The 144,179-nt window shown below is 41.6% G+C and overlaps 1 protein-coding gene across 1 annotated transcript; it reads right to left on the bottom strand.

The window, feature by feature from the left end:
* Positions 1 to 68,270: 68,270 nt before the first annotated feature.
* BCAS1 (brain enriched myelin associated protein 1) lies at positions 68,271 to 120,922 on the bottom strand (the record flags this gene model as incomplete). The annotated part of the gene is given in 15 exon segments (XM_080628120.1): positions 68,271 to 68,345; positions 73,858 to 74,124; positions 82,732 to 83,391; positions 91,889 to 92,092; positions 92,433 to 92,468; positions 95,809 to 95,949; positions 99,650 to 99,694; positions 100,250 to 100,405; positions 105,730 to 106,286; positions 115,044 to 115,125; positions 115,233 to 115,306; positions 120,682 to 120,781; positions 120,785 to 120,790; positions 120,792 to 120,860; positions 120,866 to 120,922. Coding segments are annotated over 15 exon segments (2,529 nt in total).
* Positions 120,923 to 144,179: the final 23,257 nt, after the last annotated feature.

Raw genomic sequence — 144,179 nt, 5'->3', positions numbered from 1 at the left:
ACTGTTTAGCATATAAAGCAGAAAACTTCAAAGCGAAGCAGCCTTTTCTTTCCACCTATGAAATTCCAGACCATGCTCCTAAATTCAGGGAAATCTACTCGTCCTTTCTACTCACAATTCAGAAAGCCTTGGTAATGCATATTAAAGGGCTGCTGTCAGCTTACATTGTTTAAAAATGGACTGATTAAAAAAACATTTGGGTAAAGCACCCTTTCTATACTGTGCGAGAAACACACTCATCTGGTAGCGCTGCTCTCTCACAGCCCACAGAGGACTGAATTATACCAGCCGACAGCCCGCTCCGAATCGCAAATGTAGTTTTATTGTGTGACTTTATGAATTCCATGTCAGTGTTTTTTGACTCTCTTGCTGGGACTTTTGTTCAGATTTACTCCAAGGAAGCATGCCCACGTGTGCTCGATCCCACTTTCCTTCTTTCCACATAGCCGCCTATCCCCAGATCTTCAGCTTTGTAGGTATTGAATCACCCATACAATTATTTTTCCTTCAAAGTGCAGGGGAAGGGTTGCTCATGTTCTTACATTACATTATGTTCATACTTACCTGATGTAACATAATGTTCTGTTAAAATTCTCTTTCTGTCCAAATAAAAGAAAAAGCCCAGACAAAACCACACCAAACAAAACCCCAGACTTGCCCAGGTTAAATGATACTTCTGTATCTGTGTATTCGATATAGAGGGTCACGCTGTATGTTGTCTTAAGCAGTGGCGTTGATAAGACATTTCTACCCTTTCCCACCTCCTCCCCCTGCCATGACCAGACCGCACCACTAATGTTATATAGATGAAAATGTCCATAAGATTGTGTTGTAACCAAGATCACCCAAATTATCCTTTAAAGTAAATCTCCTTCCTGAAGTGAACATACCCCCAAGCTATGCCCTGAGAATCCCCTGCAATGTTGCTAACCAGTCCTGTGTATAAGTAGGACCCAGTCAATGCTGAATTAGAAGATGGCTATTTTCTGCAGCTGAAATTAATTTCTTTACATGGAGTCAGCATGAGGTCTATGCACTATTCAATAACTGCTGAACCCTGATGATGTTAAATTTCTTCAATCTTAGTTTAACCAGTTAATTAACACGAACAATTTCACTTCCACTTCATTGTGTATTTAAGAGGTGCAGGAAGTAAAGGTATCAAGAATTCCTGCAGTTACACCACGGGCTTCTGCTAGTGAGCTGCTTAAATCTGGGCTTTATGTCTTCATTACATTAACAAACCTCTCATTTGGATACACTGCCCTTTCCCAGGATCTCCTGTGCAGCTTGCCGTATGCCTGATCCACATTCACTGAAATCAAAAGAAAAACTCCCATTGGCCTCACTGATTTTGAGGCTGTGCCCTGTGTAAACTGAGAGATGCTGAAAAAATGGAATAATCATTACACTGGAGACCTAAAAGGAATATGTTGCAATACATCTTCTGACAAAAACATTTTCTTTTATTCAATACAATAGCCTCAAAAATCAGAGGTTTAACAGGGACCGTGCTCTTTCACTGCATGCCCAATAAACTCAGCATGGGTCAACCTTCACACACACTTATTCATAGCAAAGTGTACAGTGTTAATCGTGATTATCAGTCTAAACAATTCCTACCTGCTACTCAGAGGCTACACAAAATAGCTTTCTGAACAGGATCTGAATTAGCTGGACCATGAAAGCCATAAGTATGCTTTCAGAAGTATTACAGTTGAACAAGGTAGCTTTGTTTGCACATTTGGTTGTGAAAGCAAGCTTCAGAAAGTGTAAATGATGGTGGTTTTACAAAACTGAGGACATTTAAACCAAATGTGCAGTCTGATGTAGCAGTTAGATTAGTCTAACAGACTACTCTTTCTCATGCCGCTTAGCCACTACTCTAGCTTAAGTGTAATGTTAAATTGCACTTTACTTGCTGCATATTTTAGTCTATGCAAGACAATGGTAAATCAAGATAACTGATAACAAACAGCTATAGCAGCACTGCTTCAAGCTCAGGCTGTACAAGTGCCTGGAGTCCATGTTTCAGAGTTCTCAGATCTTTACAGTTATCAGTGCCTAAATTAGCTAATTTAAGTGAGGGTTAGATATGTCAACACAGCCTGCAATCATGCCTTCAACTGCAATATAGACATAGGCTGCGGGCTGATGTTCAAGACAGATATAGCTGTAGCAGTTTAAGAAGTTACTGCCTCCGGCTTATTCTCACTGCCCACTGTGCAAGGTTCCCCCTCCCAGCAAGGCAGAGGAGAAAGGGTGAAGGTACCTCAGCAGCATCAGCTCTGAGTGGGGGGCTTTGACAGGACATTATTGCCCCACAGCTGGAAGGAGGTATATCCATGCTTAGCATGTCCAGTTGGAGGTAGGGCAGGGTCTTATCTCAGATGACCACTTAAGGTGGGCTTAAGCTAAGCCACTGAAAACCTGTGGAAGATGCACATATTCCAGTATAGTAATTTCAGCTGCAGAAGTATATTCTTAAATGGTTGCAGCAATCTACATTAGATGTTGCCTAGCCGTTGTGGTAATATCAACAGAGACTGAGGGAATACTGTGCTTATTGGGATTTGCAGGAATTGCATTACACAAAATAAATCAAAGCAGTCCATTTTCAAATTGCACCAGACCAAATAATAAGTCCAAAGGTTCAGAATCCTATCTCTGATGAAGCCAAGCTGTCTAGTGATTCACTTTTCTGTCGTTCTGCACAATACTGCTACTGGTACATTGTCTGTGTGGAGGAAGACACAAACTGCTCTATGAGTCATTGTGTCTGTGCATGCAGCTCTTGTGTGTCTGTCTGTGTCTATGACAGTATGTGGAATACAGAGTTACTGACAAAGACATCTTAACCAAAACACTTATTTTAACTACACTACATCCTGCTGCTTACCAGGTTGTATCACTTCATCATAAAACCAAAATCTGTTTGTAATGAAAGAGTTGCTCTCTATCCATTGATCTTTTTCCTCAACTAATTCTGTGTATGCTTTGAAAGAACTCTGAATTATTTTTCCTTTCACCATGTTAAACAGGTACATGAAGATTTCATTCTCTTCCATTATCTTAAGCTGATGGGTTTTTTTTTTTGTAAGTTATGTTTGCATTAGCAGATGGTGATGTTTTATCCTTCATCATACGTCCTTAAATGGGTTAAGTCAATGTTGTCAAACCCAGGGGAATTAAAGAAAAAGTCAGACACACAGGAAACCTTATGGCCCGTGACAAATCAATACCTTTCTTAATCTCCATGAACACTGGGATTTCTACTCTAAGAAGCTAGTAGTGAGAATTCCTGGTATCTCTTTTTATTTTGATACTGAGATATAAATACAGGGTCTTGATTATCTCTCATTTTTGTGGTTCGTCCTTTTTTGGACGAAATTGGATATATGAAGTAGCTCCTGTCCACTAAACTAACTGGATGCTACCACTCTACACATGTCCTAATACTGACTTAATGTGTGGGTCCAGCCCCACTTCTGAGCAACGTTTTATCCCAGAGAAATCCAAATCAGAGGGTCAAAGCTTGCTGCTCCCCTATCCTGGGAAGGAGCCACAACGTTGTCAGTTGTTCTGCAAGCGGTACCCGCTCACTAAGCAGTGTGTGCTCGCCAAGCATCGTCTGGGACAGAAATTCTAGCGCACTCCTTTGTTAGCTCACCAAGTTCCCACGTGCAAGTACTTTGTCACCAGTATCTCACTGCCTTTTGAGCCGGATTGAGACAGATCCACAGCTTGCACAAGCTTGTGCATTTTTTCCCCTATGTCAACATCAAATTGAAACATTTACTCTGCACTGTGGTTAATTGCAGTGGCCACTATTAACTGTTACCATCTGGATTAAACGCAGAAGCCAAATCTGCATTAATAACTCTTTCCACCTGGGATAAACCATCTGCATTACCCGAGCAGGCAGTTTCAGTAGCATCAGTTCTGTTTTGCTCCAGCCATAGGGCCACACACTTCTGCTCTTTAAAACATCAAGAAGGCAGCAGTTCACAAAGCTGGTGCCAAATGAAATAAAGCAAGCCTTCCCCATGAGTGCAAACCAAAGGTAGGAAATGACAAAAATAGGAGATATATCCAAAGTTTATTTTAACTTTTATGAGGTTTGGATTTCTTTCCCCCCTAAGGTTAGGTGTTCACGGGATTTAGAAAAGCTGAATATCATTGCTCAGTACTTTAAAGAGAGATAAAACTGTGCCTAAGGACAGCTAAATCAAAGACAGATTCCTGTTCTCCTCACCTAATCCTTCTCAGGAGCAGGAGAGAAAAATGCGGTGGTGGGTGGGCATTAGGGACCAAACCAGAAACATATTCTCCTACTTTGCCAGATAAAGGCCAAAAAGTTCTCATTGAGCAGCTCTGTGCCTTGCAAGATCCTCAGACACTTCCTCACCCACCAGCCAAGAAAGTCCCAACAATTTCAACCTGTGGAGTTCCACCAGGTTAACAAAGCCTGGCAAACCCAGCCTTCCAGGTGAAAGTATAGGTGAAAAAACGCAGACCTTTCCTCATCTTAGAATTAAAGGCTTCTCCTCACCTCAGAAGTCAACACTTACTGGTCATTCAAAACCCTGAATGGTAATATACACCTTGATTTAATAATCAAGTGAAAACAGCCCAAATCAATCTGCTCATCCCAAAACAGCAACAACGGAGCAGCCAAAACTGAGGTGCAATTTTGAAATGCTTGATGTTTGTAGGGCTAAAAGACCATACTGACACCTTTTAGGCTGCTGAGTTCTGATTCAAGTTCTCATCTCAAGAAACCTGACCCACATGGTTAATTGGCACCCATGATCCATCAGGCATTAAGGAAGAGGCAGCAGGGCAAATCCATGCCCATTTAGCTGCAAAGCCACGAGCATCCAGAGGGGAAATGGATGCTCGCAGGGAGGTGCAAGTGCCTCGGTTGTCCTGCTCAAACTCACATGGGGCTGTGAATTACAGCCCTGCATCTTAGGAAGCTGGAGCTATAAAATACATGAATTTGCAGTTCAATGTGTACTTCCCACGCTGGCCGTCATCGGTGACACACAAAATCTACCGGCTCATTTCTTAGACTTCTTTCTTTTCCCCCCTTAAGCAAGGGAACTTTGAAGTAATTTGCTCACGGGCAGTGTGATCTTTAAAGCTTGCTCTGAACTCTGCTCATTCAAGTCCCATTCCTCTGTGAACACTTTAAACACAGCACATAGGTCTTTCTCTCCCCTCCCCAAAGTGACAAACAGTAATGATGGCTTGTGAAATCCAATTTTGCATTTTACTTCAAAGTATTTTATTTCATAAGCTCCTGAAGCTTTTTTGTATTGATCCCAGTTAAGGTCATCTATCTGCCACTTCCTACTAGTCTTTTCCTCACTGCTGACTGTGGCGTGTCTGCCACTGAAGAAAATATGAAACCTGACAAATAGATACAGCCAGAGAATTTCTGAAGCAGCATGTATGTCTTCCTGCATCTTTGCAGAAAACGCATACATCCAGGCTTATATGGTTATATATCTTGTGTATATAGAGACAGTTAAAATGCACCTAATATAGGCAGGATAGAAATGAATCTCCACTTTGATATATGTTTCTCACGAAACCAGTGTATATACATTTTAGAGATGACCCAGTTTAGATATAGGAACATATAAAGAGGTACCAAGCAAACAAACACCTATGTGAGTTCAAGCAAGAACAATTTAAAGTCATCGTAGACATGCACTGCCCCAAAACCTGCCAGGATATATAGGAAAAACCTTTATATAAATTATTACTATGGTCGCAAGAGCTAGTGAAGGACCATACCAAATTGTTCTGACTTCCCAACAAATCAGAATAAAATGCCTTTTGAACTAGATGGCAGTCCATTGAATTGGAATTATACATTAGGGCTACATCTACCATGTTTGGCAAAGATTCAGACACTCTAAAGTCACCTTCAGAAACTGGGCACGACCTCCATCTTCAAGAGTAAAGGGTGCAGTAATTTGGGCTGCCTCTTTTGCTTTGTTCTCATGGGTCCTGAGAGTTCCAAAAGGAAACTGCAAAGGCAGCAGCACTTTCATCATGCTGATTTGCTGATGTCCTACTGCTGATAGGAAATTAGCTTGTTGTAAAACAGCCACAGATGGGCCTCCAAGCCAAGGCTTGTTGGGCAGGCAACACCACTGGGAAGGGGCTGAGGAGAGAAGAATCAAACCTGATTCTTCCCAAAACTAGGATCTGAGCTCTGGGGTGCTGGTTCAGATCTTGTTCTGGTGACTGTATGGTCACACCATTCATTGCCTGTTAGAGCTTTATCTCTTTTTGTCTTTCTACTGGGAACACAGGAAGTGGGAAAGATGAACAGCAAAATTCATGCACACCAAAGAGTGTATTTGAGCCCTCACCCTTGCTGGCTTCTCAGCTTTCTATAACACTGCCGCCAAGTTAGTTTTACAGCCATTGAAATGGCATGAGCAAACCACTGTGGTTGAGACCAATGATCTGATTTTCAATTTGCCTAGACACAATGCATATTCCAACCATTTCAACTGCTTGGTGCAAATCACATTACTGGGCACATTCATGAACTCAGGGCTTTCTCTAATGCTGGCAGTAGCTGAGCTTATGCAGGGGTTTAGTAGTTGGGGGCCTGAAAGAAAGAAGTTCATCCTAAACATGAAAGATGAGTCTTGGTCTAATTGCTATATTGTGGCTGAAAAGCTCATAAAGAAGAGACTGGTATTATCCCAAGGGAGAAGACAGGTAATTAGAGACTGAGGTGCAGCAGGTGGAAGAAAGTGTTACGGTCTTTGTAAGCTGGTTGTGGGAAGCTCACATGCAGGAGACAATTGGACACGGGCAAGAAAGAAGTTTTAGTTTCTGCATGAAGATAGATTAATGCCAGAGAATAACATGAGATTAGGTGCTTGCTTTTTATTGGGGAGCTCTTTGAGTTCTGGCTTTAGTACTATAACACCTTCTAAATATCTTGTTTTCAATTCAGCCTCTGTGGGATATAGCAAATGTAAATAAAACTACCTCAGAAATGAAAGTGTCTTTATTTATGTAGTATTTGTAGCTGTTTAAAATACTTTTTATGTCTGTGTTTATTTCATTCCAACTTGACATGGCAATTACTAAGAGTAGCATTTAAATGACTAAAGCATTTGCAAAAGAGACTGCATACATCTCCATTTCTTTAGGCAAAACAACACCTCAATAGTCATAAGTGTTGGAACACCTAAACTTGAATTTCTATCCTAAAATATCCAATTATTTTTCCACTAATTTGTAAGAAGGTTTTCTAAAGAAAAGCCCTTTCCAAAAGGTTCCAAATAACAAAAAGCCCCATAGCTCTGTCAGATTATTGTGTCTGCTGCAGCGTGTTACACCAAGCACACTCTCAGACAGGTTATGCAGCTCTAGGGGCTCCCATATTTAAATGTTCTCTGCCTGTAGTTGATATTTCTCTGCTCTTACAGTGTTGTAATGCTGCATTCGTTCGAGATCACTCAGAGTTGAATCATACAGTCTGTCACTTTAGCAAAAGAATAGCCTAATTAAAAAGTAAAAGGTGTTTTTTGCCATTTCATCCCAGATGAACAACTGAAGGGGAAGGATGTAAAGCTCAGAACAGTACGACAACGTAATGAAAAAAACCCCCCATAATTAAAAAGTCCAACTTACCCCTGTACATCATATTTCACAAAGGAAAATAATGTATTGTCTTTCCAAAGACAGTGGCCCTGACTGTACATCCCTTGTACGACAGGAAGAATAGCAATCCTGAAGTTATTCTAAATGTTTCACATGCCTATGGATTCCTTCAAGTTACAAGAGCAAAACAAAGACAGAGAATCACACTCTGACCCCTTTACAAACATCAAAGTGCCACACTATCCTTCCCGAACCTTCCTTACAATCCAACTTTTGGCGATTATGTTACAGTGCAACTGATTATGAATAATCTGTCCTGAAACTACAAATTATTTATTGATTTTTCTCTAATATTACCAAGTTCTAAAGAATAATTACTGGTGTAATAGTTAGCCAAGTTGTTATGAGAATTGTAAGCCCTTTTGGTTAATGCATGGCATATGTCTGAGGCATTCAGCTAATTCACATATCTGTCTGCACTATTAATAGAGAAGGTTACATGCCAATTATCCAGGGTTCAATCAGCCTGTTAGGATACAATAGCTGCAGTGTTCACACACTTGATGTGCCACATTCCTCACAGACATTATAAGCAGCTGGTCCAGATAAGACCACTGGGGCTTTAATATTTAGGAATCACTCCTTCATCCAACCTGGATTGCGATTTTTTCATTGTTATATTAACTGTGGTTCTTTTGTTACCACTAATCTCTTTTTTTTACATTATTTTTAGATTCAGCAGTACCGAAGTCAACTGACATTTCCCTCCTGTTAGGAGGGGAAAACAGATCGTTGTAAATGGCTGTAGCAAGCCCTTAGACACAATAGATTCAGGAGTTCTCCAAATTCCACCAAACTAAGAGCATTCTTCTGTCATGAGGAGGCATGTCAATACCTCCCCTATCACCCAAATCTGCAAAACGGAGCACGTTGAAAAGACCGTTCCATGCTAAATGCTTTAATCTCATTTAATTATTTTGCCTGCTTTACTTAAAACCCAAAATAAAATTAATAAAACCCAACCTAAAGCATAAATTTAGGTTGTTATTTGTTTTGCGTGGTTATTTCGTTATTCCATTAGGGGGGATAACAACTTTGGAAGAAGTATTCTTATTTAGTTTAGCGAAAGGTAAGAAACAGCATGCAAACAACCAATTTAGAATGCCATGTTAGTGAAGCCACTGTGAGCTCGATTGGGGATTTCACCACATGAAAACCAGACATTCATCTGTTCCCATGGAGATATTCCTTCTCCCAGTCAATCAGGGAGCCGTTCAGGTCAAACAATAGGCAGTGGTTCCTTTTCTCATCTTACAAATAGATACCCCCTCCCTCCTCCTCCTTCTATTTAGGGGTATTCTTGATAACATTTAAACACCTAGAAAACAAGCAATTATATTTTCAAATTCTTAGGAAAAAGTGTTTGCTGAGGTTTTTTCCAAGCTTACAGAAAAATAAATGGGAGCCTGAATTAAATCAAAATGAGGCCATCCTGGACTCTCAGACGCTAACCTTACAAGGTAGCCTGAACTTTTTTCCCCACAATATTTCCAATATTTATATGAAGATAAAATTATCCTCACAGGATTTGAGCATCATTTTTGCCAGGTCACCTGGAAAGCATGTGAAACAGTCTGAGATTTACATGTAACTTTTTAATTGTCAGAGCAGAGCTAAAAGAAAGGCAACACCGAATAATGCTGGGGAAAATGTGGAGCACGGTTACATACACGCTACATGGAAAGCAATTGTACAACATGGAACAGAAGATGGAGTGATGTTTTTAACAATGCTGCTCAGGTACTCAGGGCAGGCCAGGGGACACCAGCAGAGCAGGTGGGATGCTTCATTACAAACTTAGAATTTACCTGTTAGTTTCTACAAATGTGTGCATTTAAACAGGTTGCTATATAATTCTAGGTGTGTTTGTAAAATTCTATACTTTTACGTACTCTTGCTTAAGAAACTACTACAGGTGCACGTTCTTACCTTACACATGATCAGGTATCACATTTTCCTCTATCAGAGCGCTTCTGTATCACTAAGCTTTGCAGATACCCAAACACTTGAGCATGCAGAGTCACTCCACCTGAGAAAGGGCACTCATGAAACCAAGCCGTTTAGCACCCTCCTCCTCCTGATTGACAGTTTCAGAACCTGCAACCCATTTTTGGCAGAGCTGCTGAGGTTTCTTAATTAGTTTCTTGATTAATTCAACACAGTGATGATTAATCCCTTGCTTTTTATGCAAATGGTGAGTTGGCAGAAGGGAGAGAGCACCCAAACCAAGTGAAAGGCAAGTAAAATTCCATAGCTTTTTCACTGTCAGGTAACTAATCAGCATGTACCTGCCAACAGCCTACTCCTGGTGCCCTTACCCACCCAGCAGGCAAAAAAACAGATACAAAAAGAGATGTATTGCAGTTGGATGTGGAGAAAACAGAATGGTGTCTGGTGTTATGCTGGCAGGATAGGGGGATATAAGAGTATGTAAGAGAAATGCATAAGAAATGGAAGTTCATTAACTCTCCTCAGAAAATAAATTCCTTAAAAGAGGGTTTGCAGTGAAGCTTGTGTCTGAAAAGCAGTGTCACAGCTTTGAATGTACATGTGTAAAAGTGCCAGATACTGACACCCTGATCTCTGGCTCAGTGGCTATGCCTATGTAACAACAGTACTAGTAATCACTTCAGAATTATTAATGTATGAAGGGAACTCCCCAGATTAAAGACAGTAAAGGAAACAGCAATGGGAGTATACTCCTGTCCTCCAAGTTCCTCCTAAAATTCTATCTTTCCTGGGAGGCACCAGTGTCCATTCAACTGGACAGCAGAAACGCACATCCCAATACTCTCACTGTCACGTTGGGCTTTCCTTTTGTTTTGGTCACTAATTGTCTCCTGCACTTGGAGACTAGACTCCTCAGGAAGGCTCTGTGCACAATGCCTCTTGTGTGAGGGGCTCATCGTGGGCCTCTTGGTGTTACTGTATTACAAATGCCAAGCAAAGGTAATCACTCCTGCCAAGGGTGTGCTGAGGCACAATCTAGCTCTTAATAAAGTATGGCAGTGCAACAGGGAGAATTTCAAAGTGGCATGAATCAAACTGGAAATTCATTTACAGCAAGCTCCAAAGGATGATTTTTCCAACAGTGAAAATGACAGGAAGGAAATCTTGCGGCACAAGAAGGTTGCTGTTCAGATGAAATCTCAAGGAGAAGTTTAGAGAGGAATTTGTGTTCAGCTCACTGAGTAAGAATAGAACAGGAAACTGCAAATGACACCAGTGGTTTGGATTGTACGATTAAGTAACTGCCCTCCTTTTTAATGAAGTCACTCAAGTACGACTAAACAGCAAAGCAGAGCGTAAAGTCAATAGAGTTAAACTCTCTTAGCTTTAAAAAAGCCTGGCCAGTTATACAGCTTCTCCAAAAATTGCATTTCCATCCACACATGGGGAAATTGCATTTCTCTGAAGGACGGGGCTAGAACAAAGAGATGCAAGCTCCAAACTAGTCCTGAACCCACTCTGTAAATAAGGGGGGGGGGGAGATAAATTATAAAGTCAGAGATAGCTAATAACCAAACACAACTAAACTTCCCGCTGCAGATGTAAGTCGCTATTAGCTGCCCGTTGTGCCATTTAGCAGTGAGCACCTATTCTTGTCCGTGATTCCTCACCTATTGAAAGAACACATTTGCAAGTGACTTCCCCTTTGAAAGGCCCAGCCCTGCTGAAAGGGCCCTGATGCGCTGGCACCTGTCCTTAAAACGCTTTTATCTATTGAGGAAGGCTTGACTGAATTAACCGTTTTAAAGAAGAGCGCTCTGTTTTCGGCTACTGTAGTTAACCCATTAAAGGAACAACATTATCACCCATGGCTCTCCCTGCGGATTCTTTATCTTCCTTCCTTGTTTGGAAGAAATGGTCCTGTGCAAAACCAAACCGCTTCCCATAACTGCTGGGGGCTCTGTGTGTGATCCTACACCAGCTTATTCAAACCGAATACTTCCTACTGAGTAATTCTGGGTCACATATTCCTCTTGTTCCTTGATGCAAAGCTAAGAAATTAGATCATGACCCTTCATATCAGCAGCGTGGTAAACAGCTACTGTGCTCGCTGTCTGCAACTCTAGGGATGTGCACGAAAACTCGGATAAATAGATATGTGTAAATCTATTCAATGATATTTTATGGTAAGGCAAATGATTAAATAACATTATCGAAATAGAAAATAGAGTCGTGGATTTTATTTCCTTTTACCTCTTCCGTGGAGTACTCCAGATACAGCACGGTTTTACAGACAGCAGAAACTGACTTGCTACGACAAAGCAGAAGGAGCTGACAGCAATAAAAAGGAAGTTGCATGTCATGTCAAAAATGAGCTAGAACTATCTGTAGAATTAATAGACAAATAGAAATAAAAAAGGAAAGTAGAAAACGAAATATTATCTGGGAACAAAATAAGTGGTTTCAGACTAAAAGCAGAAGTTTTGAAGAGCTACAGCCTCAGTTTGTAAGCATACCATAGAAAAGGCAAAGCAAATCTGAGGAGTAATTGATTCTAGAAGCAAGCTAAATCCTCGTTAAGGATTTTATGCTTGCAAAAGAGGGTGGAGTGGAATCAGGGCAATAATTCGCAGAAAGAAAACCTTTCCCTCCCAGAAAAACCCACATCAGGTCTGAGATGGAAATTGTAAGAGAAACCCTGCTTCCACTTAAGTAAATAGGAACATGCTGATTTCTTCCACTAAGATGAAGATCTCAGCCTAGGTGGTGGACTCATTTCTGTAGGTACTGAGGATTTAGTGCCCCTAATATAGTGAAAAAAACCCTAAAATAACCAGTTTTCTTCCAGTTGAACTGGTGGAATTCTTACCATTCAAGAGAGAAACATCTATTTGATGGAAGGAAACAGGCACTGACATCAGAGGGACCAAGCTGCGGTTTGCCAGGTGCAGCATCTTAAACTATCAATGATGTCCTGATCTAACAACTGTGCAGGAAATGCAGGCTCCCAGCCTGTCCTGTGCTCAGGGCAGCCAGACCTCAAGAGAAACAAGCAACAGCAAAGTCAGCAGCCAGCGGAACACAGACATTAAAATAGCATTTGCATCTTTATTTTGCCCCAGTGCAGCAGAATGGCAGTGGGAGAGTGGGCTGTACACGTTTAGACTGGTGAAGCGGCGGGCTAAACTGCAGAGGCCCAAACCCACACACCACCAGTGATTCGTAGGAATGAATTCTTGCATGCTAATTTTCTGAGTTTTGCTATTCCATTATTTGGGGAATTCTGGGAAAATCCTGAAGCCTTTGGCATCAGTCGCAGAACTCATTAATTTCTAGAGGGCAAACTGAATATTTGTATTGAAGACAGATTCCCCACAGTTACGAGGTTCCATATTCAAGACTGTGTTTCCAGAATGATGAAAATTAGGCTGAATTTAGATATCTTTATCCCTTGTATGGTATTTATTCAAACCAGATGCCTCAAATTCCTTCTGAATGCTTACAATAACTATTAATCAAATATTCACGTTGTAGAGATTGTAATCGAGTGCTCAGATCTGCAGTCTGCTTCAGATACCAAGAAACAGGGATATTGTTGTTAAACTTCCTTCACCAAAAAGGGATCAAAGAAAAATATGGTAAACAACACGTAGCTCCCATGAGCTACCACACAGAATCAGCCTGGAAAATTCCTACAGCAAACAGAATGTTAGTAGTAATATCTTGTGTGACCGTGCTGGGCAGTAGTCAGGAGTCCTGGTGATGAATCAGGACCTCCATCAGAATCCTAATGCAGACTGAAGAGGTTCAGTCCCAGAGGCTCCACAGTTTAGACATTACAGGGCTGTAAATATTAAACTGCTTACTGGGGTGTGTTTTCTCTTGGAGCCAGTTAAGAAGATAGTGCCTACAAGACAAATCATACGCTGTGTGTTCTTTCAGTGACATAGTACCCCCCACACCACAGCTTCTGCAGCATGGGCTTTTAATTGAGAAAGCTGCCATAATGAATCCGAAACCGAGTAATTAAATAACCCCTGAAATGAATAAGCGGGGCTGACACATACCTTATTCACACCCTGATGCATTGTTTGTGCAATCTTTAACTTCAGAAACAATTAGAGTTAACACTGCTATGTGTAGAGGCATAGGGAAGAAGTATGCCGTGGCCTGCAGACTGTGGGCAAACAACAGACCTGCTGATTGTTCTTGTTTTAGAAGCATATGTAAACAAAAATAGCCATAAAAACCTGAGCTTATGTGTGCTATGTATTTACCTAAGCCTAACTGCTCTGTGGAACAACCAAATCCCAGTGTATGCAGGAAATAAAGTTTTCTAGCAGGATATTATCAGAAGGAAATAAAATAACTCAGTTTCTTAGCTATACTTACCGCTAGTGGCTATTAATTTGTCTGACTACACATGTCATACCTCAACAGAATGCTCAGACACAGTGATTTACTTTCAGGCAGAAAAGGTAAGTCTGTTATATCACTAATTAGCAATTTTAATTGTAAAGCAAGCTGTCTACGGTAAGAATCTGTTCACCCCAAATATAATGAATAGTAATAAATTACATCCACCGATTCTTTAAACTCAGATAATAAATAACCTAAAGAAACTGAGGATATCACACAGTAACAAAAAACCCCAACACTGAAAAAGCCTTTTATTTCTTCTCAGGCCTCATCCCTCTGTCTGGAAATGTGGAAAAACATATTTCTGAGGTGAATATCTTTTGTTACTGCAGCATGATTACATGATTCTAGTGGCACCACAAGCGCAAGAGAAGGCAGCAGTGCTAACGTGTGCTGGCTTTCATCACATGCATGAAAGTAATTCTTGTAATATCCTTTTGCCTGAAGAAGTTAAGATATTTTAGATATGCATTGATTGCAGTGTCATACCCGAAGCCCAATGGTTACACCAAGGGACTTTTTATTCCAGTTCTTTTGTTGCTTCATAGTCATTGTTTTTGTATGAAAAGCAGAGTTAAGAAATGAGCCTCGTGCCGAATTTTCTCAAGCTGACTTCCCCCCATGGGTGATAATTTGGAAAGTTAAGTTTCTATTCATCTGGTTGGCTTTTTGTTTCCTAATTTGCACAACTGAAACTCAGTCCGCCAGTGAGCTGGTACACCAGCCCTGACTCAGCTCTCAAGAATGCCCGTGTATCAGGGTGTGCCTCCACTGAAGCCGCTCTGGTATAAAATTAAACCAAAAGTGAGTGTGAAGGGTACCGCGAGTGCCCCGTGTCTAACAGCCAGAGTGACAGCAGTGATTGAGGCTGCTCCGGAGGGTCTCCTCCCTGATATTCCAGTGGGGTGCCGTGCCCCTCAGCCTTGCAGAAGCATCCCCACCTCCTCGGGATACAGAGCGCGGTGACGAGCAGGCTCTCACACCCAGAGGATGCCATCGGTAGAGCACCGTGCGCACGCACCTAAGGGGAACTGCAGATAGCAACAAAGCCTGACGAGTTAAAAGGAACAGACTGCAAAAGGTCAGGGCCAGGGAAACCGAAACCTGCCAGGTCCTGCCCGCCCGGTGGCGGACACCCTCATTCCTGGATTCGTCCTCAGCAGCGGTAAAAAACAAGCCCCTGCCCTCCCCCTTCCTGCCGCCTCTGTGCCTTCTGCTGGGACATGAAGAACCGTCCTCATCCACAGCGCCGCAGCGGGACGCTCGGGAGAAGCGGGATCCAATTAAGGTGGGGCCCAGCCTTACCCAGAACATGGGATGCACGGGAAAGGCGATGACACTATGGAGCTCTTGCAAAACGATGAAGGAAACTGTTCTTCGCATGCGGGGCCGCTCCTGGCTGTCAGGGCTGTTTTAGCCGAGGCGTGCCAGTATAAAGCTGTGAGCATTTGAACTGCTTTGAAAGGCACAACAAGTAAATAAAATCACAACTTTCCACTGAATTGTTGCTTAAATTGTTCCTCTTTGCTGGTCTGCAGTTGCTCAGGCCCCTGAAAATCTGGCACCAGCAAACAACTTTCAAGAATACAGCTTTCAGCATATAGAAAGGCTATATATGTTCCCCACAGAGCACCGAACCTAAAGCTGAGAGTGTGTTTTCTATTGTCATTAGATTGTCATCAGCACTGGGAACTGAAATGGGAAGAATATGCCAATTATTTTTCTTTTTACTTTTTTGTATAATACAACCCAGTGAACCATGTGCTTAAAGTTAAGCACATGTTTCAAGTGCTTAAGGACATAGGAATGGCTTAATGTATGTCTTTGGAGGGACAGAGTTGATAAGAGAGATTACAGTCTTACCACAGAACAGACACAAAAATGGATTTAAAACCTGTTTTGAACTAAACCTAGCTATAACACAACCTTTGTCCACACTAAAGACTTCTGGCTTCATAACCAGCAAACTGGAATTTTAGCATATAAATTTCCCCCTCAAAAGTTGTGCCCTCATACCATTTCTGTTAGCTCTTCTGAAAACAAAGCGTTAAGTCTTGTTTATAAGGTTCTGACATCCTTGGTATGGACCAAGTGGTGACTTTAAATCACTCCAGTTATATGAATATAACTTCATTGATGACTCCTCATTTTGGAAAACAGGGAGTCAGCTCAGTGCAGTTGTGTAATAGTAATTCAGTAAGACAGAAAAATTGCCCCTGTAGGCCAGCCCACATGACATTTAGTTCTGGTGTATGATCCCATAGTGCTGGCAAACAGGGGTTCTGGGAGAAAACTTTCTCTTTTAGCATTTTACAGTGTTTAGCTCAAAAGCTCCTGATCCATGGCTGCATGTATTAATTAGCATTAATAATTTCATTATTAATATCATTATGAATTGGGAAGCTACAGTTAGTCCCAGCACATTCTCTCTGCTGCAGCCTACCAGTAGCCCTGCAGAGCTTCGTGCTGGCCACTCCTGAGGGACAGAACAGTATGTGGGAATGGCAAAGCAAACATAAAATGAGGGGACCACGGGATACATTAGAAGAGCAATAAAAGGAGGAGCCACCTATTCAGGCCAAACCTGTCTTTCTCCCCTGCCAAAGTAATAGTAGAGAGAGACCTTAAAGCACGTGGTAGGTTTGCCCGGTGTGAAGTGCAGGGTGTTTTGGGGGTCCTCAAAAGACAGTGGGCATAAGCTCAGCTGCACATACAGCTATTCTCTAGTCCCACTATGCCAAACTGGCATCACTGGAGCGAAGAGCAAGATTAGAGCAACTTGGGAGTAACCAGACACGGCCAGAGGACAGCAAGTTATAGCCTCAGGCACCAAGTAAAGAGCTTTGTCCACCAGCTCAGCCACAGCCAGTTTGTCCACAACCTGAGTTTCTTTCCTTTCCTGCCAGCCCTCTCCTTCCCCTACCAACACCCCAAAACCAAAAAGGCGGTATTAAAATTAGAGGTTGTTAGGCAACTTAGCTAAATTTATATCCATATCTGAGCTCTACTGCTTCCTTCAGGGAAGAGCTCTCCTATCGGAGGGCTGTTGGTTTACATCCATCATTCCCTTTTCCAGCCCGTACAATGGTAAACACCTGTTCATTTAGCAGCTGATGGAAGACATAATAGCTGTGTAACTGTAAATAGTCAGCAGCTGTAAACGTTGATGCAAATCATACCTAAGTGATTGAAAGAGCTGACAGAGCGCATTATACATCCTGCGAGCAGCGCCTCTCCACTCGCGTAGCATCTCATTTTTCCTGGGCTGTGACAAGCCTGGTTTTGCTCAAGTTAGGGGATGGAAGTACATTCCTCATTAAATCTAAGAATCTGTAACACCTTACTCCTGTGGTTATAGTTTTAAAGTGATCTTTTGATAAGAATTACTGTGCTCTGGCTCCTGTCCCAGCTCTGCTGAGGGCAGAGGCTTGAAAGATATATTTGAAGTTACAGTGGTAGAAAATGAGTTGCGGGTGGAGGAGAATGGCGAAACCGGCTGTTCTAACTGAAAATGACACCAGCTTGGAAAATATCTATGGGAACACTGTTTAGCAAAATCATTTTTTAAATCAGATCAATGCAGGCAAACTACCTCTCCCAGGAGTTGGGGTTTTTTGGCTCAGTGTTTGACTGTGCCAAAACAGGGAACAGCTTAAACCGAAACACACACACATGCACACGTATCTCCCCTTGCTTTTCACAGCTCGTAGGAAGTAGTATGGTTTAACAGATAAATCACTGGAGCGGAGTTCAGGAAGTTTTAGCTGTATCACTGCTATTAACTCAGTTGCATCCTGCTCCTCATGAAAGCGCCCTCGGGGTGCTGGTGATGTAGGGGACGTACAGCACTCACTGGGCATGCTGTGTTCTGCTGGCTGCCTGACGTTTATCCTCTATCTTCTCCCAAAGGCAGTGCTGGCAGGTTTTTTGTACAGAGCTGAGGGTCAAATGTGTTTTTTCCAGCAGTTCCTCAGCTGTGGCTTTGTCCTTCCACACTGGAGCTCACCTCTACCAAACCCTTCTGCAATGAGTGGAAAAGCTGATGCAGCATCCCCAAAACACACCGGGGAGTTCATACAGTGATATGTAGGGCATGCAGTGTGTGCCATTGCTGCTCCCAGAGCAGCCAGCCAGGGTCTGGTCTGCCACTGGGAATGGTGGTGCCACCTCTCCCTGCATATCCTTGCTTGTGCCTCCGCCAGTGCCAGACCAGGGAACTCATCTGGCCGAGGATGACACAGGGAGGATTTATGCCAGGCTAAAGCTACTGTAAAACCACAGCCTGAGGCTTATGTTTGCATTAAAAATGCCATCCAAAAATGCCAAACCTGATTCAGCATAACTCTATTGACAAATATTTTTTCTGAAGACCTGCCCAGTATCTTGTAAATACCTTATAGAAATTAACTAAATCCGTCTAAATTCAGAGATACAGGTTGAGTGTGTTTCTGCATCATTCATTGCCCAGATAAAATATTTATAAGCAGGGATTTTATTATTGCAGTCGCTGTTCTTAAAGTCTAATTTCAGGAAAGAAACTCATAAAATAGGGAATTACATTTTTAAGCACACTTCTTTAGCAATAACTGTTAATCTATTGAGAATTTTACCTTTTAAACACTGATACAATATTGCCTGTGACAACATAAAAACCTGTAAAACATGATTACATGCAAAACATTGCTTGTAAATATTTTTACATTAAATATTGTTCACTTAAACAGTGATTAAGTTAATGCCATGAAATAATGCCTCGTGATATAAATAACTGTGTTGTCTAACATCTTTAAGCTGCACGTCTTCTGTCTTCCTGGCTCCCTCTTCCCAGTACTCCGGTAGTGTCAAATTGCATTGAAGTCAATTAAGAACTGCTCATTTATTATACACACCTTGTTAAAGCAAGAAGGATAATTGAATGCCAAGACTCCCTTTCCTTCACATCCATGATTTGCAATAACACGATAAGTAATAAGGATTTTTTAGATTAGGAGGCTTATAAATAGATGTGTAGGGGTTTTTTTAAGACCACATTGTAAGAAGGCCCATTTCTTTGATTTTAGCTATTGAAGTGTGCATTAACCTGTGGGGTTGATGTTGCAGGGACACAGGGATTAAGCCCTTTTTTTTTCCCCTTGGATTTCTGTAAGTGAAAGGTTTCATTGGAGGAGGAGAACGAGGAGGGTGGCAAAGGCAAAAAGACAGCTGGGGAATGAATGATGAGCAGAGCCCTTTGTGCCACCATTTGGTTTTAACACTAGGATTGCTGTGAAATGGTGGCTGTTGCTAATGCAGTGGCAGCGCAAATATATCCCAGCTGTGATCCCTTCTGGTTAAGCTAGGTGATGTAAATGTAGGTGATGTAAAAAGAAGAGAGAAGAAAATATCGGAAGAAAATATCTTTCTGTTAATTCTTGCTTTGACCTTTATGAATACAGAATGAAAAATAAACCTCTGTCTCTTATATATGCATGATTTGGTCCACCTGTACTATGTCAACATTATCAAAAGGACTAAGGATGAACTATTAAAAAGTGCACTCTTTTTCAACACCCAAACCTGGATTCCATCTAACAACTCTGATTTATTAAATAATAGCATTTAAGAGATTCTAGAGAGGTGCCTTGGACCCAAACAGATAGCTGACTCTCGGAGATAAGTTTTTTACTGGCCTGGAAACAAATGGAATGTCCTAGTAGCCTTATCCACTGTGACGGAGAGAGCTGCAGCCAGGCAGTGGTGATTTATCTATGAGTATGCATGAGGAAGCCTCCCTTTAATGAAAATCTCGTATTTCATAAGTGTCTTTTGCTAGAAAAGCAGAAGGACTTTAAACATAAAATATAGGCACTTCCTCTCTCCCCCCCCCGTACTTTTACACTGCTTGCTTTTAGACCGCTTTCCTGTACATGCAAAAATATGAAGTGACTTCCCCCCCCCCCAAGGAATCTACATAGAGATCAGATAAAGCCCGGCTCAGCCTACTGAAATTTGCACCCATAAATTACTGTTCAGACAAGAAAGCCTTGCCCAAGCCACGCTGAAAAGCATCTCCTTAACTGTTCCTTCCTTCTAAGCAAGAGCGGTCCAGTTCATTCAAGGTGATTCACATGAATACATATTTAAATCCAAATGACTTTCCACAATTATTTATTAGCTGAACACAAAGTCCCCAAACAGCGTTGCGAAAAGCCAAAGTCCCGAACTAGAGGAGTTTGCAATGCACTCCCTGCAGGTTCATTTCGTGTTTCTGAGAGAGGAAATTACTCCAGAGGCTTTAAAACATTAATTCTCAGGTGGTGTAGAAACCCTCACCCAAAGAACGAAACAACAGAAGCCTCCTGAAGAACAGTTACCGGTTCCACATACCAGCTCTCTGGTAAAGTTAAATGTCTTGGGATGTTTTCTCAACCAACACGAAGCAATTAGGCTCGATTGTGGTTTAATGATTCTCCAAATGCCTTTTTCTGTGCCGTTCCTTTGTCCTGAGGGTTCTTCCTATCGCATCGGACCCAACCGAGGGCGGATGATAAAGTGCACATGTTTGATTGGGAGCTTTGAATAAGAATTCATTCCTAACAGCTTTTTCCCCTGAAGGAAATAATGGCATGAAGTAAATAAATAAACAAGCAAACAATTAAGAAACCGCCTCTGTCCCGTTCCCTTGAAGAAAAAAAAGAGCTTCTTTTGTAAATTTTATTATTTTAATGTTATTTTATTTTCATTCTGCTTCTTTTCTCATGGGCCTCTTCCCCTTCCCCCCCCCCCCCCAGCCCCTCCTGGGCAGCGGGGCAGTTTAGTACAGTAGAGGTTTCAAATGCTGATGTTTAAATGTTTTCAACGAATATGTTAATGACAATGGACAAGCCTTTAGCACTCTGCTGAAACAGCAGCCTGAACATTGTGTATTTAGCAGATCCTATAAGGTGATGACAGCTCACAAGGAGTTGATAAACGCCATTCCTCAGGAAGATAAATGTAAACCAAACCTCAAACCTCTGGCAATTTATTCACAAATCCAATTATTTTACAATAACATTTTAAATTTGAGGCGCTGTGAATTTTAAAAAGCAACAATAGAACTTGGGATTGGCTGCCATTTATAAGCATTGAGAAAAACCTGATCTAAAATTCAAAAGTCAAAACAAAAGAAGGTTAGAAGGAAGACATTAGTATTCTCTACTTGTATAGGTCCCAGCTCCCTGCTGGGATGACTTCACATGCTCATCTAATAGCTGATTCCAAGCAAGCCCAGAACAGCAGAGCAAGTCCCCATCTTTTTTTCCAAGGTAATAATATCTGTAAAAGTTTTGAAGGAGCAGATGGATTTCAGAGCTTAGCCAGCTAGAGGGCTACAGCATCACTACCATCAGCACAGACACACCAACGCGGACTCTCTGCTTTGTGGGGACCCCCCAGCCCGGATGCCCCCCAGCTGGCTGTAGGATTGGGGCACAATCCTATACAAAGGTGTCCCACCTTGTTCCTTATCCCCTGACAAACACAGGGACCACGAGAGGAGCAACTGGGTTCTTTAAAGTACAAAACGTCACTAAAGTACAAAACTTCACTAAAGTACAAAGCCGCTGCTGCAGAAGTTGCCCAAGGGTGTGAATATTCTCTCACTCTCCAGGTGGATAGTCACCAGGGCCAATACAGGTTGGATTACATATCAGTGTCCCCACAGAAATCTTTAGTCCTCGGGAAAGGTCAGTGGAGTTGGAGGATTTAGTTCTATAAACCATTTTGGCAACTTGGTACAGGACCATAATTTTGCTTAAAGATATTTCAGGGGCATTCTGCCCTTCTTAGGATAGGTTATTGTATAATAAGAATTAATAATAAGAATATAATAATATATTGTATTGTATGGTTCATTTATTTAAAAAAATAGACAACTTGTATTTTGCTAGCTGACTAAAACATACCTCAGTGGTTTTACTTATTGTGGAAACCTCAGACTTTGGTCAGGAGAACAGTAGGTGCAATTCCCTGTTAACATTAGAAGATGACATATGTGAGAGCCATGAAGTGGAAGCCGCTGACACGCACACCACAAAACCAAAAATGAGGAAAAAAAAGGACTGTGACCCTGCTGCTTTCCTTTTGAACATAACTGCATCTAAACGCAGCAGGACAAAAGCCCGGCCCAGGCACTGGAAGATGTTTGGACAGTTGTGCTGTGTAATACTATGGGCACATACAGATCTTCTGCTTCTTCTTATTTTTCCCCTTTCTTCTCCAGTGCTCATGGGCTAAAGCACTCTTAATTTTTCTGCATACCTGAATTCCATGAGCTAAATATTCGCTATGCACATACAAAGTGGGTCAGTGCAGGATCAGAAAGTTAAGGGCCTCAGTGCAGAGCTCTGCTTTGAGAATCCTGAAGTTTGGTTAAGTGATATTTTTTTGGCACTAGTTCTAAAAGAGTACTCATTTAGATTGTATATTTTCAGGAATAGCTCCCTTAGCAAAAAGCCCACTCCATAAACAAAATGGGCTGCTTCTTGAGAATGGTGTTCTCAATTACGAGAAGAATTGTTGTGTTTTGGGATAAGGATGGAAACACTTCTGCGCCGGGCTATCAGAAAATGAAACTGTGAATAAATAAGACACGTAATAGAGACCTAAGATACACGTAAGTTTGCTTCAAATCACTCTGTTATAGCTTTGATAAATCAGAGCAATTGCACCACTGATACATGTGGCCCACTGAAGGAGGTGTACTCAACCTGCTTTGTGAGACTTCTGCTGACACTGAGACTCTGGGATGTTCCTTGTATATACAATACAGCATCACCAAATTGCACAAAACATTCTTAAATTCATCCCGGACTATTCTTTTACTGTTAAAGAAATCAATTGAGCTACAGCTGTCTGTCACAGCCCGCTGGGAAAGCGCGAGTAGGTGTCTGAAGCTGTGAGCATCCTGTGCTGTGAACAGGCAGTGCTTGCTGCTATCTCAGACGGGCAGCTCAGAAAGTACTTAAGAGAAAACCTGCCATGATCCAGGGATGAGGTCCCTAAATACCCTTGCCTCTGCAGCACTGTCCCAACCACCAACTATACCTCAGTTAAAATACACCTTTTACTGATTCCCCAAATTGACAATTATGTATAACTGTTTTAATGTGCTTAAGTACAGAAGCGCTCATAAAACGGCCACATGGGGCTCCTACAGTGAAAAATCTGTCTTCATTGCTAAACTTAATTATTATATCTGTTGACCAAGCAGAACCACATCTAAGGCAGAAATTTCTCATTCTCATATCAAGGAGCATGTGATGAGAGAATCACCCTCTCTACATAGTTTAAAATTCTTTCATACCAATTGCTCTACTTGTTGGGCTCTAGTGGAGGTTTGAAATAGGTGTGCTGCGATGCTCGTGGGTTTGATTTACACAGATTTCAGACACACATTGTGTGAAACCATTTAGAGACATTCAACACCTTTCTTCTTTTTTAATCGGCATCTTAATGACTCATTTGGAGTGCTTCCACACCAACTCACCCAAAACCCCCTCAAGCAATGACTTACAGTAAGAATGTTTGGGGGATGTGTCAATGGGTGGCATTAGAATTTGTTAAAAGTGTCTGGGCAAGATTTCTGAGTAAAAAATACTTCCTATTAGCTAAAATATTTTGGGGTATTTTCACTGGGAAAATCTGAAACACATTGTCATCTACTGCATCTGCAGAAGGGAAATTTCATCATTCCCACTGACGTTACAATTTGTTCAGCTGCATGAAAGGTGGGAGTCTTTGTTTAGCCATGGCTCGACTGAATTCCACCGTTTTTATTCTACGTCAGCTGCTCTGCCCACAGGCAGCAGAGGCCAGTTCCTCAGAAGGTGCTATGCAGTTTCTTACTAAAGCACTTTTATCAAGGAAGTTACCAACAACCACATAACTGATGTAGAAACACTGAAGCACAAAGTACACGATTTTCTCAAGATGACAAGTTAATTCAGTATCCCAGAAGAGAACAGAGACTTCCTAATTCCAATTACAAACCCTATGGAGAAGTCGATTTCTAATTAGTTTTTAGTTGGTATATTCCAAGTGCAGTTTCTATAGTCTGAACAATGCAGGGTCTCCCAAATTCCAGCTAAATATTTTTGTCCCACTCAGGGCACATAACTACTTTCTAATTAACCACCCCATTTCTTGGTGTAATATAATGCATAAATTCTCTTCAGTTGCAAGCATCCTATTTTCTGATTGTTGATTTCTATTTCACATATAAACATTTCAGACTTGGGGGAATTATAGTAAAAACTGACATTTATGCCCTGACTATATTATATCTGGTTTAATTCTAATGTTAGTAAGAATGGCAATAGACAAACAGCAACGTATGTCAGCTGTAAATACCGTATTATTTTGCATAAAAAATTTACTATTTATTATTGTCTGAAAACTCCCACGTATTAAAATATTTCTTAGCCCAACTGCCCTTACAGAACCCTTATAGAAAAGGGTTAGTTTCTCACTAAGAATGATATCTTACTTTTGTTTCATGCAAGTACTGTATCTAATACTGTGGCTGTTTAGATCTTAGGTCATGGAAAGAAGAGAAAAGAAGATATTAACATATCAATGAAACACTCTCCTCAGGAGCCATGGAGTGGGAGCAATATTTGCATCTCCAGTTTGTTAACAGCACAGGCAAAACTGCTAGTGAAAATTCTCAAATTAGGGTTTAATGTGATGGTCTCTGTTTTCAAAAGAGAAACAAAAAGGCACCACAAACCGCATGTGCTCAGAAGTGCCTTGTTCTGTGTAAATATCACTGTAAATCACCAGTGAAGACCTGAACCCCTTTTGGTTAGGTAGAGAACAAACTCCTGTAATAATAAAGAATCCAGAGCTGCCATGCAGCTTCTTGGGCTCCGGACTAGGAAAATTATACAGCGGATCAAAAGTAGAATTGATCAATGCCGTGAATTCATTGTATTGTTTACCTGAAGAAATTATTACTTCATATAGGTGCAGAAATCACCACCTTGAATAACGCCTCAGTAGATAAACATCTTCTCCCTAATGTTTGCCAGTTCAATTTTGGGGATATTCTTGTAGAAGATCCCATCCGTAGCAGATTTGTTTTCTAACCCACATCTGTTAAGTGTCTTATGCCTTGGAGCTTGAAAAGCTATAATTTCTTTTCTTGCCTTATCTAATGTACCTGTGGCTATTTCTGATACACATCTTATTTTTCTTATTGTTTCAAGAACATCTTGTGATAATGAGTTCCATGGAACAGTTGTGTTGCACTGCAAGAAGTATTTCCTTTAGCCACTTTAAACATGTCACTCATCTCTGAGCCACCCTTATTTATGAAGTACTTCTTGCTGAAATAAGATTGGATGCGGTATTCCAGATGACATCACACCATTAACATTTTACATTTTATTTTCTATCACACTCCTTATGCAGTTTAATATTTAACAAAAGAAATGGAAATCCTGGCTGAATGCTGAATCCAGATCCCATTAAACTGTCCTCAATAATACTCAGGTCTTTTCCCACACTTGTAGAGCTCACTGGAAAAAACAGACTTTTTCCTTGGAACCATATGTCAATGGAGCTGTCAGCGTAGTCACCACCCTTACTCATGAATGAAAATAAATATCAAGGCATCAGAGTTTTTCAGAAAAGGGAACTGTTTCTGGAGCACGTTGCCTCCATCTTCCAAAACGTTATCCCCTCTTTAGGGCCAAAAAGCAGAAGCAGCTGAAGGAAATTCAGTATTTCTGAAGTGATGACCACAAACTCAGAGAATTCAATATGGAATTATGGGGCTGGGCATTGCCAATCATTTCTGAAAACCATTAATTGGGTGATTTTATGTAGCGCCAAGAGCTTAACTCAAACGTTAACTTTCGAACTACGAGTTCAGGGCCGAGTTTTCAAGGTGATGAGCACAGTGAAGTCCCACAAAAGCCACTGTGGAGCATAGCACTTCATAAAGAGCAGGGTCCATGTTGTTTATTTAATATATTTTTTAAAGATTTGCTCTGCTTTAGTCCACTAACAACTAATTAAGCTGCCTCTAGATTAAGAGGCTGAGCCAAGAATTACAGGATATACCACATGCTTTCTCAAGGCAAATATTTACAGTTGTTTGTTGGGTTGATGTCTTTGACATCTATCTTCTACACATAGGCCATTAAAAAATGCAACATCACAAAAATCACCACATGACATTATGTGAAAGATTTGCTTTTTGAAAAGCAAGATGTATTCAACGCCAGCTTGCAAATTGTTTTGCAGATGCTATTTCTATTATGCTGGCATGGCTCCTTTTAGCAAGGGGGGCTGGGGGGGGGGGAGAGAAACATAAAAGACTCAGATCAAAGATTCTTTTTTGGTAGGCAAAGGCTTCTGGCTTCTTTTTCCTAATAGAAAAAGTTTGTGATATCAGAGGAGACCGCACATCAAGCAGGGTTATGCAGCCCAGCTTTAGCATTCTCTTTATTCGTGCTTTGTGCTTGCTGCTGCTCCCTTGTCACTGTGTTGGTTGTTTCATGGGGGCCTCTGTGGGATTTAGAGAACACAGGCAGAAAATGCTGTAGAAATAAAGACTTCAGTAATTTGTTTATCATTCCTGTTAAACTAACCCTATGACTGACTGTCCTCAGTAAGACTAATCCTGTGAAAGTCTCCAATGGCTTCTCGATGCTTTCAGTAATCAGAATGCCTTTATGCCTAATGGTGGCATGGCAAATGCATCCCTGTGTGGGAGAGAGCAAGCTCCTCAAAGCACTGCCTGGCTTTTCTAAAATCACAGGCATCTCTACTTTCAACAGAAGTCAATATCGCTTTCTCCTTTGGAAGAGTCAAACGGTATGCAAACAGGAATTTAAGGTAAACAGACATGTAAAGCATGAGGCTGGCCAGAGCACTCCTCATCGACTCAGTTCTGCACCCATTTAAGTTTATGATAAAGCTCCCACTTTCTCAGTGGGCAATGCCTAGTGTCCACGTGTCTGACTGAGGAAGTGACCAAATGCTTCCCTGGCAGGTTGCAGACACGCAGCGTGACCAGATCAGGCAGGTCCCAGCATCCCTGCATTGATTCCTGCAGTGGGATCGCAGGCTGGCTGGAGGCAGCTCCACTCACACCACGAGTGGATAACAAGGGAGCGGGTGCCCCTTCCAGCCAGCTCAGCAAATGGACTTTGTCAAGTTAGTAAATCTATTAAAGTATAGACTTCAAAAGCCCCTGATCGGAAGATGGTGACAATGAAGAACACCATGCAAACAGATAATCTAACACCGTAGACCTGTTTAAGAGCTGAAAGAAGTGTAGAGAAGATTTTTCTCTCCCTCACCCCCATGGCTTTCAGGAAAAGGTCTTTGAACTTCTTTATCTGAGCACTTATGTTTTTATTACAGGAAATTAAGAGGCTGAATGATGTGTGATTCAACTGTGGATCCCTGGACATGAAATGAAGCCATAATAAAACATTTTAATATGAAATCAAAACCATAAGCTTGACTCTCTCCTACATCTGACCTGTGCTCTGTGCAGGGGCAAGTACATAGTGAGAGCCAATGATTGCTCCTTCGTTGTATTTCACCAACAAGTCTTTAGACAGGTTATGCGCTGCTTTAAATTATAACACTGGCCATGGAGTTTCAAAGAGCACGTCTCTGTTGCACAACAGAAGGCAGCCCAGGGATGCCTGGCCAGCGTATGCCAAGGTAGGATATTAGTGTGGTTCTCCACTGGCAGATACTGCATGTGCACTCACATGCCTGGCTGGTCTTGAAACTCAAACCTGTGAGTCTCAGTCTGTTAATTTACTTTGCCTCCTCCTGTCACAGTAGGATGAGATGCTGAGATGGTCTGAGATACAGATTTTGGTCTATCCTTCAGAAGGCTAAAGTCAAGAAATGAGATTAGCCAAGAGAAGGTCTCTTCAAAGATGTTTTTTTGCTTTGAATATCGCTACTTAGGAAGAACAAATGCAGTCAGTCAGTGTCATGCTGCTGCTAGCTGAGCTGCCAGAGAAAAACATGTGAGAACTGTAACCATTAGTCAAAGAAATCAAGCTAATGCTCTAATCAAGTACAGCTAAAATCTGTAATGTCCAATAAAAAACAACCAGCATAACTGGAAGAGTGCCAAACAACTGAACAATATACATCTAGTTTTCCAGGGAGGGCCTCTCACAGTAAACTAAGAAATCAACAAAGGCTGTTGTCTGATGTTACAGCTCAACCAGCCCAAAGGCTGATCCCGCTGCAAGCTCCCTTCCCCTCCCCTTGTCAGCCTCTCTGATCTGGTTCAGAGGGCAAAAGAAGCCATCCAGAGGGACCTCGACACGCTTGTGAGGTGGGCTGATGCCAACCTGATGAAGTTTAACCATGCCAAGTGCAAGGTCCTACACCTGGGTCAGAGCAATCCCAGGCACAGCTACAGGTTGGGCAGAGAAGAGATTCAGAGCAGCCCTGTGGAGAAGGACTTGGGGGTGTTGGTCAATGAGAAAATGAACATGAGCCGGCTGCAGTGTGCGCTCGCAGCCCAGAAAGCAACCGTATCCTGGGCTGCATCAAGAGCAGCGTGACCAGCAGGTCGAAGGAGGTGATCCTGCCTCTCTACTCTGCTCTCGTGAGACCTCACTTGGAGCATTGTGTGCAGTTCTGGTGTCCTCAACATAAAAAGGACATGGAACTGTTGGAACAAGTCCAGAGGAGGCCACGAGGATGATCAGGGGCTGGAGCACCTCCTGTATGAAGATAGGCTGAGAAAGTTGGGGCTGTTCAGCCTGGAGAAGAGAAGCTGCGTGGAGACCTCAGAGCAGCTTCCAGTATCTGAAGGGGGCCTACAGGATGCTGGGGATGGACTCTTCATCAGGGACTGTAGTGACAGGACAAGGGGTAACGGGTTCAAACTGAAACAGGGGAAGTTTAGATTGGATCTAAGGAAGAAATTCTTTACTGTAAGGGTGGTGAGGCACTGGAATGGGTTGCCCAGGGAGGTTGTGAATGCTCCATCCCTGGCAGTGTTCAAGGCCAGGTTGGATGAGGCCTTGGGTGCCATGGTTTAGTGTGAGGTGCCCCTGCCCATGGCAGGGGGGTTGGAACTGGATGATCTTAAGGTCCTTTCCAACCCTAACTCTTCTATGATTCTATGATTCTATTTGAAATGCTAACCATTTTTTCCTGACATTCAAGCTCTGTGAAATGACGAGTTGCCAGTGCCAACACAGGGAATTGGCAAGAATATATATCTGTGCACAGCTGAGGAAAACCTGATCGTTAGATTGGGTACACTTTGATGTTACTGCTCAGGTGAAGAGGAGAACTGAAGCATCCTGCCTGTACTGTGTCTGGAGAACTGAACTAGGATGTGCCACAGAACAGGACACAGCATGTGCGCAACAGCACAAATTTACACCGACTGCTTTGGATTTATAATTGAATTACAGTTATAAATCTGAGGAGCTAATGGTAGAAGCAAAACCTCACGTCTGGACTTCCAGAACAGCTCTCCAGTGGGTCATTCACTTCTGGCTTCTTGCGCTGCCTGACCTCCAAGGGAATTTTTGGAGTCATGCTAATGTTTAAATAGTGAACTGCTTCCAGCAGCCAAACACCGTGTTTCTCTTGGTCTTTGGAAGTCTGAACAAGCTACTCCAAGATTTCTCTGGCAAATAGATCAGGTGTACATCTGTAAACTAGGTCTCTTTCATTCCAATTTTAATTATCCTACAGTTCCATGAGAGTGATTTTTTTCCCCTCCCTTTGCTCACAACAGCTACTTTGGATAGAAACTGTTCACCTGCAATCCTGGAGAAAACAGCTCTTCCACCGTCCTTGTGCAAGGCAATGAGGCATAGAGTGGTGATTCGGGGCTCGGGGGGAAGCAAGTGTTTTCTTCAGACACCTTTTACCAGCATGGCTAGCTAAATGGGACACCTTGCTCCTGCTCCCAGTCTTCATAGGGCATCCCCCATTTTTCATGTTAGCCTTATGCTCAGAGATCTGCTCCATATTCATGTACCAGATCTTTAAGGTAGCCCTATCCCTATTTTTTTATTGAAATGGAAATAACAAGGATAAACAGGGATAGCAGTGTCAAGCCAATTTTATGACACATATGTTGAAGAGGTCAGAAAGTAACAGTTCAGAACACCCAGGACAAAAGCCACTGTCTGGCACTCTAAAATGAAATAGTAATCTGGGCACACTGTAACAGGAATGTAAATACAGATGATGCAATGACACGGAGTAGGACAAACTATCCCTTACACCAAAGTCCACGCTTCAACCCACGTGATATCTAAAGAAAAGGTACATTACCAACACCACCAGACTTGTCAAACCTGGGCAACAAAGGCAGACTGTACACTCACCCTGTGTGGGAGGGATGGTGAGGTGTGAGAAAACAACCTGAGAGAGAGATTAGCACTGAAAAGTGATACCCAGCGAGGGCAGAAACAAGACATGGAGAAGTGATACAGAAACAGAGACAAGGAAATAGAGGAAAATAAAATAAAACCCAAACCCCAAAGGTTGTTTTTCTGTGACTCAAATCTGAAGTGAAGTATTTGCTCTTGTTCTGCGTGGTCTTTGCCTTCTTTTACACTCCTGCCATCACATATGCTGCTCAGAGCGCTCACATTTATGGTCAGAAGGATGCAAAGGACAGGACAGCGACTGTTAGTTTTGGTGCACCACCTGCAGCAGTGCGATCCCACCCTGTGACCAACAATTAACAAAAAATAATTGAAAGACACATCTACTGGAAGAGCTGATACACTACAGCATCTCTGTCACTGCTTCAGAATCAATGCATCCACCTGTCGTGTTTAGCTTTCCATTTCCATTTAAAAGGATGTGAAATATACGGTAACAAACCAGTATTATAGCAAACGAGCTGAAGGAGACAACGAAAAGAGGAAGTGAAAGGCTTAAAATTAAAAATAGGAATGAGACATAGTATTTGTCTCTGCCAATATTTGCTGGTGTGTCCAAATTGAAATGTCAGGTGGAAATGGTGGATTTTTTGCCTTAGATATGAGTGAATTTGTCTGCCAGATGCTTTCCTCTCATCTTTGGTAGGCCACAAATGAACAAGGACTTCTAACAGGATAACCTGTTGTCAGCCTTCCAGGCACAATGCCATGAATCCAAGGCTCTTCCACACTATGGGAAATCTTGGAGTAGTTTTAGTTTCCATTCCAAATTAGAGGTAAAGGAAATCTGAGAACATCAGAACTTTGCCATGAAACCTGATAAATTCTCTATCAGCCAGCTGTGCTAGAAACGTTTTTCCAACCATCTAACCAAGAAGTCCCCAAGTGTAGCTCACTTAGCTATTTTCTCCAGTTAGTTATTTCTTCTTGCCTTAGATCACAAGAGCAGAAGTAGATGGTGCTGTGCTGGTTTACATGACTGAAACATGCCTCCTTCCAAACCCCTCCTCTCAAGTGGCAGAGGAAACAGTGACAGCTACTGAGCCATGTGGCCAACTCTCATCCCTACAGGGAGGAAGACAGCAGGATATGCTATTTCCTCGGTGTACTGCTTCAGAATGGTTTGTGTATCACCAGCAGATCTGGGCTTATGTTTAGAAATTCGCAGTTTAGTTTATAACTTCTGTTATGATAGTCCCTAGAAGCCCTGAACTTGATTGATCAGAGTCATAAGATGCCCCATATCTTTCACAATCCAGGTAAATGACTCACAGAGAAGATCCAGACAGCAAATGCAGATACCAAACAAATGGTGAAAATCAGATAACAACCAGGAATAGGAACCTGCCTTCCCCAAGTCCCGGACGTCCCATGTTCACTAGATAATATTGCCTGTGCACCCAGCTTGCATGGACCGATCACTACAGGACTCAGTTCATTCATATTGAAGCATCTACAACCTGTTATGAGGTCTTTATAGCTTCAACCAGGCTTCTATGCAATGCAAGCAGATTGTTGGGTTTTAGAGTTAATTTACTTGGCAGCTGAATTCTTCAAAGTTTGGAGAATGCTTCTCCATTCACCATCAAAACATCTCCTCAATTCATACTGCACATTTGAAGCCTCACAATGAATTACTGGGGTTATCAGAAGCCCATTGCCCTTTTCTATGCACCGCTAAATCTATCAGCAACTCAAGAACAGAACAATGAGAATTATGACAGTTGTAATATAGGAGTTGTCTTTCCCTAATTTTCATGGATATATGCAAGATACGTGGCCTTTTTATTAACAAATATATTATAGGAAGAGTGCTGAAAGGGGTTTTCTCCTACTAGCTAATTTTATGTAGAAATGCAACTGCTAAACCTGAATGCTTTCTGATAGAGACTTTATGAAGTAACAGTGGTGCAATAGACATGATGACCAAAGTGTAACAGTCAAGAAGGGATTTTTACCTAAACAGCATACAACAAACAGTGTTAATGTTGTTAAACACTGTAAGTAAAGTTATTGACTTGCACGTTAATGAAGGGACATTCTGGCAACATCCAAACTGCCCTGCCACTGCAAGCAATGCAAGAAACTACAATAAACATTTTCACACTTCTTCAGAGAGTACAAAATCTTTGTTGCTGTTAAAAGCAAACAAATACCAAAAGACACAAAAGAGAAGAAATCAAAGGCAAAATAGTTTCCAGAAGTGCCTAGTTCTTCTCAAAAGAAACACAAGCTAAAGCCCAGCCACCCCCCTTTTGCCAACGGCCACTTTGTAGGCCTTTATAATTAAAAAGAACAATTTAAAAAGCCACAAGAAGAAATCCTTTGCTGATCTTTTCAGACTCTTTTCAGTTATAGTGTTCAAATCTCCTGAACAAATCTCCTACGTTGCCCACCATCTTTATTCAGGAAGCTTTTCTGAGGTTATTTCTAGGAAAAAGAAACCAGGAAATTACAATATTTGCTGTTGTTTCAGTACCTTTTTTTCTTCTTCTTCTTCTAATGTGGTCACCCTGAGATGTTTGGAATGTCCAGGAGGAACCCAATGCTCAGAAGTATTAAGTTCAAAACCAATTTTATCACAGACCCCCCAAAAATGCAAGCCTGGTTATTTTTCCTAATTCCTCCTGCCACAAAACAGAAATGCTTTCTGGTTCATTGAGCAAATTGGTGGGTCTGAATTCCAGAAATTCAAATATCCTCACAAAGGCAGCATTATGACCAAACAGGTTACGTGTTCAGAATTCTGGCTGGGTGCCACTTTGTTAATAAATGCAAGTGTTGAATTCAGCTGGATTTAAAGATTGTGCCCTTTGCTTGAGCAAGTCGGAAAGTGCCAGAGCTGTAAAATGATTGTTGTGGCTTGTGCTTTGAAACACGGAGACACCACCGTGGATAAAAACTGTCTCTGATCCAACAAAGAGAATCAGATGGGCAGGTCTCGCATTGACCCCAGCTGACTTCAGTGACCTAAAGCAGCGGTTTGCTGCATGGAACTATAAAAAGATTGCCCAACCTGTAATAAATTAAACACTCAGATAACCTGTGAGGCATATTTAATCTGGATTTTATTATTTTAATTCTAATTTTAGAAATAGAAGACAAAGCAGGAAAAACAAATCAGAGCTAAAATTGATTATTTTGGGGTTCTCTGTGCTTTGCTTCATTAAAAGAGTTTGATTTTCTTCAGTAACATGGATTACATTCCATCATCAACTGCAGCAGTTGAGTAGAACTTTAATAAAACCCTCCCAACAGTTGTTGGGGGTTTCTTTTGTTTGTTTGTTTGGGGTTTCTATTGCTGTTGTTTTAAGTTACAGCACAGTTGACTGATTGCTTTAAAGAAAAAAACCCTCTGTGTCTTAATTACACAGAGGAACGTTTATATTTTATATTATACAATGGCAGTCATCAGAGCCGAACAATCTCAGGCAAATCATTTATTTTCCTATCTGCTCCACTTCATAGGAAAAAATCTGAGTAACTCAAAATACATTTGTTATTCAAAATCAGTCAGTAAATGCTGCTTGCAATTAGTGGTTAATAACTAGGCAGATTTTCCTTTTCCTGGGTGCAGAATTACCAGATCCATTGCACAGATTAAAACCTGAGGCAGAGCGAGGCCTTTAACCCTGCACAAAACCAGCAGCCATCTTCCTGGACCACACCAGTCAAGAATGGTCAGGTTCTTTGTAGGTAACTGCCTGTGCGCATTTACTTCAGGCTGAGCATACCTGGATTTTATGCATGCAGGTACACATATATACATCTGTATCTAAGCCAGCGCTCCAGTTTTACCAATACCAGCTCCTACATATGCAAGACTGTTAACAACTCAAGCTTTGTTTTGTACAGGGGCCAAGGAACTGCTATCACTTAAGTAGCCTAGAGGCAATCCCTCCTTCATAGTACATATTAGTTCTTCTAAATCCTTTATATTCCCTTTTACTCTTACTAAAAATTTGATACTGTGCTGATGTTAACAAGAAAGAGGAATTTTTGCCCATCCTCCCCCCAGTTCTAGCACAGGGAGAGACCCAGACTCGAGTGAAAACCTTGTTTCATGAGAAAAGTATTATTTGATTTGAATGACTCAAATAAGAATTCTGTTCTGAATGGCTTCAGGGAAAACTGTTCATAGAATCCTCCTGTTATTAGCAAAGATAGTTTATTATTGGCATAGTGCAATAAAAAAACCCAACACATCTGGGCTGTCACTGTCTGCAAGAGAGCTCTATGGCTCTCCCACCAGGTGCTGGATGCTTTCACCTCTGGATTAAAGCATGATGGACATAGCATAGCTCCCTGTAGAAAGCAGAGCTGAATCTTTACAACCTCTCATAGCAAGATGCAGACAGGCATCTAGTGGGAAATATAGAAAACTCCTACTTTTCCTTACCCTTTAAATGCATCCGTATAACAAAGAAGAGATACCAAGCATCTCCTAGAAGATGACGGTGAAAACTCCTGCACTGAATGGGCCCCATAGTAAGGATGCTAATGTAGTCTCTTTTTTTTGGCTTTAAATGTAGCTGTAAACCTAGCAGTGCCCAGAGTCCTGGGACACCGGAGCTGGCTGCACACCATCAACACCCCAAAGCCAGGCAGAAGAAAAAGAAGGGTTTCTTCCTGTGCTGGAAGTGAGTTCAGAGGAGGAGCGAAAGCACAGTTTGAATGCTGTGCTACAGGGAGAGCTCAAGCCATCATTAACATCTCAGAGGTTCCTCAGAGCACTGAAGGGTTTCCTTGCCGCAGCCTAATGAAACTCTGCCATGCCCCCTTGCTTCTTCCTAGGGTGGGACACATGGGGCTGGGGGAAGGGAAAGGGAGGAAAACAAAAAGATCAGAAGCCCATTGCTTATCTGGACACTTGGCTAGGTGCTTTTCATTACATTGTGGGTGCTAATCTGGTCGGAGTAATCGAAAACATCTAGCGAGAGAGCTCACTGCTTGCACAATGGAACCTTGCGAGACATTTGCTCTTCTGTCGGGAGATTTGCACACTTTGTCCCCAAGAAGGCACGTTTAAAGTCACAGGTCCTCCAGCTGCACCTCATCCCTTACATTGCTACTTGAAATCAACACCGTCTTTGTAAATGTAAATATATACTCACACATACTTACGCGCAAAATACAATGTGTTTGCAGAAGTGCACAGCAAGTATTTACCAAGCTGAATGTTTTACTTCTGTATTTGTATAGCTTAGAAAAAGGAACAGGGTAGCTTTAACATGGTTATGCTTACAGTTTTGGTTGAAATACTTGGGCGATGTGTGTATTACATCGCATCGCAGACCTGTTGTACTGTCTAAAAAGAGTGGGGAAGCATTTTTATCCATAAAAATGGCACCCATGAGGGCTATCTCACCGATGTGTTTTGTGCTCTCTCATGTCAGAATCAGTCACAAATAATAACTGGTTTGATATTTAATCAATGCCAAGATGCTGCCGTAAGTTTGTGTCTGGCCACATCAGGGATCTAATGGATCTATTTCAACATTAAAAATACACGGAGACACTTCTCTTACTCTAAGCTACAACAAAGCTTTTAATTGCTTTACAGATGACTTGACCGTGTATACCACATCAGTGGGCAGAAAAAAATCCCTGCAATGACAGCTCAGTGTCTATTTTTGTTCCAAGATACACTTGACTGTACAGGGCAAAGTTCTTAGATCTTGCTTTTTCCTTCCAAATTCACCTTGTACTGCTCAGTCCTTGCAGAAGGAAATTGGAAGGGGAATCAGATATTTCATGCAGCCTGGATGAAGAACTTTGCTGTGGTATGCCTACAGATAGAGCTTTATGGTTAACCTTCAAAAATCTCTCACTTTCTCCCCACTTCTTATCCTTAATAACATTTTCAGTATGATTACCCTACGTTTAGTTGCTGTAGTCAAAACAGAACCACGAGGATCTTAACACAGAGTCAGAAGAGCAGTTCTTCCTCTTTCTTCATCATCGAAGTAGCAAAATGTCCTTAAACTAGTCACAGATCATGTTCAGGGATGTAACAATGTTCTGAGGTTAAAATAGCTTCTGCCTTCTCTTGATTTGAGAAAGATCAGGTCAATCTGATTCGATTCACTGTGAGAAAAAAAGAGTTCTGCAATGATTACACAACTGCACACCTAAAGGTCTTTCTCCAAAGTACTTCCTTCGCATCAGAGCAGGCTTCTACCTGCAGCCTGCTTGCCCGATGATTTGTTATCTTTTTCTTCCATTTTCACCTGAAATGTAAGCCACTAAACCCAGAAAAAAAAGAAAAAGGAATGAAGTTATTTAACTTTTGAGAGGTTTACCAAATAGAAGGAGAGGTTCACCTACCAAATATTCAGCCCTTAGCCAGCTGAGCACTGAGCTTATGGTTTCAGCTGCTCTACTTTTTCTTCAGAAGGTGCAGATTTTTAAAGTTTGGCAGATAATAATGCACAGACTCAGGTATTCTTTTTTTACCCAGCGATACAAAGGAAGTGGTTTCGCTGCTAGCAGGTACCTCGTTTGGGATATGAAGATAATGAAAGTTCATCACCACAAGTTGTGACCTGAAGCTTGCGTTACGGAATGAGGAGACGTGCATTTATACCAACCCTGCTAAACCTTCAATGAATCGAATTCACACACACAACCCCAAGCTGTTAGAAAAAAATTAAACTTTATATACACAGATTTAGAGGGGAAACAACAAAAAAATTCTTTGAGAAAGAGAGGCTTCAATGGTGTTTTGCGCATGCAAATGAAAGGCCGGTTCAAACTTTAATCACATTTAGGTTTTTTTCTTCCAGCATTTGCTCATTACTTTTAACAATCATGTCTCTATAAAGGATGCATGGGGAGAGGCATCAGCATGCAAATTTACTCAAAGAGATAGGAGACATTACACACTGACTCCCAGTTCTGCAAGGCCGGTCTCCCACCACAAGATTAGCTGCTTCTACAGAAATAGTAGATTTTAGACTAGCAGAGGGGAATACAAAAGCAGCGGCACGTGTGTTAATCACAGCAACTGAATAACTGTGCTGAATAAATACCAATCAAAGCCACTCCTAGATTTTGAGGCACACCTATAAAAGGTCTTCTATACGGGCAGTACTTCTAGTTGTTTAACAGTATGTTTAGTGCCTTGCTGAAGTGGGTGTGTTAAGCATGTTGTAATCTGGCAGGATAACCTGGTCACCCTGCTAAAGACACTTTCTCTCTAACCTGAAATGTTCACTTTTCCTGATTAATTTGGGTAAAAAAACCTAATTTATGTTGGTGGTTACAGGTTAAATAGTCTGGTGTACTTCAAAAGCCTGTTTATCTGTGATTTAAAACCAGTATCTTTTGATCAAAGAGATAAACTGTCTCCATGCTGTCTGGTGATCACTACTTTCCTAAGGCCTTTTCCCCTTTTAGCTAACTACTTCTAGTTTTACCGCAGTAGGAAAAGATGCAAGTTTCAAATGTGTCCACGTAAGTTTACGTACGATTTTGCTAGGGTCTATCATACTGCATCGGGATAATGTTTCAGCAATTTAAGATTTAACAGCTGCTGCCAAGGGCTGCAATTGGATAATCTCGTGGCTGCTGTTACTTTGAAGTTGCCAATTCACAATAAACCCCACAGCTTCTCGTGAGTGCCGCGTTTGGGATTATTGCCGGTGAATTGGAAGATCTTTGGAAAGTACTGAAAAGAAAACATTAAGATGTGTTCAATTTTTTTTCCTTCTAAATTCAGCTTGAAACCTGCAGCAAAACGAGCCAAAACTTTATCCTTTGTAATGACAGCGTGGAGTAGAAAAGAAGAGATGAGAGTTTGACCTGACATCCTTTGGTGCTTGTTTATATCATTGGAGCAGAAAGAATCTCAGTGCTTGGCAGCCCACTTCCTGAGGCAGAAAAAAAATAACCTACATTTACTGCAAATTGCATTGAGATCGTGAAGCTCTGATATCACAAGTCATTGATCTGGTCAAGTGTTAAATGATAGATGTGAGACTTCCCTTTTTCAAATTCCAGCACAGGACACAAGAAAACAACTATTTGTCACCAGAATGCGTTAAGTACTAAAGGAGGGAACCCTCCTTGCGAGAAATACCCGGGTTATGTTTTAATGACCACAACAAATAAATCGTTAAATATAAAATCGCTGCAACTGAGCTACTGTGAGGGAATCAACTCTGATAAATATTGACTTGAAAATATGGGCAGAGTTGGGACTTAATTGAAATGCTAAAGCTTTGTTTGCTTCCCCTGCTCCAGCACAGCTGAAACAACAAAACCAGTCAGACAACTTTTTTTTCCCTTTGGTCAGGTATGTGCTGAATTACTGACAAAAAGCTCTGGGGTTCTTAGAGGAGCTGCAACACCCAAGGGATTTCTCCCAGCTCCAGACAGAACGACTTCATTTAACTATCTTGGGTGCTCTTTTTGTGATCACCTTTCACCTGCTTGGACTGAATGCATACCTGTTTAGTGGGCAGACACAGCATTTCGTGTGAAAACACTCCTGGCACAGCCTTTTCCAAAACATTAAAAGATTTACAAATGAGAGTTTAAGATTCTAATTCATGAGCGTAAAGGGACTGGGGCTTGGTTTTGCTGTAAACCTCCCCCTTCACATAAACTGAGGACTGTGGAGATAAAACCCTGCTCTTTCGACTGCACCCCCTTTGTTTGTTTTCTGGATAAAATGAAATTTCTGAAATTCCACGGTGGGTTGTAACATTTTGTAGAATCCTCATATGCAATAGCTTCATTTTCCTAAGCCTTTAAAACTATCTTTTTAAGCTCTTGAAAGAGGTGTCTCGAGTTGCTGTAATTTACACAAGTGCAGACTTCCAGAAAGTACTTTTACACCTTTACTGCATAAGTGTGCTAATGTCAAATCAGGGCTACTGTCTCCATTTTACAGATAGAAAACTTTGACACAGATCCTCAGAAGCTACCTAGAGCACTTCTCACCTGCTTCCCAGGCTATATGCTGTGAGCAGCAGGCAAGCCTCCACTGAGCTCACCTGGGCAGATCCCATGGCTGGGCACATAACATCATAGAATCACAGACTCGTCTGTGTTGGAAGGAACCTTAAAGCTCATCCAGTTCCAACCTTCCAACCCCTGCCAAGGGCAGGGACCCCTTCCACTAGAGCAGCTTGCTCCAAGCCCCTGTGTCCAACCTGGCCTTGAACACTGCCAGGGATGGGGCAGCCACAGCTTCTCAGGGCACCCTGTGCCAGTGTCCTCCAACATCCTCCTGGCCTTACCTGACTTTTTCATTGAGTCTGGGGGTTCCAGCTGGAAAAAGAGCTTAATGTACTCAGGTGGAAGAAGAGGTTTCAGTGTGTAAAGAAGAAGGAACAATGGTTTAGAGCATCCAAAGTACAATTAATTTTTCTTCTTGCTGATTCTTCACATTGCTATTGCTTGCCTGTGTTACATGTAAATACTACAGATGGTATATATAGTCATATTATTCCTTCACTCTGGCCTAAATGTAGACTTAAGTTTCTACTGCTCCAATGCGTAAGAGACTTTTCTATCTTAGCCTAAAGTAATCCAAACTGCAAAAAGCTTGTAGGTCAAGATTGAGGAAAATTAAGAAGCATAAATAAATGAACTATTGCCAGTATTCCCAGGCAAACTGACCAACCCTCCAACTGAGATGCTTGAAAAAACCCTGAGCTGACCAAGTTCCACAGTGTAGGAAAAACATATCACATGGAACGTGTTCTACATCCTGTCTTCATGTTTGCAAGTTTTCCTTTTAGCTCTGCAGTACTAGAAACATACATAAACAACACACAGACATGGAAAAAACCAAACCAAGAAGTACAAAAGATGTCTCAGCAACAGCAGGCTTGCTTTAAATTAAATACAAAGAGCTTCGTGAGGTGGTACAATAGTCATGAACACCATAGCAACTTGAAAGATAGCAATCGTTTGCAGCACTAATGTGGGGCACAGGGTGGGGAGGGCTACAGCAAAAAAAGTTGTTCTACAACAGTTACAGTAGGTGAGAAAATGAAGAAATTAGAGAAGTACAACATTTTTTAAAGAACACTTTTATCTGTCCAGCACAAAGTAAACGGCCTGAAGAACACGCCGTGTTCCATAGGCAGTGCTTTTCCAGGAAAGTTTGTGTAAGACTTTCCCAGTGCAGGTATCTCGCCCTCTTTGCAGAAGCAAAGAGAAGAAAAATGCAAATTATTGCTCCGTGTGTGCCTGGTAATACATAAAAATTCTCCTCTGTTCCATACAGAAAATACTGTGATGCATACCAGGATGTGGATGACTCAAAGGGTAGTGTTAATATTATGCAAAAAACACATGCAAGAGATGGGGAAATCAAATCTACAGAAAAGACGCATAAAAACCATTCTGCAACCCTCATTAGAAATTCTCACCCACACAAAAGCAGACAAATATTCATGGGTTTGCCCATTTTGCAATAAGCTTTGTTTTTTTCCTGTAACGAGCTTTTTAAATGGCTGACAGCGTAATAACCACCATCATCAGAGTGTGCCTCTTTGATTGCTGTTCCATGAGTTCTCAGGTACGGGTTTCAACTAAAGCACAATACAGGCATTCAGAGTTTCACAAGGCTACATCAGTACAGTACAAAACAGACGAGTAGAGTCTGACCCTATGATATGAAATCATAAATCGAGATCATTTAGGGACAAATGTAGCATCTTATTCCACATTTACTGCCACCAACTACAGCAACTTAGTAAAATGATTAATGGCAGGGATAAAGGGCTTCTGTTCTGAAGTGCTGATGATATCAGTGCCTTAATGTTAGGTAACAACATCATCTAAACATCTAAAGAATATGACACCCACAAGACCTGGCTATTCAAAGGGCAGCAGAGGCAGGGGATTTGTCATTTGACTTTCAGATAAACTTTTGGTACATTAAGAACACTTAGCATATATATATATATATATATATATAAATAAAATGTCTTTAATTCTCCTTACGAGGCTTCCTCTGGGGGTATTCACACCTCATTCTGCAGATTTACAACCTTCTGTATTTAAAAATGAAACTACAAGATTAATGCTATCTCTGTGGCAGTTTTTCATTAGCTAACAAGTTGTGCTGGGACACATTAGAAACTCAAGAGCAAATTTATAGAGCTCTGAGTTTCTAAAGTTGTGATCATAAGAGGCTGTGACGTGTGTAGAAAGTGGAGTAAGTGCCTTACTGTGTTGGAGGATGGCTGTAGGAACCTACTGGCATTTTGATATGCATAAATATATTTGTTCTCTGTCTTGAAACACTTAGAGTTGCTGAAATAGTGGTGCAACAGTGGAAACTGGAGCTTTCTGTTGTCTTTTCAGCCAAGGAAAAATGAAACCCAAAACTTTATTTTGGGGGGGGGAGTGGGTGTTCTCCATCTACCCAGTATGCCAGGGAGGTTATGATGATATTATACAGTATGCTAGAAGATTCTCCACCTGCAGGGGAAACCCCTAAAAGTAATAAGTAGGTGAAAAGAATCATCAATGTAAACCCTAGACTGCAGAGAAGGAGAGAACATCTTAATGAGGAAGAGAACATAAAAAAGCAACAATTTCTGAGGGCTAAACTGTGCACTGTGAATCAAAACCAGTGTGCTGTGACAGTCTCTGAACACTGGCCTCAAATCTGTGCTGCTCACCTACATTCTTCTCCCACCTTCTCTTTTAAAGCATTTTATTTGCTGTTCTTCACAGAGTGAAAGCCAGTCTGTGAAGAGCTCCTGCAAATCAGTTCCCAAGCTAAATACCACTGAGAACCTTACACACCCCGTAATTCACAGGGGTGAATTTTGCTCCCATTGCTGAGCTAATCAAATAGTCTGGCACAACTGGAGGCTCAAGAAAAGTGTTCGAGCTCTTTCATGACATATAATTTGTCACCAGGGCTCATGTGCTTTTGACGTTATGAAGACATAGCTAACAGAATGAGGAAGGCAGTGAGGACTTAATGATTTACTTTTCATTATTTGAGAAGGTCAGTTGTACCTCCTTTTCCCATGAGTGGGAATCCACTATTAATATTTACAAGCAATTCTCTAGTAAGCAGGTAAAAGCTCATAATCAGAATCAAAGGACTGTACTCCTGATGGTACTTCATGAGAAGAGCACTTTATTAGGAAACAAAAGCTTCCAGAGAGATTATTTAATAAGTGCATCAGTTTCTTTAATACTTTAATGGCAACTGCTGGTGAGACAATTATTTTTCTGGCCCAATGTTTCCCCCCCATTCCCAGTGAGAATTGTTGTATTCAATGCTTAGAGCATAATATAATTATTCAGAGATCATTAACAGACAATATTGCTTTTCCTTTCATTAAACCAGAACTGTGCATCTGTTTGGATAAGGACACAGAAGTCATCAACCATGCAGTACATAGGTTTTAATTTTTTTAACTGCTTAGGAAGGAACAGAGTGAGCCTGGCACTTACTATTCAATGAATTGAGGAACCTGACTCCTAGTTACAGCTTGCTGTTCATGGTAGCATGAGCAAGTCTATCACTCGGCACATCTGCTCCGCTTCAGTTTCCCACATGTCAGACAAGGACAATTCTTCCCCAGCTTTGGGAATTTAGAGATGAAGGACAGTAAATGACTTACACTCTTTTAAACTTCTGCCATGGTACTGAGGACAACAAGCATGATAAGGCATGATAATATGGCTAGAATGATGGCAAAAGCCTGGTGGCTCTGTAGTCCCATTGGCCTTTTGGAACCAGGAAGAGAAGAGCTGTAGCACTGACCATCATTTTGGAGTACCTTTTGGCAGTGGCATTCCTTGCCAACCTCAGTATTTCCTTATGAAGTCTTCCTCGGCTGGATGAGCCCTTTACAAACACAGTGGTTAAGTTCCTGCATTGGATTTAGGTGAATGGAGGTAATAGTCAAAATTTTCTCCCTTGGCACACTGACTCACTGTTGGCCAGGGTGATACTAATGAGAAGCAAGGGCTAAGTAAAGCAGTGTCCAAAAAGGCAATAGGCAAAGCAAGAAAACACCCTCCTGGACAATCTCAGCACAGTGTGCCTCTCACTAGGGCAGGAATAGGAAGAAACATCAGCTGTGTGGGTAGCTTAAGGGCCCTGCTTCACCTTGAAATGTCAAAAAAGCCTTCTTCCCTTGTTTGTGCTCTCCTTATGGTACTGCAAATTAGCATTAACTCCAGTGTATTATTAAAGAGAGTATGTAACAATTTTTCTAAAACCTTGTAAGTCTTCTTAAAGGAAATGTATTAATTCTGAAGTGCTTTGATTCAATTTGGCCTGTTTGCCCCGAAAAGCCATAGTCCTATTTCAGGTCCAGTTAAGCAATCAGAGTGGTGGGAAAAGAATTCTGATGCCGAGCAAGCAGACTGAAGCAAGTACTTTTACTGAATGTTCAATGTGGTGCCAGTAATTACTGCCAGTAATGAGGGAAAACAAGCTAACATCCATCTGCAGTTGTATTCTAGTACCACAGCACATAATACTGTTTGAGTTTCCCTTCTGTATGTTTTTGCATGCTAGGTGCTGATAAAGATCTTTACCTCTAGTTTCATGTTTGCATGGTATTCTTGTGTAATGGCCAAACCTGTTTGGTTACAGATTCCTCTGTCTGTCCTGATTAATGTCCTCTTCTTTGGACCCTATGAAGAAATCTGGGAAGCTTTTGGTGCTTTTTAGGCCATTCGTTGCATTACTTGGGCTGTCATTCTCTATTTCAGCTGTGGATTGCTCAAACCTCTGTGTTCTACAGAGAGCAGTGCTTGAGGTTTTACTTAGCTTCCCTATACTCCAGAGCAACTTTTCTTTGAATTGCTACTGAAACCAACTTCAGGAGTAGTAACTGTTATGAGAGTATAATGTAGATATCCTAATGCCTCTTCTGCCAAGAATCTCAAGTCTCGTATCTGCAGGGAACCAAGAGAAGCACAGCAGTTACAAACTCCATATGATTCTGGGCTTGTGAGTTCCCTATCACTTTGTAGTAGTGAACAAGAAATTCGGGGTGCTTGTCAGATTTTTAAATGAAGAACAACGTATAGTATACAGTACTAATAGCAATGAACAGAGCATAATGTGCAGGCATTCCAGGCCCAGTGTGGGGCAAGGCAGTAGTAGCAAAGTCTCTCCTGGGGCAAACTAACTACCAGAGTGGATAGATAGTCATTAATTCCTATCAACCCTCAAAAAAATAAGCTCATTGCAAAATGAGTTATATCTGTCCTGTGGAGTACTATTACTTCAGCCTGAAGAACCTGGCTGTATGGGAATGCTAGGCAGGAAAAGGTGAATTAAATAAAGTTACTTTGATGTGACATTCCCATAGAGACTGTTGCTACAGCAACAAGACCTTTAGTTTCTCAAGTCACTTAAAAATAAGGAATACTAGTAAAAAGAGACTTTGCTTCCCAAGCCATTATGAAGTTCCAAAAAAGAAAAGTTAACCCAAGAAGAGCCTGGGATGAGTGCTCTTATAGCTGCTCATAACCCATCCAGCAGGTGTACAGCATTCCCGTACTATAATCACAACCTTCTGCCTGATCCTTATTCTGAGGGAATTCATCATCCTTTTAATTAACAGCATATATTATGCCCCCTTAAATACAAGAGGAAAAGAAAACAATGCATTTGGCTACCAGGTACTATTTTGAATGGCTAATAGAGAAATGAGGGAGGGTGCACGTGTGAAAAATGAGAAGTATATTTACTACTGATGCTCACTATTAAATTTGACAGATAGCATTTGCCTCCAACCTTTCAAGCCAGAAGTGGAACAGATGTTCATGAAAAGCCAGTTAATTTCCTGCCATTTGTGAACTGATTAGAAACTGAAACATTAGCACACTGACACTTCTTTATTTTTAATCTTGCTCATGTTTTGAAAGGAAAAGAAAAGAACCACCGGGAGCTAAGGTCTGGTTTTCAGAGAGGAATGGCTGCACATTTTTATTTCCTCTTTTAACTCAAACCCTCTCTGTTAAATAGAAAGAAGCAAAACTGACACCACACAGCCAGTAGCGACTTGGTGTTGCAAACTGTCGCCTTCTGCATAGCTGATGCAGCGCTGCAGGACAGCGAGTGAATGAGGAAGAGCGTAGCTGCTGCTTTTTCACACACCTTGCTGCTGAGGAAATGAACAAAGGGTCCGAAGCCATTTTCCAACACTGCCAGCAAACAGGCAGTTACACTTGTACAGGTCATTGTCAAAAACTAAGTGCTCTGCCATGTAATGAGGAACAAGGAATGAGGAACTTTTCCAGTTTTAGCTTTCAGAAGTGGTGTAACTGAGCTGCATTCATAAGAGGCCAAACAGCCTCTGCTCTAATAGTTCCCAGAACAGAAACTCAGGCCCAAATACAAATCTGGTATAAGCAGGTTCAATTCCATTCCAAACTGAACACTGTCTCCGAATCTAATTCAAGGACAACTCACTTTTGTTATAAATATTTTTGCACTATTATTAATCCCAGTGGAAGAACTTTGGGCATGCACTACCAGTTATATATATACTCCCTGCCTCAAGAAAGCTGAGCTTTTACTGTCTTGGGTCAGACGTAGGAAGTTCGTCGAAAGTAAAGGTGGTCAGAAACTGTCTGACAAAGTGAGGTTTTGTTGGACGATCACAATTTGCTAAATGTTATTTAAAACATCCCAAGGTCTGATGAACAGCCACTGAGCCTGGGACAAGGTCCAGCCCAGCCAAGCCCCACTGGAGCAGCTGCTGGCCGGGCTGGCTTCAACCCTGTTCTTGTCCATTTCCCCAGCAGGCTCTGGAGCCTGGGGTGCTTCTTGACAGTGGATTCAGCAAACTTCATTGTCCTGGAACCCAGAGCAAGTTGAAAACGAGCAAGCAGACAACAGGGAAAAAAAAAAAAAGAGGAAAGAAATGCTTGCAAACTGGAAACCCTGCTTTTCAAGCCAGCTGTACTCAAGAGTAATTAAACTAAAACTAAACGAGATCTCTGTATTTGAAACCAAGATTTAAGAAGAAAGTCAGGTAAAATTCTCCTCCAGGTCAGCACAGTGATCAATATTGTATCTCCTTTGCCTGTCTTGTGCATGCATCTAATAACTGGAAAAGCACATGCTTTCAAGCATGTAACGTATGCTTTGCTTATCTTTGCTTATCGACAGTCTGAGCAGCGTGACTGTGATTGAACAGAAGATGCAGCGAGCAGTAGCTGTTGTCTGAGTGTGTGCATGCACGTGTGTGCGTGCACATGTGTGTGCATAAAGTCAGAGAACAAGAATCACAGAAATGCAAAGCTGGCATCCAGTGAGAGCTGCTGGAAATGCTTCACGTTGAAAGACAAAAGCCGATGTGTTCCCTGTGACTGTTTTCTTGGCTCTGCGAGTGTTTCACCCAAGGTGCGCTTTTCTGTATGCCTCTGGACAGGTATGCAATTGTTTTTTCTGACTGAGTTTCATGTGTTAGTAACAGGTGGTTGGACTAATCCTCCGAAAAAAAGCATGCAACACACAAAGCTCCACTCATTTTGAATACTGCTTTTACCATACTGAATCAGCACACACCCAGCTTAAAGGTTATGAAACCTCTTGAGTGAAACTATCCAAGTTACCTACCTCTCCCCTAATATACGAGCAGCAAGGATGTTACACAAATAGTCTTATCTGTGTTTTATCCTAAACCTTTAGGCCACACCTTCCGCTGGAATAAATTGGAGTAACTAAGCTGGTACCAGCAGGACAATGCATATGCTTAAAATTAAAGGCTTCCGAAACCCAGAATTTTCGTTGTCTCCCAGAGTTCAGCTCTCTTTCCAAAGGTTTGCTAAAAGTGCACAGTTCCCCTTTAAATTCCTTTCCTTACTCCACTTTCAAGTTTTCTTTACTTTTTAATTCCTTTCTTCTTCCTACTTCTACCACCACTCCTCTGCTTCCTCCCTCTTCTGGGGGAGGGGAAAGGGAAGAATAAGTGCTTTGTTGTTACTCCCCTCCCCCAGCTTGTAAAGTTTTCTTCTCATATCCCACTGGAAAATAGCATTTCCCCAACCATTTGAACAAATACTGCAATTCTTAATCGACAATCAGATGTTTGGAAAGGAGGGAAAAGGAAAAAAAGAAGGAAAAAAACCAGGGCAGGCTTTGTGGGGAGGAAGAATGCATCAGGTTTTGTTGTTGTTGTTGGACACGTGATGTGACTGTGCAGAGGGACTCTGCATCCCGGGCTCTACATTCGCAGTCGTATCACTCCCACCAGTGAGAGTCCAGCAAACTGAACTGACCGAAAAGTGAGAGAAGCCACTCCCGCAGCTCCTGCAGCTCCATCTTCCTCCAGTACCCACTTCTGAGGCCTCTTAGGGTTTACTTCTCTATTCTCTATTCTGCAGGAATTTCCTATTCCCAGCTATTTCGGTCCCTTCCCCTGCCCTTCCACTTTATAAAGTGATCAGCTGTTAAACAATTCCCACCGACAGGAAGTGCCATTACTACACTTGAACACTCACTCCGGACACGGAGGAAATGCAGGGCAGCCTGCACCAGCCCCTCTGCCTACTCAAAGAACATCCTAATATTAGTTTAAAAATCCAAGCAGTCTCTTCAGTATTATCTGCTTACTCTTTCAGCCTTAACTACCCTCCAACAGCCAATCAGTTGTTTGAAAGGGGCAATTTATTGTCTCGCATGAGGTCAGCTGCATAATTAATGATTTCATGTAAGTCATCAATGTGCTAAATTAAATCACCATTGAGACTCTGGAAAAAGAAATAACATAAAATTAACAACTAATTTTAGAATCCTACAAATCCAGCTCTGAACTGACGGGGAGGGGACTGCTACAAACAAAACAAACCACCACCAGTAAAAATCACAGACTTAAGTGGCACAACTGTTGTAATCCTTACACAGAGCCTTCTATCTAACCCCCTCAAGCTTAATCCTTTCAATTAAAGAAAAGTTTATTACATTGTTGAGTATATTTTAACACTTCTGTATGAACTCACTTTGATTTTCAAACGTTCCCCCTTCCCCCTCCCTCCAGTGTCCATCTGTTTATAGGGTTCTATTGCTAACTCAGGGAATAGAAAAATAACTAGGCTCTGGGTAAGTTATTAAAAACAAAAAAAGGAATAGAAAAGATGGCAACAGAAAGGTCGAATACATGTAACTTGGTAAAATTATGACTAAGGGAGGATATGATAACAGCCTGAAATATTTGACATGTGTAAACATTAAAGCTTGGCATGAAATAGCGTGGGCTGAAATGAAATAAGGCTGAATAGCAGACGGTATCCTAGACTATGGAATATTTTGCTAACAGGAGTGGTGTTTGAATCACTTGAAACTAGACTGGACAAGGAACTGGAGAACATACTACATGGTTAGAGACACAGCTACATCAAAGGGTGATTTTCAGTCTATGAGTCACCGTGACAGCTGTGCCCCGCTGGGAAAATGCAGATCACAAAGCTCAGGATGAAGCACATGAGAGCCAGAGACAAAGCTTTCTCTGTCAAGGGGAGCTGACTACACAGCCGTCCTCATCGAAGAGATCTGGCAAATCCAGGGTCTGAGCATCGCTGCAAAACTGTCTCCCTCAAAAAGTCTCTGCGCTGGGAGAGAAGCACGGTGCTGACAGACCCCTGCTACTCAAAGCGCAACCAACTGACTGAAATAAAGAAGAGAGAAAACAAAACCCAAACACACCACCAGCCTGGCTCCTCTGTAAGCATAGATCTTATCCCAGAACAACTTTGATCCTGAAATGCAGAACTGACCAACACTCTATGCACTCCACTACAGACTCTCCTTCTGTGCAGTGGTGCCCACACACTCGCCTCTGAATAAAACTCCTTATGCCAAAAGAAGTTATTCCAGCAAAATTATTAAATACGTATTTTCTGCTTATTTTCTCTTATAATTAACCTCCCAAGTGCCAAGCAGAGAATACTGAAATAACAGGAAACAAGCTGACCATTTGACCAAACTTCTTTCATTTTTTATTTCAAAATAGCAATTTAAAGAATTGCACACTCTGCCCAGTAGAAGCTGCTGTTTAAAATCAGGTTATTGAATGAAGATAAACTGAGGCACACACTGATTTAAACTCAGGGTATAAGTATAGTTCACAAAATCAAAGTTTGCTAACATAGTTCTGTTATATTTACACTGTGTAAATCCAACCTAGGCAGCAAAGCCTCCCACAGCCAGTAAGGTTTGCAGTGATGATTTGTGATGTTTATATACTTCAGGTAACAATCTCTGTTTAAATGACCAGAATGAAAGCAATGGTTCCAAACAGGCTCCACAAAACTAAAAGCTGTAATAACAGAAATCTTCTTTCTTAATCCAAAATAACTGCATGACCATGACCAATTTCATAATGATGAAATTCACTTTCATCTGCAAATGGGAATTTAGAGACAGACAGTGGTCGTTCTTACAGTCTGACTGAGACAGAGCTGTTCCTGGTGCACTTCCAGGAAAGCTCACCCCGCTGTAGCAGGGATGAACATGGCAGTGAACCAGGCATGAATCTGTGCAAACAATAGTTCACGTGTACAAGCAAATTCACCTAGACATTAGAAATATTTATTTCATACACTATAGTTCTAAATGGCAGCATTCTTGTTCTAACCTATTTATAGCAAAATTCATATAGTCCTTCCCCCCCTTTCCAGATACACCTAAAACCAGAAAATAAAACTACAGTTCTGCAGGAAGTCTGACTTGACTTTGGGTTGCGACACTGAATTATTGGATTTACGCCAAATGTTAAAAAGTCTTACATTGTTAGACTTGGAAACTGTGCACTTTTCTTTTTAGAACAGATAGCACTGTAGTCTAAACTATAAACTAGACAGACAAAACCAAATACCATGTTTTTCTTCTAAAATTAGTTTACATGTAACCTTGTCAAACCTTTCTGGTTTTGACCTGAATACAATTCTGGTTACATTGATGTGATTTTATAAAGCACTTTAACTCCAAGAATCCTGCATATAATCAGCTCTTCCTTTCCTATGGGTGAGTTGTTCAATCTGCAGATTAAACCAGATTCTGCCACTTCCCAGAACACCCCTTGCTGCTGAGGAAGTAGCAGAGTATGTGCTATACCGCCTGGCCATATTTAGTGTTTGATAGCCTATAGGGCTTTAAATCAGGAACTTAATGTATATTATCCTTATAACCTGACACCTATATGATGGGGTTTGCTTTATGTACATGTCTCCTCCCTACCTCTCTAGCCTCCTTGATTTCCAAAGGTAACTGAAAGTGAACTGCAATCAGCCAGTACAGTTTTGCCAAGTGACTCTGAGTTCACTGACAGACACTGCTTGAACACTCGCTTTTGTTCTCAGGTATCTTCTTACTAAAGATACTTCTATAAAAAAAAGTCTTTTATTAGCAGGCACAGAATTACTTTAGCGACCTTTTGGGTTTTTGTGTGATCTTATCTTGTGGTCTTTCATTTTCATTTAAACGAATGTTAAACGTTGCGGCTGACATTATTAAAAGAAGCCTTATGTAGGCTACAGGAAACAAATGTGCGATTGTTTTAAGTCTCTTCCTCAAGCATCATTCATTTGTACTACTTTTTTGGTTCAATTACTAATAGACACTAATGCAGGGGCCATAACAGCACACTCACTGCAACCCAAAAGTACTATTTTTGTACAGTCTGACAGGCCTGCAATGCTCCTGTGGCCTTTGCACAAACAGCTTCATGTCTAATTTAAATGATATTTGTGTGTGCAATTAGTGCCAGTGCGGCAATACATAGCCACTTGTACGCTTAGGGAGATGACGAAAGCGGCCCGTGTTGATACACCTAATGAACAACTGTCCAGCTTCAACGTCTCGATGTAGCTTTTAAACCAAAGATGCATACAGCATTACCAAGGCATATAAATACAGAGAAGAAGGATTTCATAGAATCATAGAATAGTTTGGGTTGGAAAGGACCTTAAGATCATCCAGTTCCAACCTCCCTGCCATGGGCAGGGACACCTCACACTAAACCATGGCACCCAAGGCTCTGTCCAACCTGGCCTTGAACACTGCCAAGGATGGAGCATTCACAACCTCCCTGGGCAACCCATTCCAGTGCCTCACCACCCTCTCAGTAAAGAATTTCTTCCTTAGATCCAATCTAAACTTCCCCTGTTTAAGTTTGAACCCGTTACCCCTTGTCCTGTCACTACAGTCCCTGATGAAGAGTCCATCCCCAGCATCCTTGTAGGTCCCCCTCAGATACTAGAAGGCTGCTCTGAGGTCTCCACGCAGCCTTCTCTTCTCCAGGCTGAACAGACTTGTGCATCTTACTTCTCCAGAACACCAAGGAAAAGCAGCTCCATCCTGAGTACTGATGCAAAACACATATTGGGTCAAATAGTCAAAAGGAAAAGTCTTCTTGGGACAATTCTCAAAAGCTGAGGTTCTATTTGCATAACAGATCAGATAACGTGCAAGACCTGCCGACTCTCATTTCTGTCATCAAACAGGAAGCACAAATAGCAGAATGTGACTTGTGGCCAATCATGTGACAAAAAACTGAACAACGTGAACCTCCTGTCCTGTCTATGGAAAAATCACAGGCACTGTTTGCTTGCACAAGCTATTTGATGAATCATTATGAACAAATAGACTTGTATCAGGTGATTTAAAACCAAAAAACGGTTAAATTAGATTATTCATGATGACTGCGATCAAATCTAGGTGGCTTACTTTATCTAATTCCACAAAATACTACCTTTTATCTAAACAGGCTATCCAATGCCTAAGTTCAAGGCTTTTAAGTATCTTGTGATAATGTGAGCCACACTGAGTAATATTTTGGGTGAAGAAGAAGAAGGTTTTGACCCTCTTGCAGTTCAGACTTGGGTTGCTTGTTTTAGTCTGCTCATTCCAAACCCAAACCAGACTCTCACTGACGTTATAAATGCTGCTTGCCCTACTCCAGACACTGTGAGTCTGAGTCTCTTTTTCTTTCTAAGCACACTAATACTCAAACATCTTCTGTGTGGAAACAAAACCAGCAGTTTCTCTTTCTGTAACTATCTCTGACATAGATAGCACCAACGGCTTCTGGCACAAACAGGCAGGAGCTTTCAGATAGGTTATCTGTCACTGCACACAGGCTGAGTATAGAACCCCAAATCTTCCTGGACATATCGGGTTCCAGAATTAGGGTTTCTGGCTTGATTCCATTGTCACTTGGTAGCTTTAAAGAAGGAACCATTGTTCCTGCTTCACAGAATGAATCATCCTGCAAAATATTGATCGCTCAGTTCCAATAAACCACTCTGTACCTTGCAAACTGTATTCTTAGCTGTTCTTGGTGGATCATTCTTTCAGTACTCTCTTTCTCCCTCTCTCTCTCCCCCTCCAGAGTTTTATTGACAAGCCTAAAATAAGTGATTTCTCAGAGAACAGACATGCTCTTTCTAAGAACACAGATATCTCTGAAGAAAATCTGCACCAAGATGTTCAAAAAGCATTGCTGCATGTGGGAAGCTGCATTTCACAAGCCTCTCACGACACTGCCTCCCTTATGCAAGCCAATAAAACAGGGCATAGCCCCTCGGAGGCAAGCACTGCATTTATTTGGCCTTTAAGCTTTGACAGAGTATTAGCTGCTGTGTGATCCTTATTGGAAGTAAGGAAACACTATGTAGTTTGTCAGGCAGTGGCAGATGCAAAGTAGTGTGTGTGAGGCTTTTGCTTTGTTTGTTACTCCTAGCATGTTCTGACAGCCCTACAAACAAACGCTGGACCATACACTGTGTATCAGTGTATAATGTGCATTTGATCCCACTTTTTATTTCAAGATTTCATTCACTACAATGGGGTTATGGGCAGAAAAGAACTATGGAAAACATGCTCATCTTCACTATGTTCCTCACTGTCTCAATCACAACTTTTATTGTATCTGCTTGTGCTATGCAGATACACGAACACCGAGAGCGAAGCATATAAACTAGATTTATGTTGGTTGCCCAGATTGACCCTGGTGACACTCCCCATTTTATATAATAAATAAATACCTCCCAGAGGAGGAAAAGCTGGAAGTGGCGTATAGCTGAACCTGAACCCACAGGCAGGTGTCCGTCCCCACTCAGCTGCTCATTGCTGCCATCTCAGAATTTACTGGCAATCTGCTTTTTATGACTGCGCCTGGCTCATTTGGCCTGAAATCAGTGAACTTGAATACAAAAGTGAGCAGATTTCTGCCAGCCTGGCTCCTATTGCCTGTGGTGGGCTTAGGACCAATCCCATAAGCAACTTTTGGCCCCCTGACTGGGCATGGGGCAGCAATTCTTCAGCCTCAGCTAGGTGAACACATGCATCTGTGGCCCTCTTGCCCATGGGCATACATCATCCTGCAGTGGAGGCAGAATGTGTCCATTCTGGACACTGCTCCATACTCCCCAAGCACCCTAAAACCTCAGAGCTCTGGCCTGTGCCACCTCTTCCTCTCCAAGAGGATGACTGCCTGACAGGAATGGCACTACTAGTGCAACAGGGAAAGCTAAGCAGGTGATCCCAGCCTTCCTTATGCCAGCCAAAGCTATAGGGAAACGTTATACTCTTTACTAAGCCAAATGGCAAATATTTTTCTCCTTCTCCTTCCAGACTTGTTAAAAAGAATAAATAAAAATCCTCCTGGCCCTGGTAACTAGACCTCTGTCCATTAGAGGATTCAAATGCATGGAGAGTCGGAAATATATACACCAAACTTTCATCCAGGGATGGAAACACAGCAGTTGTAAGCACAAGGACCTCAAATTAAATGCAGGTTTTCTTCCCCTATTATCTAGGTATCTGCCTCCTTCCAATAACTTCTCTTTTAACCTGGGAGTTACAGTTCAAGGGTAAACTGTTAATTGCTTCAGCCAAAAGGCTTAAATGCTTATTCTTATCACCACAGAAATCTCAGTGCAGTGATGTGCCTGTCAGAACCGAATAAAGAACCTGAACATTTGCCTCATTTACACAAAAATTTGATCTGGATCCATGACTCATATCTGCCTGAACCAGAATGCTGACACCAAATACCAGGAACTTCAGATACCCCTTCGAGTAGGAACTATCCTTTATCTTTAAAGAGACAGTTCAGAACACACTTTTTCCGTTATTAAACTGAAATATGCATTAGTCAGTTGTAGAAAGAGTATCACCATTTTCAGTCTCAGGAAATATCATGGTTCCTAAGAGCTGCAGCCACAAACTAGAATCCTGTTGTGTGAACTATTGTACAAAACAACCACGATACTTTCCAAAGACAATGGCTTCTCCTATTTATAATGAAACTAGGAAATGAAAAGTTTTCCTTTATCCTAGAGGAGCGTAACTGTTAATGCATATTCTATAAGGGCCCTGCTGAGTGTGCTTTTAAAACCCAGATGAATTTGCACTAGAAATATTACCGGAAATGCTGGCAAATTATTTTTCATCTTAGGGCAGGGACTGTGAACACTTTGGACTGGTGCAGACTGCAGGATAAGAATACTTCCTTTTAAAAGCAACTGATTCTGCAGCGGCTGTTCTGCTGGGGTTACACAGATGACAGTTAAGGATCCCAGTCATCCCGGTCTACGCAAGGCTTTCTCTGCAATAACTCAGCTGTCTGTCCAAGCTCAGCCTCTTGTGACAGGTATGACTGCACTCCTACTTTACTCATGCAGTTATGATTGCATACAGTATTTAATTACTTACATGCATAACTAGGCAATTATGGATCTCACAAAGCAGTTATACTGTTATCTGACTTTTACATGAGCTGAAAGCACAGGACTGACTGTACAACTGTACATATATGGCAGATGTAAAACACAAATCAGTTGGTTTTGCTTAACTGTGTGCAATTTTAAGCATCAACACCAGTTATACTTTGTGTGAGACTTTCTTTGGTTACTTCTATTAGCTTTCCTGATTGGATGACAGTGTTAGGAGGGCAAGGTTTACAGTGAGAAGTTTCATAGGTCTCAAGCAGAAAACTGAAAGTTGCTTTCTGAGAAGGATATGGCAAGAGTAAACAGCATAGTTTTTTCTTCAAAGCACTGTGGTAAAGTACACAGGTAAGTGTGTTTCCTCTCCAACAGCCATCTGGCCCACCACAGGCTTTGTCCCTCTCTCACCATTAGCATTGTTTTTATTTCATTCTTAATATGGACAAGGCAGTAAGAGAAGAACAATAATACATTCACAATAGCACAAGAAGTGACTTCCGTGTTATGGTGCCGACCAAATCTCTCTTGACCTTTTTGTTTCTTCTGCATTTGAAAGACAAAGAGAGAATGGAGTGGGGGACATGGCTTTTCATATACATAAGGCCCTTATTCTCGTTTATCTTCTCTCTTTTTAATTTAAAAGCACTTCTGTGGCACCTGCTTAACATTCATGTCACACTGTGCATAGATAAATTTTTGGACAGAAAAGAAATAATACTGTGCCTAAAGCACATTAGTTTTTTTGCAAGGCAGCAGATGAAGAAGCCTCGCAAAGCTCTCTCACTTCCCCTTTATCATCCCCCCTCTCCCATTCAGTGACACTCCATCACTTTTGTCTGCTCCAATCCCACATTCACACACCCTACATCACCTTTTAATCAGTGGGATCCCAGAAAAGGTACCAAATGAAACCCCATCTGCAGTGACACCCTGAGCAGTGATGAGCAGGAGCTCTCCTGAGCCAAATATCATGAATTAAACCACACAGCGGCATGGTTAACCTCTTTGTGCAGGAGGGTGGGATTAACAGGAAACCTGAACAGAGATTACTGGGAGCAACATCCACTTTGAGCTGTAAATCCTGGAAAAACGAGTAACCAGCAGCAAAATCGGAGGTTTGGAGATGAGCAGTCGTCCTGTGCTCAGCGCTAAGCTGTGCTTAGGGTAAGGCACCATCTCGCTGAGGCTGCAGAAGCATTATTTACCCAGAGCACTGCTGTGAAGAAATTGCTCTCAAAACATTTTTGTTTTGAGACTTTCATTAGCCTCCCTCCATGATCAGAAAGATCCTCCTAAAGAAAACAGATGACTTGGAGTTCACTAAAATGGTGTCTGTCCCCAGTGCAGAGACATTCCCATCCCATCAGCACCTTTAGGCACCACTCTCCCCTCCCCGGTCTCTATGTATGTTTTGATTATGTAGATTGAGGGGTTTTGGTTTGTTTGGGTGGTTGTTGTTAGGGGTTTTTTGTCTCCAGGTTTCTATGAATGAGATGATGGGAAAAAAACCACAAAAACAAAACAAAACAAAACCCAAAAAGAAAACCCAAACCTGCAAGTGCAACTGCTTGAATAGTTTTAGCGATTGAAACATCCAAGAACCTAAGTCCAAGTGCCCTCTACTGGCATTAGAGAGGCAGAGTGGCTGGGTGAGGAGGAGGTATTGCAGGAGGAGGAGGGAAGTGATATTAAGAAATAGTAAAAGGAAGCTGTGTCAATAAAGTGGGTACGGCCTGAAAACTATAATCGCATAGCAGAGCTATTAAACAGTTGGCAGGCTGGGTTGTTAGCGTAATGTACAGTACATGCCAAAAAGCATACTGCTGGTATGAAAGAACTAACAAGCCAGGATGTTGAAACAACTTCTGTTTCGGGGATGGGGAAGGGGAGATAATGAAACTCTTTAATTTAAGATTATGTCTGTACTCCTGATACAGAAGGTGTCTTCTTTAATTATTCTTGGCTTTTAGATTTCACACTGAAAAAACTAGTGCGGGAGGTAGGGAAGAAAACCTTTTGATTATTTAGTACTTAATGTCTTTATTCTAAAGCTGAGAAAACCAGTTGTGCAACACTGACATTATCACATGAATCTAGTCCTGGAAGAAATTATACCATGTGTGCTTATGGGAACTTAATCCAGGATGTCCCAGGAATGCTGGGATTGTATGTGTGTACATGCACGCACACACACACACTGACAAAACAGTTCATGGAAAATCTGTTTCAGACAGTCATTTTTGGATAGAACAACTCATTCTTGCCCTGCAAGGAAAGCAGTGCGTACAGTTTTATTGGTACCACTGTGCTGACATTTGGTGAATTTGCAAGAGCAAGAAGTACTTTGTAGTGTACACTTGTAGGGCGTACAGATTTTACTGGGCTCAGTAATCCACAGGATCTTATCGACTGCCTCAATAGAAGTTGATACAGCCCTAACATTATTACAGACAAACAGATTAACTGCAGTAGAATGGGAGGGCTATGTAAGAAAAGAGACTTTAACAGAAATTCAAGTGGTAAACTCTGGTAAACCAATGATTAAAATATATATGTAATTCTGGGAAAGTGCTTTTCAAATCCTGTAATAAGAGCAGTGACTTTTTTACTGAAGAGAGCACGTCAAGAATGGAGAGTCATGCAGCATTCACAAGACACAAAGGCGCTGGGGTAGCAAAGCCCAGAACAGGAGAGCTGGACGGAGATGGGATTCAGCTGCCGCATGAGGAAGCAACTTGGGGAAGTGACAATTTTGTCTGTTTTTCTGCCAGGAAGGCAGGGGAGGAGCCTGCTCTCTACAGGCTGAATAAAGTTGGATGGGATTGCAATTACTCACTGGAAGATTGATGTGACTATTCTAAATATGTGTATAGTGTCCTTTTTCCTCTGCTGTGTCCAGAATCCGTTTCAGAAATGTCATATTCCAAGTGGTTCAGTAAGGAGCTGCAATATTTATCCTACTGGGAGAGGACGAGCACCACTCCAGTTTGCAGCATTGCCTGTTCTGCATTCTGCAGTTCTGCTAAATTCACTTTAGGTAATCCTAATGTATACCAGTTTAATTAGAGTACAAGCAATTCAGGTTTTGACATCTAGCACAGGTTTAAACCCACCAGAAATGGTGCCAAGACCTTGTGTGAAATAAGGTTCACGCATTATACTTTTTCCTACAAAGCAAAACAAAAATCATATATTATGCATTTGTTAGACTGGAACTTGAGGGAAGATCTAGATCCCAATACCACCACCAGATCAGCCACACAGTATCAGCCTAAAACACCTTAAAATCCTGGTCACCTTTCTGATACAAATATAAATAAAGACAAAATTTCTCCTGCTAGCCAGTTAGCTTAGGGTCTTTTTCTGTATGAAACACATGTTGATATTTGATTACTCCCTTTAATAGTGTCCATCTGTGGAAAGGGCTGCAGTGCCAATACACACGCATGAAAGCAGTAATCTTATTTTCATACCAAGGATTGTTTTATCTGCTCCATCTTTAACATTTTACTGCTGAGAACAGGTTGTGCATATGGTTCTGCAGCAGCTTGTTTGCAGTCCATTTCGTTGTGAGCACCTCCCTTCTCACACCTTCCCTTTTCCACCTGAGCTGATGCTTTACAAAGTGCAGCAATATTCGCTTTTATATAGCGTTCATCATCTGGCCCAAGTCTAAATCTCCTCGCGGGCCGGATATTAAATCATAAACATCTCAGGACTAGTTCTGATAATGAAAGTTAAATATCCCACCAAATGCAACAGGAAAGGAAAAAAAAAAAAAAAGGAAAAAAAAAGGAAAAAAAAAAAGAGAAAGAGGAAAAAAAGTCTGTTTTGCCCAAGCGTGGACATATCTCACTTGAACAATAACCACATGTGAAACAGGGCTAGGATGAGGCTGGAAACATTGTCCCCTGGAGACAGTTACCAAACCTGCCTTGTAGAGGAATGTCTCAGGGATAATATACACTGGGAAAAGTGGAATTAAAGACGTACATGTAGCTGTCTTTTTACACGATCTTTGCATACTATTATGAGAAGAGCCTGGCTTGTCCCTGCACTTTTCAGGGTCATCCATTTGGCATGGAAATCCCAGGTTCTGCAAGTTTCCAGGAGCAGCTCTTCATTTTGGCTCTTCTAAGAGAAGTGGTGTAGTAGTGTATAAGGCCTCCATCTGTCTCACACTGTACTTTGAGGAGGCTACAAGGAAAACAGCCATCAACAGAGAAAGGCCCTAAGGATGACCTGTGCTGCTCCCACCCCAACTCACAGTCCCCTCCTTTGTTGGGCCACTGCTTTCTTTATCCCTGGCTTTAATGTAAGGAAGTCCAATGACATCTATGAAGTACAAATAGGTGAAGGAACAATAATGTATTATGTTACTGGAGCCGTCTATTTTGAAGGTAGACATTGTATGAACTTGCAAAAAGTGATTTTTCAGCCAGAATTTATTTTCTTCCTCAGACAGTTAACAGCAAGGTCCAACTCAGACTAACAACTGGAATAAAGATCTCACTTTAAATACACGGGATGTTTGTTGGTGATAACAACTGGATTACTCACATCACTGTTGATTATCTCAAACTGCAAATTGAAATCATTCAGAAGTACTTCAATACTTCATGTTCTCTTGTTGGTAGAGGAAAGATCAACTAAATGCGTTAAGAGGAAGTCAGATACAGAAAAGTACTTAGATAAATGTGATCAATGCATGGTGTCTGACAATACAATTTTGATCCTGCAAACATGAAAAGTATTAATCAGAAATGAAAGTTGTCCCCAAGTTTACAATTCCAGTTCCAAACTAACATCATGTTTCTCAGCTCTTACAGGAACTAACACTACAGTCTCACGAAGAGTCAACTGGAGGAAGTAAATGCAAAATAAATGAGAAGGTTGAAAGCATGCTTATAATGTCAATTTGGGGTGACCTTTACAATGTCTCACCACCAAAGAATCAGCATTCATGAAAGGTTAAGTTCGTTGAGAAGTTACAAGCCAAATAGCCCAAAGTTGATGCATGCATAATCATTAGTTGCTTAGGAAATTCTTGGCAAATGTGTATATAAGAACAAAGATACGTCTGTGAACAAAAAACTTAAGGAACACTTTCTGCAAAACCCTAAATACTATTTCCATCCTACAATATAGACATTTACAAGTAATTCTGCCAGTAACCAGTAGTAATTTTAGTACAATGTTTGCTTCCAAGTACTTGAAAGCACCTACTCTTGTGTAATGGACTAGGAATAGTAACTACCATCTTTACCCTGTCTACAGCAATTACTTTTAGTTTTTTTCTCTTGAAGCTAGAAAAATGAGGCACAGACTTGAGGAAAGAGACTAAATTTTTCAAAATTCTTCTACTTTTAGCATATGGCTTGATTTCAGTTTTCGCCAAGCTAGAACAATATACTTTACAGGAGACAAAATGATGAATGCTTAATTTTGGGTTCAGTTAAAACAAACAACTTTCTCTAAAAGCACATGCTTTGTTTCAAAGTGACGTTTGTTAAAAGCCTCAGTGTCCATATTATATTACATCACTGCAGGTCAGCTATCATGACTGACACAATGACATGGGGCAATGAAAGAAGGCAGATTTGCCTTAACCCTCACCACGCCACGTCTCCTGCATGCTCTAATCACACTACAGACTTTTGGCTCCTTTCGCACTGTTTCTAAACCTCTTTGCAACAATCAAGATTGGCAGAGATTTTTGCTTGTTGAGAAAGCAAAGAAACAAAAAACCCCAAACAATCCCTCCCAAAATCAACCCAAGAAACAGTATTTCATGCTGCTTAGCACAGGCAGGCTTTCTGATGCTGATGAGCCAAAATCCACCATCACTCTCTCATCAGGATACTCAACACAAGTCCTGCTCCACTGCCTCAGTGAGGCTTGGAAGTGACATATTCCCTACTCAGAGAACAGCAGCACATTTCACAGGGAGAGGCAACTTTAGAAAGTAAGCTTGTTATTTCTGTGATGAATGTTCCTATGTAGTTCTGGGCTTCAGTCACTGCCTTAAAATAAATATTGACGGAGGTCAAAGCTGTTTATGTTTTCAGGGCTGAAGTTTGGTGGCTAAATCCACGTTTAGGCTTCTAACAAAAATCTGGCCGAGTGTGTCACTTCACTGGGTATGGGTGTGCAACGCTTCCAAAAGGGCTTGAGCTAAGCCACTGCCACGGCACTTCCACACAAACCACACCACAAACGCCAGAGGAGGCTCAACCCAGAGAAGTTTATCAAGGACGGGTGTTTCCTTGAAGGCCATGAATAGACTCCACATGAAAGGCTGAGCACATGCTCCAGAGTGAAAAGACAACAAAACAATACCATGCTGGCCTGTCTACCCAAGGGGTGGTTCAGTAACACACAGCTCCTACCTGGTCTGGTCAGAACCTGGCCTCCCTTTCTTTCTTCTAGCAGCTGATGTGCTGGCTCTGTCTTCCTTCCCACTCCCTTTCAAAGGAGCTTAAGCCATCTCAGCAACTCATATATGAAAACCAACTGGGCTCACTCACCCACTGCAGTAATTAACCCTTGCTAGGTCTCTGTGGGACCTTCAGACCCCACTGCAACAGCAGATTGAAGGAGACAAAACCCAGTCTTTACTTGGCAGTTCTACTGACAGGATTGCATGGAGGCGAGAGGTGGGAGAAGAGAGCCAAAAATGATTTTCAAGTACAGTCACAACATTGATAAAAGCCTTAGTGTGGATTTAGTCACACTGGAATTAAATTTGTGTAGCTGGCATCTCTGGCAGGGGTGTGCTGCTAACACAGTTGCAAGCACTTAGCTGCAATCACCAAAATGCTTCTTGTGTGTACTGTTAGTGGGTTCTCTGGCTACATGGAACTGTTTCCAAGACCAGATTCGGCTCCAGATTTGGGATTTGAATGTAGATATACATTTTGTGTCAATAAATAGGTGCCATTGAAGCTGTCTAGCCTTGATTACTGAATTTGATGGAGGATGCCTGCTAATTTGGGCTGCAGACATTTAAGTGGTTATTGTCTCCACCTACTTGTTATTCTATTCTGCTGGCAGCTGAGGGAGAGGACACCTTTCAGTCACCTCAGGTCACACCCAGGGATTTTAGTTTACAGAAATAAATACCCAAGGCTGTAAAATACTTTAGTGGAACTGCTAATATAGGTTTACTTCTGCAAGTCTCCCATAGTACTTACAGTAAGAATCACCAGATATCCATTTATCTAGATGTTTATATGAACCTGATCTCCTCAACAACGAAGCATGATGTGCATTCATACATAGTATGGTACCACCTCCAGAATGGTGGCAGCAAGCACCTATGTTCATATGTTTACTAGAAATAGCGCAAGCTATGCAGAGGTAGGAATTTACGGTCTCCTGCGCAGAGGATGAGTGAGAAGGCTTTGAGAAGGAAAAGCTACAGGATCTGAGCAGGCAGCAGGACATCTGCAAGCTAAGCTCTTGCTGTTCTTACAAGCCAGGCGTTGTAGCAGTGACTACAGCGCTGCCTACCGCCCGGTTACCCCACGCTCCTGCCCAGCCCACAGAGGTGGAGGCTGAAGCCAGCTGCTGGCAAAATCCCATGCTTTCTTCCAAGCCCTCTGTTTATGCCCTTGAAGGGAGCTGTTCCCTAATACAGCGCTCTGTGACAACCTGCCTGCGGAGGAATCGTGACAACAGTGTTTTGATTTAGGCTTTCTACAGTGAGTGAGTGATAGGAAGATTTTCAGTTCCACCAGACAGACATATGTTCTTATTTTTATCAGTCTTCTGCTTATCAGGGCTTATATAATCTATTTGTGTAGGAACAGGGCAGTTGATAATTACATGCTTTTCCAATACTGTGAATCAGTGTCAAATAAAAAACAGAAGAAAGCTTGCTTCAGAGGCAAGCTCAACTTTACAGGCAAATTTTTCCCAAGCAATTCTTCTCCTCCACTTATGACAGCCACTGCCAGTGCTCAAAAGCTGCAAAAAGCAAGCTTCCCGTGATGACAGTGCCTCAACGTACTGGGTTGCTTCAAACTCATTTACTCAATAATACAATTTCAGTTTATAACAACTAAGGGTCTATTTCTCCAAGTGACTAGAAACTGATGACAGTAAAAGAAGTGAAAACTCCACAGCTTAATCCTCACTTCCTTTTTGTTTTCCAAAGAGCTCTAATGAAGTAATCACAAATATCCTTAAAATCTGTGAAGCACTTCAACAACTTTTAAATGTCCTGAAGATTGTGTCCAGGGTCTGTCTTTATCATTACGATAATCATAAAGGACCTTACTCCTACTCTGTGTAAAGGTAGGTGAAGGGGTATTGTGGAATGCTGCATCACCTGCTTACAGTGGGATGTGATAAAGAAGGAATTTGGACTTTATACCTTTCCGGTTTAAACTCAAATCGCTAACGCTTCCTGTGCAGGAGGCTGTTTTCCTATGCAGTTTAGTAGGTGACAAACTTAATAGGAAATGATTAAGTAAAAGCAAAGAGTGTTGATAAGGGTTTTATTCTTCTTCAAGGCTTTTGATAATTTGTTTTCAGAAAAGAATACAATCTTTAAGGATTTATACTCATCTTCAGCCTCCGTCCAGGCTGCTGCAGAATTTCCTGTTTTTGTGTTCTCAGAGCCACTAAACTGCTGAAGTTGCCAGTAAAGACCTGGGTGTGTTATCCAGAAGAGGTGGAGTCTATAGCAAATCCAGATTCTTCACTGATATTCTCAAATGAGTATACTGAAGCCAGAGCTATTCCATCTTTAACCTCACAAATGGGGTCAGTTCCCACAGCCACAACTCATCTGTGCATTAACCCTTTCTGTTTGTCTTCTGCCGTGCTATCTTTTCTATGTATGAAAGCATAGATTTTGTGGCATAAGTCGCCTCAAAGCCAGCTGTAAACATTTACATATAAAAAGATATTAAGGTAGTCTTAAAACATGTTCTAAGCCCTGGGTGCAGAGCCAGCAATGTGAAACACACAAACCCTGGAAGCAGCTTTGTAACTCTTGTGTAACAGATCCTGGTCTCAGTGTAAGCAGACTGACCCCTCATCTCCTAAAGTGAAGAATCTTGTCCTTACAAGGGTCAAGATCCTAATCAGATTCGCACCGCTCCAGCTTAAGACCATGCTGAGGGTAGATACGGGTCTAGCATGATCAACAGGGAGAAAGTCTGTGTTTTCAAGATACTCTCAGAGGTGTTCGAATGCACCGCGATTCATAGATACACGTCATTCAACAGCACAAATGCTTTCAGCAGACAGGCGGCTCACAGGAACCTCGGAAGATCCTGTTATACAGGAACAAGAGTGTAATTATGAGATTTTCAGGCATATATTCTGCAGGAGCTGGGACAGAAACTCCTTGGCAACCCCCCTGCTTTAGCCAGGGCAGGAGCGGTGGGTGGAGGAGGCTGCAGGGGCATGAGAGCATGTGGATGTCATGGGGCATCAAGGTGGGATGCTGCCCACACACACAACAGCCAGCTGCTCTGCCAACAGCCTTTAGAGCAACACTTCATGCATGCAGTGAGGTCTCTTCTGCAGCTCCCTAAGTGATTACTTACACTTTGTGGCTATTTTGCAGCCTCCAACAGGCCCCAGCACTCCCACCAGAGAAAAGCCAGGCAGCATCATGGTGGCCATCACAAACCTGCTGTCCCTGAGCACAGACACAGGCCAGGCTCAATACTCAGCACTGCCTCAGTTTTTCTTTGTTCCCTAAAATGTGGGGGGAAGTGTGGCAGTCCCCCTGCCCACCCTGGGGACAGGGACAGGAGACTTCAGGCCAGGTGTTGGCTGGATGTAGAGACAGGGCTGGTGGTGGTGATGTGCCTGGTCTGGGTGACAGGCCTGGTCATGGTAATGGGCTTGATCATGGTGATGGGCTTGGGCAGGGAATCCAGCAGGACCCCTTCAAGACCCACCCTCCACGACAGAAGAAGACAAGCAGTGGACAGGGCAGACCAAAAGAACACCAGGATTTTGGTTGTTTTGGGGTTTTTTAGCCAAGGTCTGTAGACAAAACTTACACCAAATAAGTGATGGCTGCTAAAGTGCAATTACCTGTTCTGTGAGTGCTGGTAATTAGCTGCGGGTTATGCACACAATTAATATGCTGAATGTTTAGTACTGGAAATCACATTGTTCTAGTGGGGCTGTGCAGTGTAAGAGCCAGCGCAGGCCGTTCTGCCAGGAGGTATCTGCAGAAACCTTCTTGCAGTGCAGTTAAACATCTGGACAGAACAAGTGAGCTCAGATATGCTTTCATGGGAGATCATTTGCTTTCAGGTTATAAAACCCCATGGTACCCACATGCTGCGGAGCTGCTCCATTTTCCATGCTGGGATAGTGAGCTGGGCTTGCCCACCAAGGGCTCATCCTGGAGACAGCCATGGGAAGGAAGCATTCCTTACACAAAAAGTAGCTATTTAATCCATTCCCTGGGATTTTTATATTTATGAGACTGCACTAGCTTCTTAAAATTCTTCTGAAATGCCTCATGAAACACACCTTAAGATCCTTGAGGCAGTCTGATCTGCTTCAGTTCCCCTCAAAAGATCCTATGAATAAAACCAGAGCTTATTTGTTGACAACAGAGTCTAAATGCAATGTATTACTTTGGCTGCTCTTTTCCTTTGTCTTGGATTGCAGCCTCTTCCAGAGCTTTGATTTCCAAATGACTTGTTAATCTTTACCGGGCCTGAACATAAAAGCTGTACTTCCATGTTTCTTACATGGCATGTGGAATGGGGAAGCTCAGCTTAACTGTGGATGCATCTCCTAAGACCTTTCTTCCTCTTGGGGCTTCGTGTGTTCCTGCCTTATGAGAAAGCTGATTCACTTCTTCAAAGCTTGTGTTGCTCCTGTTATCAGAGAGGAATCAAATAAATCGAGGAGTTTCTATGTGGGAGGCAGTGCCAACACTAACCGTTATTTCATCTGCAATAATAGCTCAGTGGCATAAGGGGCATCCACAGCCAAACTTACTGTTTTTCTTGTTTTTCTGCCAAGAGGATTTCCTGATTCCTGAAATTAGCTGCATTGCCAAGTGATATGGTCAAATCACATGGTCAGCAGTCCTGATTGCCTTGGGAATACAGGATTCAATTAAGGCAGACCTGCTCCTAAAGAGTGGACTAAGGAAGAGTTGTTCTTTTCCACAGAAGGCCTCATCTATCCATAATATAATATCTATGCTGTCTGTAATATGATTTTACATATATATATATATATGCAGTGTAATATGATTTTACATATATATATATATATATGCAGTCTATAATATAATTAATTACCCAGCACATAGTTTTATTTGAAATTTGCTTAAATACTATTTTAATACAGGGGCAATTACAGTAGTATGAAGTCAGCAAATAGCATGATAGCTTATTCCTCTTTTCTGGTAACACTCACCATGCTGACATCTGGCATGTAACCATGGTGGTTGCCTCACTGTATGTAACTTTACATGCTCTATGTTCCTGTAAGTACAGAGAAAGCCCAAGACTTTTTTGTGGAGCAAAGCTGGCTATAACAAGCCTAATTCTTCTCTCATGCCCCCATAAATGGGGATGCGCAGAAGTCAACAGTCCCACACAGATGTAGAAATAGGTTGTTATGAATCAGGTTTGAAATCTGTAAGCAGTCACTCTTGATTGATATCACTTTATATGGTGTGAAAGAGCCATTGTGGTAGGGGGAGAACAGAAAGTGCTGTTATAACTCAAAGACCTTTTGTCCGTGCTCTCTGTGCACAGAGGCAGTGGCAAGTTTTTGGTCATCTGCCACCAAGTCCACAGGTTTGCAGAGGCCAGTGCAAAATACCACCTAATGGCTTGTATAGAGAAACAAAGCTTTTTTCACTCTGTCTCCTATGACTGGTTGGAAATGTAATTTTGCAGATTTTACAGAATTCTCACGTGATTTCCAGTTATAATCTTTGCTCTAATAAAGAATGACAGCTACCCACTCCCAGGCAGGGCTTTTATGTGTTGATTTATGTCTTAATGTCACATCAACCATCAGAAAGCAGGGATGTAAATAACAAACTTTCTTTTAAGATTAAAGCAGCAAATTATTTCTTATTTGAAAGGATAAGCATTTGTTTATTTAATCATAAGGAGGTCAAAATATACAGTACTGTATCGTTCAGATGCTAGTGTGGATTAAAATGTCAGGCCCACGCTTCCCTGTCCAGGTTAGCCCAGGGTTGAATAAACAGAAATCTTAACTTTCTGTAAAATTTATTAACTACAGTTATGACAGGAGTCTTGTGAAGCAGGGAGATGCCTGGACAGCCTTGATTTTGGTTTTTATTAGGATTAATGACAAGTATGGATATCAACAAATATCTGACGAAACACCTAAGTTTTCTATCATCTGAAAACCATTAATAACAGGATTGTAGGTACAGCCTCGGAGTTAGGACTGCGGTGGGGACGCGGGTGCCCCCTTGTGTTCCTATTAGAACCTGAAAGAGTTTTTAATTTGTTATCCCACCTCACCAAGACAAGAGAGAAGTTGTCTCAATCATATAAAGCCTTTGCATTTTAGCGTTTTAATTTACATTAATAACCAATGTGAAGCATGACTTTATAACCACTGATTCTATTATACTGCAGACTTTTTGCTAATTTCAGCTCTGTTGAAATCCGTGGAAGGTGGTTGTTTTTACATTTAAGTATAACATTTATCAAAGGCGACTTTTTTTTTTTCCTGGCTGCTTTAAAGCTCTCTAAAGCTGAGGATTTGTTGCTCGTGCCTTGCTGCACAAACTTCATTCCTTTGTCACATGCATTTTTTCCTGTCATTTATTTAATTCACTGCCACTTTCTTATCTTACATACTCACCCCTCTATAGACTTAAAATCATCCACATGACCTTTCTTTAAATATACTGCACATTGCTTGATGACCTTTAGAGTTGCTTTCTAACATCTAATGAACAAATCCTGTAAATGATATACCTTAAATGATACACCAATGTTTGCTTTAGCCTCAGGCATTTGATGGCAGCCATGTAAAGGAAAATAATGAGTCATCCCTACTGCAAGGTTGCTCTCAGAGAGCTGCTGATCCTTCAGCAGCCAAGCATATTCATTACTTTGATTTCCCAGCAGGTAGGATAGACACTGGATCTGTTTGCACTTCTGCATCAGACGTCCTTTTGGAACCCTGTGGAATAAGAGAGAGAAATTTATGCAAATTTTCAAACATTCCAGAACAGTTAAGTCTGGGATTATGTCTTAGAGTTCTACTATGAGATTTTTTCCACTCCTTTCACCTCTGCTTTTCTTAATTTACACTTTATTTAATATGCATGAATATACGAGCACCACCTGCATTGTGACAATCCCAGACAGATACTGCTTGTGACTTTGCCTAAATGTGTTGATTATTTTAATATAACTTTCCTAGTCAGCACAGAAAACAACTGTCTTCAGAAACTGCGCTAACATACCAGAGAGATGTTGCTGTGTACTTGTAGTATTACAGTTTTGGCATAACTTTAAAATTTCTCTGGCCTAAATGGTTCACTGAAACCATGCTAGGAGTCCTTCAAGCATGATTAATAGTGTATTATAGCCAGCCTTGGTCTGCTCTAAGTTAAAGGAACATTAAATACTTTTATGCATGACAGGCATTTGACAATGTTAGAGTGATAAAGCTTTTTTACACTGCAAATATAATTCTAGTTTTGGAACCAGTTCAAGACATTAATCCAGCTTAGATGAATGAAATGCATAGATGTAGCTATACCAACTACATTTTTGACTAGTAAAAATCTTGGCTTCAGTTTAAGATGCCTTGAACTAATTTTACTGGCCTTGAAGACACCAAAATTTCACAATAAGACAGCAGAATGGATCCACAAACACTGTTTCAGAGGTCACTACTAACATTGCAGAGGATACCAATCCTGTTTGTAGCCAGATGCTTAAATCATTACATGCTAAACAGAAAAAAACAGCGTGACAAAGCTAAAGGTGACTGCTATGTGCTTTCCCTGCAATAGGAGCTGTGCAGAATCATATGTGAATTGTCCTTTCACACACTAGGTTTCCACTGGAAATCTGACTCATCACTTCAGATCACCATAGGACTATTCTGTATCAGACTGGGAGAAGTAAAAGACCTCAACTTCCTCATCCCTTTCAGGGAAGTAAAAACAGTGGGGGTTTTATACTGATTGGACTCCACCTCACTGATATTCTTTTAACTTTCCACCTTTGAAAACCTAAATATGAAAAAGAGCAGCTAAAAATCACAATGGACTAAAAGACACCCCCCACCCCCATCCTAAACTAACTGTAATCTTCTGCAGCTCAGTGACAATAGGTTTGCTTCTGCTTACACCGATGGTGAGTTTGGAAGATGCTCTAGACCAGAATAAAATTTTTTGGCCACTTTTATGTAGCAGAGAATGGAAGACATTAAAAAGAAAAATTACTAGTTTCTAACATCCATCAAACAGTACCAAATGAGCTAATCATTCCAAATTCATCCAGCAACCCAAAAACTTGCACATTAGTTAAAATATTTCCCGTTCTACAAGAGAAGCGGAGTCTGTCAACTGTAGCTGTTCCTGTCTAATGCATGAAGGTATTAAGCCATTTCTAGAGTGATCTAGGAAACAAGATGATACTATTTGCTATTCTTCCTATAAATGGGTGGAGGAAGAAGTAGAGGAGGAGGAGCTCATCTGAGATAATCCATATTTTGACTCATTTAGCACATTTGCAGAGGTGTCATGTTATTTGCTTATAGGACAGTCTCCCTGCTGCACCCATTTCAAAGGTGGTTGCTGATGAAAGCAGGAAGCTTGCAGGGAGACTGACTGATGATTCTTGTTAAACTGGAATTTCCAAGCCTGCTGTGAAATAAAGAACTTTGTTCCTGCCCTTTTAACGGACAAGTTCGAGCTCTGCCCTCAGATACAGAAGCACAGGTACCATTGGCTCATGTTTTGCCTTCAGTTACTTTGAAGAGCCCCTTTCAGTGCAGTGGAAGTTCCCTGCATTTATGACAGCTAAGATGGAACGTATTATCTTGGTCAGCGCACTTTAAAGGGCACACACAGGAATGTCACTGTATTGGAGCATATTTTTTTCCAGCTTGTGTCAGTATACTAGATACTCTGATCAGAGTAGGTCAGAATAGTTTCCACATGCTAAGCACTCCCAGCTTCTGACAACTTAAGAATGAGTTATTCCAGCTCAGAAAACAATGTAATTAATCCTACTTTTTCCCCCCTCTTTTTCTTTCTAATCTAATCTTTCTAAGACTCACTAAATACCTTTGCATTTCATATAGCTTATAAATTAATCTCTTTTATCATAGGAACAACCACTGGACCTTATCATCTGTACTAAAACCATGCAGCTGGGTGGTAACACTTTGCTTGCCTAAGAGGCTCCATTTGTAGCAAGAGTTTTAGCATTTGTTAGCACAACTGGAACAGATGCTTGGACTGCAGTGTTCTCACCAGCTGCATTCCTGCACTATGACATCCTCTTACTATGTGCCCTTTCCCAGAGGAATCGACAGATTCAGGAAAGAGTGGTGTTAAAATAGCTCACCAGAATTTAGGAGGAGCTTGGTGGGCACAGGTTATGTGAGCAAGTAAAGTCTGCTGGATCCCCTGTTAAATGGCTCCTGATTCCATTTTATCAGTGTAAAGCTTAATATTTCAGCTGAGCTGTTACCAGATATTTGAGCTGTTATCTTGAAGTGGAAATTCTGGCTTTGGTTTGTGTGTGTTCTAATACTTCTAGATTAATGATTACACCTTCTTGGGACTTAGTACGATCTACCTAGGAGATGGGTGGATTACTTTTAAGAAGCATTGCAGAATTGGCTTTCTTTCTTTCTGGGGATATTCAAAAGAGGTAATCATCTATTGTAAGACATCTTTTTTTCCCTCCCAGTTCAAAAGCACAGTGAACTGACCAAATCAGCTATACTGTTATAATTTGTTGTTGTTGTTGTTTTAAAGTGCCATTTTCTGATAATGGGAGAAGGAAGTTGTAGGAATACTATTGGCCTCTATAAATTGCAACAGAAGATTAGGGACTATACAGCCAACTGTCTGCCTATTACTCAAGCAAGCACAAATATCTCACAGAACATCTATACTTCCTCTACATTTATTTTGCAATTTTTTTCCCCCCAAGTGGTCATTTTACTTCTTCACAATCTCTTCTCTTGGACAAAAAGCTTTTTCTTACCCTTTGAATCAGAGGCACCTTTCCTGCCTCTCTTTCTGCCTTTCATGAACTTGCACTGGAAAACTTATTTCCTTGATAACTTGCAATTCCTCATATCTCCCTTTCTGAAATAATTCTAAATTTGTATCCATTGTTAACCTCTATGAAAGATTTGGAGATACAGCTTGGATGAATGACACCATACAAAATAAAGTGCAATTGTCAATAGACAAACCCTTTCTCATACAGTGGCTATAGTGAGAACTTTGATAAAGGAGGGCTGTCAGTGCTCAATTTCAACAAATCTCCGGCCCAGAGAAACAAATCTCATTATCTCCAGAAATAATAGAGGTAGTTAACATTTGCCCCATTTCTAGATAACCTATGACAGAAAAATGTGGCTGTTTTCTTCCCCTCCAGCTGATGTAAGAGATCTGTTACCATCATTTAAGTGGTTTAAGTAACAGAACTCCTGATTTCACTGCTGGGGGGAGGTTGCCAATACCCAGAGCAGGATATGACACCTACATAATGTGCTTGTGAGCGTCAATCAGATGTTACACACATGCAATATTTTTGTGCATAATGGAAATTTCTTGCAGAATTTGGAGGCAAAGAGGGTGAGGAAAGCAAAGTGTGCCTGAGCATGCATGTGTTTGGTAACTTCAACCAGCTAGTGTCATTCACAGGTACATATAAAACAATAGCCTGGCTTTTTCATATTGTGTTAAGAAAAATCATAAAACAGTTTGGGTTGGAACGGATCTTAAAGATCAAGGACAGGGACCCCTTCCACTGGAGCAGCTTGCTCCAAGCCCCTGTGTCCAACCTGGCCTTGAACACTGCCAGGGATGGGGCAGCCACAGCTTCTCTGGGCACCCTGTGCCAGCGCCTCAGCACCCTCAGCAAGAAGAGTGGAAGCCAATGCAAGTTGGTAGTTACTCCAGGTGAGCTCCAAGACTTTTTTGCTCTATTGAAACTACAGGAAAATCCCACTGATTCACGGTGGACCGGGATTTTATCCTAGAACAATGGGGTGAAACAGAAAGCAGAAGTGAACTGTCACTAATCAATACTGCAGAAAGTTATTTTCCTTTTCTTCTTAATTCCCCTTCTAATATGTAATTATTTTGGTAATGCAAATCTCCCTCTGTAGGATACATAGTAATTCTGTGAAGTACATGCAAATTAAACACTTCTTATGATGTGGAAAAACATTTGCCTCTGAATGAGTCATTCTGGTCTGCACAGCAGCCTAACTTTATAACCCCATGTCCTAACAGGGCTGGTGTTCAAATCTGCACTACCATGTCAGTCTGTATTGCTTGACTTCTTTCAGACCAGGAGAACTGCCTGGCTCTTTTCCTCTCCTGACAGCCTTACAAGTAAGATAGGGAGGAAGGAAAAAACAAAAAGCTGTCTGTCTCTCAAGGGAGCCAAATTCACTAGGAATCACTGCAGGCAGCAGTCAAATCTGCTTGGTTTCTTTGCACCACTTGGAATTTCTGATGAAGCTCAGTTTGCACACAAGGTTTACAAAGGATGCTAAAAATGACCCCATAGCTCTGTGGATTCATTCCTGTTGTATGAGGAAAGAGAAGCAGACTGCAATTTAAATATAAATTTATATTACATATAAAAAGCGGTGGAAATCTGCCCTCTTGCTAAGGCTTGAGTGGCAGTCCTAGGTCTAACCTGTGCTTCTGTTTCTACACTTGCCCCTGGATATAGACAACGGGAAAAAAAAAGTTTCCATGTATTTAATGCTCTGAGGAACCACTATTTGCATCAGTAACACCAAGCCTTACAGAAACTCAGATTTTCAGTATGCTGAATTCTTTCCTTTCTACATTTCAAGTTTCAGTGAAGGGGACACAGCAAATTTAGGGTAAGATTTGCCCAAAAAAGCAAGAAGAAAAAAATACTATATATTTTTTGTGTGCTCTGAGTAGTCTATAACTGATAGCATATAATATGAGGTGTTTATCTTGTGACCACTATGCTGGTTCCCACCCACCCAGTGGTCTATGTTGGTTTTTTCCTTACAAGGATTTCCCACCTTGCAGGGACGTGTCAGCTGCTCTGAAGCAGGAGCTGAACCAGCATCATGGCCAGCAGGTTACTCTGGTAAACTGGCACCACCTCCACTTTTCCTTAATAAACACACTGTAATTTGTAGGTGGTTCAGTACCTGCTGCAGGAAGAGCTGAGTCATCCCCATAGCCAAGGCATGAACCTCTAAACCAGGGGTGTGGGAACAATTATAGCTCTCCCATAGTAAACGGTACCTGCCCATGAATCAGTACCCTGAGGCCCAAGTTTTTTTTGTCCAAAACCTTGCTGTTGTTTGGCTTTAGCCCTGCAAGCTGCTTGTGAAGGTGCACTCCATCTAAGCACAGATCTCACGTGGTAATAGCTTGCAGGCTGGCTCCTTAAATCAGATGAAAACCGACCAGAAAGATAAGATCAAGTACACGTACAAGGCCCTTAAAAAACCCTCCAAGTGACTGCCTCTTCTCTGTCTTCTTGAAGGAGGGTTCCTTTGAAGCGTCTCCTCCGTTCTGGATGGAGTCGGTCTCGGCTGCTTGCTGCTCCCTGGAGTCTGGCTGCTCCCTGGTATCCTGTTTGCTGCCTTTCTGCTTGCTCAGCTCCACTGTAGACTTCTTGTCTTTTGAACTCTCTTTGCTCTTTTGGCCCACAGGTTCACTTTCAGCTGAGGCAACTGGCCTCTCTGTGGAGTTCAATGTCTAAAGCAGTTTCAAACAAGGAATACTTTTAGTGCGAAATGTAAACATTTTGGAAGGCAATCCATAAATATATTAAAAAATGAAAGGCCACCTGGCAGGGAGAAATCCTGCTGTCCAACAGGTTTTCATTTACAGAGTTTGGGATGAACTCCTGCAGCCTTGACTTAGGGAAGGACTCTCAGGGAGCCGATAGAATTACTTGCAGGATTAAACCATCCCTGCATAGACTTGCCTTACTTACATATATGTCTATGCGGAAGCTGTTTTAAGAGGCAGAGAACGTGCGTGGAAAGATGCAGAGAATCATAAGCACGCACTGCCAACTGAAATTCCCCCAGTTTTTGCATCCCAGGCTGTGGAAAGCACTCAAAAAGTGCAAGGGAAAGATTCGTGAGGAAAAAGAAAGAAATGAAAGACACCATAAAGCAAAAGATAAAAATCAACTCCTCTATAAAACTGCAAAACTCCACCAAAAAATTAACACAGGGTTTGGCTACAGAAGGTCACAGCATCATTTCACCTACAAGTACAAAAAAGAGATAGCAAATATTCCAAAGACAAACACAATGAGAGAGCAGCTGTTTATAGTAATAGAAAAGATTCTGAAACTCAGAGAAGCAAGGGATATGTTTGAAGTTGACAGGAGAAAAATTGTATCTGGGAAACAAAGGATGAGACAATTAAACTGTCACTGCAAGTAACTAGGTATAGTTTTAATAGGAAATCTGTTTGCAAATGGGATTTTCTGTTTTTCTTATGCAAAAAATTATACTGCCTTATTTATTAACATATTAATTAAAATAGCACATAAATTTGCTGTGTTGAAAAGCTGGAAATTTTACATCTGCCCTTAAAGCACAGCCCAGAGCTGAATGCTGTGTAATTTTACTTTGGGGATTTTACCATTAGTCTTGAGAAATTTGGCGTTCTAGAGGCATAAGGTTATATGCTTACATGACAAGCTTAGCTTTCCTTAGAAACAAAAGCACTTTTAGATATCATGATTTCAGAGAAAAGCCTGAAAGCAGAAACTCCAGGGAAACAGAATGCAAACACACCTCTTATATCTATTTAAAAAACCCCTCAAGCCATTCTAACGTCGGGGAAACAGGAATGAGAGGGGGTAGCAATACTGCTGCTGGCCTGTTTTAACTTGATTCACTTTTCTTCCTCACCCAATCTTAACCCTCCCCCCATTTAAATTGTAGAACCAGCAACCATTTAATCCATTCAGTCTTGACCAGCAGGCTAAAGTCCTCGACTAAATACGTGCTTGTATTTAACTATTTTCTTTCCCAGAGGACAGACATATGTGGGTATATATTTGCTTACATCTGGATTTGTCTGCTTTTAGGCTTAAAAAACACAGTCCTGAAGCTCGTCTTTGCTCTGCTTCTGTGGGATTTACATGGAGACAGCGCATGAAACCTGGAGATGTGGGTGATCAGCAGCCCCATACACCACAGCCAGCCACCATCTAAGCGTCAACAGTTTACTAATGCACATTTAGTAATGTCAGACTGCAGGAGAACTGTCATCTGGGGCTGCACAGACACCACACACTACCTGTGTCTTGTTCACCTTGCTTGAAGAGAGAGACCTGCCTGGATTCACTTTTGAGTGTCTAAGTGATGCAGGAGCTCTCCCAGCACAAGGCCAAGCAGAACTTCATAAACCCAGCTTTAGCTCTGTCTCTTTCTTTCTGATGCATTTTAACCATCTGAAGAGAAGCTCTCAGTTGCTGGCCCCACCAGTTACTTTGAAAAGACCCTTCCTGCTCTCACTTACCTTAGTTTGCTTTTGAAATGTTTCTCTTTGGTACAACTGCAAATGTGCACATGTAATTCAAAAATAACCACAGCACCCAAAATACAGATATGAGACTGGGTATGTCTGAGTTCAAAGGTGCAAGAATAACTCTTATTAACACTGTGAAATCTGTGGGTTTACTCTGCAGGTGTACAATTAGACCCAAGCCTTCGTCATCACATGTGCTTGATTGTGTAGGTACCCGAGAGTTAACAGTACTGCAGCCAAATCTGGCCTGGATGCAACAGGACTATTTCAGTGAGCAGGTTTGGGCCTTTGATGTTAGTCAAACAAAACACTGGAAAAAAAAAAGTAATTCATAATACATTTTCCAGGCAAAATAAGAAAAAAAGTTCAAATCAGATAATCCCTGAGGTGTTTCATATTAACTTTGAAAGGCAGGAAATTGGCATATTTTATATTGATGAGAGCAGCTCAGGAAACACAAAGTGAAGCCTATGAATAATGAAAAATCTTAATGTTTCTTATTCTAAAGAGGGATCTGCACCTGACAGATTGTTTTAACTCTCTCCATGTTAACAGAGGCACTGAAAAAAGATTAGATTACCAGGTCAGTATTCTTCTCCATCATGTTACATGAGATTTTAATCCAAGGCTGCTCCTTAAGTGCTACGGGCAGACCTTGAAATTTCTACAGATTCCGGATAAGTGTTGTTCTGATTTCTGCAGCATACAGAATGGCAGTGATGAAGAGCAAAGGAGAATCATAGCACTCCAGAGATGCCATAATTGAAAAAACCCCTCTAAATTTCACAAAAATTCTAAAAAAGGAAAAAGTCAACAGCAGATACAGTCTGCCTTGAGCTTATCTGTGTAATAAAACTGTGCTCAGTTACACCAGTGCAAGCAAGAGAAGAAGAAAGTGTAATAACTTGACTAAGAAAAGCCTGGAAAGAAACTGGCTAATTGAAATAATAAAAAGTAGATCCAGGACTGTAACTTTTAGTCACTTACATAAGGTTGTTGTATGACAGAAGGAACAAATGTCACAAGACCTATATTTGGGATGCTTTTAGAGAAATAATTCATAAAGGTTAATCTTACTATCATAGGACATCAAGAAAACAAGAAAAGTGAGGAAATAATTTCACTAATAATTAAAAAAGAATATAAAAAGGGAAATTCTGAATGCCCAGTTTTCAATACAACTTCAGTTTTACTCAGGTTAAAGGAAACCCTATAACTATATATAGAACCTATGTTTTATCTCTCATTACTAAATGTAATTATCCTGGATATCTTGACTTGCAACAGATGAGGGCTTGACTCTCAGACATTTATATTTGTATTTCTAATGAAAATGTGATTTCTCTGAATCATTTTTAAAGCCATAAAGAATATACTGTAAAGGTCACATCCGAAGCTTTGGTTTACCTTTAATGAACATAGAATGCAAGAAACAAAAATTGAATAAGAAGAAGCCTTTTCATGGCTTTTGTTAAATTGCAGTGACCAGTTCTCATTTTCACTTCCATTTCTCATCTGTAGAGTTTCCACCTAATTGGTCCCTTCCTCAGTAGACAAGTGAGTCAAAGTAAAAATAATTCTAGCTGTGTGTATTTAGTTTCATTGCCTAAGCCAAGGCACATGGGGAAATAAAATAATGGCAACAGGGATAGGAATAAAATTGAACATAAAAGCACTATTTTAAGGAAAGGAACATACTTGGATTATTTATTTTATAAAATCTGATAGCAACCCTTTAAAATTTGTTTAATAGTATGAATAGGTTAAAAATAGATAAGTAATAATATATATATTTAAAGCCCAGTGAGCATATAGCATTGTTTTGTTTCAGTGACTTTTACATTCCAAAAGCTAGAGTTGTATGGAAGTTGGGGACAACAACCCATTACCAAAAGATAAAATATCCAGGCATTTACCTCTTCCGAACTGGTTGTCCCTCCATCACTGACTAAAATGACAAAGGATTATGGGGCTCCTAACTGGGTTCCTGTTTGAGGCATTAATTCAATATAAAAACATACAAGAGCCAAAATATGCAAGGTTTGATGTAAGGATGCTCTTTGCAACACTGAACCAAACCCAGATATTTCAGAAACTCTACCAATGTTTTTGAAATGCCCACATCTCCAAGGCAGATTTCTGCTTGTTCTTTTCTATGTGAAGTGATTGTCTCTTGCAAGTTAACTTTTTCCTTTAAGGCCTGAGAAACATGAACAAGGTCTTTGTGGACCAGAGATCAGAGCAGGCAGTAAACAAGATGGTGCTATTGGCCTTGCCACTGTAGTTTTCTAGGAAAGAGCTTTTGCTTGCTTTTCAGAGGCAAATCTGCCTTAGAAGATCTAGTGGGACTTCCTTTCTATTTAACAATCATACTAAGTGCATATCCCATGAATAATTAAAACCCACTCAGCTATATATATTTTTATATTTTAACATCAGCATCCATTTTTCCCAATTTCTGCTTTCCAGGTTATACTTTCTATATCCATTGAAGTAATGGATCTTCTTGGTGCCCACTTTTCCCAGCCTGGACAATGAGAGCAGACCCTGAGGCTGTAGCACTAGCAGGTCATTCCAATCAAACTTCGACTCTGAAATAGGTTTTTAAGGTATGATCCCCTGCTTCTATCTAGGTTTAAAAATGAGAAAAACCCATTTGACAAAACTAGCTCAATGAATAAACATTACAAGATTTCTGACAATTAGATTGAGGTTTAGTTACAATTAATGCTATAAAAGAAACAAAAGCAATGGTATGTATATTTTTAATTAAAAAGCATGTTAGAGAGTTCAATGTAGCATTCCCCTGAGTACCATATAAGCTACAGAGCTTAGCAGTAAAGCATAAAATAAACTCTAGAATTTCAAAGTGCCCAAATTTAAATGTCATTTTTCATTGCCTAAGTTCAATGAAAACAATGAAAGGATGTGACTTTTGTTCTAAAGATAGATCAGGCGGATTTGGGGCTTTCTGCAGCTTGTAGATTTGTTACGTGAAGCACAACAGTATCAGCTTGATCCTATGTATGCTGTTACTGCAAGGACCAGTTTCAGTCTCTGATTTTCCTATGAAACCACAGGAAATCAATACGTAGCAGCAGCACGATAGAAAACTAAACCACTCCATGACAATTCATTACTTGTCACAAACTGTGGGGGAAAATCTCTTTCTGGAACATGCCACTGCTCAGCCTCTTGCATGTTTATGCTCGTGACTCTTTACCTGTGTAACAGGTTACAGGAATGGAGAGGAGGAAGCACAGTATGGTCTGTCTTAACATTACAGGATAGAAACCAAGTCCAGAGAGTATGAAGATATATTGTGATAAGATCTAGTCTGTATCTCTATTTCAGTAAGTCTTTAAATGCCTTAAAAAGAACAAGTTTGTGTTATAACAAGCAACTACTTTGCTACATTTCCCCCCTTCAAAAAACAATCCCAGAAAAAGAAAGAAAAAAGGCTATTTTAGCCAACCTTCAGTAATCCACTTTTTTTTTAATAAATAAGAGAGTATTGGACAAAGTTGATTCTTGCCTTCTGTGAAACACATATGTAAGGATCACAAAGATTTCTCTTTAGAGCGCTGCAGACCTCTTATCTTTGCCTTTGGTCATTTAGGATTGCTGCTGCTGACAGGTTCCCGAAAGGGTTTTCTGCTTTCTGCAGCAAGGGTGGATCAGCATATCTTTAAATGGAGGAGAGTGGGGACAGGCAATACACATGCTACCTTCCCGTGAATAATGAAGGAAAATTAAATTGGGACAACATAAAATGGTTAACTTGATTCCAAATGCTATTTCTTATCTATAACTTCATTTATGTGCACAAGCAGGCTAGCATAGACACTGCTGAAATCTGGAAAAGGTCTTTTTTTGTTATTCCAGAAAGATATATTCTCCTTGGGACCATCTTCATTAACCCACAGAATAGGACATTTTATTTGTCGAGACCATACTCAATGCTATCTCAGAACAACCATGTCAGCTTCCCAGCTGAGGACAAAGGCTACAGCCTCAGTTAACAGTTGGTAATTCTGATTAAAAATTGCCATTTTACACCCTATCTCCACAAAACATCTCCAACCAGACATTTTTTATTTATCTTACCTAGCTCTTTAGTTTATATTTGACGGAGAAAAGCAGTGACTTCCAGGGCTCACATCATCTGACATGTCCTTGATCTTATGGGGTTCTCAGACCTGCTCACCTCTGCTCAATGCCTTTAAAGAGAACTCGGGGGGACTAGCTCAGGTGTAGCCATTTCTATCAAGACATCTGCACTGGGATTGATGTATCCCACCCTGTAAATAATAAGATAGCTCTTTGATTTTGATTAATGTGGCATGAGTGACTTTAATTTGGAAGCATAGGATTTCACATCTGTGTAGGTATGTGTAGCTTAGATATTGTGGCTATGCTATTTCTTCATGTCTTATTGAATCACAGGGATTTAAACTAATATTTTCTATTTTTCTATAATTTCCCAACAGCTTTTATAGCATTAGTTAACCCTCTCCATTTTAACCACAGTAATGATTTTTGTGACCTTTGCAATTGCAAACAATTCATCACAAGTAAGAAGAGACATTTGTACTGAGCACATCAGCAGGCAGTCTTTGAGATACTCACTGCCTTTTGCAAAGTAAATTACCCCTAGTTCTCGCAATGGCTATCCTTGTGTCAGTAGTGGTGCCTATAGGGCTAGTAAATCTAAATGTCTACTTGCTATCGGCCTGGGCTTGTGCTCTCTGAGGAGAATATGTCAAAACTGAGGCACATGGAGAATAACTGACTTGCTGTATGGGGCTCACAATAGACTGAAGTAGAATTAAACTTAATTTCTGAGTCCCAATTTTGGATACCAAGAAGAAGATAAGCTGCACCTGAGTGGCTGACCTGTGTAACCTAACTGTGGATGTTACTAGAAAGGCCTTGGGATCATCTTCTGCAGGCAGAAGAGAAACCCAGTAAACAATCATGTTAATGTGAAATTAAAAGGCAATCCCTTTCAGCAGCCAGAGCAATACTCCACCTATTGCCAGAATGGATATTAAACAACAAAGTATTATCAAAGAAGTCCTCCTTCCTTTGCTTTTCCTTGTGAGAAAAATCAAGCCTGTGTTGGAGTCTTAAACATTTCATGCATTTTCAGCACTCACCACTAGTTCAAAAGCTTTACAGAAGCTAGTTATTTAGCAGTGGCTCAAAATCCTTCTGTCTGCCTTAGGAACTGGAGGTGCTGACTATGCAGTCAGCACAAAGCTGTAGAGCACCTACATAGTTCTGATTGCGCACAACAGCATGGCAATGACGCAGTAATCCCAAAGTTATTCAGAGGAAACAGTGTGGGACATACTTCAAGGACAATAAATACATTAAAATAATCCACGATCTGTTTGGAATCGATAGCCAAAAGTAGAGCAAACAAATATTAAAGGTTTCAAAAAGCTGCAAAACCAGTTCCACTGTTAATACAGTTCTGTTTCCCACATAAGTAGATGTTTGCCTATATAGCAGTTCTGTCTTTCCAGGCCAAAATCTGGATTAAACCCCTGCTCTGATCAGAGCAGCGTTACATCTACTGCTTTTAACAAAGCTCTGTTTTCTTCCACGGTGACTAAGATGGGTGAGGAACAGCTTTATTTGTTTTAATCTGTGCTATTTTTTTGGGTAGGGTGACATGATTTGAAGTCGTGGTTGCCACAGACATGAGGGTTTCATATGCATTGCTCCTGAGTCAGCTTCTGCATGCCTGGCACGTGCCGTGGGGACAAGCCTTTATGCAGAAGTCCCCTCACATTTAGGAATAAGGTTGAGATTTTTCCAAACTGACTAATTTTGTACAGTTTTATGGGGAATTAAAGGCACATTGGGTGCATAATTCTTGACTGATATCAAGAATTTTAGCTTGGATCCTCAGATACACCAGTGACTATGTAATAAAGTAACTCTGAAAACAAGGAAGTAAATGGACTCATGTGAGTTGGGCTATCAAAAACCTGAAAATAAAAGAAACACCAATCTTTTGGAAATAAAAAATAAATCAGCATTCGGGTTGTTGCATGTACCTTCTATGATCTGACTCAGGACTTTTAACCTTTGACAAGGTGGCTGTTCACAGCTGTATGTACCAGCATGGACCTGTGAGCTACGTAGCTGCGCTATTTATTAAGTAAGAAACTACGCTTTCCACATTTTAATGTATAAGCTACTCTGACACCCACATAATGCAACTGCTTGAAAATAACCCAGTGTTGATTAAAAATAGAAATCTTCCATACATATTTGTAAACTTTGCCAAAATAGATCAATTGCTATAGAAATCCTCAAGGCCAACTTTAATCAGAGAAGTGTTAGTTCTGGATTTGGATTATTTTCTATCTTGGCCCCTTCTCTAGACTCTTTGGACTAATACTGTCTGGCTGTCATTTGTATACAAATGAAAGATTCACAGACTGGTTTGGGTTGGAAGGGACCTTAAAAGCTCAGCCAGCTCCAATCCACTGCCAGGGGCAGGGACACCTTCCAATAGAGCAGGTTGCTGCAAGCCCCATCCAACCTGGCTTTGAACATATATATTAGCATATGTTCATATATAATATATAGATGCATAAAGTCAATCCATCAGGATAGCTTTACACAGATCACCACAAGATGACACCAGTCATGTTATCAAATCAGTGCTTTCCCTTTTCCCTCCAGTCTTCTGGGAAGAACTAGATACTACTTTGTGCCTTTATTTTCTGCCTAACATATAATACCTCTGAAGCAGCAATCATACCCTTTTACATGCCGGTTTAGCTAACCTACATAAACTGCCAAAACAAGTTCCACTCCTAAAAGCACAACCCCCGAGGCAAGCACAGGGTTTAACAAAGGTGCAGCGCAGGGACAAGGGATGCTGCCGTGCTTGATGGCGATAGTTCCCTCCAGGAGCCCGGGCCTCGCAGCACCCAGCGGACACGGTTCGGGCAGCTGAACCCCTCCTCGGAGGCTCAGAGCGCTCGGCCCGCCCTGTGCCACCTCGCGGGGGCAGAAGGCCGGCGCGGAGCCCCGGGGCTGTTCCCGGGCGAGCCGCGAGAGGGAGATGCAGAACGCGGCGCGGGCGGCGGCGGCCACCGGGTGGGGCGCAAATGGCGGCTGGGGGGAAAAATGGCGGCGGGAAGGCGCCACAGGGACGCAGGCGTAGCTCTGCTGCAGCACGCTATGGACACGTCTTTTCAAGAGATTTTGTGAAGAATTACCACCCGTCCTCGCAGCACACACATTGCTGTAAACTCTTAAAACCGACTGCTTGCTTACCAGTTTAAAAAACTTCCTCAGGTTTGCTTTGGGGGTTTTACTTTCTTCTCTTCTGGGTTTCACTTCTGCGGCTTCTGGGTTCTTACTGTCATCCTTGTCAGGAGCCGCTGCTTCTGAAGACATGTCTGCTTTCTCGTTGCTTACCATCTCTGCTTCTTCCGATGTGTTCTGGGGTTGGGTTTTCGGTAAATAGTAAGAAAGTGGGGAAAAATAAAAAATAATAAAATTCAGGCCTAATCAGTGAGGTTTTGGTTTTTAAAGGAGGTTACAACCAAAGCCCTGCAGCAGTGCAATATGTTGGTATATCACTAACAAGCATGGCACGAAAGCGTTATCAGCTTCACTCTATCTGCACGTATCTCTTTAGGAACTTGATTCATCCGTATTGAAAATGGCATTTATATAGGCTGGTGGGATTTTAAGGCCTTGTTTATACTGAAAAAATAAGTCTTTCCTGAGTTGCAGTGCCAGATCCCAAACACAGTAATTAATCTTTGATTACAGCTGAAAATATAAATGAAATCACATACAGTAATGTGTTCCCTGAGTAGATGCCACTCAGGCAAAACTGATAAATACGAGAAAGATCACACCCAGGAGCTTGCACACAAGAACATAAATAGGATTAATTAAAACACACCGTGGACATTGTTAAAACTGTTTAGCACCCTTCTTGGTGAGATACAGAACATCCCAGCCACAGCGTTCTCAGGCTGGCTGCATTCACGTTAGCTCCTATTCCCAGTTGTAAAGACATAAATGACTTCTTGAGGTACAAGGTAGTTAAGTAGCTCATCTGTTACTTCACCTAATCCCATGGGTCACAGTCACCCTCTTTGATAGTGCTGACTCTCATTTGAGTTCAAGAAAAGCTGGTGGGTACTCAGCAACGTTGCCTTTATAGAAGGATTTCGGGTCCCACTGAGCCTTTGTGAATTACTGGAAAGTTCCTTCTAATAAGACAGCACTTCAACCAGAGGCATGCAGTGTGTACTTTCCTCTGAAATATGGATCCCCATAAGATTTATTGATTAATCTCCCGCACGTTTCATTCCACAGCCCTCTCAAGGCTATCCTGGGAACGCTGAATGTGTTTAACCAGATAAGACCTGTGCAGAGCAGAACACATGAGCAGGAGACACTTTGCTGCAGTAGGAGGTGGAGGCAGAGCTGGGCAGGAGGCTGCGCAGGCATTTCCTTAGCTGACTACGCTGCCGTGGTAAATAACATTCTTCTGTGCCCTCAAGAACCACTAATTAATTCCCATGCCACTGTAACTGTATAAAGGCGTATCTTCCCTTCTGCCATAAAAAGAGCTATTATGCTAATAACAAGGTAATTTGACCTGGAGCAAGCCCTTGATCATTTTGCAGCCTATTACAGAAAGGTGCAGAACATTATAAAAGCAGAATATGTTACAACCTATGCCTCCAATACCGAGTCAAACAGAAGCGGTTACCCTAGGTACTGGCATTTCAACACATACTGCTGCTTAAAAATATGGCACAGTTACAGCTGAAGCGTATATTATGGTTCCTATAGGAAAGAACTGCTGTAAATAAATCTCAGAATGATAGCTCACAATTTTTACATGCGCTTACAGGAACTCACGTGTAAATTCATACTTGTAGCTCTTTAGATCAGATTAATTTTAGCCACATGAATGTGAGAACAATTTAAAAGGTAACACCAAAGATTCACCCCAACCCCAGATACTGACTGAAAGTGGTGAAAAAGGGATGCCTCCTCCAACATCCATACAGTACTACTGCTCTCCTGTACTTTTCCAGTTGTCTTCAACTTGGTAATTCCCATATAATCTTTGATTTAATAGCCCTTGATGGATTTTTTTTCCTACAGAAACTTAGCTAAACAATTTCTAAGTTGATGAAATTCCTGGTATCCAGCAGCATCCTGTGGCAGAAGATTCTACAGCTAAAATATGGTTTTTATTTTGTTTGTTTTGAAAAGTAGTTTATTTCTGTCACCAAATAATTTTATTTGATACTCTGCTTTTATTTTGAGCAACGATTGATCTTTCCTGTTCACCTTTTATGTTACAGTAGTCATTCTGTATGCTGCTGTCATCTTCCTTTGAACTAATTTATGTAAGTTCTTTATAGAGAAGCCATTCAATACATTTATGCATTTTTCTCTCAGTAGCATACCTTTTAGTTCTATTATATTATTTTTGAGTTGAAGGGGACCCCACATGCAGCATGGGGACTCCCCATGAACTTCTACAGCAGCATGAAAGATTTTGCTTTGTTCTTTACTCCTCTTTTGTGGAAGAAATGAACATTGTGGGGGTAGGGTAGGGGGGAGAAAATTATGAGGGAATAAATATGCCTTGTCTCCAGCTGCCTGAGATGACTGCGGCCCAGCCTGCTTCCCCCTGGAATTGCAGATTTAATTTATATTTATGAACATTTTTGAGATAATCAATCTGTAATAATTTTAATCTATATTTCTGCCTATTCACACATACATATAATCAATTCACCATCTAGTTGCTTGAAGGAAATGATTCATGGCATGAGTTGAAACAGTGGCTCAATAAAGCAGCAACCTCGCTTCTAGGAGCTCATCATTCAAAGATCACAGTTTGGGATCACATTACTGCTGCACTGTTACAGCTGCAACCCAAATGAGTTTTGTCTCTCAAGCTATGTCTATGCAATGTTAGTGACACTGCTAATGACAAATGCTTCCTGGGGTGAAATGCCAAACTCTGAAAAGCACTGCCTATTGAAATAAAAAGCTAAGTGATAGTCAACTATTCAGAGAGATTGATTAAAGTAATCAGTGACTTTTTTGTACTTTTCTTCCATAGGAAGCTTTAGGAAAGTTTAAGTCATGTTTCAGAATACCTTATTTTTGCCCTTTTTTTTAAAAAAACCCTTAGATATCCAATGTACCTTTGCAGTTACTTTAACTTGATAGTATTAGACATATCCAAATTGTCTCTGAAGTTATGGGTTATCTTGTTTGAGATCTTAGCCTTGCTATTAAAAAAGTTACGATAAATTTCTTATCCTTATCTGCAGGACTTATTCTTGTATACCCATCTCCTTCTGTAAGACTGGATTAATTGATGCTGAAGATTTTCTTTTATCGTTCTATGGTTTTGTGATCTCAAAGATACCTCTGGAGGCGTAGTCCAGCCTCCTGCTCAAAGCTGCCGAGAAACGTGTCAACTTGAGCTTTTGGTATCTGTGGGACTGGAGGTTCCGCAGCTTGTGTGCAATCGCATCAGGGTATTCAGACATGCTGGGACAAACAGAAACTCTAGAGACATCACAAATTCCTCTTAAGTAAGACTGGCCAGGGTGGCAGGCTCTTGGAGACTGATGATACATAATCATGGTATATCGCATACTTTTGAGACGCAGAGAAGGTATAGTTTCTCAGTAGGTGGGAAAACCCCTTCCAGTGTAGAAGGTTTTCTGACATACTTTGAAGAACAGAGTTTTTAATCTTCGTTCCTGTTTCCCCTGAGAAACTAGAAGAAATATTTCCATTCGTGCGTTCAAGAAAACCACCAAGGTGTTTCTGGCAGGAATTGAAAGTCTTAATAGGAAGAGCCTGACAAAGTCAGTAAACTTCAGATGATGTTACATTAACCTAAACTGTTCTATAGAGCAGTGGGCTCAGTTTCTTCATTTCACATGGGAGAAAACCAAAAGTTTTATCAACTTTTGTGACCAGTTTTGGGAAGAAAATGCAATTTGTTTATTATAATAATTTATAAACAGCTTCATGAGTCTTTGATACATGAATGTTCTCATTAAAGCAAGTTATCTCCTTATAACTATAAACTACATCAACTGAGGCTGCTGCATTCGTGGGCCCACATTCTGCCTCCAGTTTCCTTAGAAGTGGATTGTAAGAAACTCGACTTAAGTCAGCAGCTATTGCTGTTATGCACCACAGAGACAGAAGTGCTGTTGGGTTATTTTATTTTTCTTTTTTTAAAGGCACTCTGCCAAGCTTAGGAAGCATTTCAAGATACATTTGTTTGAAGGAAGATGAGCGCCATCCTTTGTTCTTCCTATAAAGAGCTGGCTTTGTTTTCTTTTCCAAAGTAATATTTTAATTTTTCTGTGCTAGCGGTGTTCTATGAGTTTTACTAGGCTCTTTATTTCACTATGTTTGCAAAACATTCTTCCATCTCTTAAATGACAGTGGTCCTAATTTAATCTCAGTAATAAGCTTACTTTAAGCAGTTGTGGTGAAAAATTTGTGTCGACTCTTTAAGTCATCTTCTGGTTCTTAAAAACCCTCTTATAGTTTTGTAGGACTGTTACGATAGCATTTTCTTATCTAGGTTCTTGACCATATAAATATTTGCCTGGTGAGAGTGTAACTTAGTTTGTAACCCAGATAACTTTGATAGGAGTTTTCCTTTTGCTTGCTGTATCTTTCCTCAAAATTGATGTAAACACTATACCCTACTTTGATCTTGTGCTGGAGTCTGAACTGGCACTCTCTGCTACATTTCATTAGACACAAGGAACAGTTCATATTTTCCTGGGTCATACCTTCTTTATGAAACAGCTTTACTTTTATCTTAAAAATATATAGGAAAGATGACCTTTTGCTCAAGAAATTTCCACTTAAAAGGGCAGTCATGCTTGAGATCTGTTCTTGCCGCTTACAGACTCACAGGCAGGAAGCAGGGAGGGTTAGAAAGGCTTTAACCCACCTTCCTGCCCTCCTTTGCCAAAGCAAAGAGGTTGCTGCAGTTAAGGTAACTCTGCTTTAGCCATGAACATGCTTTCAGTCTTCTACCCTAAAGCCCCCTGTGACCTGCGACTGCTGCCTGAAGGTGCCGCTCAGCAGATCTTGAGCTATAACAGCTCAGACTATTAACCAATTAGTATTAACCACAGTTAAACCACACTGGTCTGTAAACAGCCCAGGAGCTAACTCACAAATCCTACTGGTTTTATTCGCTGGGTTGAGGTGGTTTGGTTAAGGGCCCTCCCTGATGCCAGGAAGGCAGCTATGCCAGTAATCAGGTTGTGAAATGGCCCCCAAAAGCCTATTGCTTATTGTCCTCCGCACTCCCACAGCCAGGAGGAATTCTCTTTCAAGTTCCTTCACCCAGCAAAAACCAGCCAGAATCCCCTTTTCTCCTGCCTGGTAGGTGATATATTCCAGGATAAGAGCAGAAACTTGGTAACTCATGGGTAATTTTAACATTTATCCCATACATTCCACCCAGATATTTATCTTTGCCTTCTTATGGCAGAGTATGGTTGCAGACTCATCAAAAAAAGGTGTTATTCTGCTTCACTTAATAGCTAACCAGTTTGCTGTTTGTATAATCAGTACATAAATACCCCTCAGTAAAAAGGCAGTGATTTTTCTGCATTTGTATGGCAACAAAATTGCAACAGGTTAAAATTCTAGTTCTTGAAAAAAATACCTGTTTTTAAAAGATAATTTCCAGAGCAGTCTAAATAACACTCCCTCAGTCACATTCTTCCATTTACTGGCATGCTTAGATCAGATATAAATGAAGCAGCACGTTTTTCTGCCCAGATCAAATACCTACAAGGTCTTGAAACCAAGCTTCCAACACAAATATTGGAAATTACTAACTGTAATTTTCTATTAATATTACTTAGTATTTGCAAAAAAAAAAAAAAATAATGTTAGTATGACAAACATTTGAGTAACAGTTATGAAAATTTGTGAAATTCAGGAAATGGGGCAAACACAAAGTGCTTTCCATCTAAGGAGTTCAGTAAGGATTATTTCCCCCTCCCTTTTACATATTTATTCATCTGTAGTCAGAGCAACAGCATTAACTGCAGTGTGTTGACAGGCACTTCGTTAGCTTTACTTTGAAGTGGAAGCCCATCAGAAGGTAGACGTTTAAGAGCCTGCCTGGAAAGAGACACGCTGGATCTAAATCCCAGATCTATTGAATGGTTTGGTTGCTATTTGTTATTTCAAAAGAAAAGCTACACGTGACTCTGAATTGTACACCTATTTGGAACAGTCGCTAGCTTCGATTTTCTATTTTAGCAAAAGGGCAGTACATTAAGTGTGCCAGAAAGAAAAATCGCTGCAGAAAAAGAAGACAGATCTTCGAACCAAGCTGGGTTTGAGGCTGACCTGTAGTCTAAGGACTTTTTTTTCCCCACATTTATCCTTGGGTTTTTTTTTTGGCTCCAAGCTGACTGGGTCACCAAGGTCTTTCATCAAAGGAAATAGAATATTATTCTCTGTCAAGAAAATCCAGTAAAGCAGCATCAGCCTTTTATACGTAAAGATTCAATGCTCAGGCAGGCAGGTATTTTTTTTGGGTTTTAAGTTCATAGAATGGTTTGGGTTGGAAGGGACCTTAAAGCTCATCCAGTTCCAACCCCTGCCGTGGGCAGGGACACCTTCCACTGGAGCAGCTTGCTCCAAGCCCCTGTGTCCAACCTGGCCTTGGACACTGCCAGGGATGGGGCAGCCACAGCTTCTCTGGGCACCCTGTGCCAGCGCCTCAGCACCCTCACAGGGAAGAGCTTCTGCCTAAGAGCTCATCTCAGTCTGCCCTCTGGCAGGTTAAAGCCGTTCCCTTTGTCCTGTCCCTACATGTCCTTGTCCCAAGCCCCTCTCCAGGTTTCCTGCAGCCCCTTTAGGCACTGGAGCTGCTCTCAGGTCTCCCCTTAAGGAGCCTTCTTTTCTCCAGGCTGACCCAGCCCAGCTCTCTCAGCCTGGCTCCAGAGCAGAGCTGCTCCAGTCCTTGCAGCATCTCTGTGGCCTTCTCTGGACCCTCTCCAACAGCTCCACGTCCCTCTTGTGCTGTTGCCCCAGAGCTGGATCAGGACTGAAGGGGTTTCTCTCCAGAGCACAGTAGAGGGAGAATCCCCTCCATGACCTGCTGCTTGTGCTCTGGGGATGCATCCCTGCATACAGTTGGTTTCTGGGCTGCAAGCACACATTGCAAAGACCAAATTCAGTTAATCCAGAAAACTTGCAGAAATATTTGATTTTAGCACAAATCCAGACCCAAGAAATTCTAATGACACAGAAGTGGGTTCATTTCACCATTTTCAGATTTCACATACTATTGTGATTGTGCATTTGTGTAAATGATTTAACTAGTCCTTAATAGCTTTAGTAGTAACCAAAACCTACGGAGTTGTAGAGAGTTCTCTACAACACTTTCCACTGACGGAAGCAGCTGATGTTCACTGTGGGCAGAACCTACAATATGAGGAACAGTAAAATATCTATAACTGGGTTAGTTTGTATCCATATTTCAAAATAAAGTTCTGAAATCTTACCAAAGCCTTATCAGATCCATTTTTTTTAAATCAACTATCACCACCAATTTCTCCTTCACAGGAATTATTTTCACTATTGTTTCCACACGAATACGTTCCTTTCTCACGTGCTTTTTCTTTTTGAAACACAAAAGACCTTGTTACTTGATTATAAGATTACTGAACTTCAGACCAGATTTATTGCTCTCAACTTTACACTGAAATTGCATACAACTGCCTGCCAGAAGGCCTCTTTTTTTCTTACTTCATCCTGATTTTCAGTATACATCCTGCTTCCCATCTCCATTTTCAAATAAGCCAGACTACTTAGAGGAGGAGGTTTCTGGAGCAATAATTACTATATAAAGCCCTTCCCTCTCCCTCCTTTTCACAACTTTCCTCTCATTCTACACACCTGATTTGCCCAGTTCCACAGGAAATTAGGTCCCAAGTAACAAATGTCTCAAGCTTAGACTGTTTTCAAACATGTTTAAATAGCTAAATACCTTCCTTTCTTAAAATCTAAGTAGCATACGCAAACCATATCTCCAGTAAGGCTGTTGAGTAGAGAAAATGCAGCTAAAGAAGCTGTAGGGCTAGTTGCTCAGTCAGCATTTGTGTGTTTGGAAGCAGTTCATTTCTGGGATTTGAACTTGAACAGAAGCCCAGGAAAGCAGTTATTCAACATGCAGTGATTCAGTAAAGTTTAATACAGCTCTTCTCTTAAATGAAACAAGAAAAGTGTAAGCCTTCAACTTATAAACCATAAGGATCATGGAAACAGGAACCACGTTTTCAAAGTTAGTCCTAATTTTAGTTAAAATCATTATTTAACTTGAGGAAAAATGTGTCTTCCCAGGCAATCAACATCAGTTCTCAAGCCCAAGGACTGATCCACTCTGGTATGGAACTTTTTCTATTGAGTAAGAATAGGTCCACCAGCTTTTCAGATTCCAGGTTTTCAGACCTTGATAAAACCTAAAGCAAACAGTTCTCGTAAAAATGAAATGGGTTTTTATAGCTGCATCTATATTAATGTTATAATGTGGTGAAGAATGCTATAATTTCTGTGTGTTTTTTTAACAAATAAGTTGAATTGATAAAGAACAACATTCCTGCTTCCATAATATCATTAAAAAAAAATACCACTGACAGGTTTAAAAGGCTTGTTTACAAGATTTTTCTGCAGCAGTCTAACTCTATTACTAACCATGTGCATATGTGACTGCCCAAAACTCACATGTTTGTACATGTATGTGTTGTTTATGCCCCTCTAGCATATGGGATATGCTCAGCTTTGCAGATTTGACAGCTTTACTCTATTGACTTAACAATAACGCTAGATGCTGTGTGAAGATGGAGCTGTGGGATGGACCAGCTCTGAAATCCAGACATACCTTTTTCCAAAAGAGCTTGCTCAGTGGCATGGGAGCAGATGATGATCTCTCCTTTGTTACCTCTTTGGGGGCATCGCTGACCACTGCCTGCTGTTGGGCTGCAGGCTCAGGGGCTTTTGTACTCTGCTTGGTTGTCTGTGGCTCTTGAGAGGAAGGGACATTTTTGTCTGATTTTACAGAGGTAACAGGCTGCTGTTCAATGCTCTAGAAGGAATCACGGACACAGAGACTATTGGAAATGTGCGAAGAACAAGATACTCCAGCAAATTCAGGCATCCTCTGGTGCAAGAGACAAGCACACAGCAGACCACCATTGCACAGGACACACAAGGCAAGAAGGTGCAGCTCCAGATCTGTGTCCCTGTTCCTTTCAAATGAGTGTCTTGAACAGAGGAAACAGATTACATGGCAACCCACCCTTTGTAACTGAAATGGTTAATTGATAAAGAAATTAAAACACTGTCTTTAAGACTAAAAATGACAGTGAGAATAATTCCTCTTTAACTGCATTACTCATACAGATAACTTGAATCATCCTACTCACTTTGGTATTAGTTGTCTGTTGGGTCTCTTTTGCAGCCTGAAGGGAAACAAAACACAAAGACAAGTCTGTCTCCGGCAGTGTCAGTGCTCGCAGTTACACAGTTCGGGAATTGTCTGTGTCACAGATTATTTTATTTTTAGTGAATGTTTGTGAAAGTCTTGGCTCCTGCAACCATGGAAACTGATCTCTGGCACAGGCGAGGCTGCCTGAAGTGACTGCCAGCTTGCATCCTTCTACCTGCAGCAGCGTTGCAGCCCTGTGTCGAATTGCTTTGTGCTCACGCTGCCATGCTTGCAGCCCTCAATTTGTTCTTTACAAATGTGTGTTTACGTATGCATTCCCAGCTTCTTCACATGAGACATCGTGTGGGGTTTTAAGATATTAAGAGAGATTTCTGAGCTAGGTCTGCATCTGCAACTTCCAGTGCACACATACAAGCCAGAGCTGGGTCTTTTCCACTTGGGAATTGCATACCAGTCAGGGACATGCTAATGTCACCTCTGACATGGGAAGCTTTGCTTTCTGGGATACAAAACACAGGCAGATGGCTGCCTGGAAATGAAGGGCATGAAGCAACAGTGGCTTTATAACTTAGGAGTTGCAGCTCTGCGGGTGCTGGAGGTTGGTTAGGAAGGGCTAGTTCACTGCTGGGTGGGGGCAAGGTATGGGTCAACAGGTCATGAGGTGTTGCATTCTCTTCCTTTGTTACTTCCCTTATCATTATTATTATTGGTGGTAGCAGTAGTGATTTGTGTTATACCTTAGTTACTAAACTGTTCTTATCTCAACCCGTGGGAGTTGCATTCTTTCGATTCTCCTCCCTGTCCCTCCCGGAGCAGGGGAAGTAGATTGCGTGGTTCTAATTTACGGCCTGGGCTTAAACCACAACATTAGTCCATCCACTCACACTTTTGTGTGGGAGGTGGGATTTACTCTTTTGTGAAAAGAAATCATTCACAGTGACGGGTCTCCCAATTTCATCAGAATGCACAAAGCCAGGAGGAATCCAGTTTGTTTAAACTCCTTCTTGGCCAGTGATTCATACCAGTATCTATTGACCCTAGCATCCAGCATAGCTTACGCTCAAGACTAGTATCTAAGCCATACAAAGAAGAGCAGCAAGCCACAACCTCAACAGCACTTCTGGGTTTAGGCAGCCTGCCACATGCTTTGCGGATCTCTTGAAAGAATAGGTGAGAGTTATTTTGCAGGAGCCAAGAACTTCTTTTTGTGGTTAACTTTATTAAACAAGGTACAAAGCAAGTGGTAAGTAGTAGTGAGATAGTAATGCCACAAGCCTTCAGTACTAATGTTGAATATAAGTAGTTAACCCTTCAAGTAAAAGTTCCATAATTTGGTACAGTTATACTGCAACACTGGCATGCAGTGCAAGGCAAATATACATGGATGGGAATAAAATCAGACAGGGACCCAACCATCAAATGCCATCCAAACTCAGTCTTTGAAGTCAAATGGCCAAATCACATTCCAGCAGATTATATTATGGTTTATATTAGGATGCACATTGCTGTTTGAAAACAACATTCACAACTTGCTTTAAAGTTAGTACTCATGTAAACAAGAAGACACTGAAAAACAATGATTTTGTTAACCTAATAGCCAGTCTGTTCTTAACTAAGGTACAGAGAAGTGCATTTTGGAAGACTTCCAGAGAAAAAACTTTCAAAGGAGACAGTGAAGTGCTTAAAATTAAATACGAATACATATATTAAAGTGATAATTTCAAACAAAGAAATTCATTGCCTATTCATCCAGTTGACACATCCTCCTGAGGCATTTCAAAAGAAAAGATATAAACTACTTTGTAATTTTTTACTAGAGGTGATAACTTCAGGGCTTGCCTGTTACATCAGTGCTCTGATTTGAATTTTCACTTTCAATCAACCCTACAAGCCAACTGTTAGCACCATTTTAATCCATCTCCTTCGTTCTTAATATGTCATAAATGATACCTCGGTTATTGCTTCTGTATTTTGTGCGGAAGGAAAGCTGTGAAAATAAATTTTGAAACAAGAAAACTATTTTGGAAGTAATGACATTTTATGAGACAGATTTTATTGGTGTAAAAATTCAGTGCTGCCACATTCCTTCAAGATAATGGCCTTCACTCCAGACCAAAAGTCATTAAAACTCTATCTAATAGACTAATGAAAACCAATCATATCTCTCAACAACTCACTGCAAGATTTTTAACTGTTGAAGAAGAGGGTTAGCACCTTGACAAATTCTAGCCAGGTGTGTTTTTTACCAGGAAGCCCCAACTGATCATGAGCAAATCATTCCTCTTTTAATTGTATCAAATATCGAAACTATTAATGTAGTATGTGCAAGATGAGATCTTAACTTTAAGCTGTTGGCAAGAACTGTAGATTTAAAGCCATCGGCAAGATTATTATTCCTGCAGTAATATGCAGATGACATCTCAAAAATGAAAGAGCGGCAAGAACATTTCTCTTTTGAAAATAACTTAAAGAACTCCCTTTGACTTGTTCTCTTGATTATAAAGCCCCCTACTCACCAGAAATTCCATGTGGGGGTGCTGGGTGAGCATTAAATATTAATTACTTTCCTCCCCCAGTGGAAGGGTCTCTGCTTCTGCATTCTTTGGGCTAGAAAGCTACAGTTCCCTGCTTCCCTGCCATAGAACAGCATGGCAGATTATCTTCAGAGAATGCAGAAATGCCCAAGTATGGACTTTCAAACAAAAACTCTTCAGTGATTTCTTTTTAAAGATAAAAGCTAATGTCCTCTGAGACAACCACTTGCACAAAAAGCATTTCGAACAGCTTTAAAGCATCCTCGAAAACCACTTTTCGCCCTCCAAACTAAACTTAGAATTCAATCAACAATGACTTGTTTTCAGTGAAAAGTGACTGTTTCTGAAGGAAATTCCATGTTCCAGTCTTCTCTGTGCCACATGAGACGCCCCAGTTCACTCAATCACCAGGCAATGTGGACCATAAAGCCTTAATTGTGGTTGGACTGAACTATTAAACTTGTCCTACAATTGCAAGCACTGTTCACGTCTATATAATTCATTGTTTGTCAGTACCTTTTATTTTAAGTGGCCAGGGAAGTTTAGTTAGCATTAGCAAGTGTAACTGGGAAGCAGGTAGTGGGGAAGGTTAGAGGAATCACTTCAGAACCCTGAATTCGCAGATGGTGTAAAGAGAAATCCTGCACACGAAGACTGCTTTCATAATGCATGGCACAGAAATGCTCATGCCAGTAGTTTTTAGAGCACTGCACAGCTGGCCAGATGCTGATTTCAGTTACCAGTTAAATAACTTCACTCTGCAGCAGGAGCCATCTGTTACTGCTCAGGGTTCTGTTCTTGCTAGAGTTTCATACCGACCTTATGCCTAAAGAGTTTACTAAATGTACTGTGTCCTAGCTTGGGACTCTCTGCCTTCTTTTTCTTGGCTCCTTTAGCGTGGGCTTCAGGCACTGTCTTCGGAGCAGGTTGCCCACCATGGCCTTTTTCCGCTTTTGACCCCTTTTGTACAACAGCATTTGAAGTTCTCAGTGCAAGGTTCTCACTTGGTTCATGGAAGACATTCAAACACTCATACATGCAGTATTAAACCCAAACGTTTCCTTTTAGCTCTGGACAACAAATTAGGTGATCACTCAGTTCTCCTTAGTCACTTTCATGCAAGTAGTGAAATAAATGTGTGGTACAACAATACAGCTGCCTGAAAATTAAACCACAATTTGCCCCTTAAAATCTTCATTAAATTGAGACCCAAATTCCACAAAGACTGAATTTGTTATTTATAATTTTAAAATAAGTAGCTATGTAAGTCTTTGAAAGCACCTTCATTCTTTTTAGTGCAGTATTATAGGAACCTCTAAGTGTTTTTCATAGTGCATTATTTAGGAAAATGGAAGTATGAATATTCATTATATATGCTATATATATATTTCGAGTTTGCTCTAATGCTCATAAAATTAGTTAGAAATGGAAGTATCAAAAAAAATAGTAATTGATACTAAGTGTTGAATGAGTGCTGCTTCCTTTTCATTCCAGTTTAAATACCTGCGGGAGGCACTTGTTTTGGGAATCATCACCCACTGATATTAGAGACTGGATGTCCAAAAAACTAGGCAGCCCATTGAAAATTCCACTAGAAAGGGCTATAAAATAAAGGAATATTGACAGATGTCTCCATGGAAAAAAAAGCTTTCACCCTCCAGGTAATTACCTTGTCCCTTTGCGAGCCTTATTCTGGTTTATTTTGCATTTGTACAGGGCAGCTTGCGACCAGTCAAAAGCTTTAAACTTCGTTGACAAAAATTTACGGGAATTGCTAAGTACAAAGAGACTCAAACTCCGAAGAAACAATCAGCCTACAGCATTTACCATGTGAAGTACCAAGCACTGTGGTTGACTGCAACTAATAGGGTAGAAGGTCCCGCGTACAGAACGTAACACACGAGATATGTGAAGTTGAAATCTTGGTCTCTAGATGGTTTCATTCAATGCAATTATAAGCTCCCTACAATGCTTCATACCATGAAGAGGCTGTGGCCAGTGGCATCAAAATCAGCCATTTTTCCCTGTGGTGCTCTGTACCATTCTCAGTGTTCTCAAAGGTACAGTGAAGTGGGAACAAGTCAGGATTTGCGACAGAAGGATCTGGGCAGATCTAATCCAAATATCATGTTCATTAGAATACACTTGCCAAGGATCAATTCATCCAAGGAAGGATGACTCGACTTGCATAAACTCCCCTGTTTACAGAAGAAATGACAGTCACTGAGGAAGTGCTCAGGCTGCTGGAAGCATGCACGCCTTTAGCCAGCTGATTAAAGCCAGAGGCATCACTGATGACAGCATGTTGCTACAAAACTCACCAAGCTCAGCTTCGCTGATCCCGCACACCTCTGCGTTTCAGCAGGAAGGAACATGTTGCTGTGCTTTGCAAGCACATATATAAGGATTTATAAGGAAGCTTGTCTGCCCTCTTCACCATGGGAGAGCCCTGCTGAGACACACTGGGAAGATATCAGCCTCTGTGTGATAAATCCCAGCTTTTCCCTGCAAAAGGGGTGCAGAAGCAGCCAAAATGAAAGCATAAGAAGGACTCAAAGACAGTCCCTGTGCAAGCCTAACCACACGAAAACACCCAGAGAGGCCCAGACTACATGAAGGGGAAAGCCTCACTTTGAGAGCATATCTTTACTTAATAGTTATTTTTCAGGAGGAAAGTTACCATTATTTCATTATACGTAGTAGCTGGGAAATCTGCAGCTTTTCTGTGTGATAGTTGATAAACTAACCTTTTAAACATATTTTCTCTTTAATATAGTGAAAATGTCATTCTTCATATCAAGAAGATAGTGAAGATAAAGGAATTCACAGTATCACAGTATGTTAGAGATTGGAAGGGACCTCAAAAGATCATCTAGTCCAATCCCCCTGCCAGAGCAGGAACACCTAGATAAGGTTACACAGGAATGTGTCCAGGCGGGTTTTGAATGTCTCCAGAGAAGGAGACTCCACAACCTCCCTGAGCAGCCTGTTCCAGTGTTCCGTCACCCTCACTGAGAAGAAGTTTCTTCTCAAGTTTAAGTGGAACCTCTTGTGTTCCAGTTTATACCCATTACCCCTTGTCCTATCATTGTTTGCCATTGTTCGACAGAAAAGAACTCTCGTTTAACCTGTCTGTAAAGTTTGCATATCCTGCTGGTCCCCTGGATTTGTTTATCCTTACAGGTGTGAGAAAACCAAATCCAAACAGCCTATTTGTTTCCAGATCACATTACACCAGCAGCAACAGGCACCAGTTATAGAAACACATGGGTGTGCTCGATAAAGTCAGGTATGCAAACTGGACTGGGTTCTTCAGGAGTTACTGAAAGTGCTACAAGTCTCACTGAAACCACGCAGTTTGATAACCACCTTTTCTGGATATCTTTGAAGACCTTAGCCCTGGTTAATGATTTCCAGAGCCACTGAGCTATAATTGAGGAGTGATGTGCATCCCCCACACTTGCTGGAAAAGGTGACTTAATTTTAGTACCAGGCCACATAAAAAGTGAATGGGACAAAAGAGATGGAAAACAAGACTGAAAACCAAAATTTTGGTGCCTGTAGTGATTTTGGCTACCTAATAGTTGCATGGAAAGACCATTTCCTTTTGTAGTGTTTTATTCTCTACGTTTTAATTAAACTTTATCACAGGCATCACGATTACAGCTTTAGTTATTATAGCAATAACAATGTGTAAGGACATATAATCTGGAAGCTCCCTGTTATGCAGTGATATGCCTGTAAGCCATGGAAACACTGGAACATAGAAGACAGCTTAATACAAATTGTCTCACTGCTGCTTCTGTTGAAGCTACTGTAAGTTTTGGCACTAACAGAACAGGAAAAAAGGGGGAAAGGAGAAGGCTTTACACACCTATATTTTTCCATTTTTAGATGACTGTTTTCAACTTATTTTTTACAGTTTAAGTTTTTCCACTTCACTTTACAAGATTGTTAAATACATGGATCAATCTGGTATTTTCAGTATCTCTAATAGCAAATGAAAGCTATAATAATAAAGTTTCTCTGAATTCACATGTAAAGGACCAGCACTGCTTATGAACAATAAGAAGCACGTTTCTTCTTGTCAGTGGAATCCAAGAACAAATGGTTTGTAAAGAGAGAGGCAAGAGGCCACACCTGCCCATTGCATGGAGGAGTGTTTCTCGAACTGGTTCTGTACCTGTCCACCCAATACAGATTTCAGTTCCCAGATGTGTTTCCCATCACACACTTGCAGTCAGCCCAGTGCATTTATTAGAACAGCTGAGTGTTCAATTCACCCTGCTTAAAACACAAAGCCCTGATCCGCATCTCTGTGTGTAAAGGGAAGAGTCCTGAGCAGCAGTTTTCTGTGGACTCAGGAGGATTTCACTGCAGGAACCTCTAGTTTTAAATCAAGGACAAGTCAGAGTAACAACCAAAAGTGTTACCAGGTCATCATCAACCTTGCAGAAAATGCTACAGTTCAGATGTTGGTTGTCACATCGGATGTGAAGAACTGCGCTGTTTATGCTCATCTTCCTTTCAAATTTATTCATGGGGAAAATATTTAAAATTACTTCAAATGATAACATCAACTGGGAAAAACCAACACAATGAAGAGGAAATAGTGTCAAAAACATCTGCTGAGCAGCGACAGAAAGAGGAATCTGCCTACCTTGTCTTCAGAATCACTTTTGGCTTCAGCTTTGCTTGGGGAGACCTTAAATATATTTGAGAAAAAGAAACAGTCACACCCAAATCAGTCTTGTGAAAGATCTGAAAGATCAGGTGTTTGAAACTAGCAGTTTTATTCTAACAAGAGTGAAATAAGCACAAGTACTCCTTTCCTCCCGTATGGGGAAGCTTGTAATATAAATGCTTGCCAACAAATTAATGGCAAAAATTAAAATATCTGGACCAAAGAAATGTTACTCAAGCTTATACATCCAATTAATCCATAAAAATGAACTTTTAAAGCTATTGCAAGATAAAGTTTCATCATACAGAAAAATCCCTAGGACAGGTAAACACCTCCAGGTCAGTGAGTATCTATGCAGAAGTGGAAGTGTCCAGATTAGGTCATCATTTGATCATAACTGCACTGTACCTACACATCTCTCCATCATCTCAAGCCATTCTCTAAGGTATCTGGCTTCATTACTTCTCAGTGCCCGTGACAGTGAACACGTTACGTTTAGCTCAACATGTCCACATGGGGTTTTTGTAAGCAATTTAAAGCATAGCCTAGAGATGAAAAGGAAAGGCAAAAGCTTACCAGTGTTTTAAGGAAACTCATGATGGAGTTATCTACTGCAGCAGCTGTTTGAGGGCTTTCTTGTTTTCCCTCTGCTGTTTGAGGTTGCTCAGCAGTGAGGCTGTTGACACCTGCAGAGTCCTGCTGTAGGTCTTTTTGGTTGCAGGCATCTATCGCCTATAAAAAAGGGGGCAGAGTTCCTTCAGTCCTAGCTTGCTTAATTTCCAGTGGAATGCAAAAGTAACATTTGTGACTTCCATTATGTTGCTGAGAGTCATAACCCTAATTCCAACCATACTTCTCCAGCCTACGTATTCAGAACAATTGACCATTTATACATCCCTTTCCCCCCTCTTTTCTAATATATTCGGCATTTCCCATTGGTTGAAGGAACATTGTTCTCAGCTACCAAGTACAGCAAGCACAAGTAAAGTTGCACGCAGCATCCCAAACACCACCACTTTGCTCTTTTCAAGGCTGAACTTGTGAATAAGAACAAATGCAGAGATTTTGTCCTTTCACAGCTCAGTGTCTGACTGTACCATACAAAGACTGCTTCAGATACTCTGTATTCTGCATTTCCAGAAATAATTTTTATCTAACACAAAAAGCAACAACCCAAAGGAATTCTTCTGAATCAGATGGAGCTGCCTCCTCTCTTCCTGGAGTTACAGTTCCCATGGCCCAAAAATGTTTCTTGATGTTTTCCAGTGCTCAAGCACTTACCAGTATGTAATATTAAGTCACACAGTTTTAGACACTTAAACAAGGATCTGATTCTCAAAAAACTCTCTTGAACCATTTTGGGACAGCTTGGCCCCCTTTTACACTGAATTTGTCTGCCATTCTGGCCACTTTCACCTGGAGCCTGCACAGGTAGAGCCATCACAAAAGTGCAGGACAGAGCAGAAAGAAGCAAGTCCTCATGTCCCATAATATTCAAGTGTACTACGTGTGGCTAGTAATGTCTGTTACCGATAATCCTCCTCCCTTTAGCCTGTCTACATGGTAAGTGCAAAGCTGGACCTGTCTATTATTAAAGTAATTTGTGTCCAGCACAACGATGGCCTCCACTTTGGTTGGAGATTTGAGACCTTATTGAGCAGCAATCATAGCAGTGCCATAATTATTCAGAAGTTACCATCGCCAGCTCTTTAGACAGGAGTACACATCTGGTCACTTCAGAAACAGTGACTTGAGAAGCAGTTGTTAGGATACAGAATGCCCAGATTAATCCAGAGGAAGAATCAGGACAGAAAACTGATGACCCTGTCCATGTGTCTCCAGCAAACAGCATCTTCAGATCACTGCTCTCAGACTACCTGGAGCTCTAAATGACACCAAGGTTTTTTTCCTAGCCTGCCAATTCAATGTAGTTCAGGGCAATTCCTACTAGAAAAAGTTAAAATGAAGTTATACTCTTGAGAACCCTTCCCTGTACTGGGCCATGATATTTGTATAGGATTTGTAGAGGTCATACATTTCCATAGGTCACTGAAGGAAGGAATAGACTGAAAGGAAATGTTATGAAACTTCAGAGGGCTAATTTGTCATCTGGAAAGATAAGCATGGAGTGGCCAGTCTCCATCAGCATTTAAGGAGTTAAAATGCACAAGGTTTTACTTGCAAGAATAGACTTCTGTCTAATTCTCCACCCACTGTTTTCCAAGTTTACCCAGGAAGAAACGTAGCACAGTGGCTGCGAGTGCTTCAACAGGCTCTTTAGAAGTTTCTTACAAGGGTCTAACACATCACTTTGCCCAGCAGTCAGTTACAGGCCAGAATGGCTCCAAGAACAATGTGTCCCATGCAGAACATGCGTGGCCAGGCCAGCTTTGGCAGCCCTACTTCCAGAGATGCCATCTAGTGAGCCCAGGTCATATGAAGAATGCTGGCTCTATTTCACATATAAAGGGGCAACAAAGGCATGAGAGAGGAGACCAAAGAAGCAGGAGGAAAAAAGGGATGTTTCTAAACCAAACCAGCTTCATAACTGAAATACTGGGGGTTACCAGACATCCTTTTTCACACACACAAGCCCAAGCTGTGGTGGTGGGCTGCACTGTGTTTAGGAGAAAAGAATCTTTTGGCTCAGTACTGCAGCAAAGAGCTGTTATCAGCAGCAGGTACCACCTGGGACAACCTCAGTGGTGTTGTAGCACCAGTTGTTCAAGGATGTCTCCCTGGAACACACTTTGCCCTGCAGAAGTGAAAGATATTGCAGCCTATGCAGAGCACAAGAATCACACCACCAAGCTCTGACTTGCAGAACACAAATGGGCCGTATAACAGCTTACTACTGCATGAGGAACCCTACTCCAGGATTCCCAAGCTAAGGGTGCCATTAGTGACTGAGATACAACTCAAACCTGGACTTTGATAGATGCTGCGATCTTGGCCTTTCATGGGAATGCTGCTGTATAAATCAGGGAAAGATAATGCGGAGTCCTACAATGCCACATTTTCAGAGCCATAGTCAAATAACCACAAACCCCTCTGCAGCAGCTCACTGCAGAATACACTGTGCAAAGCCCTGGAGGCAAATACGGAAAGAAAACTCTAGAAATAACAGAAGTCAGCGTTAGAAGTTAACAGATACCATGTAAATGTTCAGTTAATTCCTTTGAGGAGCCAAATTTGGGGGTAATAAACATCTTAAATACTTATACTGTAGTTTCAGTTCAGTCATTAGAAAAACATATCAAAAGAATGTGTCCTTGCCAGCACTTTTGTTTGTATGAATCATGGCTCAGTGAAACATTTCAGGCATATAATTTATCTTTTCTTTGGCTTACATAGTAAATGCTTCATGAATTCATGAATTCTGTCCTTGTTTTAATTATGCTGTGTTCTGAATGTAGTTTTGTAGACCACAAAAATAAAGAGTGGTTCACCAAACACAGAATGTTTGTGCAGCTCTTAAGCTACAACTGTGGAGCCTCTCTCTTACTTACCAGCAATGCTGTTTGTTTTGTGCTGGCACTCAATTCAGGGAAACTGCTTTGCTTTTAGCTTTTACAGATACTACAAGTCATAATCCACCAAAAAGGGGGGGGGGGGGGGAAGAAGCTGTTGGCAGCAATATCTGTATTTTTAGTTATGATTATTTGGTAACAGTTTGTAGTTACTACAGTAACAGCAATTAAATTAGACTTGGTCATTCTCCCATCCTACAGGAGAACCAGCAACTTCAGTGGGAACAGAAGGCAACTGTGCTGCAAGGCAGAACCACAGCCTTTGTTTTAGAAATGAAGTTAGTTGGCCAACATATCAGCAGTGCTTAATCACAGAATGGTTTGGGTTGGAGGGGACCTTATTTTTCCCCGAAAAGGACCTTAACGTCTGTGCTGAACATCTATTCCGTTTCATATTTGAAGAACCAAAGATAAAAATACTCCAGAAAATTAAGGGTAAGGTTGCAATTTCACTCTCCCCTGTGATACAGTTCTGCCATTCACTTACTCTGAGCAACTCAGACCTAATTTTGGCTCCTCGAAAGACTTTCTGCGGTACAGCTTTAAATACACGTGTAAAAGATGCACAGGCGATGTTGTTACATGGGAGACCTGTCCTCAAGCATGTCAAAAGCTGTTGTGTGGGCTAGGATCCTGCAAACACTTACACACATAACAAACACACCCTGCAGCTGATGAGTGCCCAGGATTTCCAGATTATTTCCATTAGCAAGGTTCAGAATGTGATAGATGTAAGCTGAAGACTGGAGCAGAGATTCAGAACTAATGAGAAAGCGAGGCATTATTGATAGAAAAAGAACTTGATCTGAGAGAATGCTTCTAATAGCTGTTTGAAACAGCAGAATAAGGCTTAGATTACCTTGTCCTGTTGCTTGTTACAAACACATGCTTAGCTGAGCTTTCCCAACATAACTATTTGCTACCAGCAAATGTTTAACTCTGACTTGTGGTTAAAGCTGCATCAGACTGCTATTCCATTAGAGTCTCACACTCTATTACTTTAACAGCACAAACTGTGACCTTTCACACTTTGTAGTTTGCAGTCATGGTAAAATAGAAAATGATGAATTCTGCATTTAATTGTAAGAGTAACAATTTTTGTGAGTAACAATTTTTTTACAGGAAAAGCTATTCTTTGTGTGTATTAGTCAAAAATATCTGCAGGAATTTACAATGTTAAAAAGCTTCAGTCTTATAAGCTACAAACAGAAGTGTCAGTATAGACTGAATAGATTATTCATTCTGAATTATGCACCCTGTTCTGTTTATGTAGTGAATGACTTGATATGCTGCTAGGTTGAGACTACAGACTCTTTAAATGCACATATATAGTTGTCTGAAATACCAGTGATGGGTGCCAATTCTGAAGGGCAATAGTAAAATATGCAACTGTTCAGTCTTACGAATAACTTCAGAAAAATATTACAATTCCTATAAGAAATAGGATCTTCAAATGTGAGGAAGCATAAGATAGAGGAGACAAGGTAGAACTGAAATTGAAGAGACTTTTAGGCACACTTTGCAACGTCATCAGTGCAAGCAGTGAGCATCTTGTGAACTACGTTCAACACTATTCAAAGCATTACCAATCATACAGCAGTTTTATTTGTAAGCCCAAACAAGGCCAACAAACGCAGTTACTATTAAAGTGGCATTTACAGATTGTGATGAGGGAGCCATGCAGCTAGTTTCTCCCTGCTGCTCCTGGCATTGGACAGTATTAGAGCTAGATCTTCAATAAGTGCCTGCTGCCACCTCTCCAGCAGAGCTAATACAAGTTATGACACTTACCTCCATCTGCGGGATGGACTTTTCTCAATAGTTAATTACTTGAAAATTAGTCCTAGAGCATATTTGCTGATATCAAACTTTGCAGGAAGTGCAAAAGCTAAACCCAGGTCTGTTTTCAGCTCCTTTGAGTAACAGGTTTTCAGGCAAGTTAATTTCTTATATCACATTCTCATCCTGTAAAATCAATTCTAAGGGACCAGATTTCCTTGACTATAAAAAGAATAAGATCACAATAGCTAAAAATGCAAAAATTGCTACTGCATAATATTCCTTACTCTGTTCTGTAGGGCATGCAACAAGCAGCTATTGCTGAAGAGTGACTATTTTAAGAATGGCACAAAACATACAACAGAACTACTGTAAAACCATCCAGTGTCAAACTCCAAGCTTCTAAACCACAAGCAACAATTTTACTTTCAGGGATTTTTGCTTTCACTTGTAGCTGACTGCTGTTCATCATCCTGGCAATTGGAGCATGAACACAGCTATTTTACCCAGACCTTTCAGAGAATTACAAGTGAATTTAAACTCGAGGTCAGATGCCAGCATTTAGTCATGAGGCAGACATCAGAGCTATTCCCACTCTGCTTTAGGTTCCTCTCCCGTACCTCTGTTCAGCCACCCCGCAACACCGACTCAGTCACACAGCATCACGGCATTACGTTGTCCTGTGCTAGTAATATTCCTAAGAGGTTTCATTAGGAGTGAAATGGATATTCCTGCTCAAGCACTTGCCTTCCCCTGTGGGACACTGTTTGATGTGCTCTGTAATCCAGCAGCCTCTTTCACTGTGATGTGCCCGTCAGGAAGGTCTGAGGTCTGCCTTTCCTCTTGGGTATCAATTTGCGCTTTACTCCTTTCCTTTCCCTTCTCCAGCTTGAAGATCCTGTCAAAGAAGGTTACTTGTTTTGGCTTTGAGGCAACTGCATCCTCTCCCTCAGGTGTCACTGATGCCACGAGACCGATGTCATGAAGGGATGGTGCCACCGGGGCCTGGGTCAGGTTTTTATGTGCTCCTTCCTCCCACCCAGCTGCTGGGGGAACCTCCGCGCTGTCACTTGGTGCTTTGTTCACTCCAGGCGCCTCTGAGCTGACATCAAGTTTCCCTGCTCCAACTGATGAATCTGTAGCTGGATCTTCAGTACGCCCTGGTACAGACCAGGCAAACGCGAAGACAGAGCGGGGTTTAGCAGATGGCAGAGCTCTGCTGGCAGCGCTCCCGAGGCTCTGCTCCATTGTCTTGGAGGAAGAAACGGCCACATTATCCTGTGCAACACTTGCCTTTGCATCCACTACAAACAGAAGCATAGAACTGTAATTATCCAGCACAGCAAAGGAGTTATATCAGTTGTACAATTAATTATGGCGACCTCACTCTTTAATAAACTAATTGAGATGTGGAGCCTCTGGGAGGACTACACAGAGTGCAGCTTATTGACAGATCCCGTTGTCTTCCTGTGCTACATACAAGCTGCCGCTCACTGATCAGACCTGCCTATCTGATTTTCTTCCCTGCCACTCCTCATTGAAGTGAGTGCAAGTTTTATGTTCTTCAGTTCTCTCTCAACTGCCAAAGTCAGGTAAAAGTCCAGTGGACATGCTGAGGATATTTTACTTCCAATAAAGATTAAAGAAGTGAGATGCAGGTAAAACTTAAGACAAAGTTATATATTAGTATATTACACTTTCCTCTGTCAAAGCTGAATGGGAAAGAAGGGTTGAAACTGCAAGGATTGATCTTGTTTCCTGGCTTGCCAAACTCCTCACAGGGCTTTGCAGTCGTAACTTATTTCATTCATTTTTCCAGTACTCTGCCTTGTTGCCTGCTCTCCATAGTGCAGTTTCTGCTTGCACTTATCTGTTGTCTGTGGGTTAGCTTAAGCCTGATTTGAATACTTATAAATCACATCTGAGCCAGGCTTCTTATCCTCATGTTTCTGACTCTTCTTACCCACAAACTGCTCTTAATCACATTTCCCCCCCCCCCCCCCAAATTCTCACAGATAATTTTCCCCTTGACAATCACACTTCAGATGTGAAAAACCTTTCATCTTAAAAGTATATGTTATTATTTTATATTACAATGGCACTTTGATAACAGAACTGAGGTGAAAGTCCCCAACACTCTGTACGCAGACAGGAGAAGGCTCCCGCTTTACAGAAGACAAAAGAAACAAGAGACAAGAAAATACAGCATTGTGTATGCTTTGTGGATGGGAGACTGAATCACAGATGATGTGGTGTGAAACTCCAGTAAACAAGAGGAGGCTTGTCAAGAGGTAAGCCTTACAGCTTCTCCTCAGATGAGCTTCTCTTCCCTACTTTGACTAGAATATAGATCTGATTTCCCTGTCAATCATTGCCAGAGATTTCAAGGATGGATTTAGATCAGCTTCATTATAAGTGAAAGCCTGACAGTCTCAAACTGACTTGCTAAATTACAATTTTAAAATTGACAGTTTTGGTGGAAAATTGAAATTATTTCAAATGATAATTGCAATAGTCTAGTCAATATTATGCCTTCACATTTTACTTTAACAGCAATAAAACCCCAGATGCCAACACATCCTGACTCAAACACCTGCCTTTCACAGCACAGACCTGCAGTGTTCAGTTTCCTTTTTAAGGTAAGGAAAGCAGAATATCTGTAGATCACAGCTTTCAAATACTACCCCTTAACTCTTCACAGCAAAATTATCCCAGCGTTCCACCCCCTGAAGGATTTCACATAACACCACACAAACATGAGCAGATGCTGTATAACACATCCCTACGTCCCTTTGATACTGTCCCTCTGTGGCAGCACCCACGATCCCTGGTCATGTCCCTGGGAAATGCAGAATAGAGATTCAGCATCCAGCTGTGACATCCCCTTCCCCACAGCCTTAACTCTGTGAACGAGCATCCCTGCTAGACCCTTGCTTCACAGCTCAGGGCTGGTCCTGACTGTCAGGAGATGGGAGCTTCCATAAACCATAGAGAAGTGCCAGCACAAACCTCAAGTGCCTTGACTGAAGCACTGGCAGCAGTGGTGACAGGGACCAAAGCAAGGGCTGTGGTGGCAGGACCCAATTGCAGCCAGAATTTTACCAGCTGCTGGGGAGCTGGCTTCTAACTTCTTCACTTCTAACCTTAACCTGACTTTTGCTTTCTTATTGTGTTTTGGTCATATTCAAGCACAAAAAGAAACCTGAGTGCTTCAGTACAACCTGTTCTGTCCAGGTAAATAGATTTTTATTCCTTTGTGTGCACCCTAATAGTGAAAATTTCTTCCCCTGGATTCTCTCTGTTGCTATTTGTGTGAGAAAACAACTCACACTGGCAAGACCCTTTGACAATAATATTCTGCAGTATTTCATGAGTACTTATTTCAGTGTACTGACACGCAGAGAAAAGGTACAAATAAGTAGCTGCCCAATGACCTATTCAGATCTTCAGTCAAGGCCACTAAGTATCAGTTATAGTTTCCTAAGTCTGCCATAGTACTACATGAAAAAAGTGAAGCACTGTGTTCTAATTATAGCTGGAAACTTGGGAAGGAAGCAAAAAGCAAACCCTTCCCCAGCTAAAGAAAGCAGAAACAATATCCATTGGAAAATAATTGTAATAGATGTTAAACTTCTGCTTTATGTAACAGATAAAAAAAATGAAGCACAGGAAAACTGCCTTTAGTATAAAAATAGGAATATAAGCTCATCATTAAGAAAACCAACCAACCAAAAAGCAGCTCATGAACCTATCAAGCTCCTTTTATCTCTAATTATCATGGAAGGAATGAAAGACCTGGAAAATATCACCAGCATGAGCTCTGCAGCGTGTCTCTTGTGTCAAAACAGTTCAAACCATTTCTGCTCAGACACCAGGCAGTGCAGATCCCACCACCAGAAAGGAGATGCTGCTGTGGTGCGATGAACACAAGAACTTGACTCATGCTGTATTCCCAGCAAACTATGAAGAAGAAAGGCTTTGAAATGGCAGTACTTGAATGAAAAGTGCATGATATTTTTGTTTTTAGAGACACAGACGTGCCATTCTTTCCAAAATTATTCCACAATCCAGAAGCAGAATTAGGGATAGAAGCAAAACATCCTAAATTCTAGGCCAGGTCTGCAAGTAGATCAAAGCTGCTCACTTAATGAGATTAATAACTGCTCTGAAACTAAAATTAATATACAATTTACAGCACTGCTGCAAGATTGCATTTCATACTACTACTACTACACAGGCATTTCCCCTTCAAGTACTTAATAAGAGACAGTCACAGTGCAGATTTGTCCTTCCTTTAGCTTCACTTGATCAGCATGTTGAAAGGCAACCCTATGGCTGCACATAGCCCCTCTTCTGTAAGAACGTATGCAAAATAAGAATATTTATTCTGAAATTTGCTAGATTAGACCAATTTTTTCTTTAATAAAATGCACAGAAAAGAGCAATGGTTAGTGCAGTATTATGTCAATACCATTTCCCTGCTCAGAAGTAATTGCTGACAGACTTTCTCCCCCTTCCTTTTGTATCCTTTACTTAAGAATTTAAGCACTTCCATAGGCCGTGGATGAAGAACAGCACGAAGTTTGCTGACACAGAATGCAGCCAAGTCTGCAGAATTAGCACTGCATTTTGAAAAGCAAGTGCTTAGGGTCCTAATAAACAGAGCCAGCAGATAAAATATTACAACGGACAAAGCCTTATGGTGAGCACAGGCTTCAAGATGACCATGTGAGCTGCACTGACCATATAGGTATGGAATTATTTCTTTATGGGACCCAGGATGCCCAGACCGCAGGAGCAGGCAGCAGAGCTCAAAGCATCAGTGTAGAGTGCTAGCAGTGAAGCACCTATATCCCATGGGTTTGGGACCAAGACGCAGCACTCAACCAGAGGGAACAGCAAATGGAGGTAGGAATACTGAGGATGCGACTGACGTGAAAGGAAGTTCAGAGCCACCAGTCCAACACAAATAAAAATGCTAACCAAGCCTTTCGCAGCTGATTTGCTTTTGCTAATCACTGGGAATATAACCAGACTTCAGCGTGGTGCACAGAACAGATGGCAGCCAAACTCCCTCAAGTGGGACCAAGACCATTCCTGTCCAGCACTTCCAAATTGCCTTCCCCACTCCTGACTTTCTCTGAATCTTAGTTTGCTCTTTTTACACCTGGCAACAGGCTAAGCCACATACTCAGTAAGCATCTATTTTTGATGCTCAATTTGCCCAAGTTAAATCCTCGCTTTCTTAAAACACGCTCCTTTTCCTTAGCCTTTGATTGTTAGTCTGGTTTCAGCAGTTACATGCACCCTCATGTCTAATACTTACACATAGGAAACAGGTAAAATAAGGTCCTGTGATGTCTTACATTGGCAGCTTTTCACCTCCTACCATTTATCCTGACTCTTTCATAGTGCAAGTAATTTTTAGCTGTTGAATGAGGGACAGCTTGAATTAGCAATGTCTTCAGCACAGACATCTCCTCCTGTAGGCCACCAGTATGGGAACATGGCAGAAAATAAATGCCAGGACAATAGATATAAATGGCCATGAAGGAGCCATTAAGGGCTACAAGGCAACAGTTGGCACTAGGTCCATCAGTGTAAGCCAGCACAATGAATTACAATAGCCCTGAATGAATTACTGCAGCAAATACTAGCTTGAAAAATCTAAATTGCAATAAAGAGTGAATTTTTAAATTTCTGGTCATTTTATAGGTATAACATAAGTTATTTTTTCCTTCCATTATTTAGAACTGGCATGGTGTCATAATGCTATAATAGACATAGAATTTTCAGATCTTCAAATATACTTCATGTTTGCTGGGGAGACTCCCAAATACTTGTGACAAGAGTGAATAACTGAGTTTTCAGAAGCATCAGAGAAGTCAAAATAAGACATTTCCCCCCTTTCTTAAAAAAAGAAAAGACATACTAATATTCTTCCACAATCTTGCTTGACTACTTCCAGCAAATAAAGTTGACAGTACAATTATGCTGTAAGAATAATTGTGTTTCACTAAGTTAACTAGCATTGTTATTTACCTAACTCATTTACCAAAATGAATGGAAATCAGAGAAGAAAAACAAACAGCAAGAATAGAAATAATCATTCTTTAAAATAAACCCCCCATAAACCCAACAGACTACAATGCATTGTGTTTCACACCTTGCAGGCACATAGAGTTATTGCAATACACTGATTTCTGCTAGATACTGGCTAGTAGCAGAATTTGCTTACTTAGATTTATCCTCTAGAACAAAGGAGTTGCATCTTAAACTGAGCTTTTCTTCCTTGTGTAATCTTTCCTTTTTATAAGCAGGCCATTGTTTTAATCTGCATATGATTGGCACCCAAATAACAAACAAAAACTGTCCCATTTTGTCCTCCTGATACATTTCTGCTCTGCATAGTGCAAATCTCAGAGGTATATGGCTTTTAGTTCTGGTCTTCTTCCCTTTACCTGCTGTCCAACAAGTACTTATATTAAAGTTCAACAAAGGAAACACAAAACATTAAGAAAAGCCAGGATCAACTTTGCTCTCCATTTGCTCGCAGAACAACACATCACAAAGTAGCAGTAAGGGCACCATTACTCTTTAAATGGCATTGCAGGAGAAGAAGGTGGATGTGCAATGTCTGCAGCCCTGGTAATCAATAGGAGCAGGAAAGGCGAGTCATGGAAAGAATCCCCAAGTCCACACGTCTGTCAGCCTTTTTGAGCAGAAGCAGCAAGCACAGGGAACCGGTGACCAATCTGCTCACCCAGATGTGAAGCAGATGGTGACAGGGCTCTTCCAAATAACATTACTTCCTCTGGTCAGATTAAGTTAACTCTCTGGATTCTTTTCTCATTATATTAGCAGATATAGATTTCATAGACTCATTTATCAACTATACCATTTAATGCACAGCACATGGTCAGATGGCTGGCAAACACAGAAATGCAAACTAACCAGACAAAGACCACAAACATACATCTAACATTATTAATAAAATCCTCTTGCTTCACTTGCTTTTTTGCGGCCCTTTTGTCTTCTCCAGAAGTGCTCACTTCATGACAATTAATAACAGTACAAGTTCTTGCACCATTTCATTTTAGAAAGGCTATCAACTACATTTTCTACAGGAGTAACTTCCATCTCCAAACATCCCTTGCACTTCTATTGCACCAGGACCTTGATTACATTACAGAAAGCAGTGAGATTGCAGTGGTATCTAAACAGTTAATGATTTTAACTGCTTTTTAAACATTAATAAAGTTAAAATAGAAGTAATATCAACACAGGACAGTCCAATTCTTCAACTTGCTACTTAAACTGATTTAGTAATTACATTAATTTAGTAATCCATTTAAGTAAAACAATGCCATATGCTTCATTTTATGTAGTAAGAGTAAAATGTACACTTATTTTCTATGTCTTCAGACAATGTAAATCATCTGGCTTTTATTTACTTCCCAGAGAATTGCTGGTTTACACTAGCAGAAACACAGCTACAAGCTTTTATTTTCTAGTAGGCAACTGTTTAAACTGACTTATTATAGCTAGATGGCATTAGGAAATTAGCCATGGAACAGAGACTCTGAACTGTAATCAGTACCATCTGCATATTGCCATACCAGTCTTTGATTATTTGCGCCTCAGCTTAGATTTTTCAACTGGATGTAACAGGCTGAATGGGTTCTCTTAAATAAAACAGTATTTTTTTCTTTACAGAGACTGGACAGAGTTGTTGGTTTTTATTGTATCCTGAAAATAGAAAGAAACCCAACACAAGGCAAACAGTGGCAAAATTAATGTGGCTGAATCTGCAGAGATGCATTACTTCACTTCACTGCTCCAAATGAATGCTGCCTGAATGCCACTCAAAAAGGCTCCAAAGCCAACAAGGTATGGAAGGTGAAATTAATGAGGCACTGAAAGGTGAGGAGACACACACATGGGAGCAATTGCCCATGAATAAGTGGAAATACCATCTCAAAACTACTTGGAGACAAGTTTTCAATGCTCAGGCCATGTAGTTCACACCAGATGTTCGAGACATCAGCAGTGGAAGTGGGGCTCAGCTGCTGACATGCACCTTTCCATGGGCAGCCCAGGGTCCAGCCTGCCCCAGGCATGATCACTCATCATCAACCCAGTTGCTGTCCTGCTCTGAACACCACCCAAATAGGTCTGAAACAGGATTTTATTACTGAGTAATGATTTACACATACCTCCACCAACTATTCAACTTTTACACTAACACCCACAGTTCGTACATAACAGGACCACATCAATTTTATTTCATTAGTATACAAAGAAAAAGAAACAAGTCATCACCCCCCTGAGTGTCTCTTCTTGTCCTGGCAGTAGTTCAGTAATATCTAATACATCCTGTAACAGCATCAGGAGAGGGGTGGGCAGGGTTACAACATCAGTCTTGAGACCCAGTTTGAATAAATTCTGGTAAGTAGGACTGATGTTTTAGTAATAATGCTGTCAAGGCCATGCTTGCATTCCCAGCTGTATATACTTAGCTCTGTAAATGTCTGTGCCATACCCTAACTTCTCTAGAACTCAAACACAGGCAGTCCACACAGTCATATTTTGTTTATGAAGATTTCTCTGCAGATTAGACACACTGCTCTCTTCAGGAAGGCCTGCCACTTCTAAAATGATGGCAGTGTAGGTTTCTGTATATGAAAGGTACCATTAAGGACCAGCTCAGGATCAGAAGTGGCAAAACCCTCGGCTCTAGAGGTTTAGAGCAGCATCCCTACAGGTATAATGCCTACCCCCTTACAGTACTTTTCCCAGCCAATCACCTTTTCTATGTGACAAACAGGACAGAAAATCACATCCCTATACATATTTAATTCTTAACAAAAGATTGTTTGGTATCTTTGAAATCAAAGCCATGCACCGACTCAGGAACACAGGACCAGAAGTCAGAGAACAAAATGGAAATGTTTAGATGAGCAAAAAGGTGCTCACATTCTATCATATCACCTGTTCGAAATTGCTACTGAAAGGATCAGAACTGTGGTGTCACAACAGAAGTGCAGAGGTGGCTTTTAAGACCGTGCAAACTTGGGGATGAGAACATGTAGCGAGGATCTGGATTTTATTTTATTTCAGTTTTTGTAACCAGACTGCAAAGAACTTTGAAAAACATCCTTCTATTGAACTGCTCAACCCACCCCCAGAAGGCTGAGTGCACACCGAACATGTCAGAAGGATGTCTTTTATTGCAGACACTAAAAAAAGGCCCATTCCCACCTCCAACAGCTTCCCACTCCCTTATTCCCTTTGTCATCTCAATACACTGTTACTCTGGGATTTCAATAATTTACACGATCACATTGCTTTTGGGCTTGCATGATTTCATCACCATTTACTACACTCAATGTTGTAACAGCCTGGGTCAGCATGCCTCAGAATCATGGCAGAGCAGCAGTGAGCTGCTGTGCCAACCTCAGGCATCCCTTACGTAGCCTTCCTCAAGCTCCTTTTGAAACTTGAGCCAAGTGAGGCTCATTGGTAAGCAGATCAGTATTACCAGAGCAATGTGACAATTTCTCTGGCCCATTACTGTTTTACCTTTTCTATCCATACCAAGATATTCTGTTTCTGCAAAGCTTTGTAGAAGCCTATCTTTAGGCATCCTTAATAGGCAATCTGGGGATAGACCCTTAAGTCCAGAGCACATTGCTGATTTCTTTCATAAACAGAGTATTACAGTGGCTCCCCAAATAACAGCCTGGTCTCTGTATAGCCCCAGAGTTGTCCTCAATGTGACCAGAAAAGGGTCTGGCAAAGCAAAGCAGCCCAACCAGCAGCACATACACTTTAGTCACAACAGTTACTCCGGAGGACTTGGGAAATGTTTTCCTGGTTTACCATTCGTTATATTTAAGCTTTCAGGCTTCCAAAAGGCCACACATACTGATCCACAAGGAAGAGCTGTTACATGGTCTTATCCTAATTTGAGACCATGCACCAGTATTTACTACTGCTCCAGTATAAACCTCTCTCTGCCTCGTGGCAAAATAAATACAAACATGCCACCCAGTACGTACCTTCACCATTCATTGTAGGACAATGAGCCTGAACAAATGCAACAGATCCATTCTTGATATTGTCAGGAGATTCAGATAGAGCCTGAAGTAGCAAAAAAACCACAGTTCTTAGGGCTGGGTACATAGTAGGATTTGAAAATGACAATGCGCAATAACCAGGGATATTGAGAGTGAACAGCTTTTGCTTACCTGATAGCTCTTTACTGTGCATGCGGTGTCTTCTTCAGCTCTCTCTGGGATGCTCATTGTATTCCCCATAGCTCCTGCAAGATGGAGAAGAAGAAGGCAGGGGGGAAAAAGCCCAACCCTCAAACAGCCTTTTCTCTCACATACATATGAATTTCCTGCCTAACTCAAATTAAAAGCCAGCCAATGGTGACAAACTGCTTCAATTCCTAGTAAACCCCACCTGCTTTCCCCAAGGCACCTGCCCTTATAGTTACAATGCTGCACCAACCATCCTTACTCAACCTAATTATGTATAGGGGCTCTCAGCTGCTCACCAAATAACACACTTTCCTTGTTTGTCAAGGAAAATGGGGTACAATCATACCTGCATCATCCATTAGGACTGAGTAGATAGTAACATGGAGTTAGTAGCAGAATAAAGTGAAAGAGACCAAAATAGATTAATAAATCACAGTTGCTTGGTGAGGTTTTATATGTTTGTTTGGTTTCCATTAAAAAGAAAAAGAGAGCGAAAGGAGGCAGCACATAAAATCATCTTGTAAAATTGAGCCCTGTATGTCCTGCAGTGATGTATAACAAATTCTCTGGGGGAAATGCTCTCCTGTGGCTGTGGAAGTGTTTGTCCTGCTCTGGACGGCCTCACTGATCGACTGCAGCTCACACAAGTAACTGAGATACCTTTCCTTGGCCAGTTTTGAGTGCTGCCAAGACTGTAGCTGTAGCAAGTTAGAAGCAAGTTGAACCAGGCACCATCATCCATGATCCTGGATGTGTTTTTCAAGCATCTTGTGTTGCCACAGGTGCAGCACTACTGATACCCAAGCTAGTCGGTTTCAAATGGCTTGCTTATGTTCATACCTCTGGAGTCGCAGCTCTGACTGCAGTCCAAGCAGAACCTTATCTAGTTATTTACTATTAGTCCATTAGATTATTCAGCACTTAGTGAAACTGTTCTGATTTCTTTCAACTTTGTTTCAGGAGCAATGTGTTTGATTCAATTTTAGCCTCTTTCCTATGTACAAGTAGGTTAGTGGTTTTTTCTTTCTTTTCCTTTTCTTTTGCCCTTAATTAAAAATACATTTATATACCCTATATATATATATGCTATACTTTAGGACTGTGAATTCTGTGGGACCAAACACACTCCCTGCAACATGGTTGACAGGCAAACAAGGTTGAAGTCAAGAGGAAGGTTCCTATTGACTGGCTCTGTATATATGTGTATCTATACTGTTAAAGCTACACAAACAAACAAGAAGGATAAACTATTCTGAGCCACACCTTGAAAGAGGAAGGCTGGGGGCCAACTCCAGCTTCAGTGCTCATCCTGTTGGATGTCCTGCACAGCCACTATGGATACCAAGTGCCCTTCTGTTTTATTGTTGCTCTTGTTTATGCCTGTGCAAATTATTGAAGCTGCAGAGATATGGATGAGAGCAACTTTTGGGAGTTTTAATTAAAGGAAAGGAGTAGTTTTGCTAAATCACGTTCAGTAGAATTTGAATGCAATAAAGGGGGCAGCTCTCCTTTCAGCCTCAAGTGTCTGCTTCCAGTTACTGTTTACAGAGCTCAGACTGGTTGTGGGTTTTTCCTAACCCCAATCTACAAACCTCTGCTTTACAGGGATGGTCCAGATCTGGTTTCTATTTTATGCTGCATCCTAGCTGACATGAAATCCAAGCTGGGCCTCTCTCCAGAGATGGTTATTGTTCTCTGCTAAATGCCTAATGCCGTGCTGGACACTGAGCTGCTTTCACTGATGCTGAAACACGAAATGCAGTCGTGCACTGCTGAGAGTCACTGCATAAATAGCGGTTGTAGGGCTGAGCCTTGATTTCAGAGTACAGTTATTTTACAGGGATTTTATCTTCTCAGCTGATATTTCCACTATAAATCAGAACTTCTGATTTATGATGGAAAACAGCCAACGTTTCCCCATGGATGTACAATGGCCTCTTGTCCTTGCTGTGTAATTCCGTTTCCTAGCAACTTTAAGTATTATCCTATCGGAAGAGAAGAAAACAAGATTCAAATCCTACTGCTTGGTCTCGATGGTAAATTTAGTATCTGGCTGAATCTGGAGGATTTACTTTTGTTTTCCATTCATAAGGCTGCCTGGTTTATGCCAGGAGACAGCTTAAGCAGAGGATGGAATATTTGCAGATTACGTGCTTCCTTTTTCACACGTGCTGTAAAATCAGTGCATATCTGAAGGGAGCAAGAGAAGAAAAGTCATCTTTAATTTCTTCATTTATTTTGACAATGATGTGTAGCTTGATTCTCAGTCACTCCAGTTTCCTGTTGGTGCAGCTCTACTCACGTCGAGTAAGTTATCTTTAACTGATACAGAGCAAAGATCACAGGCTCTGACCTATGTCATATTTTGCGCTAGGAGAGATTACCCATTTTCTACCATCAAGTTTACAATTCTCACTGAAATAAAACACACACGGGGGTCATGTGGAATTTTTAAGGATTTTCACTCACCAGAACTCTCCCATAGAAAGCTGGATAAGACTTTGAGGCTATTATTGCTAAAAATGGCACAAACTTGCTAAATAATCCTCTCGGAACATGATCCCGAAACACCCAACACAGTTCTCCACTGTGCACATATATAATATCTCTGTGGACTTTTCCCCTCCTTGCAACAGTAATCGATTATTGTTTTGCATTGAGGCTTGCATTCTATGTATTACAACTTGTTATGTATTGTATTGCATTACAGCTGCACGTTTGCTGTGCTCTGGAGTAAAGTGGCTGCTGAAGGAAGGTGACAAGTGTGTGGCCATTCCTCTGGGTGCAGAACTCAGCAGCACAGCCTCACGGTCCTGGCCCAGATCCTTCGGTAAAATTAATAAGACAGACATGTACGTGTGCTTCTGCCCTATTTTAAAGAAAAAATGAAAGGTCACTGCCACCTATAGACAAAACTGAGTATCAGCAGAAGTGGCAATGCACACATACAAAATGGTATCGAATTGGCAGTTTCAAGTTGCCAAGCAAGTATCACAGTATCACAGTATGTTAGAGATTGGAAGGGACCTCAAAAGATCATCTAGTCCAATCCCCCTGCCAGAGCAGGAACACCTAGATAAGGTTACACAGGAATGTGTCCAGGCGGGTTTTGAATGTCTCCAGAGAAGGAGACTCCACAACCTCCCTGGGCAGCCTGTTCCAGTGTTCTGTCACCCTCACTGAGAAGAAGTTTCTTCTCAAGTTTAAGTGGAACCTCTTGTGTTCCAGTTTATACCCATTACCCCTTGTCCTATCATTGTTTGCCACTGAGAAGAGCCTGGCTCCATCCTCATGACACTCCCCCTTTATATATTTATATACACTAATAAGGTCACCCCCCAGTCTCCTCTTCTCCAAACTATAGAGACCCAGCTCCCTCAGCCTTTCCTCATAAGGGAGATGCTCCACTCCCTTCATCATCTTAGTTGCCCTGCGCTGGACTCTCTCCAGCAGGTCCCTGTCCTTCTTGAACTGAGGGGCCCAGAACTGGACACAATATTCCAGATGCGGTCTCACCAGGGCAGAGTAGAGGGGAAGGAGGACCTCTCTCGACCTACTGACCACCCCCCTTCTAATACACCCCAGGATGCCATTGGCCTTCTTGGCCACAAGGGCACAGTGTTGGCTCATGGTCATCCTGCCATCCACTAGGACCCCCAGGTCCCTCTCCCCTACACTGCTCTCTAACAGGTCGTTCCCCAACCTGTTACAAGTAATGTCACAGCTCTTTGCTTCTGGATAGCATCTAGAAATAGCTGCTGTAAAGACTATTGTGTCTGTCACACCCATATGTGAGTCTAGAGTTGGATAAATGAGCAACTCCGTGTCATTAACATGAAACTGTTATGTTCTTCCCAAAGTGCTCAGGCCTCCAGTATGAGCGAGTCAATTTTGCTCTCATTTGTAACACCTTCTCTCAACGCTAAAATTACTCCATGTGCAGCCAAAGAGGTTTTGTGAAAAATAAGGAGCTCCCGCGTGGCTCTCATTGATGTCTTTCTTCACCAAAGACCTCCATTTTGAATGTGAGCTGTCAAAAGCTAAGCACCAAGCCCTATTTTGGCACCCAGCTAAAATCCTCACATGAACAGATGGGTTTACAGAAGATGCTGAGGATTCCCAGTGTGCAGGGACTTGCCTGGGAACTGGGAGCCCTCAGGAGCTCTCGGGCCATGTGCTTGTTCCCAATGGGCAGAATCAGACACTGTCAACCACTGAGGACCTCTGTCCAGCTGTGAACCCTGTGCTATCTCTTGTGATGCTGCCTTGGTGTCTCCATTGGGTGTTTTCGCTGTTATTTATGGTTGTTAGTTCGTGGTACAACCACCAGGTATGACCGATTTGTACTCTTTGTCCTACATCTGAAAAGCACCAAGCTGGTCTCTGTAGTAAGCTGTGAGTATGGAGCAAACCTCCACCAGACCTGGGAGATGCTGCTGGCAAGATGTCTATTTTATGAGGGGTTTTTGAGGTTATTTTTGGGGATTGAGAGGGGAAAAGAGATGATGCTGATGCATTTTGTTTTACTCAAAATGATAAGAAAACCCTTCGAAGCTGAAGGAACTGGAGTCAGCTCATTCTCATCCTTAACCTTCCTTTCTAGATACAGATTGTTTGATTAAGTTTCAAGGATTTTATCCTGGTGGGGGGCTCATTTAGAGCAGCTGGAATGCAGCCCGACTGGTTTAAAAAGAAACATGAACTACCAGCCTCTGGATCAGACACAGCTTCCTCAGTTCCTTTCTCAAACTATGCTTCACTGCTGGTATTGTAATGCAGAAAATAATCCAAATGGGAAAGTGTAATTTTTAGATACATATTTTTTTGCATTAGATTATCTGTAGCATCCCCCCCAGCATGAGCTCAAGGCTTGCTAAAATTCTCCTTTTCTCTCACTCTCAAAAATCATTGTTTCAGTGAAAGCTTTGGAAACTATGAGAGAAAATTCCAACAAACCTGTGATCTGTTGTGTACTCTGGCTAAAGCCGGGCAACCTGACCTTTCTAATGTATTAACCTACCTGGAATATTGCAATCACCTGTGTCACAGTGTCTATTAATACACAGTTAAAAGTACACCGTTAATTCCTTACTAAAACTTGCCATAAAATAATCAATTTGATTTAATTCTCTTTGCATCTCATTTCATTGCAGATATGTCGACTCTGTGGGTGTTGGGGAAAGACTTAATTAAACTCAGTTCTACTCCAGAGGCAGTCACTAATGCTTATTAATTTGTGCAATAAGCAGCCTGCCTTGTGGCTGGATCCTTAGCTCTTTAGTCAATCCCTACCCTTTATCCAGCCTCTTGGAAAACAGGGGAACATGGGGACATGTCAGTGTCCAGCTGAAAAGGCAGAAGCTCCTGCTCTGGTTTATGTGGAGCCAAGGAAGGACCAATAATAGGACAGAGTTTTAGGAAGTGTCCTTACCTTCCTTCAGGGCCGCGCTCAATTGCTCTCCTGCAGATAAAGGTAACTCAGACACGTGTTGGGTATGATGAAACCAGGGGACAAGTGCGTCTGAGCATTGTCAGTGGCTATGGAGGAGAAATGGAAACACAATAGACCATAGTGAAGGGACAGGAGAAGGAAGGCTTGAAATGACTCACCTAGAGCAAACAAGAAACACCCAAGAACAATTTGAATAGCGACCTGGCAGCTGGCCATGCATCCAGGACATGCAGAATTACAGCCCTGAATGCTCCAGGGGCAGTTTTTAATACAATTCTTTCAGCCACTCTGCATTGAAGCCAAATGGGAAAAGTAGAATGGTTCAAACATTCACACCCTGGCTTTCAGGGAGGGAATAGTTCAACAGTACCACAAAGGTGAACAATCCAGCCTGCTGGTAGAAACACTCTAAGTTGATCTTTCTATTCTTCTGTCCTTCTGCAGAAAAAGCCAGTGCACCAAAAGGGAAAATCTACACCAGGTGCTTTAAAGCCCACACAAAATAAGCCAAGCACATGCAGGAGCTCCCAAGATCATATAGCACTGGAGCACATACAGGGCTCTATTCCATCATGGGGCAGAAGCGACAGCAAAGGAAGAGCAAAGGCAAAAGCCAAGAGAAGCCAAACCAACAGCAGCAGCAGCAGGAGTTACCTGGGCAGGGTGGGAGCTGGAGCTGGTCCTGGTGAGGTGCTGCTCGCTCAGCCCCGTGGCTCTGCCCAGGGAGTGCTCACAAACACTGGGTGCAAACACGCAGGGGTGGAGTAGTCCACCCTGCCAGTCCTGCTCGAAATACTTTCTCTTCTTGAGTGTTCTGGCCACCCAGACCTGTTCAAACACACACTTGACTTTATGGCTTTGGGGCTGGAAATTGTGCTGAACACCTAAAAACCTCTTACGGATTTTCCCCTCAATGGCAGAAAATACCTAAGTCCGTCTAACGACATGACTGTTTGCTGTAGTCGAAGTGGATCTTAATATCCTTCCATAACGTGCAAACTGACTAAGCGTTTTTATTCCAAACCTCTTGTCACAATTTACTGCTCCCTTACATGAGTCACTAAAGCCCATGCTCAGACTGGGGGCGTCTGGAGAAGGGAAAGGCTTTTTGTTCACACCGTCTCAGCCAATAAAACTTGGTTTCGGAACTGAGGTTCCCACAGACTGTTGCAATACCAACAAAAAATGCTGTATTTTATAGTTTGAGAAAGCAACAGCAAAGAGTTGTGAAAGGCTGACACAAGGCAATACCTTGAACCAGTCTGGGCACTGGCTGGAGCTCCCTGTTGCAAGGCTCCGAGAGAGACCAGGCTGCTCCCCAGCATAGCGGGTGACAGCAGCAATGCTGTTAACACTGCTGTGATGTGAAGATGCTAGAAGCACAGTGTCAACTTCTCCGTAATTATTAATGAAATATCCCCAGGCCAGCGGTTCCCATAAGTTCCGATAAGCCTAAAAAAGGCTTCCCTTCATCCAGGTCTGGTGTGCACAGATCACTGTCAGCTCCAAGTGTTCCAATATATTAACCAGCTTGTTTCAAGTAATGCATTGTCTGTACACTATGTCTCAAGATTCAAATAAACTGGGATACCATACCCATGATCTTTGTCCCTCTTGACTTCCTTATATCATCTGGATGGCACTTTTATTTCTGTTACTGGTTCTGAATATAATTCTGTTATTAGCCATGATCTAGAAACAGAAACAGATCTGTAACAAGGGTGATGTGCTGGCTGTGAATGGTGTAGGGTGCTTCAGAGGACGATGAAGAAACTGTAAGCATGAAAACAGAGCTTCTGATTACATCCACCACCTCAGCAGTGCATGGGAGAATCAGTGGACATTCCAGTTCCCAGGACTTTAAGCACTGGGTCATCTTTACCATTTTCTCCTTATTTTATCACCTTAGGCATTGCAAATCCTCACCTACTACAAGCTCAGATGATGCCCCACAAGTTCAGTTTCATAATCCCGTCCAGACAAAGAATATGATTTGGGGAATGGTCTCTGGATTCACTTTTTTTTTCTTAAACTTTACTATTTGGTTGTTCTGGGCTTTAAATATCATTATGAAGTGATTCTGAAATGCAAGATGTAAATATTTAATTGCAAGAGTCCTTCAGTCCTTGAAGAAAATGTCACTAAGATTCAGTGCATGCTTGCACCACATTTCGCTTTCCATGGATCTGTTTGCTCCAAAAATATCATCAAATTCAGCTTTAAAAACTAAATGTGTATCATGAAGGAAAATTATTTGGATTATCGTATACTTCACCTTATGTGCTGTGCATATAAGAATAAAATACACATTTCCTTAAAAAAGGCTATTCTTAGAATTGAGCTCAAGCAGATGGTAGTTAGCTGAAGGATGTTTGCATACTTTATTTCCCACAGAATTGTGTTTGCCATTATTCATCCAGGCATTTTTTCGCCTTCATGGCTGGAATTTTGCAGGAATAATTTATATACTTTTAAAAGAAAAGGTCACTGCCCAGCTTTGGGCATCTAACACAAGCGCTTCATTGAGGGGACAGATCTTCTCTGGATGCTCCATGGGCTGTGTGGACACATCAGGAGGTGGTTGTGACACTTGCCTCAAGTGCATTTCTTTCTCAAGTCTGACCCCTGAATTTTGGCAGTGGAGTAGGATGCTTGCAACCAGGCCATGTGAATCCTCTCAGTGTCCCCATGTGTCTTTCCCCAGTATCAAGGCTATCTGTGTTGAGATCAAAGCCGTTTCTCCCCTCCTCCTCCTAGCTCATCCTTCTCTGACCTGGTTTGGCAGCACTTAAAACAAGAGAAATAACTACTGCAAATATCAGAGGAAATGTCTTTCTGCTGTGACTCCTCCAGCATCAGTGCAATTACACTGAGAGCTAATCTGATGTGCAGTCGCTGAGATGCTCTTCTTGATTACACTGGTGTAGCATTATTAAATTAGAGAGATCAGAGCGAGGTTTATACCGATTTAATTTTTCCCAGTTATGTGATCTTAATGGACAATTAACTATCCATTCTTTGAGGTGTATTTCATCTCTGGTTTTGTTATACTGTCATAGCCATTTCAAAGACATCCTGTGTATTCATTGAGGACAGACCAGAGGGGTACACGATGAGGTTTTTTTGCCTCGTGCTTGGGAGCTGGGTGGCGGAGGTGAGGAGGATGATGGCCACAGCCAAGAATCCTCTTCAAAGCAAACTCTGTGCTGCTTTCATGATTTTTCAGTGATCAAAATGCTATTTTTTTATATCTAAATTCTGTAATGAAACTGTCACCAAATAAATCTTTCTCCCCAGCAGGAAATGATCAGCTTGTGCATCTGACAGCTGCATAAAACTTCCTGTTAATTAATGGCACAGAGCTCCCAACAATTATGTATGATTAGCCAGCTTCTCTTATTACTGTCCAAAATGAAAGCCAATACCATTCAAATATTGACAATTGAAGAGCAGATTAATATCGGTCTGTATTTGCATCTTCTTTTGCTATATGTAGTCTTGAAAGGGGCTGATGTGTTCATCTAAGGCGAGGACTTCCATCTGGCTGTTACGGTCAAGGTTTATTTAGCAGAGCAGGAGGGGTGAGCAGCAATACACCCTTAGCAACACCAGGGAGAGCTGAGAAAAGGAACCTGCAGGAAGACAGCTGAGTTAAAAAAGCAATTAGGCATAACTCCAGCCAAATTCTGACAGTTTCAAACAAAACCCAAATGAAGCTTTGACTCAGCCTGCCCCATTTCAGTCCCAAGAGGATGGATGAAGTGAGTCGTGGATTTCCTTCTGCTTTCAGATGAGAGAGGACCAGCCGGACATTTGTGTTGCTTAATCTACCCGGAATCCCAAGCAGGGAGAGATGTGTGAGCCACCCAGATCCCAGAGCCAGAGCAGCCCCTGGCGGGACCTCTGCACCTGGACAGGTTTGGACCGCCTGCCTGAGGGGTGACGCAGTGGGCTGCAGTCTGCACTGATGGCTGGAGAACAGCCGTAAACAGGGATGAGTTGTGAAATGGAAGTGCTTTGTTCAAGGAGAAAAATTCCAAGTGCATCGAGTTCAATTTAATTCCTGTCCAAGAAGGTTGGGGAAAGGGCAAATTTGATATGTTTCTGCCTTCTTTGGTCAGAGAAACAGGATGAGGCATGAGGCATCCAGCAGGGCTGCAAGTCTGAGGTAGGGGATTTTGCTCCAGACAGCGCTAGAAGGAAGCAGGAACCAAAGTGAATGGACTTAGTGGCCTAGAGTCATTTCTCGTGGAAACTTAATAAATCCATCAGGAGCTACATAGCTATCTCCCTTTACGCCATTCTGTGGTTTCAGCTTAATCTGAACATCCAAACCACATTTCATATCATCCGAATGCCCCAGTGGGAATTTTTCCCAATGAAAATATTGGCCAATGTGTCATTTAACACCGTGTCTCGGGGAGGTTGTCCTGGCAGTGAGAGCTTTTGCACTCTGGCACATTCATGTCAGAAGAAAGGGAGACTCTGTCCCATTCAATGCTTCAGTGCAGATAGCAAACCACACAGCAGCTCTTGGTCTTCAGATGTAACCTTACGTTACCAAGAAACTTTGAGTGAGACCTCTGAGGTTTCTGTTTGTCAGATCAATGTGAGTTTCTCCAGTAACCCACTGCAGAGTAGGATTCCAGAAACTCAGAGGCAACGCAATGACTGATGTTGTCACAGACCAGGGGCTTCAACAGCTGACACTGATGCTGGCACTCCTAAACACCTGATGCCTGGAGTGAAATCCATAACCCTTGGGACAGACACGAGCTCCAAAGACGGTGCAGAGGTAGAGGCAGACATCACACCAGCAATGCAAACATCCCTTTCTTTCAGATAGCAGGTGCTGTTTTGAATTAGACAAAGAAAAGCACATCTGAACTCATTTGTCTCCAAAACTGAAATGCCTGACTCAGAGTTACAGCAAAAACTGTTTCTGCTTAAGCTCTGCTTAAGTTTTAAGCTTTATTGGTTCTGGCTTCTTTACAGTTAGCGATTCCTAGTGATTACTGAAGAATTATGCTTTCAGCAAGTAGCTTTTCCCCACTGTCTCTTATGGAGTCCATATTAATTGTTGAATCTGTCTTGTATTTAGCCAGTGTGGTCTGAATGGGTAATGAAAAGGAGAGAATAATTGGTTCAGTGCTGGCAGCTGCAGGGAAGCAGCATCATCAGTAATCATTACCATGTTCCCCGTACCTCTCAGCGGGGACCACAAGCGAGGCTGCAGCCATTGCTGCTGTGGTCGCACTCTGAAATAACTCCACCAAACCCAGCGGAATCCCACTAATGTGAAAGTAGAATTCGTCCCATGTGTTTCAGCTGGATGAGAAGCACTCACGCTGCTTAACCCAAAGAGCCTGAACATCGTTTTCCAAGCTGTGTTTTGCAACCTTTAGTCATTCCAGATGCTGGCAGTGGTTCACAGTGTTGATGTAGGAAGGGAACTGGTAATCTGCTATTGTCTCTCCTTCCCCCATCACAAAAGAACAGGTTTATGCTGTCACTGTATTTTTAAAGACAGGGAATTACAAAATATATACCAGCTATTTCTCCATGTGGGAGCTTCTAGAACAGATAAAAGGATTCTGTGTCAGGATTGAAACAGAGAATTATTGTATACATTGTGCTGCAGTGTGTGGGACAGGCATTTGAACCACAATTATTCTCCTGCATGAGCATTTTACGTTTCCATCAAATATGCACTGATGATAACAATACTATGTTAAATATTTCACTTCATTAATACAGCTTCTGCGAAGGCTGGGTCATGACTTCTGCCAGCTGTCACAGCTCTCAAGTATGCTGGCTCTCTGCTTCCCTTCCCTTCCTTCTCTTTCCCTTCCCTTCCCTTCCCTTCCCTTCTCTTCCCTTCTCTTCCCTTCCCTTCCCTTCCCTTCCCTTCCCTTCCCTTCCCTTCCCTTCCCTTCCCTTCCCTTCCCTTCCCTTCCCCTCCCCTCCCCTCCCCTCCCTTCCCTTCCCTTCCCTTCCCTTCCCTTCCCTTCCCTTCCCTTCCCTTCCCTTCCCCTCCCTTCCCTTCCCCTCCCCTCCCTTCCTTCTCTTTCCCTTCCCTTCCCTTCCCTTCCCTTCCCTTCCCTTCCCTTCCCTTCCCTTCCCTTCCCTTCCCTTCCCTTCCCTTCCCTTCCCTTCCCCTCCCTTCCCTTGCCATTAATGCCCCTCTTCAGTGCAGGAGAGAAGCCGTCAGTCTCTGCAGGATTAGGACAGCTGGAGACAATTTTTCCTCCTGGAAAATCATGATTTGCTCAAGTTCTGTCAAGTGAAAACATAAGCATGGGTAGCTGTAACTTTAGAACACTGAAGGCATAAAAGCTTTAAACGATGGAAGAAAACATTAATGCCAGTGAATGGCTGTGAAGGACAATATTATATGATGTTATTGTTAGCACTGGAAATGGGCTTCCACTGCAATATCAGGTATGACCTCTGCCAGCTCCTGCGCTGCCCCTTTCCCTTCGGAAACCATCATCTCAGCGCTGCAGTTAAACTCTGTGACCCCGCTGAATTACTCAGCAAGTTCTTGGTTTTTATGGGCTAAAGCTTTATTTCAGGATAACTCCCATCGTCCTTCAGCACAGCTCCATGGAAGTCAGCGACATTACACCAGCATTAGCTCAGCACATAGGGAATGTGATACAAGTCAGCTGGGAGAAACAAAGCAGGAATTTCAGGCAGCAAGGGACAACTTCCTTTAAACCCTCCTGGTTCATGAAAACAGTTGTTTCATGTGCAAAACCAAATATGACACACATGTTGGGATTTCATAGTTTCACTGGTTCAGAGGTGCTTGTGTTTGAATGCATTTAGAAACATTTCAATAGGTTTGGGGTTTTTTAGTTATTTATGAATGTAAATAAAAGTAGCTAACACAGAAAAAAAGAGGCAAAAAGGAGTTATCAAATACTCATAATTCATACTGCAATTCAAGAGATGTACACTCTGTAACTCATTATCAGTAAAATCAGCAATGCTGGGATCGAGAAATATTATACATTTTGAAGGCAATATTATTACCATATAGGAACTTCATCACTAAATTTAATATTTAAAACTGTAAATTCTCAAAAGCAAAAGCAAGAGATGTGCATAAGAAAGCCAACAGGTGAACAAACCTCTTATCCACAGTTCTGGCATGGCAGTGAGCTCTAACCTCCCACTGTGATTCCTCCCACAAGTGATCAGTGCTGCATGAAAGCTCGCTACATTAATTTTGGAGTGAGGAGCAATATGTCTGGCTCAGGAATGTAACTGAATTGATTTTGCTTTGTCACATCTGAATTCAAAATTAGTAAAAACCTGACAATATTTCTAGTCTCAATGCAGCTTGGAGCAATTTCTTCTGGATTCAAAATCATGTATCAGTTCTTGAGCTTTAAATGATAAAGATTCACCTAATTTAAGTGGAGTGACAGGTTACTATCTGACACAATGTGACATTCAATGATGAGGGCATGACCTTACCTGTCCTCCATGGCCGAAGCTTGGGATTTGGACTTTCCATGTAACCTTCAACTTTGTCCTTCATTTTGCCCACTTGTAAGATGCAATGACAACTTTACCTTCAACCACATCAGCATCAGTTTGCAGAAGCACAAAGGTATTACTGCAAAGAGATTCTCAAGTGGCAGAGAAGCCAACGCTGAAGTCATCAGAGGATTTGTATGACTTTAGATGATGTGTTAATTTGCTAACATATTCTAGAGTATACTAGCAACTGCATTGGAGGTGCTGATATCACTGTGACAGAGGCTTTTCTAATGCAGAACAGGTGACTCTGTGGTATTTAGAAAATACCACTTATGTAGCTGGGCTCTTTAGAACTTGCTCATTATACAGATGAACGACCACAATAACATTCCCTTGATTTAATGGGCTTGTAAAGTCACAAACTTTAAGATTCTTTCCCATTATACATCTCTAGCCAATAACGTCCAGATTTCTAATGCTTTGGTATAGTATCCTCGCATGTCTTTATAAAGGAAATACAATAAGGAAACATTAAGGAAACACAATATTAAGAAAATACAATAAAACAATCCAGGTGATAGCTGAATGAGTAATGCTCACAAAAGTGAGCAAATTATAGATGTGATAAACTGAGCCTAGAAGCAAATGTGGGCTGGGTGAAAGCACCTATCAGTCTTGTTAATACAGAGGGATTGCACTTTGCCTTTGGGAATGCTGCCAAAGGGAATGCCTTCTGGGTGGAAAAGCATGTCTCCTGGCTAGCTTTAGTACTGGCTTAGGTTGAGATTATGCAGTGAGTTTCTCCACTTTTAATCCTCCGGTGGGGAGGTGAAATGTCAGCAGCACAGCTCTAGGCACAATTGATTGTAAGAAATGTGTGTTAGCCCTCCCCTGGCAATAAACACCACTGACACCTGGAATGCTTTGGTAAGCAACACCTTGTGCAAGGAATCAGTCCATGTGAGTGCAGGTGCACTGGTTTTGGCTGGGATAGAGTTAATTTTCTTCATAGTTGCTCATATGGGGCTGTGTTTTGGATTTGTGCTGCAAACAGTGCAGACAACACAAGGATGTTTTCGTTACTGCTGAGCAGTGCTCACACAGAGCCAAGGCCTTTTCTGCTCATTCAGTGATACGGCTGGGGGGCACAAGGAGTTTGGGGGGACACACAAAGCCAGACAGCTGACCCCAGCTGACCAAAGAGATACCCCATAGCATCATGCTCAGCAATGAAAAGGTGGGGGAAGTAGAAGGAAAGGGGAGATGTTCAGAGTGATAACGTTTGCCTTCCCAAAGAACTGTTACGTGCCCTGCTTTCCTGGGGATGGCTGATCACCTGCCTGCCCATGGGAAGCAGGGAATGAATTCCTTGGTTTGCCCTGCTTGTGCATGCAGCTTTTGTTTTACCTATTAAGCTGTCTTTATCTGAACCCACAAGTTGTCTCACTCTTCCAGTTCTCTCCCCCATACCAACAGGGGACACTGAATGAGCGGCTGTACGGGACCAAGTTGCCGGCTGGGGTTAAACCACAACAGCATGAGAGGACATCTTCCCACCTTCCCGTAAACCCCAATGTGCTGCACCTCGGTGCTCACCTTGATAATCAGGGCTAAGTAAAGACATAACTGCAAGGAAGCAACTACGCTTAAAACCCACACGCACCAACGTAGGGTAGGTGTTGTCAGAGAACTTCAGCACAATCAGAACTATACAAAGGTGCATTTACTGAGGCTGCTCCCAGCGGACACTGTTTGCAGAGCGGGGAGTTGGTGTGCACCAGCGTCCAGAGCTGCCTCTGACTGGACTGGGTGGCACCATGCCATTTCCCTGCTCAGAGCACTGGTCCTTTGCAGCTCCCGGGTAGCCTCAATGTGTGTGTTTGTTTCACACGCAGGGGACAGGGAGCCTGTGTCTGGACGTGGCACTGGGAGCTGTTGTGCACAGCGCGCTCTTCCAGGAGAGCTAAAACCCTGCAAAAGGTTATTGGAGCTTTCTTCATTTTACAGTGGAAAACAGGCAATCCAGCTTTAAAACATTCAATTAAGAGGATTTCCTCAAATATCTTAAAACTAGGAAACAGAGTGCAACAGAGTGCAAATATGTGACTCATTTACCAACCTTTTTTCTCCCAATCCGCCCTTTGTAGGAGTAGCTTAAGGGCAAGAGATGTGTAAGAGATTGTTTCGTTGACACCTTTGTCTTCTAATAAAGACTCAAGAATATGTGTTGTCACTTCATGATTTATTTCAATTTAATCATCTTCTGATAACCACGAACCACCCAACCTCTCCTTTGATACTTACACATGAGGAGTTCTTTACAATATTTCTTTTTCTGCCAAGCTCCTGTTCATTTCCAGTGCTATTCTTGGGTCTTTCTCTAATTTGTCTATTTGGAAATGATACACATGGGACAAATGGATAAATGTCACCTTAATTCTGAAGGAAAGTAGAAGAAAGTTAACTTGGTTTTATGAATGCAGCTTGATACATATTTAAAAGCCGTTTATGTACTTATGCTATAAGCCAAATGATGAATTTGTTGTTCTTTGTTCCTTGTGCCTTTTCATATTGATTGTAACCTGTTTTTCTTCTTCCCCACACATCTCTACTTTGGAGCATGGTTTTTGGTCATAGTTCTGTCTGTTCTGTTTTGTTTCTAGTGCAAACTGTTCTGTATCCTCTAAACTACTATTTTCCCACCCACTAATTCAATAAAATGAAAGTTTACCTTGAACAAGGTGAGCCATGTCAGGTGAGTCAGGGCTAGTGAGAAATCACATGAATTAAGCACAGCTAACACTAAAGCCAGGCTTTCTATAGCTCTATCATGGCAAATAGATCTGCTCAATTCTTCTATTGCCTTTAGTTTCACATTAAGATTGAACGGGGCAGGAAACAGTGTGGGCTGGGGTTTACATGGCACAAGGTGCAGGGGAATGCAAGTCCAGAACTGTAGTTTGAAGATACTATTACATTAACTACCATCAAATTATTGGTAGTGGTATGGTGGTTGGGGGTTTTAATTATGAATGAGGGAGATGATGACAACTTTAATGCATGAGACTAAGTAAAAACTTATAATCCCCCTTACTCCTCCTCCTCCCCCCCCATATTCCATACTGCAACAACTCTGAAACGTAGAAAAGGTCATGAATTCTCCAGCAGATCGAGGATGCTGCTGCCTGTCCCTGCCAGCCCGACGGCAGATGGCAGCCTTAGGTCGCCTTCAAGGAGGAATCTGCACCGAGCTCTGCGTTTATAGACCTAAAGAGGCAGCAGTGAAACATTCCCTGGGATCTGAAAGGCAGCGTCCATTTGAGAGGTTTTAGAGTCTGAAATCCGCTTTGGAGCTGAACCTCACTGCTCTCTCACTTCCCCAGCCTTCCTAAGTAGGTAAACCCACTCCTGGGTGCTGATGCTTTGGGTTGCATCTGAGTAGTTTGACCTACTCAGCATTATTGTGAGTGGTCAGGGATGTTCCCAATAAGACAAAATACCTTCAGACAGCAAAGTTTCCCATTTGAGGTATTAGACTAAAAGATGGAACCCCCTTTTTAATTTTCTGCATAGTTCTGTTGTGCATTCATAGGCGACCCGGGAACCATCTCTTAACACCGAGCATTGCAATTACTCAGGGTTGACTCAAAATGAAAACATTTCTCAAAAAGTGACAAATAAATCCTCAGATGAGCGAGGTCATCTGGAAGGTTTCATCTGATCAGGAACTGCATTGCATAACCCACTTGAACTCATTAAAACCCCGTCAAATGTCAAGAACTGACAAAACGAAGCCAAAACTTCTAAATTCATTGGAATACTTTTCCCTACCTTTTAATTTCTTTTTCCCTGCCAAATTTTTTTCACAGGATTTAAGTAGTTTCATCCACATCTAAGAGCAATTTCCCTCCTGCTTTATTTGCCAGTGTAAGATTTGCCTGCTGAAAATAATCCATCTTAAACATGGAATGACTTTGGCTGGACGTTCAAACTACATACATTCCTGCATGTGTAACCTTACCCAATCACACTGTATTCATCTATTTACAAATTGGCTGGACCCACGTGTTGCAATGCAAAACCTCAACATTTGGACTAGACAAAAGGTCATTCTCTATCACCACTGCTGTGATGACAGATGTGGAAGTCTTGCACTTGTTTGTACTTACGGAAAGAATTCCCTAAGTCAATGGGATCCTGTTTTCAGGCAGTGCTGGTATTAAATGCCACTGCTGCAAATTCTGTGGATGGATTTGGGAAAACATGTGCCTCTGCTAGCTGTAAGTGAATGATGTAGGCAGCTGAATTACAGGTGAGGATTCTTGGAGACCAAACCCTCACTTCAGTCTCCTGCTGGCATTTCTCAGTGTCACAGTTTAAGCCCAGCTGGTAACTCAGAACCACTCCCTCCCTCCCTCCCTCCCCCTGCTCCCGGAGGGGTGGCTAGGAGAATCGAAAGAATGTAAAACCCATGGGTTGGGATAAGAGCAGTCCAGTAACTAAGGTATAACACAAATCACTGCTGCTACCACCAGTGATAATAATGATAAGGGAAATAACAAGGGGAGAGAATACAGCCGCTCACCACCTGCTGACCCATCCCAACCAGAGCAGCGATCTGGGCCTTCCAGGTGACTCCCTATGCTGGGCATGACGTGCTGTGTTATGGAATACCCCTTTGGCTAGTTTGGGTCAGGTGTCCTGTCCCTGCTTCCTCCTGGCTTCTTGTGCCCCTCCTCACTGGCAGAGCATGAGACTGAAAAGTCCTTGATTGGAGTAAGTATTATTTAGCAACAACTGAAAACATCGGTGTGTTATCAGTGTTGATCTCAGACTAAAGTCAAAACCACAGCACTGCACCAGCTACTAAGGAGGAGAAAAATGACTGCTACAGCTGAACCCAGGACACTCAGTTACTCCATAAGCTGGTGAGAGCTGTAGGCAGATGACTGACAGGAAGGAGCTGTTCAGTGGAGTACATGCAACATCATAAGACAGACTTGTGAAGGGCAATGTTAAGGAAGCAGTATCTGGGGAAAGAATGGAAAGCTGGCAATCAGCATTTCTCATTGATGTTGTCTGCTGCAACAGTGACTCACTGGGGAGTGCCTGGAACACTGTGTCTCGTTTGCATTTCACTTTCCCCATCTATTGGATTAATAAGGTCAGCTACACATTTCATGGGGTGACCCATCACAGTTAGCATTTCTTATGGACTTGGGGGTTTCTGGATTTAATCATTAGAGTGCTATTTCAGATCTTTGAGTCATTGTTTGGCTCCTGGAGCTTATCCTAGAGCTTATCATTGTTTGGCTGTAGAGCTTATCATAGAGTCATAGAATAGTTATGGTTGGAAAGGTCCTTAAGATCGTCTAGTTCCAGTCCTCTGTAATGGGCAGGGATGCCTCACACTAGACCATGTCACCCAAGGTTCTGTCCAGTCTGGCCTTGAACACCACCAGGGATGGAGCACTCACCACTTCTTTGGGAAACTTGTGTCAATGCCTCACCACCCTCACAGTAAAGAACTTCCTCCTTATATCTAACCTGAACTTCTCCTATTTTAGTTTTAAGTCATTACCCCCTGTCTTATCACTACAGTCCCTAATGAAGAGTCCTTCTCCAGCATCCTTGTAGGATCCCTTCAGATGCTGGTAGTTGCTCCGAGGTCTCCATGCAGCTCCTTCAGTCTGAACAATCCTAACTTTCTCAGCCTATCTTCATACAGGAGGTGCTCCAGCCCCTGATCATCCTTGTGGCCTCCTCTGGACTTGTTCCAACAGTTCCATGTCCTTTTGATGTTGAGGACACCAGAACTGCACACAATGCTCCAAGTGAGGTCTCACGAGAGCAGAGTAGAGGGGCAGGATCACCTCCTTCGACCTGCTGGTCACACTTCAGTTCGGCAAATGCCATTCCTCCTGCCACACCTGACTCCTTCACGGCCTCACACCATGCAATTTTAGGCTTGGCATCTCCTTTTTTCAAATGCTGGTGTGTTGGTGAGCACAGTGACCACCACAAATGACAAAGGTTGAACCATGGTAGTTATTAAGTTATTTTAGGATTTAAGACAGCGTCTTAATAGAGAGGAAGAGACGTTTAATAAGGAACAACGCCTTTGGTACCTAGCTAAAGCCATCTTGCCTCTGCCTTGCTTTGAAGGTCTTGAATCACTCCTGGAGTCAGTGGGATAATTGACTGACCAAAAGTCTCACTTGGAATAGGAATTCCAATGGTTCAATGTTCTATTTGTTCAATAATTTAGATGACATCTAGGTAACTATAGCAAAGAAGAACATTTCTAGCAACAAGCCATTTTCTTTCATATTATTTCCGCTAATTGAGACTACTGTATCCATCAGAAAGCTCCATTATTCCAGCAAGCTGCAATTTTGTCCTTTATTTGGTATTTTCTTCCAATCCAGGTTCAAGTTCCTGGAGAACATTACAGTGATTACAATCTGAACATGTGGACTTCTGGCCTTCTCAACTCATCCTGCAGGTATGACTTTGGAAGTTTGTCTTTCCAAATCTGTTTGGTCTGGTTCATAGCTGCCCACTGTGTTTATCTTTGTGTAACTGTTTTGCAGTTAGTTTATGAACTCTGGATTAGAAAGAACTCAATGCCTCACGTGAAGTCCCATTAAAACCCCCAATTTTTTTCCAACCAGTTCATTTGCTTAATTTCCCCAACAGAAACCCCCTTTCAGCCATCTGATGTACTTGACACCAAGCTAAAGGCCACCTGAAATGTCAGACTGAGGATTATCAGGAACACAGATTTGGATTGTCTGAGAATTTGGCAGAGGTTTACCTTGCCATGGGACCTCAACTCATTTGGCAATGAGTATAGAGTAGTTTGAAATTAAGTTTGCCTAATCTGTCCTCAAATCTGAGTGTCAGCAAGGGGCTGAGGTTCAGAACATGCTTATTACAACTGTTTTTGGCATCTGTGTCCTGCAACTTCCATTGCCAGAAAACAAGCCATCCCCTGCCTTGCCTTTTCCTCACGAATAGCAGGTGTCTTGAGGTAATCAACCTAATTTTTAAGTTTCTGAACATTTCTGTGACTCAAAATGGGGTATTCTCATCCAGCCTTGTGGCTTGTAACTCTTCACAGGTACTTCCAGCCACTTCTTCCCTCCTGCAAGGGAATTTTCTATCTGTTCTCTTTTGCCTTCAACCAAAGACAAACATGCCTCATTTTAATTGCACCAGTATGTGCCTGTCTATACAACTCCAACTGGAAGTGATATTTCTACTATTTAATTGCCGACCCTGAAAAAGACTCTGTTTTTTCTTTATGCTGCTACAATGCCCACAGTTTCCCTTCTGTTATTAAAATAAACAAATTGTGGTGACTGAATGGAGAGTTTGACTGCAAAAGAGCTGTTCTTGTCATGACATACTCATGGCCAGGTCCGTTTTTAGCATCTGTAGTAAGATCATAAGTCACAGCTGTGAAAATAATAGGTAGGTATCATCAGGTCAAGGACATACTTATGTATCCGTGAAAAAATTAGGTACTCCCCACAGCATGTTATAATTTTAATTGCCTTTTAAATAAAAACCAAAACCCAGGAGAAGCTCAGAATTTTCTCTGACACTTAGCTAATGAAGGCTAACTTAAATATTGCTTCACCTGACTCTCAGATTTCTCTCTAGCATAGACTGGACAGGACATGAATGCACCAGCTGTTATGATCAACACCTTGGGCAGCCAAACTACTTCCTAGTCTTCATTCCTTTGTTCTCATTTTGAACAAAACCTTCAATTTAGGAATGAGAAAGCTTCTGAAGATGCATCCACCTCCCTTGTCTTGTCATGCCATGGCCCCACTGTGCATAAGCCATGCCATGACTCAGGCTGTCTCTCAAGCCACACGACTGGCTGTGCTTGGTCTGGACTAGTCTCATTCTAAAGTTAGCTGTTTTTCACATCAAGTTTTTGTGTTGTTAAATTTGCTGCCTGGGGTCATTGAGTCCACGCTGATGTTTTCAGGTGGGGTTAATGATTTAATGTGACTCATATGTCAGAGCTAACTCACTCAGCTCTCACAACAAACCCAACCGATGACTCAGGAAGCCTTTTTATCATTGTATTTAGATGATGTGTGATTACAGTGCCCCAGCTTTCTAAAACAAAGAGAAGTTGTGTATCTATTTGTCAGGGTTTTTTTGTCCCTACTATCTCTTTTCAACTTTGTGAAGTGATCAGATAACCCTTATCAGAAACAGACCACATCACCCAGAAAACACCAGGTTATGGCCTCTCTGCTGCTGATAGGGGGCTGGGTTTAAAGAGGACAGAATGGGTAATGGTTTTGCAGTTAGCATGTGACTTCAGCCAGAGGGGACACACAAGTAGGAAGAGAAAGGGGATCTGGGTATCATGTAGCACCACCAGGGTTGATGAGTGCAAAAGACAGAATCATTTCAGGCCTTATCCAAACATACTCAAATCCAATAGAAAGGAACCCACCAATTTGAGCAAGCTTTGGAGACCACCTCTAATGTGCACGAAGATTAATAACATTACAGAAATACTGTTGTGTTTTGCAGGCGATAGTGTGCACAACTTTGGTATACAGATTTATGCTCAAACACACGAAGAACAGCCTCCAGCTTAGATGGATCCCAATTCCATGCCAGGATGAGGCCTTAGCACAATTCCTTTCACCCTGCTACAGATTTCCCTGGGGTATGGTATAAATACGAGCCATAGGGTATTCCAGATGGATGTAGTTTCACCTGCCCTGCAGTTTAGATGCAGCCAGTCAGAATTCCAAGCTCCACTGGGGAATCATTTCTATGTTTTATGGTAGAGTACCTTCAAGTATATTTCCTTCTTAACTTCTGAAAATGAGCTAGAATAGCTCTTTCTGGACATAGCCAAAAGACTATTGAATGCTGCAACTAGACACTGAAAGCTTTCTTAGCACGTATCTTTTGAACAAATACAAAGCAAGAACTTGGTTACAAAGCATTGAATTCAATTAATTTTCAAAATGGTGCTGAGTAGGGATTATGGTAGATATGACTGCCATATATCACTGTCCCTGTTGCTTTGCCAGAGGCAGAGATAGTACAAATAGAAGCTGAGTTTTTGGTCAAAATTAAAGAACGAGTTTTAAATGTTGAGTTATAAGAGAAGCCACATAGGAAAAGTATGGGCACAGTGCTGAGACTTGGGGGTGGCTCACAAAACAAGACTTCTTTAGCAAGTATTAGTAGAAGCTTAAATGTTGTGTTATGTAAATATAATTCTTTGTGATGCTGGTGAGAGGTTGGGAATAATATTATTCCCAATATTGTTTTACTGGGAATAATAAAAGCATCCTTATTGTATTTGTGCATCCTGCAATTTCATATGAAAACACTTCCGGAGAGTGACCTTGATATTTACCTAACTCTGGATTTTTAAGAGTTATAAATAACTGGTAGGAAGCACTACACGTACCGCTAGTTTGTGTAATATTTAAACGAGGTCAGTGTGCAATGAACTCTTCAGGTAACGGAGTCCAGTAGACAATTATTGCCTGACACTTTAGTTTTCTATTTGGATAATTTGACCTTTTAATTGAGCACTTAACCTGAAAGTTTACACGGTTTGGGGCCACTTTCAGGGAAGAAAACCCCTCTACTATCTGTATTCTTCTCCAATTTTCCAGTTAAAAGGAAAAACAATTGAAAAGCGTAAAGGTTTTCATTTAGCTGATGACTGGTGTTAAAACTCAAAGTGAAAAATACAGGGGTGTTTTTAACTTCAGTTGGTGTTGCCCGTGTTTTCCAGCAGGGCAGAGTGGGTCACGTACTCGTGTCAGTGTTGGGATAGGCTGCACTCTCTGGCCTCTCCCTTATCGCATGAAGGATTCATGCTGTCTATTTGCTCTGCACACACATAGTAGATCCAGTGTGAGGTGGGTTTGCTGTGCATACACAACATGACCATATTTCATGTTTTCCCAAGAGGTGATGCTTTCCTGGAAGGAGTGGATTCGCTCTGTGCGCGCAGTTCATTCACTCAGCAAACTCTTAATGACATGCTGGGAAAAGGCTTGAGGAGGCAGCAGCAGGGACTGGGCTGTTCCTGCTGCCCGCATGGTCAAGCCTGCCTGCAGCCTGCTCTCTCCACTTCCCAAATTGCCCCAAAGAAAAGGCGTTTCCAAGATGGGGCCGAGTACTCTTTTAATTGTCTTGATGGTCCGGATACTGCCTGCAAGTTGTAGGCTGAGTTGCATACCTAAAGATAGAAGACAACTCTGCTGAAAACATTGTTTGTTTAGGAAAGCCACATCTTGATAAGAGAAAATACAATCCTTCCTGTACCTTCTGCAGCAGCTGGTTAATTTTACAGCTCTTACGGACTGCCCAGCTGGTAAAATGGGTTGTAAGTCTACAAAGAACTAACACGAGGTTTCTGACAACTCAAATTCCAGTGCTGGTGGTTTTTCCCTCACCCTTAATAGTGTCTAATAAAAGATAAAGGATGAAAAGCAAACTGTTTTCCTTTAGATCAAGGACTGATGAAAGCAAGGGCAGTGCTCTTACTCATAAGCAAGCTTGATAATCCCAGCAAACTCACTCATCCATTCTCTGAGACAAATATATTCCAGTTCAGATCATGCAGCTCATTTCTGGTAACAAGGTGGGACAAACTTTTGCAATAAGTTCCTATGAGCTGATCATCTTTTTCTACTCATTTTTTTCCTAACAGGTTGCCCAATAAAATTACAGATAACCCCAACTAGACTTTGCACACCACTGACTACCCAATGCTTTTGTTGGCTGCAACAAACCTGGACTTGGAAGATTTTGTGCAACAATTAGGTGGAATGGGTGGTGGGGAGAATAACTGAAAATGCAAAACCAAACTCAGCATTTAGGATGTGGGATTTGGGATGCTTCTGCTTTGCGTAAGAGAGGGACAGAGAGAAAGGAATTTGACAGAGAACTAGTTCTAGCAGAAAATTCTCAGTGAAATTCTAAGGAATTCAGGAAGAAATGGTCGTGGAAGATAACTTTTATAGCAGTTCTCAAAGCATTGACATAGCAAAGATAGTACAGTGGCTATAAAGACTTTCATGTCTTTGTTGCCAGTTAGGCTCTGATTATTTTCAGCATCCTCTGTGCGGCAAGAAAATGGTGTTGACTTAAGCCTCACTGAACAAGGTGTCCCCAGATGTCCTGACTGGCAGTTCTAGCTGAAAACCCAAGCAATTAACATGCAAAATTAATGATGAACTCTCTTCTAGAACAAGATTCTTGAGTTAATGGAGCTTTTATGATGTCTGTCTGGAAATGGTCGTTTCTAGCAGAGCCAGACATACCCCTTTTACCATCAAAACCAGGAAAGTAATGCTGTGCATTTGGGATCTTGTATGTCACCATAAGATGGAGATATACAATTAATGGAGACATAAGCTTTAAATCAAGGTAAAAGTGAAGAATCTTGTTTAGCAAATATAGCAACTGGAACCTCCTCCTGCTGTGCTGGTGACAATGATCAAACACATTTCCTTGCACTTGCCCATTTTTCTTTCATAATAAACCAGCCATTAAACCATGAGTGGAAAACAGACAAAAATCGCTGAAAAACACTTTTCAAAGAACAGCACAAATCTACATTCCTTTTTTCACACACCACTAATGAATAACTCGCACTGACAGTTGGGTTCCTTGGGCTGGCTCAGAACAGGCAGTTCTGTCAGTTCTCTGGGTGAGGGCTAAATCGACTCCTTAATTGATCAGAGGTGCAGGAGTTCATATGAGCTAGCAAAGGGAAGTCATAACCTGCATGTGTTTATTGTACTGTCAGTCAACCCATTCTGGCTCTAGCCTTGCCCTGAGACACAGCCATCCCAAACCTTGTGCTCCCTCTGTTCTGGCTGTAAGACCCTTTTCACCTTTACCCAAGGAATGGTATCTGTGCACTCTGAACTGATAAGGTAGAAACCTTGCTCTGACAGTGCCCATGAGAAGGAATGTTTAACTTGTAAGAGCAGGGAAGAGCATTCCGTGTGATTTTATTATTCGTGTCTTAATCCTGTCCAGTTTGCAAAGTTTAAAAGCAAAGGATACTTTATTCCTTATGTAAACACAAATATAGATTAATCCCTCTAACCTTACAGGAAAACTGGGAGTGTTGAGGAACCAAAAGGAGGGGAAATCTGTATGGGCCTGAAAATACATTAACATTTTTGCAAGTAAACACAATGTGTAGTTGGGTGATCAAAGCTGCAGGATTAGTTCAATATTATTCTTGGAACAGAGTAGCAAACACTCCATTTTTGTTTCTCACTTAACCTTTCAAGTGAAAGTAACATTAGACATGAGAGTGTCATATACTGCTGTGACATAAATGCAGCTCTCCTGGCCTGGTTTTCCTACCCAGATTTTCCTCCTTTCTTCCGAGGTCAGACAGCTTCCATATGCCAGTCACCCACACGCTGACACTGACTCCCACTTGCCGCACCACAACCCATGGTGGCATTTTTGGTTTACACACATGACCCACATTATCTTTGTGCAACAAGCCATCTTAAATGATCCGGATCTTTTATTTCCTCTTAAATCAGGACTATTCCCTGCTTTCAGACTCAAACCAGCTCCTGACACACTTATATGAGGGAGTCTGGGAAAAAAGTGCAGCTGAGACTTGTGATCCTTCATCTGCCACTTGTCCCTGCATCCCTGCGAGACATTCCAGGCCAGTGCTGCCCCTCTCCTACATCAACAGGCAGGTTGAGGCAGGCAGCTTGTGGCTATTTAGCCCCAGTTCTGACTATTGAGGCTGTGGCTGCTCGGTCACCAGCCAGGAGGAAGCTTGTCACCCCAGGAGCAACAGCCTCCACACACAGCATGGGGATGGGTCCCAGTGGCACAAGGCACCTGCTCCTTCTTGCTCAAGCATCCTGGCAGAGCCCTCTATTGTTTTTTAAGTGGGTATCAAGTCATAAGGTTCACAGAAGCAAACTGCAAAGCAGTGGGAATGTCTTACCATGCACTGTCAGACTGGTTACTTATTGAGACCTTTTCTATTAATAGTAAAACACCACCAAGAGGTCAGGAGTGCAAGTTCAGTCGGTGCATTTTTCAGCTGAAGGATGCCAAAAATAGACACACAAAAGTCCAATCCTGATAAAATTTTAGTTGTTTTTAGTACAAACCACATACTACACTGACTGTCAGCCCTGGAGGCACTGAGCCCTGATACTCGCTGCTTCCGTGGAAGTTACTGAGTAAACACTATGTTAAAAAAAGCAGGTGAGCATCATCTACTTTATTTGTAATACTTTTAGTAGTGTTTACAAATTAATATAGATCAAAGTTCATTTCTGCTTTTCAGCTGATGAAATCCTTGAAGTTAAGTTCAGGGATTTGTAAATGTATTTTATTAACTGCAGTCATTGGGCAACTGTTAAGTCAATTCTAAACCAAGTAAGGTACTGGATTTCAGATTAAATGTTATGAAGCTGCCAGGATTCATCCTATGGCTGCAGTCACCCCTAGTTTGGCATATGCTGATGTAGCGAAGAACCTACCTGTTCCCAAAGATATTCCACTAAGGACCCAAACCTACATTTCTTGAACTTACAAGAAAGTTAACAGGCATTTTCAGCATTCAAGACAGGATTGAACACTGCGGTATCTAAGGGCAAACCAGACTAACCAAAGAGTTGCTCTCCATGTCCGAAGAGCTGTCCACCCTAAGCAGCAGAACTTTCAGGGATGAACAGCAATGTAGTTAAACCTCCTGTTTCTGGGATGTGCTGAATAGCAAAATCTTTGGTGTAAGAGCTGCTCCAGATCCCTCCAAACACAATAACACAATCCTAATTATTCTCCATGCCCTTCCGCAGGAAGAAACAGTGACAAAAACAAAAAGGAGAAAGGGCTTAAAAGAAAGGAGTTGTACCTGCTATACCCTGTCTCCTCCCCAGTAGTTATAAGACATTGCAGAGATTATGAACCATTACTTTAGACACAGTCTGTAAATTTCTCTTCTTGAAGCAGATCAGAAGAGATTCTATGTGGCATAGTCCACCTTTTTTCACATCTCAGCTACTGGATGTCATTCATCCATGTCAGCAGGTTCATATTCTTTTGCATTCCCCTTTCCACAGTGTCTTGCTGGGGAAATAGCTGTGCTAAAACAAGCCTTCTGGCCATCATAAAGTATCTCAGTCATGGACACTGGCACAATACGTTATCTTCATTGCCCTGTCTGGTTTTGCTCAGCTTGTCTCAAGGAAGATATGGTGCAGGCTGAGAAAACCTTGCAGGGAATGCTAGGAAGTGTGTAGCTGGGTGAAATACGCATGTGGGATTATCCAAGAGCAAAGGAGAAAGGTGTCTGACAGGCTTAGATAAGCACCGAGGGTGAGAATTGATGGATCCTCCATTTCTATCCAATGGCATGAGATAAATCTGGACAGGTGCAGCATGAAATGAGTGCTCTGCGGAGACATAAAAGAGACAGCATCTGCCTGCTTTTGAGCAAGTATGGTATTAACTTTAAGTCACATGCTGTTACCAGGGCTTTTAAAACATCCTCCTGATATAAGTCACTAATAATAAAATATTTATGCTTGCTATGGAAGCCAAGAATATTATGAAGTCCTGCTCAGTCTGTTGGAAATGGCTCAGAGGACAGGTTTCCCCCGTGAATGACACTGCCTAACTGAAGTGTGGTCCTCCGAGGCAGGTGTCACAGAAGCCAAACTCTAGCTCTGGATTAGCAACAGAAAATAAATGAGTTGACTCTTTGTGCACATGCTGAGACAAGAGCATGTAGGAAAGGGAGCAATGGTTGTGTGTTTCTGAAGACTTCAGCGTTATCCACACATAAAATAGACGCAACCTTTGAGAGGAGGCCAGTGTAAAGGTTTCTGATGACTACTCAGTTATTCATCAGGAAAAATCTTTGCCCTGGCATAATTTCTTGTAACAGCCCTGCTACTTCTTAAAAACAATTCTAAGGAATTGTTTTCCCTGGAAAGGGATCTCAAAGTTTCCCACTTCATTTCTATTTAATCCCATTCAAATTTCCAAATACAGAAGAATTTTATATTTCAAGATTGACCAAAAAGATACATCAAGCCTATTTCCCATTCTTCTTCAGCTGCAATAGAAATTTCCAGCCCTATGCAAGATGTAAAGTCAAGGAGCTGTCAGCTTCAGGACACATAGCACAGAGTACAATATCCCTCCAGAAAGAAGAATAGAAAGTGAAGGAGTTTGAGGGTGGCCAGTGTCAGGCACGTGGCTTCACAGCCACTGTTGTAAAACTGAGCACCCTGTAAGACAGCTGGGGAGGACAGTACACGTCCGTGCTTTGGGTAGTGCGTTCTGTGGCACAAGCGCGTTCCTCGGCAGTGTAACTGTCTATGTGTGCTTGTGCCATGCAGGTCCAGCACCCATCTCCCTTCCCTGGGCACCCTGACCTCGCCATGATGGTGCTGGGAGATGGGAGCTATGGGATGTAGAGACTGGTGGTGGCTGTGCCCAGCTGAAGCACTCAGGCTGCCAAACACAACATCCACTTCCCGTCATAATCCCCATCAGCTTTGTACCTGATCTCTGTTAGTGACTGCTGTGTGACCTGCCTGAACACCCTCTACTTTAACTTCCCTTACGAGCACGTTAATTCCTTTCTTCAGGACTCACACCTTTCTTTATTTGCCCAGCAGCTCTCATTTTCCCCAGAACTGCCAGTTTCTCCTTCAATTGTTTTCCCTGGATCCCACTGACTTCTATAAATAGCACAGTACTCTTCATGTACTCAGAAATCTTTTGCCTTTTCCAATGAAGCACATCGGGTGCCAGTCACAACCCAAGAGGGGCTTGGAGGAAACAGTGGCTTCCCAAGGGGCTATTGAATATGCACAAAAACGTGTGCTCTGTTTTCCTAAGGGCACCTGCCAGAACCCTGCTGTTTGTTCAAAGCACAGATCAAATATTTGGCATCAGCAGGTAGTATA

Source organism: Psittacula echo, assembly GCF_963264785.1.
Source record: "Psittacula echo genome assembly, chromosome: 12".
NCBI lineage: Eukaryota > Metazoa > Chordata > Aves > Psittaciformes > Psittacidae > Psittacula > Psittacula echo.
Note: the sequence above shows the minus strand (reverse complement) of the source record. Positions and strands in the feature narration are given on the sequence as shown.